At 44.0% G+C, this 144,179-nt stretch overlaps 2 protein-coding genes and 1 pseudogene across 2 annotated transcripts; all 3 read right to left on the reverse strand.

Annotated features, from left to right (window-relative positions):
* Positions 1-41,250: 41,250 nt before the first annotated feature.
* On the reverse strand, positions 41,251-49,464 carry Degs1 (delta 4-desaturase, sphingolipid 1). Its single transcript, XM_041635511.1, has 3 exons — positions 49,278-49,464; positions 44,410-45,152; positions 41,251-41,718 (listed from the first exon to the last, which is right to left on the reverse strand). The coding sequence occupies exons 1-3, from the start codon at positions 49,357-49,359 to the stop codon at positions 41,572-41,574; spliced, it is 972 nt and encodes a 323-aa protein (XP_041491445.1). The 5' UTR covers positions 49,360-49,464; the 3' UTR covers positions 41,251-41,571.
* A 2,984-nt stretch (positions 49,465-52,448) lies between these two features.
* Positions 52,449-66,767, reverse strand: LOC121435790 (annotated as a pseudogene).
* Positions 66,768-70,802: 4,035 nt separating this feature from the next.
* Fbxo28 (F-box protein 28) lies at positions 70,803-100,696 on the reverse strand. Its single transcript, XM_041635372.1, has 5 exons — positions 100,396-100,696; positions 86,736-86,845; positions 83,562-83,700; positions 75,356-75,551; positions 70,803-75,033 (listed from the first exon to the last, which is right to left on the reverse strand). Exons 1-5 carry the CDS (start codon positions 100,660-100,662, stop codon positions 74,639-74,641), a joined length of 1,107 nt encoding a protein of 368 aa, XP_041491306.1. The 5' UTR covers positions 100,663-100,696; the 3' UTR covers positions 70,803-74,638.
* Positions 100,697-144,179: the final 43,483 nt, after the last annotated feature.

Here is a 144,179-nt window from a genome sequence, read left to right on the forward strand (position 1 = left end):
TGTTTGTTTGTTTGGACTGTCCACCGACTCATCCAAACTCATGAGCATTGCTGGCTTGCCTTTACCTTTCCCACGCCTGGTGTTGGTTTTCATCCTCATATCCCTGCCCTGAAATCTGTGGTACTCTACAACACCGGTGTGGGAGTCGGCTCTGCTCTGATTCAGCAGCCATTCCTCTTCATGAAGAATCTGTGATGTGACTGGATGTGTAGTGGTGAGGCGAGCAGGCCTGCTTTTCGTCCCACCCAGTTCCCGCAAGGCTAGCTTAACATCTGAAATAGCAACACACAAATTGTATTCATTTAAACACTGCCTGGTCCATTATCTCCAGTTCCTTATTGGCTAACTATCACATATTGATCTAACCCATTTCTAATATCTGTATTGCCGCTTGACTGTGGCTTACCGGCATGAGTCTAACCACCGTCTGTCTTGGGTAGGAGAAACATGGCGTCCGCCTGACTCTGCTTTCTTCCTCCCAGAGTTCTGTTCTGTCCACTCCACCCACCTAAGGGCTGGTCTATCAAAAGGCCAAGACAGTTTCTTTATTAACCAATGAAAGTAACACAGAGACAAATGACCCTTCTACACCAGATGCGGTGGTGCACGCCTTTCATCCCAGCACTTGGGAGACAGAGGCAGGCGTGAGATCGCAGCCAGCTGCCTTATCTCCATAACAAGTTTAAGGACAGACAGAAAGGGTTAGGGAGAGCGTTGGGAAGGAAGAAAAGAAAAGAGAATCTGTGGGTGGGGGTAGGAGATGCTTGCTTTGTAAGCATGAGGACCTGGTTTTGAAATGCCAGCACCTCCATCAAAGCCAGGCAGAGCGAGCGGCGTGAGTCTGTAACCCAGATCTGGTGAGAGGAGGAAGGTTGGTCTCAGGGCTTGTCACTCAGTCTAGCCAAAACCGTGCACGCCAGGTTCATTGGAAGACCCTGACTCAAAATGAGGTAGAGAAATGGTGAGATGGCTCAGGGGGTCAAAGTTTCAGGAGCAAGCCTAAAAGCATACATTTAGTTCCTGGAACCCACGTAAGAAAGCCAGATGTAGTGGATACATCTGTAACCTTAGTATTTCTTTGGTGACTTGGGAGACAGAGACAAAATTGCCCAGAAGTTCAGGCGTCAGCTAGCTTGGAGTACCCAAGAGGGCGGAAACAAAGAAATTGCCTTTGCAAGGTGGGAAGAAAGGAACTACCCCTGAAAGTTGCCCTCTGACCTCTACATATGGGTAATGGCACATATGCTCCCCATCATGTGTATGTCCACATTTACACACATACACACACACACACAAACACACACACACACATCAGTAATAATAATGTTTAATAATTATTAAATTATTATTACAAAGATAATAATTAAAGGAATAAAAATAAGATAAAAGAACAATTGAGGAAAATGTCCCAAGGGTAACCTCAAATCTCCATGTGGGCAAATGCACATGGGCGTATATGCACACACAAACACCTGAGGTCTATGTGCTGAGTGTGGTGGCTCACATCTATAATCCTGGCATTTGGAAAGATGAAGCAAGTTAGCTAGCCTGGGCTACAAAGTGCGCTCTGGGCCAACATGGGCTGCAGAATGGAACCCTGTCTTTAAAAAGAAAAGAAACAAAGACTAAGAACAGCCTAAGGGGTGGATTCGCATGGGTGTTTAAGGGCTCGGCAAAGCTGGGTCTGATGTCCCAGGTCTGGAATCCTGGCTCTTTGGGAGTCTGAGGCAGGAGAACTAAAGGCTTGAAGGGTGAGTTCAAGGCCATTTTAGGCAACTTAGTGAGACCCTATCTCAAAATGAGAAACTTGTGAAAGGGCTGGAGACATAGCCCAGGGGTGGAGTGCCTGCCTAGGAAGTGTGAGTGGGTTCCCATTGAATTTCCAGTGGGATAAGAAGGGAAGCCCCAAAGAGTGACTGCTGAGTTCCACTGGCATCAGAAGTAAATGTATAAGCAATGACTAAAGGTCACCTTTGTGACCGTAACACATGGCACTTTAAGTTTTAAATGTGCTACCTCCCCCGCCTACACACAATCAATCATTAGAAGGGGAGGGGCACACACACCCATTTCCCAGATTGTTGGAAAGTTAGATGAGGTGTCTATAGTGATATTTTATTTATGTCTTTAATAAATAAAGCCTGCCTAAAGACCAGAAGGGTAAAGCTAAGCCATGAGAGGCCAGGCAGTGCTATGTCACACACCTCAATCCCAGCACTAAAGAGAATTTAAAATGGGAGGCGAGAGGGGCTCAGGCGTCTGCCCAGTCTGTGCTCGTCCAGCCTCCGCAGAGCTAAGACTTCTCTAGTGCCTTTGCTTTTTTGGTTCTCAGGTCAAACCCCAATATCTGTCTCTAAGCTTTTATCATTCGTGCTACAGGTGCCCTATGGAGCACCCGCCCTAGTGTCTGGCGAGGCCTTGTTGATCCTTCAGAAATTCCTGGGAATGTCTCCCTCTCTCACAAGATGCCCCATTGCTGACCCTCCCTGACAGGACCTTCAGAGTAATCGAGGACACGTTCCATGACCAGCGGACAACTACCCTGGTGCAGTTGAAACCGTGTGTGTCATGTCTTCCAACACTTGGAACAAGTGCTCCCTGCACACAGTGCGGCCACCACAACCTCCACTCGGGGCTGCCTTTAGCTCCCTTGTTTGTAGCTGCTGTAGTTCTGTTTTTTCTCCAATTTTTTTTGTTTGTTTTCTCTTCGTACATTTTAAAGTATATTTGTTGCCTAACTTTACCACTTTGGTATGGGGGGTGTGTGTCAGGATGCGAAACCCCTCAAATTTAACTGAGAAATGCCGCCTCTGGCTAATCTTGTAATGGTGTAAACGAATGCAGACAGATTGTAAAAAAAAAAGTCTAATGTACAAATAGACTTATAGAACCACCTATCCCGCAGAGACCAGGAAAGCAGAAGCAGCGGCTGGGAGCATGCTCGCCAAATTTATAGGCAAACATTAACCCGAGGCGAACACGCCCCCTAAGGGGCGGGACTTATCCCTACATCTCCCCTTTTTGTCTAAATAAGACAGAACTAAACCAAATACAACTATATACAATAATAACAAATAATAAATATAACAAACAATATTGAGAACAAAAGTTTTGCTAAACATTCTATCTCAAGGAGTCTAAATAATGTAGAGAGTAACTACAATTATATAATCTTCAACTCCGTCAAAGATCTGAGAAGGGAATGAACACTACTCAACAAACGAGATATATCCAAAATGTGCAACAATTGACAGAGACAACTGACTACCTGGGCAATCACCCAAAGTCTCGTTTGCAATGTTGAGTCAACCAACTTTGGCTAAGGCCTAACATAACTGACATACCATTATTAAAGGCAAGGAACTTTTCAAAACTATCTTACCCTTTCTTGGCAGGATATGATAGTCCTGTTTTATCCATTGATGCACGCTACTCTGTCAGTGGTTGAGGTATGGGCATTTCTTTGCCCAAAGGCCAGTTCTGCCAAATAGAAAGGCTCCAGGTGGAGTGTCTTTGGTGCTCAACGTTCTCTCGGGAATAGAGCGGTGTTGCCAGGAGCAATTGTGTCTCACTATCACGAAACTCTGAGTTAGATTAAAGGCCATTTTCTACAGCTCTTTGAAGAGGTTGAAGATTATCTATCTATACTGAGTATAATCTCTATATATCTAAAGAACCTGATTAGTCTAATTATAAATGACAAACTTAGATGACTATTTATCTATATAATTCTCAATATCTATCTAACTTAAAGACTAAGACAATAAACAACTGTGTAACAAATGAGGATAATGACCTCCAAATATAAACACTGAACAAATATACATTGCAATATGGCAAATATATATCAATACACAAACATTATATAAGTATCTTAATCAGAGGTAGAAATGTACACTGCAATATGGTAAATATATACAATATATGTCAATACATAAAAAATGTTTTAAACAGAGATAGAAACATGCATGCATACAATAGTCAATATAATTTAACTTTGTATCAATATACAAGAATCGATACCAATATATTTGTCTAAAAGCAGTTAACTCACAATTATAAATCTATTATCCCATCATTCCCTCTTTCTTTTTTTTTTCAAAATGATCCCTGAGCTTATAAAATTCCTCCCCCAACCTCCAAACCCCTAAATGATGTCCCTAAACCCAGGGGCAAACTTTACTGGGAGAGAGGACGTCGTCCTCTAGAATTAATTCCAGCTGTCATGGGGGCAACGTTCTTTCTGGGGGATCCTGTGAAAGTAAAATGATGGTTAAATTTCAAGATCAATGTCTTTTAAAATTGCAAATAGTCTCTGAGTATTTTGTGGAGGTCTGGCCAGAATGTTGTACAAGATGTGCACCATTTCAGCTAACCAAGTGGGGATCGTCTTGTGCAGCTGGTACCCAAAACAGGTCTTGTAGTAGCGCTATCAGTATCATGACGTCATATCAACCAGGTAGAGTTGTTGTTGTGGGGCCCCATCTTCTTCCTGGAAACTTCAAATGTCACTTCAGGAAAAACTCATTGTTCATTGTGAAAAACTTAAAACATTAATCATATAGACATATATAGACGACATACATATATATATTCAATGAAAGGCATGATAGATATATTCAATGAAAAGTATGATAGATATGAAGAAAAGCAAAGATGTGTTCTAAACTCATATTTTTTTCTGTCCCATATCATGGCTCTTGACATGAGACAGAAACTCCAGAAACTCTGGGTTTTTCTCTTACTAACAGGCTTGGAATTGGAGAGGGACTGAGCCAGAGTCCAACTTCAAAACCAGCTCTACATATTTATAAAGAAATGTTTAATAAGTATATATACTTACAAAATGTGTCCATCCATCAGGAATTAAATATTCAGGGTCCCTTAATTTCTTTGAAGATGAGTATTTTCCTGTGGAGATAAGAAAAGAACCCTGCCTCCAACCTATCTGTATTTCTTACCATCAGTATGCTCGCCATCCTTATGAAAGAATTGTTATTTATCTTTTCCAAGTGGCTTCTCTTCTTCAAACTGAACCTTTATTAATTTTGACGGTATCCACAATTTTTCCTCACCTGTGGAGATAAGAGCAAAACCCCTTCCCCAACGTAGCACATCTCCTGGCTTCCATTGTGGGGTCAGCACATGCTTGAAATAAACTGGTTGATTTAGTTCAGTAGACTTTTCCATTATCCAATGTTTTTCTGCAGCCGTTGTTCCCTTCTCATTAGAGTTGAGAAAATTCAAGGTTAACAAAGCATTATGTAACCTATTTCTGGGGGTGTTTTCCACCCCTTTCTGTTTGTTCAACATATCCTATAAGTTCGATTTGATCTTTCTATGACTGCTTGACCTGTAGGATTGTATGGTATACCTGTAACATGCTTGATATTGTAATAATCAATAAACCGTTTCATTTTCCTAGAGACATAAGCAGGACCATTATCCGTCTTTATTTGTGTAGGTATACCCATGATAGCCATGACTTCTAATAAATGAGTGATTACTGAATCAGCTTTTTCTGAACTTAAAGCAGTTGCCCACTGAAAGCCTGAATAAGTGTCAATGGTGTGATGAACATATTTTAATTTACCAAATTCTGCAAAGTGGAACACATCCATCTGCCAGATTTCATTCCTTTGGGTGCCCTTTGGATTAGCCCCTGCAGGCAGTGGCGTTTGGTTATAGAAAGAGCAAGTAGGGCATTTCTTTATAATCTCCTTAGCTTGTTGCCATGTAATTGAAAACTCTTTCTTCAAATCTTTGCTATTAACATGATGTTTTTTATGAAATTCAGAGGCTTGTAGCACACTACCAATCAATAATTGATCAATTTCTGCATTACCCTGTGCTAGAGGACCTGGCAGACCCATATGGGATCAGATGTGTGTTATGTACATAGGACAAAGCCTGTTCCTGATCAAATCTTGAACCTGGAGAAACAATGAGGTTAGTTCTGTATCATCAGGTATAAATTCAGCAGTTTCAATATGTAAAATAACTCTTTCTGTGTATTGTGAATCTGTGACTATATTAATAGGTTCTTTAAATTCCCTTAGCACCATAAGAATGGCATATAATTCTGCCTTCTGGACAGAATTATACGGACTTTGTTCCACCTTACCCAAGTCTTCTGATTTGTAACCTGCCTTCCCTGATTTATTGGCATCAGTATAGAATGTACGGGCTCCAGTTATTGGAGCATCACGGACGATTCGAGGAAGAATCCAAGAAGTTCTCTTTATGAAGTTAAGCCTCTTGCTTTTTGGATAGTTGTTATTAATGTCTCCCAAAAAATTAGCACAAGCTCTTTGCCATGGTTCATTATCTTCCCATAATTTCTTTTGTTCATCAGCAGTGAAAGGCACTATAATTTCTGCTGGGTCTATGCCTGCTAGTTGACGAAGTCTCAGCTTGTCTTTTATAATTAACTCAGAGACTTTTTCCACATAAGTTTTCAGTTTCTTACTTGGTTTATGTGGTAAAAAGATCCATTCCAAAATAATATCACCTCTCTGCATTAAAATTCCTGTAGGAGAAATTTTTGATGATAGTATGACGAGAATACAATCGAGCTCTGGATTCACCCTGTCCACATGTGCCTGTTGTAATTTTTCCTCAATCATTGTCAGTTCCTTTTCTGCTTCAGCTGTTAATTCTCTAGGACTGTTTAAATCTTTATCACCATCCAAGGTTTTGTTCAAATGAATTATTAGATCAGGTGTTATTCCAATAGCTGGTCGTAGACTGGAAATGTCTCCTAACAGTCTTTGGAAGTCATTAAGAGTCCGTAGGCGATCTCTCCTAATTTGTGTTTTTTGTGTTTTAATTTTTTGCAAACCTATTTTATAACCTAAATAATTAACAGAATCTCCCTTCTGAATCTTTTCAGGAGCAATTTGCAATCCCCATTAAGGTAAAAGTATCTTTATTTCTTCAAACAATCTGTTCAAGGTATCCATGTTGGAATCGGATAACAAAATGTTGTCCATGTAATGGTATACTATAGACTTGGGAAATTTCTTGCGTATTATTTGCAATGGTTGGTTCACAAAATATTGGCACAGGGAGGGGCTATTTAACATACCCTGGGGGAGGACGGCCCAGTGGTACCTCCTCGAAGGTTGAGAATTGTTATAAGTAGGCACTGTGAATGCAAATTTTTCTCTATCTTCTTTTTGCAAAGGTATAGTGAAAAAACAATCCTTTAAATCAATAACTAGGGTTTATGGAACCAATCACCTTCTCTGTTGTTATTACTGGAAAGGCAGGTAGAGCTGTAGGTAGAGCTTTGTGGAAATTGTCCCGGAGAGATTTACCCACAGATGTAGTTAAAATTTGCCTTTCTACCCTTTGCTCTTCTTCATCAGAACTTAGAAATTCCTCAATCTTTTCAATTCTATTCACCGTTGCCTTCTGCAATGTCTGAATCTCCTGTCCAGAATTATGTTCCAAAGCCTTCATTGAGGATTCTAAAGTATGAAGTTTGTCCATTAGAGATAACATTTCATCTTTGGACATAATTTTTATGGCATAAACCGTGCCTTCTTGTATTGACAATCTTTCCGCCAATCTGTCATAAGCTTTAGACAAAATCCAATTGTCACATTCAGCAGTTTTGATTCTCTCAGTTAATGTTTCATTTCCTACAGAAAGGGAATGAATCTTACGATCCAAATCAGCTGTTCCCTCTTCCATAGTAATGAATTTCTCCTTAACATCAGCCTGGAGAACTTCAAACTGATTCTTGAGAAGATTGTTGTCATTCTCAATTGTTTTTAAGCGTTCAGTCTCTGCCTTAAGAATCCTGGATTCGTCTCATAAAGACTTTATCATATTTCTATTATCAAACCATTTAGTACCAATGAAAACTATGAATCCCAGAAGGATCCATAGATGTGGGGTGATAGACACCTCTTGTAAAATCTCCCACATGGTACAATTAAAAAAACTGTTAAATTCTTGAATACTAACGTGTTCAGACATTTTATTTATAAAAGAAAAATTTTTTACCTGCAATGATCGGTTCCTGCCAGTGGTGGTCTCTGTGTTTTTGGAGCCTGTCCTGGAACTAGCTCTTGTAGACCAGGCTGGCCTCGAACTCACAGAGATCCACCTGTCTCTGCCTCCCGAGTGCTGGGATTAAAGGTGTGCACCACCACCGCCTGGCTGGCCTTGAACTCACAGAGATCCGCCTGCCTCTGCTTCCCAAGTGCTGGGATTAAAGGCATGCGCCACCACCACCCGGCCAAGTCACTTTGTATCACACCAGATCTGCCGCTGTGGCGACTTTTGTTGCAAAACCGCAGGTACTTGAATTTCTACTAATTCAGGCAGTGGGGTTCTGCTGCAAACTTAGCCAAGGCAGGCAGGGAGGAATTAATTGCTCTGGCGAGCAGGCGGGGCACAATGGGCCTGTGTGGCCTAGTGTATCTTGGACTCGGCACTGGGGCCCGAGTCACGAACTAAAAAACAGCACCCAGGAGCGTGCTGTGTTAGTTAGCGGCTATGCGCTTGAGTCGGGGGCAAAATAGCCCGACGTTGGATGCCAAAATGTAACAGCGTAAACGAATGCAGACAGATTGTAAAAAAAATAAAATAAAATAAAATATATATATATATATATATATATATATATATATATATATATATATATAGCTTTAGTGTAGAAATAGACTTACAGAACCACCGTTCCCGCGGAGACCAGGAAAGCAGAAGCAGCGGCTGGGAGCACACTCGCCAAATTTATAGGCAAACATTAACCCGACGGGAACACGCCCCCTAAGGGGCAGGACTTATCCCTACATAATCTTAAAAATCTTGATGATTGTCACTTGGGAAAAGCACCAGGCCAAATCATAAGGAGCTCTCCAGCAAGAAGATGAACATTTTCACCCTCAAGGGCTTCTAGGGCCTATTGCCTAGCAATGTGGACCTAAATCAAGAATCAAGTCCTTGAGCAGAAAGATACATACCCAGTAATTCCCGACCTAACTGGGGACCTCCGCAGAACTATACATTCTTATGGGATCGCCACCTAACAATCTGCTGAATAGGTTTTAAGGGTGTATGACCAGGATATATAGTTAGACCCCTCTGCTTGAGGTGAATGGTGTCATTCTCTCCCACAAGCATTGCTGAGGGACAGGTCACATACTGCCTGGACATCCTCTGATGAAAAGACAGTGTTCCTCAGTGCGGCTGGGAAACAGTATTCCTTGCCCGCTGTGAAGGACACGTCTCATCCCCTAATTGGGAGTCGAACCCATCCTAGTCTTTGATTAAATGATCTTCTTTGGGGGCAAAGCGTTCTAAGTGGTAGTTTATAGCTTCCCATGCTTTTCAGTTAGTGACAGGCAGTTCAGGGGCAGAAGTTACTGCTGGCCAAGAGGCGCACGAAGGAGGTGTCTCTCTACAAAGGGACTGGGTTTGCTGAGGGTGCACGCCACTGTCATCACCTCTGAAGCGGCACTGCCGACATAGCCTTCGGCTACCTGTTCAGTTAATGGCATCTGCACCCATGTTAGGCTTGATATCAGGGAAAGCATTGTCATTCTGAAGTAATGCTATAGGTTAGTGGCTAAAATATAAGCTCTGTGCATTATTAGCAATTCAAGCTTCACATGTCCTGATATTCAAATCACATGACTAATGACACAATTGTTTCTCTGCTGGGGATGAAACCTGAGGACTTCCAAATGAGAGGCGAGTGACCTAGCTCCAAGGCTACAGCCCTAGCCCTTCCATTACTATGGACTTAATCTGAGGTCCACAACCAGAGGACTACACTGCACCCTTTGGAGCCGACTAATAGCTGCAGAGAAGGCTAACATTCACTGAGTGTGTGATATGGTCAGTAGAATTCCCCAAGTAGAGTACACAGTCAATACAATTTAGGTGCTATTTCAGGGAACCATGGAGTTGACTTAGCCTAGCTGCCCTGAGAGGCGCACATCATAGGTCTGTCGAAAGTGAGAGTCCAGGGCTCCATGCCTTCCAGTACTCACTCACGCAGTGAGGTGTTCAGGCCACTTTGTGTTTCTCTGTCTGGTCCCTGCTGTGAGACAATGCTCTTGTACGCTGTAAAGATTTGTCACTCCTATTAGTTTAATAAGACACTGATTGGCCAGTAGTCAGGCAGGAAGTATAGGTGGGGCAACCAGATTAAGTGATTCTGGAAAGAGGAAAGGCAGATAGTCAGGCACCAGCCAGACACAGGGGAAGCAAGATGAGAGTGCCTTACTGAGAAAAGGTACCAAGCCACGTGGATAAACATAGACAAGAATTATGGGTTAACTTAAGTTGTAAGAGCTAGTAAATAATAAGCCTGAGTAAATAGGCCAAACGGTTTATAATTAATATAAGCCTTTCTGTGTTTCTTTGGAACTGAATGGCTGCAGGACCAGGCAAGACAGAAACTTCCATCTATAGTTTTCTTAGAAGTCAAAGAAGCATGGAAGCTTGACAGGACAATTGGTCTCTTGCATGCCCTGTATAGATTGCAAATGTCATTTTATCCTGGTAACTACAATTGCATTGGTCCTGGCAATTGCCATTATATTCTGTTTCTGATAAAGGTTTAAAAATTGGATTAATTTTAATAGGATTGCCACAGCTTAAGTTTTTCAGCAGACTCTCTAACCAGCCTGGTTTAATTCCTCATGGTCATATCAGGTGACCTTGTCTGGGTAAGTAAGGGAAGGCACTGACATCATATCGACATGTGATTTTTGTTTATACAGCAGGAATGAAAAATGACTTGTATTCCGTGGTTCTATGAGAGTGTTTACTTCCATGTGGAAGGAGAATTGTCCTAGGAAATATTGATAATGACTGTACTGGTCACAGTTTTTAAGATTTTGCCTTTCTGTTACTGTTCAAATTGTCTTTATTGCAGGTAGTAATTGCTTTGTAATTAAATTTTTAGTTATCTTGCAACATAATGCGTCTCCTTATGACATGTCCATGCATGTATATGACCACACTGTATTCATTTCCTAATTCAAAGGAGATTTAGCCATTAAGTTAAAGCAATCATGGGGCAGAACCCAGTCAGCACCAGTGACTTCCACTGAGCTTAGTGCTAACCCAGCCTAGTTATGGAATAATTACTTAAACAAAGGCTTATTTTCATATTTCCACTCAGCCTCAGCAATTAGGTCAAATACATCAAAGGCTTTGGGGACTTTGCATTTCCCCTTTCCAACTTGGAGCCCAAAGTGGCTTTTTGTGCAAAATTACTTTTGATATTCTATAATGTATAAACACTAGCATGCATACACGCACACACACACACACACACTGTAATGTCAGCACTCTAGCATAGTCTTTACTAAGTAAAATATTACAATGATTTATGTGCTGGCTTCTTTCTGCTGAATATGTGTTTTATATTAAATTTAGCAAAGAAAAGGTGCTCACTTCTTTCTGTGTTGCTTTCTCCATCCATCTCATTCTTCCTAAAGGTTAAAAATATTTTAAGTACAAACAGAAGGTCTTTCCTACTGATCTTTCTTAGATTCCCATGCAAGAGTCCCCAGGTTTAATCTCCATTCAAAAATAAATTAATGGAGTCATTAGTCATATGTGATTCAAATATGATAGAGAACGATACATCGATTTAAGGAATTCTCTTTGTAATAAAATATCTATCTATTTGTTTATTTATTTTTACCTATATTCTGAGACAGGGATTCTCTATGTAGCCCTCACTGTCAGGGAACTCACTCTGCAGACCACCTTGAACTTGAACTCAGAAATCTGCTTGTCTCTACCTCCTAAGTGGCCAGCGCCACCACTGCCTGACTCTGTAATAAAAAGATTTTTTTAAATATTTGCTTCTATTTATGTGTGTGTCCTTGTAGGTTTTGTATGTGCTTGTGTGTGCGTACATGCATGCACACATGTGTGTGTCTAAGTATGTGTTTGTGCAGGTTCTTAATAATCCTTAGTGAGCTGGGCAGTGGTGGCATGGTGGGGACTCTTATAATAAGGAAAATATAATTAAAATATTTTGGAGTTAGCCTGGGATTCTTTGACCTGCATCTTCACTCCTAAACAGTGGTGCATGCCTTTAATTCCAGCATTTGGGAGGCAGAGACAGGCAGATCTCTGTGAGTTTGTGGCCAATGTGGCCTACAAGAGCTAGTTCCAGAACAGCCAGGGCTGTTACACAGAGAAATCCTATCTCAGAAAAAAAAAAAACCTTATTAATTTGTTTTGTTTTGTTTTGCTTTGTTTTGTTTTTTGAGACAAGGTCACTATCATCCCCTAGGCTGGCCTAGAATTTACTATCTTCCTCAGCCTCTCGAATGCTGGGATTACATGTGCTACCATGCTTGGCTTCTTGGTTGATTAAAAATGCCATTTGACTTAGTGAAACTTCTTTTGTACTCAACCACCACAGAGTCCACTCTAACAACGTCTGGGTATCACTAAGCCTGCACTCTGCCCCAGCGACAGGGTCAAGTGCCTGGAAACTGGCAGGGTCTGGAAGTATACCTGGAGGACTTGATCTACCATGCCATCACATACATGGAACACACCAAATGCTGGGCAGTCACTTGGAGTCAGGGATGGTTGTGGCCATGGACACGATCTATACATTCAAGCAATAATGTCACAAGTTCTATGGCTTTGGCAGCTGTGTCCACCATCTGCAAAAGGCCCTTTTCAGGACACACAAAAACTAAACAAAACAAAAGCCATTTGCCTTGTTTCTGGGCCTTAGAAATATCTAAGAATGCAGAAAAACCGCTCATCATATTATGGGGAACAGACCTCTCTGATTCGCCTCCAGAATTTTCTCTCTGCTCCGAGACAAGAAATACCAAGACGGTTGTGGGGAAATGGACCAGGTCTCAGTCTCTTGAGGATCTCTCAGTTCTAGTCTGTCACTCCAGATATTTAAAAACACTTTTAATGTGGACAAGGAGCCTTGTCTAGTGTGGATTTTCAACATTAAAGTGGCATCCTTAGGGGCTGGAGAGATGGCTCAGCGACTAAGAACACTAGCTGCACTTCCAGAGATCTTGAGTTCAATTCCTAGCACCCACACGGTGGCTCACAACATCTGTAACAGGATCTGATGCCCTCTTCTGGCCTGCAGGTGTACATACAGATCCAGCACTCATACACATGACATAACCCCTTTGTGTTTGACAAGGAAGACAGTAGCAAAGCTGTAGCTTCTAACAACAGCATTGTTAACTGTCTGTCACAGCAAAGCCCTGGGGGGAGGAAATTGGGCCTGGGCCGCCGCCTTCACCGTGAATTATCAATTCTTTTCCTACAGTGACGCACACTTCCTTGTGAAGATTCAGTCTACATTTGAGAGGTCCCACAAGAAGACAAAATTGCAATCACTCTCCATATATTGAGAATTTCCTTTCAAAATATAAAGTTGGCTAGGGTGTATTCAGTGGTGGGCAGATCATTTTTAGAGCAGGTGTAAGGCTCTGAGTTTCTCTTCTGTATAACCCTGTGACCTCATTAAAATCCCATGTACTTCATCAAGTGGTGATTTGGGGCCATTTCACCAGCCTGTGCCATCCCTCACATGGGACAGCGCCTCTGATTTTACTGTTGGGTGTGTGTCATCAACACACATTTTGCTTGTGACGGTATTCCAGTCATACCGTACACAGCCTGTCCTGCACGGCTCCTGGAGCAGCGGTTTGTTCCAGTTGCAAGCCATGGTGTGTGCGTGTCACAAGACCAACGCCCTTCTCCACAGCTCCTGCGGGGACTTTAAGCATGTCCTGATCTCTTTATTTTTAGAATTTCTTCAGGAAATTTCTAAAAAGTTTCTGTCTGTGTTTGCATCATTTCCCAACCCCCCCTCCCTCGGCTTCCACGAATGTTAGAGCTGGACTTTGTCTGCAGTTACAGCTGTTACGCCCGTGTCATGAGCTCTCAGAGACCACCAGGAGTCCGAGTTTGTCTGCAAAAGAAAGAGCCTCTTATTGCAGGCTTTAGCTTGGGCTCTCTGTCCATCCAATCTGTCACAGCGGTTGGATCAGGGAGAGCCTTGAGCTCAGCTATGGCAGGGTTTTTAAGGAGTAAAGGAGGGTAGGGGAATTCCAGATTCAGATGGGGATTTAACTCCTGACTGGGCAGGAGTGAGGTAACAGAAGTCTTGTCAAACAGGAATTGGTACTGGCGTTGCTACAAGGAAATTGGCCACCCATATAGTGAGGTAAGCTATCCTTAATGTTCTGGAGCATCTAGTGCTTGTTTGTCTCAATTCTGATGGGTCCCCGCAGGGTACAGTGTGTGGCTTTTCCTGGTTATTGTGAGGGTGAGGCCTAGTCCCAGTAGTGTTACTCTGCTGCCTGTCATGGCTGCACCAATGTTGAGGTAGGCCTCTTCAACAGCAATGTGTACTTAGCTTCATTATGAGTCCTTGGGCTTTTTTGGGTTTTGTTTTTGGTTAATTTTGAGATTTGATTATCTAGGGCCAAAGAAATGCTCAGTGGCCGAGAGTATGTGCTACTCTTCCAGGAGACTTTGGTTCCACTCCCAGCACCTACATGGTGGTTCACAATTGTCTGGAACACCAGCTCCAGGGGGTCTGATGCCTTTTCTGGCCTCCATATGTACCAGGCACACACATGATGTACACACACACACACATAACATATTCACTCATATAAAATAAAAACAAATCGATCTTAACATTCGTTTAAAAAGACTCAATGATCTGAACTCCTTGTATCATACATTACAGGTGACACATGAATAGACAAAATTAAAATCCCTTATTTTAAAAAGTCAGCTTTATGCCAGGCATGGTGGCACATGCCTTTTCTCCCAGCACTCGGAGGCAGAGGCTAGTGGATCTCTGTGAGTTTGGGGCCAGCCTGGTCTACAGAGCAAGTTCCAGGCCAGCCATGGCAACACAGAGAATCCCTGTATTGAAAAACAAACAAAATCAGGTTTACTACCAGAGAGTTAAATCTGATTGTTTCCTTGGTGTAGGTTTGGTGACTAAAAAACAGTCAGTCCCTGTATATATACTAAAGCTACTACTAACAGTGTTGTGTAGATACTGTTTCCTATAAACACAGAAGAAGCCCTGACAGGCCTGCTTTGCGGCAGCTTTCCTTTCTAGCTCTAGTCTTTAGGGACTTGGCTTTGACGCCAGACTGAAACTGAAATTGGAACGTTTCACTTCTGTTTGATGCTTCCAATGCTAGTTTTATTTTATGCATGGATAAATATACTGCTGCAGCTTCCTTGCAGGAAGCTTGCTGCTTTACAGAGCTCTGGTATCACATAAATTGTCACGCTGACGTTCTAAACCACATTGTGCTCACTCGGCATTCAGCATTTCATTTGCAACCACGTAACCAACAATGTAACCTTGTAAAGGATCTAGTCGCCATCTAACCCAGCGTTGGGAGATTTTATATGTATATAAAATAGGCCATGATATTATAACTCCATAATGTCTAATTTATATTATGTTTTTTTTTAGTTACTATGGAGTTCTGTTTTATTTTCAATTAAATTTATTTGAGTTTTTCAAAAAAGATAACCATTACTGTAAGTTGAGTAAAACAGCACAAAGAAGGAAGACGAAGGGTGAGGGGTTTACAACTGGTGTGTCTCCTTGGGTGAGATTCTGTATTAAAATCCAAGAGACAGGATAGATCTGATTTGAACTGTCACTTTTTGGGCAAGGGGAGACCAGATCAGGGGAGACGAGGTCTCTTTGTGTCTCCCTGGCTGTCCTGGAACTCACTCTGTAGACCAGGTTGGCCTCGAATTCAGAGATCTGCCTGCTTCTGCCTCCTGAGTGCAGGGATTAAAGGCCTGCACCACACTGCCCCTCAGTCTCAGGGTTTTTATCAGGCTTATTAGAATATTATTTGACCAGCTTTTTTATAGTATCCAGGACCACCAGTCCAGGGGTGGCCCCACTCACAATGGGCTGGGCCCTCTCCCAGGGGACACTGATTAAGAAAATCCCTTACAGACTTGCCTACATCCAGACCTTATGGAGGCATTTTCTCACCTGAGGCTCCCTCTCTCAGAAGACTCTAGATTGTGTCAGGTTGGCATAAAACTAGCCAGCACAAGCTCGGGATGTGTTTTCATTTGTTTATTGGTCATCTGGATGTATTTCATATCTTCATGCTTTGCTCCTAAGAATTCAGAGCTGTTTCTTTCCTTTGCCAGTTGAAATAAAAGCTCTTAGTTTGCCACGGACTGATATCTTTTATCAGCTGTTCTCTGAGGCAATTTCTCCAGATCTGTAGTTCATTATTTTGTGCACTGTAGAGGCTCCTTTCAAAGAACAAAGATTCTCTTGTAGATGAAGCCTATTCACTGTTTATTTCTTGTGGTTTTTGTATCATAAGGAAACGTTACCTGTTCCGGGGGCAGTGAGATAGCTTATCAGGTAAAAGTGCTTGCCACACAGGCCCCAGTTCTGTCCCTAAAAACCATGCAAAAGGTAAGGAAAGAACCCACAAAACTGTCTTATAACACCTCCTCAAACACATCGTGGCCCACCCCCACCCCCACACTAATGATAAAAAATTAATACATTTTTAAAAAGAAACTTGAGAAAGTTTTAATATGCCTTTTTGGTGTGTGTGCGGGTGGATGTTGTTTTCTGTAGAAGTAGGATACTTTGAACGTTTAGATTAAGATCTAGGATCCATTTCAAACTATAGCCACCCCTCATAGTTTGGGGAATTGGTTCCGGGGCCTCTCCAGGTAAAATCCACTGACGCTAACGTGCTATAACACCACATTTGCAACAGCTTGTGAGAGTCCCACCTGTGTTCAATCAGCTCTAGTTTTTCTAGAGGACCTAAGAAACTATGTGTATCTGTACGTCAGAGTCTCCTTTTGTTTGTTTGTTTTTGTTTTGTTTGAGTTGTGTATTTGAAAAGTATACTTTTCTGTTGCTCTTCCTCTGTGTCTCCATCTGTCTCATTGGCTATAGAGAACAGTATCCTAGACTAGTTGGTTTCTAAAAGACAAGCACACATTGCTCATGGATCTAGAGACTGAGAAGGCCAAGGTTAAGGTTTGGTTTCTGACAGCCAAAGCTATACAGAGAAACCTTGTCTTGAAAATCAAACAAATAAAAACAAAAAATGAAAGAGAAGGGTCATAATAACAATATTAGTCAAAGGATAAATGGCAGACTAGGAGAAAGAGCTGTTTACATTACAAAGAGCTAGACATTGGTAAGAAAAATAACAGCTTAAGCAGGAAAATGGAGAAGAGAACCAGGAGTGGGTGGCACACACCTTTAATTCCAGCACTCCAGAGGCAAAGACAGGAGGATCTGTGTGAGTTCGAGGCCAGAGTGGTCTACAAGTGAGATGCAAGCTGTCCAGGACTACGGCAGTTGAGTCCCTGTCTCAAAATTAAAACAAACCAAAAGTATAAAGAATATAAACAAAGTTAACAGAAAAGGAAGTGAACTTGTAGATCGACAAGGGAGTCTAATTACCTGTAGGTCAGTAACTAAGGTGGCTTTTTAACCTATCAGTTGACAAAAGCTTTGATTTGGCTATGATATGAGGAAGCCTTGGGCAACAGTTTGGCATGTGTGCCAATATTACGGTCCCAAGAGAAGTAGATTATGAAATTCTTTGCTATTATTTTATCCCCGGAAATGTACCTGTAAGTACGCAATTATTAACTCGTTGGAGCGTTTTTATTTTATGAAAAATAAGACTCTGTAATCAGGTAACGAGCTGTGATGTAACTTTGGTAAAGAGACTGAACAACAGCTTTCCAACACTGTTAGACAAAGGAAGGGTGAGAATCATGTGTGGGATATAGCACTGTTTATGTAAAAAGAGGAGAAAAGAATGAGTTTTAGTATTTGGTTATGTATGCAGAAGACAATGTAGGAGAGAGAGACAGAGAGAGAGACTCGCTGGGTAAGGCTCTTTCATTTTTCTAATGTATGTATAGGGTTTTTATTGTTGTTTGGGGTTTTAGTGTTGGGGATTAAACCCAGGGCCCAAAACATGCAAGGGAAATGTTTTACTACTTCCAGACAAAATTTTCTTACATATTTAAATTTTCCTACCCTAAAGAAACTTGAACATAATTGGATTTTTAAGAAACTTTTGAGGACTGATAACATAAACTCATTTTTTTAAATTCAATTATTTATTAAAGATTTCTGTCTCTTCCCCGCCACCGCCTCCCATTTCCCGCCCCCTCCCCCAATTAAGTCCCCCTCCCCTCATCCCGAAAAGCAATCAGGGTTCCCTGTCCTGTGGGAAGTCCAAGGAACCCCCACCTCCATCCAGGTCTAGTAAATTGAGCATCCAAACTGCCTAGGCTCCCACAAAGCCAGTGCGTGCAGTAGGATCAGAAACCCATTGCCATTGTTCTTGAGTTCTCAGTAGTCCTCATTGTCCGCTATGTTTAGAGAGTCCGGTTTTATCGCAGGCTTTTCCAGACCCAGGCCAGCTGGTCTTGGTGTGTTCCCAGTAGAACATCCCCATTGTCTAAGTGTGTGGGTGCACCCCTCACGGTTCTGAGTTCCTTGCTCGTGCTTCCTCTCCTTCTGCTCCTGATTTGGACCTTGAGATTTCAGTCCTGTGCTCCAATGTGGGTCTCTGTCTCTATCTCCTTTCATCGCTTGCTGAAGGCTAATATTCAGGAGGATGCCTATATGTTTTTCTTTATGTTCTCCTTATTTAGCTTCTCTAGGATCACTAATTATAGGCTCAATGTCCTTGGTTTATGGCTAGAAACCAAATATGAGTGAGTACATCCCATGTTCCTCTTTTTGGGTCTGGCTTACCTCACTCAGGATAGTGTTTTCTATTTCCATCCATTTGTATGCAAAATTCAAGAAGTCCTTGTTTCTTACTGCTGAGTAGTACTCTAATATGTATATATTCCATACTTTCTTCATCCATTCTTCCATTGAGGGGCATCTAGGTTGTTTCCAGGTTCTGGCTATCACAAACAATGCTGCTATGAGCATCGTAGAGCATATACTTTTGTTGTATGATAAGGCCTCTCTTGGGTATATTCCCAAGAGTGGTATTGCTGGGTCCAGGGGTAAGTTGATCCCGAATTTCCTGAGAAACCGCCATACTGCTTTCCAAAGTGGTTGCACAAGTTTGCATTCGCACCAGCAATGGATGAGTGTACCCCTTTCTCCACAACCTCTCCAGCAAAGGCTATCATTGGTGTTTTTTATTTTAGCCATTCTGACAGGTGTAAGATGGTATCTTAAAGTTGTCTTGATTTGCATTTCCCTGATTGCTAAGGAAGTTGAGCATGACCTTAAGTGTCTTTTGGCCATTTGAAGTTCTTCTGTTGAGAATTCTCTGTTCAGCTCAATGCCCCATTTTATAATTGGGTTGGTTAGCCTTTTACGGTCTAGTTTCTTGAGTTCTTTATATATTTTGGAGATCAGACCTTTGTCAGTTGCGGGGTTGGTGAAGATCTTCTCCCAGTTAGTGGGTTGCCTTTGTGTCTTAGCGACAGTGTCTTTTGCTTTACAGAAGCTTCTCAGTCTCAGGAGGTCCCATTTATTCAATGAGGTCCTTAATGTCTGTGCTGCTGGGGTTGTACGTAAGAAGTGGTCTCCTGTGCCCATGTGTTGTAGAGTACTTCCCACTTTCTCTTCTATCAGGTTCAGTGTGTTCGGACTGATATTGAGGTCTTTAATCCATTTGGACTTGAGTTTTGTGCATGGTGATAGATATGGATCTATTTTCATTCTTCTACAGGTTGATATCCAGTTTTGCCAGCACAATTTGTTGAAGATGCTCTCTTTTTTCCATTGTATACTTTTAGCTCCTTTGTCGAAAATCAGGTGTTCATAGGTTTGTGGGTTAATGTCAGGGTCTTCTATTCGATTCCATTGATCGACTTCTCTGTTTTTATGCCAATACCAAGCTGTTTTCAATACTGTAGCTCTGTAGTAGAGTTTGAAGTCAGGGATGGTAATGCCTCCAGACGATCCTTTGTTGTATAAGATTGTTTTGGCTATCCTGGGTTTTTTGTTTTTCCATATAAAGTTGATTATTGTCTTCTCCAGATCTGTGAAGAATTTTGATGGGATTTTGATGGGGATTGCATTGAATCTATAGATTGCTTTTGGTAGAATTGCCATTTTTACTATGTTGATCCTCCCAATCCAGGAGCAAGGAAGATCTTTCCATTTTCTGGTGTCCTCTTCAATTTCTTTCTTCAAAGACTTAAAGTTCTTGTCAAATAGATCTTTCACATCCTTGGTCAGAGTTACCCCAAGATATTTTATGCTATTTGTGGCTATCGTGAAAGGTGATGCTTCTCTGATTTCCCTCTCTGTTTCCTTATCCTTAGTGTATAGGAAGGCCACTGATTTTTTGGAGTTGATCTTGTATCCTGCCACATTACTAAAGGTGTTTATCAGCTGTAGGAGTTCTTTGGTAGAGTTTTTGGGGTCGCTTATGTATACTATCATATCATCCGCAAATAACGAGAGCTTAACTTCTTCTTTTCCGATACGAATCCCCTTGATCCCTTTATGTTGTCTTATTGCTATTGCTAGAACTTCAAGCACTATATTGAAGAGGTATGGAGAGAGTGGACATCCTTGTCGTGTTCCTGATTTTAGTGGGATGGCTTTGAGTTTTTCTCCATTTAATTTAATGTTAGCTGACAGCTTGCTGTAAATAGCTTTTATTATATTTAGGTATGACCCTTGTATCCCTAATCTCTCCAAGACTTTTATCATAAAGGGCTGTTGAATTTTGTCAAATGCTTTTTCAGCATCTAATGAAATGATCATATGGTTTTTTTCTTTCAGTTTATTTATATGCTGGATTACATTGACAGATTTGCGTATGTTGAACCAGCCCTGCATCTCTGGGATGAAGCCTACTTGATCATAATGGATAATTTTTCTAATGTATTCTTGGATTCGGTTTGCCAGTATTTTATTGAGAATTTTTGCGTCGATGTTCATGAGTGAGATAGGCCTGTAATTTTCTTTCTTGGTTGGGTCTTTGTGTGGTTTTGGTATCAGGGTAACTGTAGCTTCATAAAAGGAATTCGGTAATGACTCTTCTGTTTTTATATTGTGAAATACATTAAGGAGTATAGATTAGCTCTTCTTGGAAGTTCTGGTAGAATTCTGCATTGAAACCATCTGGTCCTGGGCTTTTTTTGGAAGGTAGATTTTTGATAACGGTTTCTAGTTCCTCGCGACTAACAGGTCTATTTAGATTGTTCATCTGGTTTTGGTTTAGCTTTGGTATGTGGCACTTATCTAAAAACATGTCCATTTCTTTTGCATTTTCTAGTTTTGTGGCATACAGGCTTTTGTAGTAAGATCTAATGAGTCTCTGAATTTCCTCTGTGTCTGTGGTTATGTCCCCCTTTTCATTTCTGATCTTATTTATTTGCGTGTTCTCTCTCTGTCGTTTAATTAGTTTGGATAGGGGTTTGTCGATCTTGTTGATTTTCTCCAAGAACCAACTTTTTGTTTCATTGATTCTTTGGACTGTTTTCTGTGTTTCTATTTTGTTGATTTCTGCCCTCAGTTTGATTATTTCCAGTCTTCTACTCCTCCTGGGCGTGTCTGCTTCTTTTTTTTTCTAAAGCTCTCAGGTGTGCTGTTAAGTCTCCGATGTATGCTTTCTCTGTTTTCTTTAAGTGGGCACTTAGTGCTATGAACTTTCCTCTTAGCACTGCTTTCATAGTGTCCCATAGGTTTGAGTATGTTGTCCCTTTATTTTCATTAAATTCAAGGAAGACTTTAATTTCTTTCTTGATTTCTTCCTTGACCCAGGTGTGGTTCAGTTGTAGACTGTTCAGTTTCCATGAGTTTGTCGGCTTTCTGGAGGTAGGATTGTTGTTGAATTCTAACTTTAATCCGTGGTGATCTGATAAGACACAGGTGGACACTGATATTTTTTTGTATCTGTGGAGGTTTCCTTTGTTTCCGAGTATATGGTCAATTTTCGAGAAGGTTCCATGGGCTGCAGAGAAGAAGGTATATTCTTTCCTATTTGGGTGGAATGTTCTATAGATGTCTGTTAAGTCCATTGCTTCATTACCTCCAGTAGTTCTCTTACTTCTCTATTAGGTTTCTGTCTGATTGACCTGTCCATTGCTGAGAGAGGTGTATTGAAGTCTCCTACTACTAATGTGTGTGGTTTGATGTCTGCCTTGAGTTTTAGTAATATTTCTTTTACATACGTGGGTGCTTTTATATTAGGGGCGTAAATATTCAGGATTGAGACGTCATCCTGACAAATTGTTCCTGTTATGAGTATAAAGTGTCCATCTCGATCTCTTCTGATTGATTTTAGTTTGAAGTCAGTTTTGTTAGAAATTAATATGGCCACACCTGCTTTTTTCTTAGGACCATTTGCTTGAAAGACCTTTTCCCAACCCTTTACTCTGAGTAGATGCCTGTCTTTGTGGTTGAGATGTGTTTCTTGCAAACAGCAGAATGTTGGATCCTGTTTTCGTATCCAATCTCTTAGCCTGTGCCTTTTTATAGGTGAATTGAGACCATTAATGTTAAGTGATATTAATGACCAGTGGTTGTTCATGCCGGATATTCTTGTTGTTTTTGGAAGTAGAATTTGTGTGTCTCCCTTCTTTGAGTTGTGCTAGCGAAGGGTCGCTAGATGCCTGAGTTATTGTAGGCAGTGTTGGAAATGTTGGATTCCTTGGGTTGCGGTTTTCCTTCTATTACTTTCTGTAGGGCTGAATTCATGGCTACGTATTGTTTAAATTTGTTCTTATCCTGGAATGTCTTGATTTCTCCATTTATAGTGAACGAAAGCTTGGCTGGGTATAGTAGTCTGGGCTTGCATCCATGGTCTCTTAGCTTCTGCAGTACTTCTATCCAGGACCTTCTGGCTTTCATTGTTTCCATAGAGAAATCAGGTGTAAGTCTGTTTGGTTTACCTTTATAAGTTACTTGGCCTTTTTCCTTTGCAGCTCTTAGTATTCTTTCTTTAACCTGTATATTTTGTGTTTTGATTATTATATGGCGAGGGGATGTTTTCCTTTGATCCAGTCTGTTTGGTGTTCTGTATGCTTCTTGAATATTCAAAGGAATATCTTTCTTTAAGTTGGGAAAGTTTTCTTCCATAATTTTGTTCAAAATATTTTCTGGGCCTTTGAGCTGTGACTCTTCTCCTTCTTCTATTCCTATTATTCTTAGATTTGGATTTTTATTGTGTCCCATAATTCTTGAATGTTTTGTGATGAGAATTTGTTGGCTTTGCAGTTTTCTTTGATCAGAGCATTTATTTTCTCTATGGTGTCCTCAGAATCTGAGATTCTTTCTTCTATTTCTTGTATTCTATTGATTATGCTTGTTTCTGTAGGCTCTGCTCGTTGACCTAGATTTTCCATATATAGCTGGTCCTCAGTTTGTGTTTTCTTCCTTGCTTCCATTTCAGTTTTCAATTCTTGAACTGTTTCCATTACCTGTTTGATCGTTCTTTCTTGGTTTCCCAGGGTATTATGTACGTATTTACTCATTTCTTCAAATTTTTGGTTATACTACTCATACATTTCTATAAGGGCATTTTTCACATGTTGTTTAAGGGACTCTACTGCTTTCAAAAAGTCAATTTTTTCCACTTCTTCTGTGTTAGGGTGTTGGAGACCTTCTGTTGTAAGATCATTGGGTTCTGGTGTTTTCATGTTGTTTTTCAGATTATTGGGTGAATTCTTTCCTTGGCGCCTGCCCATCTCCTCCTATCGATGCTATCTAAGGGGTCTGTTAAAACTGGTTCAGGTTTCCCTGCTGGCCAGGGGCTCCTCTTACAAAATGCCCTTGCTCTGTTTCCTGGTTCCTGCCGGGGGGACCAAGATCCCTCTCACCCCTCAGAAAGGTCTTCAGGAATAGGACCCGGCTCCTCCTTTGCCAGGGACCTCCCCAACCGAAGGCCTACCTCTTTGGTTTAATTGTAGTGGGGCGATCTGTTCTCGGTGTTTCGCGCGGTCCCTGCAGCCTGCTTCTGCTGCTGGGATGGTTCCCGCCACCAGCAGCCTGTGTCCTCTGCTGCCGCTCCTGTCCCAGCTGGTTCCAGCCTCAACATAAACTCATTTTAAGTCTTTCTTTGAGATAAACAGGTAGGAGTGGCATTGCCGTCTAACACTGGAGGAGGTCAATATGGTGACAGTGACCTTCTACTGCATACCTACTGGACTGACAGAACTTTGAAGACTGGTGACAGCAAGGGGGATGAGGATGTAAGATGCTAGATGTCTCATATTTTGCACTGGAAGCTGGAACATTCACATTGGGAGCCATTCTGGCAGTTTCTTGGAGTGTTAACACACTTTAGAAGCGTTTACTCTTGTCTCCTGTTTCCCTCTGGACTCAGGGTAGTTTACAGGTCAGTGTCTCCTGGCCTGGTTTGCAAACTTCCTGGACAGTGATGGATTGTGGCACATCCTAGAAGGGAGCATGTGGAGACTCAGGATGCAGGAGCAAGCAGAAACACTGGGTCCACAGCTGGGGCTTCTGTAACCAGTGTCGTAGACGAGAGTGGTAAACAGTAGAGATTGTGTTTTCTCGCTGGTCTCAACCAGACGTCTGAGATCAAGGTGCTGTCTTGTCAGAGTTCTGAGGTTTCTGTCCCGCAGGTGTCGTCTTCGTCCTGTCTTCACATGTCCTTCCGTTGTGCATTCTGTGTGCAAACTTCCTCTTGTACAATAACCCCAGTCCTGTGGGACTGAGGTTTTACCCTAACCACCTCTGCAGAAACCCTGTCTGCAGGGACAACCACTCGCTGAGGTCCTAGGGGCTAGGGCTTCAATATAGGAGCTTTGGGGTTACTATCAGCAGAATGTAAATACAGTCTAGGACTAAAGATCGGAAACTATTAAAAAGAAAGAAAGAGAAAACGGGGGTGGGGGGGACATGGTCTTCTTTAAAATAGCATGTCGGCTCTAATTATAAACTCTCCTTCCTTACAATAGCATGTTGGCTCTAACTACAAACTCTCTGGCAGTTTAGTTTATTGCGTGTTGCATAAGGGGTGCTTGGGCCATTTTCTGTCCACTCTGGTGCAGGACAAGTTGAACAGCTACTAAGCAGAAACGGGCCCGCTGATTCATGGGGGATGTTGCAGCTCTCTTACAAATAGGAAGGAAGATGGACACTTTAAAGTATTCCCTGTGCACTACGGAACCCATCTATTCTGTTATGTGCACTCCCAATCCACAGTAGGACCGATGGCACTGTCTATATTTTACCAAAAAGAACCAAGACTGAGTTCGTTTAAAGTGACCTCCTCCTACAGAATAAATCATAATCTTTGCTGGTGTGAAAGATCCACTCCTGGGTTCAGAAGTATCTGGAGTTACATCCATTGTGCTAGCATGGTCAAAGTCTCCCCTTTTTCCCCCCAATGCACTTTTTGTGCTAAACATCACTGAGGTGATGGTGAATGAACTCTGTGCCTTCTGCCCATTTTGGTGGGTGGGGCAGACATTGCCGACTGAACCCCGTCATCCATCTCCCATCTCCCTAAGAATGGTCCTTGTCACTAGGGCGGTGAGTGATGTCTGGTTGGTGTGACATGCACAGGAAAGATGGGAGCAGCTTCTGCAGAGAAAACCCTAACATGGAATAATATGGAAGCTGCTCTCTACCACTGATGGGAAGGGGCTAGTGCTATGTTCACACACTGCAGTCTGTGGAGGAGGACCCCGCCTTCCTTTTCTTAAAGAACAACTTACAATTCTCTATCTGATTTTGCAAAAGCACTTTAAAGATTAAAAACAAAAAAGACTGGGATGTATCTCAGCGGTAGAGCGCTTTTTAGTGTGCACAAGGCTCTGGGCTCAATCTCTGGCATTGTGAGAGATTAAAAGCAACAGCTATATTAAGTGTTGAAACCTCTCCTCCCTCCATTCCTCAGAGCAACAGACACAACGTTCATGCTGTCCTGGTGAGAAATGGCTTGGGCAAACATGAAGTGGCAACTGGACGTGGCCGATTAGATCTCTCAGACCACACAATCAGTGAGAGCCATGCCATAAAGTATGGTTAATTTTGCCCCAGCTTGGCCTGCTTTGGAGGCGGGTCTTCCTCGGATGTTCTGGCCAGCCATGCCCCACCTTTCCATGTGCCCTAGGATGCTGAAGGTATTCGAGAGCTACTGTTTCTATGGGTCTGTCCCACAGGAGCCTTCTACAACCAGGCGCCTGGAAGCTGAGAGTGTAGCTCTTTATTACAACTCCAATTCTAATTACCTTCTGTTGCCCAGACAGCAAAACCTGCTCTCCCACTCCCGCTGTGGGGAGCCTGGTGGTGCACACTGGATCTTCCCTCCAGGCTCTATGAGTGTGCTAGCTGAGTTCACAAAAGCAATATTACAGAAACCAAAAAGAGCACCATGGCAGCTAAGGACTTCAGAAGGGGAGGTGCTGAATGACTGGCAGGGAGCTTTCAGGGAAGCCGCCCCTCAAACTAAAAGGGCTGATTTGTAAAAGGCATCAAGTGTAAATTAATTCGACGCTTTTTGAGAAGATAGGTCAGGTCTGGTAGGTTCTCACTCCCTCCTTTATTCCCAGCTCGGATTCTTAAATCCTTTAGTTCTCCCTGCCTTGGTCTATAGTCCAGTTTAGATTCAGGTATTTAAATGAAGTTAATTGTGTCTGTTTTGGTCTGGAGAGTCTGTGGTTTCAAACTGTCAAAAGTCTTGCTGTTGTCTGGTGGCATGGGATCAGGGAAATGGAGAGAGATGGATTTGTGCACGTCAGCTTTACTAAGACACCAAAACCAAGGATTTGATTTAGCTACTTTGGAAAATTAAACAAACAAACAAACAACAACAAAACACCATTTCACGGAAGTTTACAGTGTTTGGGGTCAGAAAAGTCATAGAGGGAGGTTGTTATCTGTCACCAGATCCAGCATCCTGAGTCCCCACGCCCAGTCCCTGCCCCATCTCCAACAACGACCAGCTCACACCCAGCTTTGTCCCTTTAGCTCCCTCCTCACTGCGCCCCACCTTGGGATTATTTCAAAGCAGATATGGAAGCTGTATCACGCAGTCCATGGGGCTTTTTTATTTCTTTTGGGGGGCAGGAAGGGTTACGAGATAGGGTTTCTCTGTGTAGTCCTGGCTGTCCTGGAACTAACTCTGTAGACCAGGCTGGCCTTGATCCCAGAGATCCGCCTGCCTTTGCCTCCCTAGTGCTGGGGTTAAAGGCGTGTGCCACCACCACCCGGCACCTGCGTGTATTTCTACGTGACACATGCCAGAAGTGATCCCAGCACTGAGAAGCAGAAGAGGACATAGGTTCCCACCCCAGTCTGTTTTCTCTAATGGAGTCTCCCTGGAATCATTGTCCACACTCCAGGCAGGCCCAGCACCAGGGGTGGTCGTCCAGCACCAGGGGTGGTCTTCCAGCACCAGGGGTGGTGGTCCAGCACCAGGGGTGGTCGTCCAGCACCAGGGGTGGTCGTCCAGCACCAGGGGTGGTGGTCCAGCACCAGGGGTGGTCGTCCAGGACCAGGGGTGGTCGTCCAGCACCAGGGGTGGTGGTCCAGCACCAGGGGTGGTCGTCTAGCACCAGGGGTGGTCGTCCAGCACCAGGGGTGGTGGTCCAGCACAAGGGGTGGTGGTCCAGCACCAGGGGTGGTCGTCCAGCACCAGGGGTGGTCGTCCAGCACAAAGCGAACTCATTGGTAGTTTTCAGATGTTTGTCTCATTTGACTTTGTCGTCTGGGCACTTTTTTTTTTTCTTACTGGTCTTTTGCTTGTTTATTTTGATTCCTATTTTGTTTGTGTTTTATGTTTTTCTCTATTTTTTTTCTAAGAGAGACAAAGAACATAGCAAGGTGGGTAGGGTCTGAGAGGAACTGGAGGAGGGGAAAAACATGATTAAAATATATTGTATACATTTTTTCCAATTTAAAAAAAGACTGTTTGTTACACAGAGAAACTGTGTCTCCACCCCCCCCCCCCAAAAAAAAAACGGGGAAAAAAAGCCTGTAACTAACAGGGTTACAGTTTGTAGAGTGTTGTCTGTGGTTCAGTTCATTTGTCTTCTTTTGGGAGCGTTGAATCAAATGCTGCAAAAGTCCTTCAGTCACCTATCTGTCAGCATTTCTTTGCCGTATGTCACAGGAATCTGGCCTCCACACTTGTGACATAGCATGTGGGTACACACACACATAGAGAAGAGTAAATAAATGTCAAACATGACAAGCCTCCCCAGCTGACTGATGTCCCTCAGAAAACTCCTGAGACCCCACTCTTCCAGTTCGAAGACGAGAACTACACCGAGGACCCAGATAGTGACCCCCAGGAGTACACTAGCGATGCCCACACGTGGGAAGCTTAGGCCCAGTTTCATGTTCCTTCTTACTGTTTCCCTGCTATGCAGGGTTTTTCCCCCCTCATTCTGCAACGTGCAGTGTGAAAGGAAGGTAGGACCAGACATGCAGGGTGTGGCTCCCGATGCCGCGCACACCCTGTGGGGACACTCAGAGTGCAGTATCAGGACAGCGAGGGAACAGGAGAGGACCAACAGGTGGGGCAGGGATGTAAAACTAGCTACTGGGATTCCCAGCATTCTCAGCGCTCACAGACAAGTTCCAAAATATGGCTCTGATGTTGCTTTCAGTGGGTACAGGGGCCCAGGTAGGGGGTCTGATTCTTGGCCAGGACACTAACACGATCAGCACTAGATGGGCACCTTTTGTGTGGCCGCCACACTGCCAGCCACACAGGCTTTCGATTACAGCACTTACCACGCCCACTGTCCTTCTAGTGCTGACATACATCACTCTAGACTCAATTCTTGACTCTGTGTTCTGAGACTCTGTCCACTTTGGCGATTTCTCTCTGAGTCCTGAGAGAGGAGAGGCAGGTCTGGGGCAGCAGGATCCCAGCTGATGCCTCCAGGCAGCGTTGTCCATCCACACCCCTCCACCTCATCTCAGGAGACCACTGGAGGGTGTGGTCCATCGAAATGAGGAAGCGAGTTGAGGGAAAAGGCAGAGACCATCCCAGACAGATGCGGATGCAGGACCTCAAGGGACACAGTTGTGCTCTCCACAGAAAAAGGGAGTCAATGCAGAAGACCCCAAGTCATAGTGCAGCCTTGCTCAAAGTCATGGCCACCAAGCAACTGGCTGTCCTGATGTGTGGGTGCAAAATATTCAGGCATGTCTGGTATACAACACACCCCGCTTCTCGGAGCACCCGATGATGCTGATGGGCCTTCAAACAATTGTTTCAGTGTCTCCGTGGTGACGAAGAAAATGCAAGGTAGTTTTTGTCCTTTGACCAGATTTTTTTTCCTAGCAGCACCTAGCACACAGCACACTCACCCTGGGGGTCTGAGGAGAAGCAGGAATGCCAGAGGACTCAAATCTGGCAATGCTTGCTCGTTAGCTATTCAGCCAGGACTCCTCACGGTCACCTTTCCCTACCTAGTGTGCTGTTCCCTGTGCTCCCTAGGCCCCGGGCTTCACTTAGTAAACACTCTCCCAGGCACAGACACATTTGATGCTTTCTCTGTGTTTCTAGTTCACAATAAAAGCATTTTAGAGTCGAGCTTTACTCTTGGGAGATAATTCTAAACTTCCTGCTGAAATAGCTGCTGAATGTGGAGTGGAGCGTGTCCTAACTTATTTGGTTAATCTTGTGTCGCTGGCTGAAGTCTTAGTCCACAGAAAGTAAACACTGGGCTTGTGAACCTTGGCTGCCTGCCAACCTTGACTTACTGAACAAATTAACCTTCAAGAACAAGTGTGATGTGGGTGTCCAAAGCACAAAATACACTTGGTGGATCGTTCAAGATACAAAACAAAACACAAAACGGGTGGGTTTTGTGCCCACATTTTCCACCTTCCTTTTCCTTCTTGGCTTTTTCTTTCCTGCAGAAAAGTGTGAGCCGGTCCATGCTGCTGGCTGTTTTGCTGGGTCAACAACACATCACAAGGAAATGACCCATGGTCACCACAGGTGTTCCTGCTGCTGTTTCTTGCAGAAGGGATGGAGGGAGACCTTTATAGGTGGGGAGTAAGCCAGGTGTGGTGACTCATTCCTTTTCCAGCACTTGGAAGGCAGAGGCAGGAGGATTTTTGGGAGTTCAAGGCCAGCTCGGTGTGCACAGCAAGTCCCAGGACAGCCAGCGCTACGTAGTGCTTACAGAAACTCTATCTCAAAAAAAAAAAAAAAAAAAAAAAGAAAGAAAGAAAGAAAAGGAAAAAAAGTCCAGAGTAGCGCTGTTCTGGCAGGAAGCAGGAGCCAGTGAGAGGCGAGAGGACAAGGGGCAAATCCCAAGAACCCCGTGCTTCTGCTCAGCATGTGACACAACTGGAAATACTTCGGAGTGACTTTTGCTCCCTTGAAGAACTGCACCCCCTCCCCCAACACATGCACCAGCATCCAGAACATTTGGGTAGCAGATTAAAATGAAGCCACCTCCACTTCAGGTGATTCTAATCTTTTTTTTTTTTTTTAATTATCACCAGGGTAAAACGTTGAGTTCATAGTCCACCTCCAAATTGAAAGCAGAAGCAGGTCAGACAGAATTGGAAGTGGGAGGAGAGACTTCATTAATTTGTTCGACAAATATTTAGTGACTGGCCGCTGTGGTACTTGGCGGCAATCGAGCTACATAGTGAAGCAAAGTTCCTCTGTAATGGGCCGTTCTCCCTGGGGGGAGGGGAGAAAAGGGGAAGAGGACATGTGTGTACAGATATGTACAACACATATGTCACATGTGGGATGTACCAGGAAGCAGGCCTGGAGGAGCTGTGCTGGAGCTGAGGGTGGTTATTGCACAGCTGGGTCAGGACAGACCAAGTGGTGCCTGCAGGAAGCGAGGGATGATGCCTCTTCCGGTGCGGAAGCATGTTCAAGGTTAGCCTGGGCTATGTGATGAGATCTCTTCTTGACAAGTTAAAAAGGGGCACATTATATGTGCCGGTGTTCTGCATGTTTGATTAAACTTCACAGCTCTTCCTATGATACCCAGAGAAAAGGGCAGTGTTGGTGTTCCGAAGGGGAAGGGTCTTGTCTTGTGAGGTCACGAGGTGACTTTCCAGGCACCTGGACAGCCCAGGTCAAGGGGTAGGTGTTTCTACCAGTTTGAACTATCACCAAATTCCTGAGAAAACAACTTATATAGCTATGACCTGAGGCCCACGTCTGAGGTGCCTGTCGCGGCTTAACAACGTTGCGTCTAAAGCTAGCAGTGAAAAATAAATGAAAAGCTAGTGGAAACAGAAGGTGTGACTGTGTTGTTCCTCAGCCTGGGAGATGCCTGGTGAATGGGGCAACCGCTGCCCATCGGTCTTTCTTGTGACCATAGGCACCACGAACATGGACTCCCGTCAGTCAAAGGAAATGCATTGCCTGGAATCACCTCCTGGGGAGCAGGGGGACTGGCTGTATGCTACAGTTTTCATGTGGGCTCACGGAGCAGCTCTAGGAAGGGTGAAGGACCGTGGAAGAGCTGGGGGGAATCCCAGTGCTGTCAGAGGTTTCCTCCTGAGGCCCCTTTCACGTCCTGAGGGTGGGGACTCCATGCCTGAAGTGGGTGATGGGAAGGACATGGCAAGGCGTCGTCATATTCATGACACATATCACCCATCTGACTAGAGACATCTCACAAGAGGTTCAGAGTGGTCACTTTGAGGTTGATTGGGAGTAACTTGTACATCTTTTTGCTGCCTCTCTGGGAATTCTCCACAGATTAGCCACAGAGAATTGAGCAACTCTCCATGAGTATTCTGAGTGGCTCTCTAGAGCACACACACTGGCCACCCACCCTGTCCCCAACTCCCCACACTACAAGAAGCTCAGGAGTTAGCATCGGCAAGAGAATGCAAGGTCCCTGGCCTTTCACAGGTCACCTCTCTGTCACCCTGCCAGGGTGGGGTTGTAGTTACACCTTAAACCTTGCCATTTTTCATGATTTGGGATTTTTCCTTTAAGGTGGACCTTTGAGAGTCAGCCGTGAGTAAAGTCCCCCTACTGTCTGCATGCCACTTTTTAGAAATCCGCTGTCTCAGGATGTTAGGGTCCCCTCCGCCCCAGCGCCTCTGAGGCTCTGGGAGAGAATGACATGGAGAGGTGACGAGCCACCACTGGAGCAGACCCACTCAGGACAGTGTCTTGGCGCAGAGTCCTTCCTGGGTTTCTTTTTGTTTCTGGGTTTTCTCTGTCCTTGCCCCCACAGCACACCAGAAGTATTGCAGGGTCAATGCTCAACAAAGAGGGGCGGGGCTTGGTGAGTGCGGGTCTCTCCTTCCACACTCCTCAGAGGCCGCCTTATAAGCATCTTGTAATACAGGCTGGGTGTAGCTTGGTTGGTAGAGCACTTACCTAGTGGGTATGAAGCCCTGAGCTGGTAATCCAGAGCTGCATAAAACTGAGTGTGGTAAACCAGGCGGTGGTGGCACACGCCTTTAATCCCAGCACTCAGAAAGCAGAGGCAGGAGTTTGAGGCTAGCCTGGTCTACATGAGCTAGTTCCAGGACAGGCTACAAAACTACAGAGAAACCCTATCTCGAAACACTAAACTGAAACAAAACAAACCAACCAACCAACCAAACAAAAACCCAAGTGTGGTGGCCCATGATTGTAACCTAGCACCCCAGAGGTAGAGTCAGGAATGGAAATTCAAGGTCATCTTTAAGTGCATAGCTAGTTCAAAGTCAGCTTGAGCTACACAGCTCTGTCTTCAGTCAGTCTTATAAAGTACCAACCCAGAAAAACACTCATCACAGAGTACAGCTCAGTGAAGAGCTCTAAGCCTATGTGACCACCAGGGGGACTGACCGGTCAGCGTCCCAGGAATTTCAGTGGAGAACCCCCCCCCCCCATTGCCCACAGAGCTAGCCTCCATCCCCAGTTAATCTGCAACCCTTGGGTGAAAGTGAAAGCCTCCAAAAGACGGCCTCCTAGCCAAGAGCTGGGCCTAGGGAAGAACTCGGCTGTACAGGGCTGGTCCAGGGTCTGCAGAGAAGGAGCTGAGGAGGCCCTGCCATGTGACAGTCTTGGGTATGTGGAAGAAAAAGAAGCTGCTGCAGTTGGTACACAGGGAGGGAGTGGCGGTGGCGGTGACGGGGGTGGGGGGGTAGAGAAGGGTGAGGGGGGGCGCTCCCTGAGTGTGAGAGACCCTCTTCCTCAGCACTCCAGCTCACCACCTCACCGCTTCTTGACATGACTCTCACTCACACCAGGCTCAGCTCTGAAACTGATTTCCTCAGTCTGATAAGTATCTATGCAAATAATGCAATTAAATAAGCAAATCAGACAAAGCTGCACGGTAGTACATGCCTGTAATCACAGCAGGGCAGAGGTGAAAGCTGGAAGATTAGCTCAACGCTAGCCTGGGGTACGTGAAACCCTGCTTCAAGAAAACCTAAGCAATTTAACCGACAATTGCCTGACCATGAGCTACAGTGAAGGAACAAACATAAATGAGGAACCAGCTTTAATACATCTTAATATTGGCTTTAAATATGGAAGCCTGGCTTCTACCCCCACAGCGCGGCCCTAAGCTCAGAAGAGGGTACAGGATCCTGAGGTCCAGTGAGCATCTCCCCCAGTTCTTCAACAGTGAGAGCAGTCAGCTCACCGCAGATCACCACCTAGGGTTGCGGTGGGTTACTCCACCCAACTGCTACTTCTCCTTCTGACTGTGTATGTGACATAGGCTCAGTCTGTTACAGATGCAGAGAGACAAAGAGTTTAGACATCTTAAAAAAAAGTCATAGAAACGGCCATACAACTTGGGTGGTTGCCAGGGGCTGGGGGAAGGCATAGGCAAACTGTTTGATGGAAGTCCAATGTCACTTTTGTAAGGTGAGGAAGTCCTGGGGACAGTTGCTCAACCGTACGTGCGTGCATGCTTGTGCACACGCACACATAAGGTACCCAACGTACCACGAGAGCCAGAAGAAGGTCCCCTGTTCCAGGTGGCTGTGAGCCACCCAAAGTGGGTTCTGGGAATTGAACCTGCATCCTTTGGAAGAGCAGCTACCAATCACTCTTACCACTGAGGTCTCCAGCCCCTGAGCTATGCAGTTTAAGATGATAGCAAGTGTGCATTTTACCTGTTTTTACAAATAAGATGTTCTTTTACAGACAAGAGTTTGGGGCAGCAGCACTAACTGCTGTTGTCTGTCCAGCTCTGCGGTCTAAAACTCCGATGCTCCCAGGGCCCATAGGACCCTGCAGGCACAAAGACCCCGGTGGCTTTCTCTGATCTCCAAGCCCCTGCAGGGCCCTGTGGGTAGCTGATAGATGGACTTGTGGCTGTGCTGACACTCTAGAGCTTTCCCTAGGCTGGCCTGAGCAGCTGAGGCTCATCTTCCCGGCCTGAAGAGGATACCTTGAACGTTAACTCAATGATCACCTCTCTCGCTCCCAGCCAAACTGGGCTCTCTGTTGCACCAGTTTGGCCTCGTTTCCCAACATGGCAATTGGAACATCAATACTAAGTTGAGTGGAGTTGTGCTTGTAAAATCATACGTGTCTAAGACAGCTCTGAAGAAAAAAAAATTTTCATTTATACTTGAACTCCAGGGCTGGAGAGATGACTCAGCAGTTGGGAACGCTGGCCACTCTTCCAGAGGACCCAGGTTCAATTCCTAGAACACACAGGCAGCTTACAACTGTCTGTAGCTCCGATTCTAGGAGATCCAAGATGCTCATACAGATATACATGCAAGCAAAAATACACCAAATGCACATCAAAACCAAACTAAACCCCTGAACTCTAGGCCATACGTCCCTCCTTTTCTGACTTTTAAGTCAGCATTTTCTGGCCAAAGAGTGCAGAAAAAAAACGTGAAGTTCAGAAGCTCCAAACCCAACTCGCTGCGGTCTACCCTTGCATTCCCTGGGAGCGGCTGAATGGATTAAAAAAAACGGTCATGTGTTAGACTAATTTGGAGGATGTCCCTGAATTTGAGGGTGTCGTTTGCTGTAAAAATTCTTTCTACAAAGTTGTAGACTTTGAGTCTCTATGCTGGATTTGAACTTGGGATGTCTGACTTGACACATGTTATTCATCCTTTCCTGTTGTTTTATTTTCTTGCAGGAATCACAAAGACAATGGCGAGCAGGCTCAGGACAGAAACCCCATCCTGTCTGTGAGCTGGGATTCTCTGGGGGTAAGCAGGCACATTTGTGGTCACTGTCCTTTAGTTTCTACAGTGTTTGACTTCCTAACATTATTCTGTGAGCTAGGTTAAAGTTCTTCCTCACTCTTGCTCCTTTTATTAATTTACAAGTCTTCCCAAGGTCAAGGTCACCTTCGGCCAGGCCCAGACAGGTCTGCAGAAATGTCACCATTTCCCTGGAGGTACAGACGTAGGCCTGAAGCATGGAAGAGATCAACTTATAGCATTCCCCTCCCCTCACCCTGGAAATGGGATGGGTGTGAGGGAGGGAGGACCAAAAAGTGGAGAGAGCCAGCCCTCAGTGTCTTTGCAATGACCACATCTCTGGCTTAGCATTCAGACCCAAGAGGATTTACCACTGCCCAATTCCTTATTCCCTAGTGAGCAAGCACAAGTTTCCAGGTAATTGAAGGGTGGTGTCACATGGTAGGGGCAGGGCTTGGATTTAGAATAAGAACACTTCAAATTACCAGGGGTAGCTGGTTCTTCCACCACTCTGGGGCCAAGCTAACCAACTTAAGAGAAGTTACCTAATATCTTAGAGTCTCAGTTTGTTCCTCCTTTAAAGGAAGACCAGACAGTGTTCTTTCTAATGTGTGCATTCCGTGGTGATGGTCTTGCTAACTGGAAGGATGCCATTTGACAAGATTGCACTAGTGTTAGATCCATATCTATCACCATGCACAAAACTCAATGGATCGAAGACCTCAACATAAAACCAACCACACTGAACCTCATAGAAGAGAAAGTGGGAAGTAGCCTTGAATGCATTGGCACAGGAGACCACTTCCTAAATATAACCTCAGTAGCACAGACACTGAGAGCAACAATTAATAAATGGGACCTTCTGAAACTAAGAAGCTTCTGTAAAGCAAAGAACATGGTCAACAAAATGGTAGCCTACAGAATGGGAAAAATATCTTCACCAACCCCACATCTGACAGAGGGCTGATCTCTAAATTATACAAAACTCAATAAACTAGATATCAAAAGACCAAATAATCTAATAAAAAATGGGGTACAGATCTAAACAGAGAATTCTCAACAGAGGAAGCTCAAATGGCCAAAAGATACTTAAGGAAATGTTCAACATCCTTATTCATCAGAGAAATGCAAATCAAAACAATTCTGAGATAACATCTTACACCTGTCAGAATGGCCAAGATCACAAACTCTGTTGACAACTTGTGCTAGAGAGGGTGTGGAGTAAGGGGACCACTCCTGCATTGCTGGTCGGATGCAAACTTGTACAGCCACTTTGGAAATCAGTATGGCAGTTTCCCAGAAAATTGGGACTCAACCTACTTCAGAACACAGCAATACCACTCTTGGGCATAGACCCAAAAGAGGCACAATCACACCACAGGGACATTTCCTCAACTATGTTCATAGCAGCATTATTTGTCATAGCCAGAACCTGGAAAGAACCTAGATGTCCCTCAACTGAAGATGGATAAGGAAAATGTGGTACATTTACACAATGGAGTACTTACTACTTAGCGGGGAAAAAAACAACGGCATCTTGAAATTTGCAAGCAAATGGACAAAGCTAGAAAAAAAAAAACCACCCTGAAGGAGGTGACCCAGAAAGACAAATATAATATACTCACTCATAAGTAGATAATAGACAAAACAAAGGACAACCAGCCTACAGGCCACAATCCCAGAGAACCTAGGTAACAAAGAGGACCCTAAGAGAGACATACATGGATCTGCCTAGGAAGGGGGAAAAAAGACAAGATCTCTTGAGTAAATTGGGAGCATGGAGGGCAGGGGGAGGAAGAGAGAAGAGTGGGGAAAAATGTATAGCACATGCCTATCCAAACAATTAAAATGAGGGGAAAAAAGATTGCACTAGTGTTGAAATTTTTTAAGGAGGAGGTAATATAGGAACAAACAGACTGCACTACCATGGTGCCCATTCGGGTAAACTCAGGGGATCCTTACAGCGCTCTCAGGCATGGTGGCCTGTGTATGACCACCCAAGCAGAATCAGGACTCCAGCGTAGTGAGCTAAGAGCCAGCTTCCTTTTCAAAAGAGCAGAGGTGAGTATGTGGAGCTTCTAAAACCTTCCTTTCTCTTCCTCTCCACCCCAGTGGGCTGCAAATTCCTTCAAGGCAGCCAAAGACTTATGTGATGAGCTGGAACTGGGCCAGGGCTGAGAATGAGGGTTCTTAGGGAAGGACGGGCACATGGAAGGTGACAGCCACCACGCAGCAGGGACACAAAGCCTGATGCCTTCCAGGACTGGCTGCAAATGGGTTTTTTACTCTGATGTTTGACGAGTTCTCTTATTTTTATCTATTATTGCAATTGAAGGCCAACAGCACCGAACTAGAACCTGTAGTTATTTTTAATTCTGAGTCTTGCAGTGGGGTGGGGACATAGCAGAACAAGCTCCCACACTGGTTTATGATCAGATCTCTATGAAGAGACCCCATAGATGATGCATGGGCTTCTCAGCACTCCATGGTCCTGCTGGTTGATGAGACTACACAGTAGCTACGCACAGAAGCCTACTCCTAGCACTGAAACCAGGACCCACTCTGGAAGGCAGTAATGGCTGGAGGGTAAAGAACCTACGCTGGGAGGTCACATTCACAGTTCTTCAACCGGCCATGGAAGCGTTACTTCCTAATGGGGCTTCAGCATTTGTGGTGTTCAAATCTGGAAAGCTGATAGGAAGTGTTTTCTCTGAAGACGACAACAGGGACGAACGGACTTCCTAGTTTAGGGGACACCAGCCTGTAAAGGAAATGCGGATTCTGGCTATGCTTTGGCCACCAGGGAGACTGCTGTTCAGAGTGAACAGGACACACCCACTCCTGCAGGTGGAAAACCTAATGGGAGTATGAGCCCAAGCCACAAACTGGACAAATGAAGTTCACTTGCGTCTTATAGAACCATTCCCAATGGCCAGGAAGTGCAGCCTTTGAGAATTACTTAATACAGAAGCAGGATTAGGGAAACTCTCCTTGGATTAGAGACTGCTGACCAACAGGATTTGGAACATCACAGAGAGAGCATGTCCATTCTTGCATGCCTCAGTCACAAAGCACCCATTTATCTCTTTACAGAGGATTATATGTACAATGAATGATGTGTGCCCAGCCACCATTAACCCATGCTTGACTATAAAAGCAATTTATATTTCTGTGGTCCCATCTGTCTTTCCAGAAGGTTCTGTTCCAACTGCCCCCACCCCATGCAGCCATGATTCACGGACCCTCTGGGACTCTGCCCTCACCTTTGTATTGTCACACACACACACACACACACGGCCTTCGAGAGGCAGCATCTTCTGACCCACAGTGATACTCTGATCTGACAGCTTCCGAAGCTTTCCCTGGAAGTATCACTGGCTTCCTGACCCATCTGCCAGGTTAGACTGATCTTGGCACAAGCTAAGCTTTTGTATTTTGGATGAGGATCCCCATTGTTTCCTCTGCTGTGCCACTGCCTTTTCAAAGAACTCACTGATCTGACCTGTGGAGCCACTTCTTGTCAAATCCTACCCCTTCCCAAGGCAGGACCTCCTCACCTGGGCTGTGCCCTGGCAGTGCTGACTAGCTCCAGGCCTCTCCCTTCAGGTGGCTGTCATCCTTTACAGATGTAGGCACCTTTGCCAGATGCCTCAGCTGGGCTGACCCTAAGTATGCAGGGAACATTTATGGACTTGTTCCTGGACTTGTTACACTCTTTTGTTTCCTCTGGGCTAAGACTGTTCTTTCATTCCAAATGACAATAGCTCCTAGGTTTTCTCTGACAAGAAACAAAATATCCCTTGTCCAAAGGACAACAGCAAAGTCTTCCAAGTCAACAGCAGGTGGGATAACAAGAACACAAGCTTTGGCAGTTGGTACAAGCCCTCACTGTTATCATGTGGCCTCAGGCTGCTCACCTGTGAGCCGAGGTCAACAGTAGAGATAGGTAAGTTACCCATCAGGCTGAAGCGGACTAGGTCTGGTGAGAGCCGAGCTGAACAGTAGAGATAGGTAAGTTACCCGTCAGGCTGACGTGGACTAGAATGTCTGGCAGAAGGGAGGACAGATAAACATCCTCACCCTATCAGGCAACATGCTGACTGACCCTCCTGCCTGTGTGAATTCTGCTGAGTGGGACATACGTCTCCTGGCATGAAGTAACCAGCACATCCACCTGGCACTACACTGTCTTTTATTCTTACTGCCCTGTGTGATGCCTGGTGAGGAATCTATAGAATGAACAAATGAAGGAACGCACCTTCGCTACGGATTTAAACAATGCTTCATATTCAAACCCTAAACTGTTGAACATTATTTTACCTTTATTTCTGTTACTGCCCAGACCAAAAGCAACATGGAAGAGAAAAGGGTTCATTTGGCTTACATCTCCAGGCTACAGTCCATTACTATGAGGGAAGTCAAGACCAGAAGCTAAAGCATCGTGGACCCATAACCAATCCCTTTTAACTTTAGGTTTTATCTACAAAATGAATTGGTACTATGTATGGACTATTTATACACATACATAGATATGTACACACACACATCTCTCTATATAGAGAGACGCACAGAGATGCTGAGAAGTTAGTAAGAGCACTGGAGTTGGGCAAGTATCTCATGCCTAGCATGCATGGAGCTTTGGGTTCCATCCCCAGTGCTGCAAACAAGAATAAATTAAAGATAATGGATGGATAGCAAACACTGAAAAGGATCTCAGTAAATGTCCCTTGTTTTAAATATATTGCATTTATCTAAAGATTATACACACACAGTCTTTGGTTTTTAGATAAAGCTCAGTAACATTCCAGAGCTCCAGTCTCATCCCATTAACCAAGACCGCAGCCTAGCACTGGGCCTGCTCAGTTGGTGGGACAGAGATGTCACCACCTCAGGTAAAGCTAATAGCACATTATACAGAGTTAGAGCCGTGAGAGAAGTGGCCACTGGAAGAGTGGTTCCTGACCTGCTGTGGGCCAGGGCTGGAGCAGGGAAGACTGGCCTAAGGCATGGCAGACACAAGAACGGTGTGTGTGTGAGTGTGTGTGTGTGAAGCTTCCTACTGCCCCACTTGGTGAACTCTGTCTGGAAGGGGAGTGTGAAGGCTCACCCATCCCGCAGAGGACTCTCTGTTCAGCCGTCTGGGCATCCCTTACCGATACAGTGGACATTCTATAACTATCTTCCCAGATCACACTGCATTTTCTCCAGTGACACTTCTGGGGTAACCAGGGCTACTGGTCTTGAGGCACAGGATGTTAGCTACTAGAGACCAACTACTTACCACTAACCCACAGTGTTTCCATAGCAATGCGAGAAGATAAAGTTTGTCAGCTGTTTCTGATCTGAGAGTCAACCCAGCTGAAAGAGGAAGGAAGTAGAATATGGGCATGGTTAAATTTAGTAAAGACTTTATTCAGGAGTTAGCAGGGCCTCATTTAGATGACATGGAGTAAAAATTATGAATAAATAACTTGCCAATTGGGACACACCTTTAGTCCCAGCTCCCATGAGGCAGAGGCAGGTGGGTCTCTGTGAGTTCAATGCCAGCCTGGTCCTGAGTGAGTTTCAGGACAGTCAAGGCTACACAGAGACACCCTGACTCAAAAAAAAAAAAAAAAAAAAAAAACTAACTCAGTAATTCACAGAGAAAGACATTTCCATCTCAACCTTTTCTGCTTATAGGACTTTCCCAAGGGAGACATGAACAAATGTCTGCTGGTGCCAGTTTGGGTACCATAGACAGATCAAAGAAATGCTTTTACCTGAGTCTAGCTTAGTAAACCAGTGAGTTTATTTGGGTTACTTAATTAGCAGCTCAAAGGCAGTTGCATCAATGAAACGCCCAGCCTGGGTGACAAAGTCATGGAATCTTTGGTGCTCCCTGCAGGACTCACGGACAGTTCCTCCAGAAAGTGCGTACTGCAGATAGATCCTTGAGGAGGGCTTCACAATGGAGGAGTCTATCAGCTTCCTGAGCCTTATAAGCCTTCCTTCCCTCCAGGAATAAACATTTGAATCAAGAGGAAAGTCACACAATACTAAATGAGCTCAAGTCAAGCCTTTAACAAAATTTGAAAGTTCTCCAACTTCTGGTAGCTATAGCATACAGTTAGTGAAATACAAAAATGCGATGAATATTAATATACTGTGGTTAACAGTTTGGTTTATTAGTTGTTTTAATAAAGTAAAACTCTATTGTGAAAAATAACATAATAGGCTTTTTATGATACGCTTACAGTATGACAGGCGCAGGCGGGCACACCTTAGTAACAGTAATGCATGGGCACAGGCGAGCGAGCCAAGCCCGGGCTGTCTCAGGCTGAGTAGCCTCTGACACCACAGAGATCCTAGTTTTAAACTATGCCAGTACAGCTTCTGAGCATCACTGATCTTAAGCTAACAAGATAAAAATTCCACTTTATCAGCTATTATGAAGCTTTGGAGAGGAATTCCTTTGGCTGTGATATTTAGTCCAGATTCTCACTCCCTTTTGGAGGCCTCTTCATCCGTGAGTAGGGACTTATTGTGTCATCCATCACAAAATCATACAGTACTTTGATCCAGGAGTTGTACTGGGGGAGTTTATCGTAGTACTCAGCTGCTATTTTCCTCACCTGGAAGTGAAAAAACACAGCAAGGTGAACCATGAGTGTTACTGAGGCCTCGAGATGACAGACAGGGGGACAAATGCCAACTCAGCCAGAGGGCACCGCCTTGCTCATGGTCCTCCAGACTCCCTGCCGTTCTTCGTGAGACTGAGAATGCAGTGAGATCATCATTAACATAAAAATCTATGCACTGTAGACATTATAAAGACATAAAGCTAAAAACTCAAATCCTCAATACAAGAATTAAACCTAGGAACCTGACAGGTGTCTGATGCACATACTGACACATGATGGCTGTGATTCTTACAAAACTGTGAACAAACTGAAAAAAAAATGCATGCTTAAAAATTGCTTTGGTCAGGTACACTCCTTTAATCACAGCACTTGGGAGGCAGGCAGATCTCTGTGGGTTCAAGGCCAGCCTGGTCTACAGTGTGAGTTCCAGGACAGAGCTGTTAAATAGAGGAACTTAGTCTTAAAAAAAAGAAAAAGAAAAAAGGTTTATGTTGGAGCTAGAAAGATGGCTCAGTGGCTTAAAGTGCTGGCTGCTCTTCCACAAGGCCGTGTAGAGTTCCCAGCACCCACATGGTGGCTCACAACTGCCTGTAATTCCAGTTCCAGAGGCTCCAACACTCCCTCTGGCCTTTGAGGGCGACAGACATGCACATAGTACACATACATGCTTGCAAACATACATACACGGAAAATGAGAATTACAATAAAAAATGTGTGTGAGCTGCAGAACTCATTAAAAATATGTAAAAACCCTTTAAAAGTTAAAATACTAAACATACTATCAGGTAATGAATGTCAGGGAGTTATTGAATAAACAATTTCTCAAAGACAGGCATGGTAGCAAGAACAGGAAAGGCAGGGCTTTCAAACTCTAGGGCTGTTTATCATATATTCACTTAACAAAAGAATAAGGATACCAAGGAAGAGCAGGAAGTGAGTGGTCACTGATGTGCCAAGTACTGCCTGAACTAAGTTTAATTTTGGGGCTGTTCCAGTTGCTTAATGGTTGACTTCTCCTTAAATCGCGATCCATTTTAAAAAAATAAGTGTTCCTTCATCCCAGAAGAGGGAAATGGGCCGCCAACCTGCCTGCTAGCAACCAGCAGCATGCCACCGGGGCGGGCAAGGACAAGTGCCACCTGTGCTGATGTTCAGACTGTCTCCACAGACTTGGTGATGCTTTCTCCCCAATTGAAAAGCCAAGAGGACAATATGGAAAACCTCATGTGCTCTTTACCTGTTTCCCAGTTAGCTCTTTGGCACACTTACTTCACATGTGTACTGCATAGGTAACAAAAGCACTTTGCTTTCTTCCTTTATGCCAACTCCAAATACTGCAACACTCATTACCAAAGGAACTTGTCCTACAAAACCCTATCACCATTATACCTGGGAAATCTAACCTTGACGCATACTTTTATGGTATGGATTATCCACTGAGCCAGTATTGTTTAGTCTTTCTTAACCAGATCCAAAGAAATAAGCACATGCTACAGTTGGTTATCCTGTTGTGTATAACTTTGTAACAGTGGTTCATACTTGAGTGGATAAGTATGACATCATGAAGTATTCATTAGGATTCCCTTATATACAGCACGGCTTTGCTTTAAAAAGTAAAGAAAAGCCGGGCGGTGGTGGCGCATGCCTTTAATCCTAGCACTCGGGAGGCAGAGGCAGGCGGATCTCTGTGAGTTCGAGGCTAGCCTGGTCTAGAAGAGCTAGTTCCAGGACAGGAACCAAAAAGCTAAGGAGAAACCCTGTCTCGAAAATCACAAAAAAAAAAAAAAAGTAAAGAAAAACTATTTTTCATATATATTATCATCTTTTTTAGAATTATGGAAAGCTTTTCTTCCTCCCCAACAGAACACTTTATTTTTGCTTTCTTTCTTTCTTTCTTTTCTTTCTTTCTTTCTTCCTTCCTTCCTTCCTTTTTTTTTTTTTGAGACACACTTTCTGTGTAACGGCCCTAACTGTCCTAACTTGCTCTATAGACCAGGTTGGCTTCAAACTCACGGAGATGGTCGTGCCTCTGCCTCCCCACTGTCGGGCTACTTCTTTGAAGATGAAAAGGCTGGTGAGAAGGCTCAACAGGAAAACCACCGAGGTTAGGAGAGCGGCTGGTTGCGGGAAAGATGGAAAGAATGAAGGCTACAGTGTCCTTTGTTTACCCCCCCACAATACACTAAGGTCGGTCTACTGTCCAGAAGTCCTGCAGGGAAGGGTAATAGCACGGACACTGATGCTGTCCGCTCTACAGATCAGCTGTGCAGGTCACCTCACCCGGGTCACATAAGCAACAGGCAGATCAGTTATGTAGGTCACCTCACCTGTGTGTCACATAAGCAACAAGCAGATTAGTTATGCAGGTCACCTCACCTTTGTGTGTTACAAAAGAAACACATCTTAGCCAAGTACAACAGCTTAGCAGTGCTAAGTGTTCCGTGAAGGGATGCTTCCTGTCCAGAGGACCTGTGTGCTAGTTTACCAGGTAAGAGGTTTGCACATTCCCCAACACTTCCGAACTCTAAGCATGACCACTAAGTCTAAGGACCCAAAACAGAGCTGAATCTCAGTCAAGTTAGGCTGGCAGATGAAGGATTTATGTTCTCCCTTTTTTTTTCAATCTGATAAAACAGATTAGATGCCTTCTAAAATAAGCCAAAGATCAAGTCCTTCACTTACCAGGGGCAGGTTTTTTCCAGGAACGTTGGGGAAGTCATGGTGTTCATTATGATAGCCCACATTGAAGGTCAGCAGATTCAGAGGCCCATAATATGAGTATGTTTCGTGTCCCTTTAAGAACATGTAATGTTCGGCTATGAAATGCCCAGAAATTGGGTGCAAACCCAGGCCAAGCAGGGAGGCTGCCAACATGTAGACTAGAGATTTAATTCCGAAAACATAGTAAACTATAATGTCAAAAATGATCTGGGTCACGGTATTGATGATTTCCAGATAAGTAATTGGTTTGGGATTGATGAACAGGGGTCTAAAAGCATAAAAGAGAGGCTGAAGGATAACCCAGACAAGCTTCCTGAAGGTGGTGCAGAAGAACCAGCCCTCAAAATCGGTAGGAATATCCACATCAATGCCATCAGCTCCGAGGTATCGATGATGGTCCATGTGGTATCTCTTAAAGGAAACCGAATATGGAACTCCAATAGGGAGGTTAGCAAATATTCCAAACCAGCGGTTCCATACCGCCTTGTGGTGGCCAAAGGGGAAATTGTGGGAAATCTCATGGATAGCCAGAGTCATTGAGTGGTTAAGGCAGCTGCCAAAAACATAGGACCAAAATATGACCCATTTCCAATCCAAGTCTTTCACTAGGTAAAGTGAAATCAGCTGGACGAGAAGCATCGCAGTTATGATCCAGATCAGGTTGGGGTCAGGCTTCATCAAGGATTTTATCTCTGGATACTTTGCTGTAAGAAGAAAAAATACAGAAAATCAGGAACAAAGAAAAGCACAAAACAGTTCAACAACTTTAATTAATGCAATTCAGTTTTTTTCCCTTTTCTAAATCATAATAATCCTTATAGACTTTATACCCTTATAGACCTTACAAAATACCCATTTCTTTAAGGGAAGGAATATATTCTGGTAATAGTCACAAAATAGCATGACACAACAATTTATGCAAGAAAAATTAAACAATCTGGACATTCCACATACTTTTGTATTAAAATAATTACATCTATGTTTAGACAAACATGCATGTTTTCTTTTAATATATTTTTATTTTATCTGTGTGTTCTGCCTGCATGTGTCTGTGGGTCATGTGGGCTCTGTCTGCTGAGGTCAGGAGGGTATCAAATCCACCTGACTAGTTACAGTGGGAGCAACTACGGAGCACTGGAACTGAACTATGTCCTCTCAAGAGCAACAAGTGCTCTTAACCACTGACCCATCTCTCTGACCCAAGCCCCGTATAGTTATCTTATATAAATCATTAAATTAGCACAACTGACACAAGAAAGAACATTTGTTTTTAGGATGTACAAATCATAAAACTCATTATGGTTCTCTCAGATCAACCAACTTCCTTCAAGTAAGTCTATTCTGACTTTTCACAAAACTTTAAAAGCAACTGGGCACAGTGGCACACACCTAAAATCCCAGCATTCAGGAGGCTAAGGTGGTTAGTGAACTCCAGGCCAGTCTGGACTACACAGCAAGATCCTGTCTCTTAGGACAGGGAACAAAGCAAAACAAAGGCCTCACATCCCCAGCAGGAATGCACAGTGCTGAAAAACATGCATACCAACACGAGAAACAGTCAAGCCAGACCAAAGCTGTACACCAAAAACGCTAACCTGAGATGGATCATAGGTCTAACTAACAAAACTGTAGAACTCAAGAAAAAAAGGAAAAATATATTGGAGCTGCATTAAAATATTTCTATATATAAAAATCTGTCAAAAAAAGCAGGTGACAATCTGACAGGCACACCTGCAATCACCTATTTCATAAGAGAATCATATTCAGAATATATAAGGAGTGCTTAAGACAATTTCAACTAATAATCCATTTTTTCTTTTTTTTTTTTGTTTTTTTGTTTGTTTTTTGAGACAGGGTTTCCCTGTGTAACAACAGTCCTAGCTGTCCTGGAACTAGCTCTTGTAGACCAGGCTGGCCTCGAACTCACAGGGATTCACCTGCCTCTGCCTCCCGAGTGCTGGAATTAAAGGCATGAGCCACCATGGCCTGGCAATAATCCATTTTTTCAAAGGCAAAAAAAATGCTAATAAAAAAGGCATACAAACGACCCCGCCCCCAAAAACCACATGAAAGATATTTGACATCATTAGGAAAATATGGAGACCATAAAACCATTGTAATTTTAAAGACAGTTGTAGCTCAATGGTAGAGCATTTGAGTAGCATGCCTGAGGTCCTGGATTAAAACTCCAGTAGAAGGGAGGGCTGGGGTCAGGAGGAGAGTTTAGTGGGTAACCCTGAATTCACACAGAAAGCACGGGGTGGCGGTGCACATCTGTAATGCTGGCAGCACTGTGACAGGGAACTTGCTGAGGCAGGAGATGGCTCCAGAAGCTAGGATGCTCTTGGGCCAGCTAGCTTGGAATGCCTAGCACAGACACAGGAACAAGAGAGATCCTGTCTCAAAGCAAGGTGGAAGGAGAGAGCCTACTCCTGACCTCCACAATGCACATTATGGCATGTGTATGACGGGCACAACTGGCGGCTCCCCCACATGCCTACACACAAAAAGACAGGTGATAACTAGGCTGTGAAGAAACCAGAAGCCTTTTTATTGTTTGTTTGTTTGTTTTGTTTTTTTGAGACCGGGTTTCTCTGTAGCTTTGGAACTAGCTCTTGTAGACCAGGCTGGCCTCGAATTCACAGAGATCAGTCTGCCTTTACATTCAGATTTGCTGGGACTAAAAGTGTGTGCCACCACTGCCCGGCAAAACCAGAATCTTCAAACACTGCTGATGTAAGTGTAAAATGGTGGGCAAGAGAGATGGCTCAGCAGTTAAGAGCACTGATTGCTCTTCAAGGGGACCCAGGTTCAATTCCAAGCACCCACATGGCGGCTCACAACAGTCCGTAACTCCAGGATCCAACGTCTTCACACAGACATGCATACAGGTAAAATGCTAATAAAATAAAAAGAAATAAATCTTAAAAAATGTAAAATGGTTTAACTGTTTTGCATCTGGCCAAAATGCTAAACAAAGCACTGCCAATGATCCCCAAATGAAAAGCACCCATGTCGTGCACAGGAATGTCCAAAGGCACATTACTAACTGGGAGGAGGGCTCGGCTCAGACGTCTATCTGGTACCTACTAAGTAAAACGTAGAAGCACCATATGAAAGAGAATTAAAGGCTTGGTTCCCAGTTGATGGATTTAATCCAACCAAATCGACACACTAATCTCTCAAAGAATTCACAAAATGATGGCATGTAGGGAGGGGAGCTGGTCACTGGAGGCATGTCACAGCGGGCACGCTTCCACCTGCTCTTTCTGCTTCCTGGCTGGCAGGCTGGGGTGTCAGCCTTTTTTCCTTCAAACCCCCTCCACCATGATTTTACCAACCCCCCCACCCCACCCAAAAGCAAGGGCAGCTGTGGCCACCGATGGAAGTATTTCAGCCAAAATAAGTTCTTCTTCCCTGGGGGGCTCAGGTATTTATCACAGCAGAGAGGCAATGACTAGGAAAATCGAAGAACCCAAGGTGATTGGCAGCATGGTCAGGCAAGTTTCCCCTTCCCAACCCAGTCACTCGGTTCACGTTCTCCATCCGAAGCCTGGGCTGCGGCACAGTGGAGGAGGCCTACTAGCACCAGGAATCCCGGAGTCTGAGTTCCAGGACTAGGAGGAAAAATCTATTTTGAACGGCAACTATTTTTTTTTTTTTTTTGGTTTTTCGAGACAGGGTTTCTCTGTGTTTTTGGAGCCTGTCCTGGAACTAGCTCTTGTAGACCAGGCTGGTCTCGAACTCCCAGAGATCCGCCTGCCTCTGCCTCCCGAGTGCTGGGATTAAAGGCGCGCGCCACCACCGCCCGGCTGAACGGCAACTATTAAGTCTTATTAATGAGACATGACATTTCTAAGTTTAGCTACACTTCTGCAGCAGAAATCAGGGCCTCATCCCGCCAATGGCCAAAGATTTTTTAAATGGCGGGTATGAGACAATCCTTCAGATGCAATGGCCTTTCATTGATTTCCTCAATTTTTAAAGAAACAGCAAAAGTTGAAACAAAACAAAAAACCCTGAAATCTCGATCTAGCACCAGGAAGAAAAAAAAAAAAAAAGCATAGTCTTCGGTTGCAATCTAGCCCGGACTGGAATCGTCTTCACGACATTACTTCATTTTTTTTTTTTAAATGCCTGCCAGATGAAGTACTGAAAAGGGAGAATTAATTGGATAATATATGCAAAGCTCTCAACCCAACAGTTTACCATTACCCTTAAGAGCAGTGATAAGTGACTTTTCTACCCCAGGCGGAAACCCCCCAAAGTCTCCAGATTTAGGCCTAGCCTGTCCTCAAGCCCGGGAGGCTAAGCCTTGCGCCTTTCCTAATCCAGCCAGTCCCGCCGATGACTGGGATAAGGAAGGACGCACCGGAGGAGCCGTCCAGTCTAGGAAGCCTCGGGCTACCGGGAGCTGGTTCCCCGCTAGGCCTGCGGGGGACTGGACCACTTGATCAAGGATCCCGGGGCCCAGGGATGCCCCGGGACCACGCCCTGAGCCTAGCGGGCGGTCCGGCTCGAGCCCACTCACCCCGGGGCACGAAGGGGGGCTCTCGGTCGTCGGGGCAGGAGGGGGCGAGCCCGGGTCGCCCTACCGGGGCCGCCACCACATGACCACCGAGGGGCCAGCGGCACGCAGGGACGCGTAGGCCCCCATCCCCCGGGCCTTGGGCCTGCCCGGAATCCGCTCCGCGTCCGGCGGCCGCCGGCTCTCCAGCGCGGGCGGCTGAACAGCGGAGAGGCTGGAAGGAGCCCCCGGAGGCCGCGCGCGGGAGGCCGCGCAGGGCCCGCACACGGCCGCGCGCACATAACGGGGCTCCGGTCCTCACCCAGGATCTCCCGGCGCCGGTCGGTGTGCGGCTGGTCCGTATAGACCCACTCGAACTCCTCTCGGGACACGCGGCTCCCCATGGCGGCGGCGCGCGGACCCGCTCAGCCTCTCTCGCTCGCGTCCGGGTTCTGCTGAAGCGGCGGTGGCGGCAGCAGGTTTCCCAACTCCGGTCGGTCAGCCGCGGGGACGCGGGCGGGGGCGGAGCCTCAGACCACGCCCATGGTGACCACGCCCCCCCGGCGGCCAGCGAACCGCTGCCGGGTGATGGATAGGCGGGGCCAGGATTCGAAAGCCAAGAACTTTTCCTATTCAGGAAGCCTGGGAAAAGGTGAAAAGGGAAGGAAAAGTCTCCGGGCCGATTCGGCTGCCGCTTCAGCGCCTCCGTGCGAGGAGCACGGCAGGGGCGGCTACCTCTCCACGAGTCCAGAAGATCACCGGCCTGATTAAATGGCAATGGGCCCAAGTTTCGTTTAATTTTTAATAGCATATTATCCGCTGAGCCATGATTGGTTGCCTTCTGGAACTAAAAGCTCAGGAAAAAATAAGAACTTTTCGATTGCTCTTCTCTCTCTCTCACTCTCTCTCTCTCCCCTCCCCCAATGTTTGCTGTGTCTACTTTGTCTTTATTTGTTGAAGTGGGGTCTCAGTACCTTGCCTAGGCTGTCCTTCAACTGGTGGTCCTGCTCTTGCCTCCCAGTGGAATTTTTTTTTTTAAATATTTATTTATTTATTACGTATACAATGTTCCGTCTGTATGTATGCCTGCATGCCAGAAGAGGGCACCAGACCTCATTACAGATGGTTGTGAACCACCATGTGGTTGCTGGGAATTGAACTCAGGACCTTTGGAAGAGCAGGTAATGCTCTTAACCGCTGAGCCATCTCTCCAGCCCCCTCCCAGTGGAATTTTAAGCTTGTCTCACCATGGTATCCAGAAAATGGAAGGGAGAGATGGGGTGGAGTTTGTGGCTTTAATGAATCTCTTATACTGATGGTTGCTTAATCATATGTGTGACAGAGTGATCATCCGAAACTTCCTGCGCCGGGGTTGATTTCAAAATGCGTTACCCCTTCTTCTCTAAGGAAGTTTAGGGATTGGAGATGTAGTGCGGTGCTGGACCACAGGCCAAGTAAGCAGATAGGCCAGAGCCAGGAGTAAAAGGAACTGCTAATTAAGACTACAAAAATCAAGCTGGGCAGTGGTGGCACATTTCATCCCAGCATCCCCAGGCAGAGGCAGGCGGATCTCCGTGAGTTCAGGCCTGACCCGCCTACAAAGTGAGTTTCAGGACTGTTACACAAAGAAACATTGTCTCGAAAAATAAAAACAAAACAAAACAAGCAAAACCAAAAAGATTAACAGACTGGATGAGTCTCCCAAAGAAGCCAGGGCACACGAATATAAACCAGACACAGGGGTACGTTACTGTGTATGTTATACCCTAACAAAAGCGGTCTGGAAACAGACAGACGTCCAAGGCTGATGAGTCTGTAGCTACAGCTGCTAATGTATAGAAAACTATAAACAGAAGAATCTGCTAAACTACACCACAGGATTCTGTCAGCAAAAGCACAACAACTCAGTATTCTCTAATTTAAAAAAAAAAGGGAATAATAAGTTTCCGGACTTATTATTAGATAAACTAAACAGCTCTGATGCATTGGTCTTATTTGTTCCAAAGGACTGAAAAATGATGTGATATTATTGAAAGACTTATTTTTAGATATACAAACTGTATATATATATATAGTGTGTGTATATATATGTGTGTATATATAGTGTGTGTATATGTGTGTATATGTGTGTATGTGTGTGTATCTATATAGTGTGTGTGTATATATAGTGTGTGTATGTGGGTGTATATATAGTGTATGTATATATATAGTGTGTATGTGGGTGTATATATATAGTGTGTGTATATATATAGTGTGTGTATATATAGTGTGTGTATATATAGTGTGTGTATGTGTGTATATATAGTGTGTATGTGTACATATATAGTGTGTGAATATATATTGTGTGTATGTGTATATATATATAGTGTGTGTGTATATATATATAGTGTGTATGTGTGTATATATAGTGTGTGTATATGTGTGTATATATAGTGTGTGTATGTGTGTATATATATAGTGTGTGTATATATGTGCGTATATATAGTGTGTATATGTGTGTATATATAGTGTGTGTATGTGTGTATATATATAGTGTGTATGTGTATATACATATAGCGTGTGTGAATATATATATATATATATATTGTGTGTGTTGCACACATGTGCACAAGAATGCAGTTGCTTTCAGAGGCCAGAAGAGGGTATCAGATCCCTTGGAACTGGAATTACATGCAGTTGTGAGACACCTACCCCCCATGTGTGATAGGAACTGAACTCTATAAGAGCAGGAAGACACTTTTTTTAACTATCAAATAATATTTCTTACTAAAAATAAAAGCAACTTGTAGTAATAAGGGCGGTGGGGCTGCGTCCCCAGCACCCCAGCCGCCTGCTCGGCTAGCTTATGCCCCGAAATAATTACACGGACACTGTATTCTTTTAAACACTGCTTGGCCCATTCTCTTCTAGGCTAATTCTCACATATTAATTTAGCCCATTTCTAATCATCTGTGTATGGCACCCCAAGGTGCGCTTACCAGGAAGATTCTAGCCTATGTCCATCCTGGGTCAGAGCTTCATCCCGGGAGCAGGGCATGGCGTCTCTCTCAGGCGTCTGCTCCCGAGAGCTGTCGAGACTCTGAGCTCACTTCCTCTTCCTCCCAGTATCCTGTTCTGTTTTCTCCTCCCACCTATCTTCTAACCAATAAAATGGGCCAAGGCAGTTCCTTTATTAGCCAATGACCTTCCTCCATCAGCAACTGAAGTTTATCCCGAGGTACACTGGAACACCCATGATGAACTGTGTTAATATCTTCTCAACTGCTGCCATCTTCCACATAGAGTAAGTTTTAGTTTAAGTTAAAAACTCATGGTGGGGCTGGAGAGATGGCTCATCCGTTAGAGCACTGACTGCTCTTCCAGAGATCCTGAGTTCAATTCCCAGCAATCACATGGTTACTCACCACCACCAGCTGTAATGAGATCTGGTGCCCTCTTCTGGCCTGCAGGCATACATGCAGACAGAACCCTGTATACATAATGAACTCCCTAATCAACCTGAAGACTGAATTGGGTTACACTCTGATGGAGACTTCAGGTGCTGCCGGTTAGTGTCCACTAAGGACATATGTGTCAGGACCTCTGGCTGGTATGGTGACTCAAAGGCTTCATGCTGAAGCTCAGGTAGGTCCAGGGACCCTGGCCGAATGGAATCCTCATGGTCACCATTAAAGGTCTGTGTCTAAAGGGCTTCAAGGCTCACAGCTGCATCGTTCCCTGGCAGCTCCTGGAAGAGCCACCCCTTCCTGGCTTTGCCTGCATCAAATTTCACCCACTGATAACTGCACAGTTTTGAGCTTCCGGACAACTCTGAATCAGGGTGTGGATCGTTGACTGAGAAAACCCAGGGAAATCAGCACCACATGAACGTGTCCCGGTTGTGGCACTCATGACCCTGCACAGTTCTTCATAACAGGCATCTGCAGAAGAGCGCAGGGTGGTGTTCTTCAGGAACAATTCACTCTGAAGCTGCACACCACTATTCTGGATCTGACAGGTCCATAGACACTTCTGGTCTGGGCACCTCCTGCGGGCATACACTCAAGTACAGCAGTAGCCCACACAGTACAGGACACTCTCATCACGGAAGCCAGGTTGGTTGGTGATGACCTCCCCCCGGCTATGTACTGTTAGACTCCCTAGTCCAAGGGGGGGGGCACACAAGTCAACTGATGAGGGATCCAGAAGCAATGGGCCGAACCAGCACCTTCCCGTTTTCCTTTCCTTGGATGTTTTCTTCAGAACTTCCAGTTTGCTGTTCTCTTTACCCTTCTCTTTTTTTTCTCCTTCTTGGATTTCCTCCCAAATGGTTCTTTGGTCCGAGAGCTGGATCCAGCTCTCTGAATAGTTCCCACGGAGCCGGCCACACCCTAAGCCAGGCGCAACTTGGAGCCCTGGGAAGGAACTGCAGCTCGTGGTTCCCCTTCAGTTAGAGCCTGAAGCTGGAAGAACTTCTTCAGCAAGTATCTTCTTTCTTCTTTTGCTTTAAGAATTTTTTCCTCAAGATGAGCAATTTTATTACAAATAGCAGTATTGTCAAACACAGTGACCTTGGCTGCTCTGTGCAGCTCTTCTTAGCATTTTCATCCTGGCCAGCTGGGTGGGAACGATCCACAGCTGGTTGTACCGCTGGGAAGCCAGGCTGCCCAACAGGCTCATGACCCGGCCCCAGCCTAGGGGACTTAGGGCTGCTGAGGGCATGGAGGGGAGATAAAAGCCGCTGGCGTCCCCAGAGATCCGTCTGCCTCTGCCTCCCAAGCGCTGGGATTAAAGGCGTACGCCACCACTGCCCAGTTCGCACTTGGCACTATTAACCGCTGAACCATCTCTCTAGTTCCTGATGTAACGTTATTTAATTCAAGTATCATTTGGACAGGTGATGGTACTAAGAAATTTTTGCTGGGCATGGTGGCCCAGAAGTCTAAGGCAGATGGATCCCAAGGTCCAGGATTGCCTGGCCTACAGAGCAAGTGCAAAGCTACTCCTGGGAAATCAGAAAAGCCAGTCTCCCCCTGCTCCTCACAAAGAGAAAAGATTGCAGATTGAGTTCAATGGCAGAGTGCCCAGTAAGATGCTAGGTTCAAGACCCACCACCACCAAAAAACAAAACCAAAACCAAAAATCAACAATAACAAAACCCCTATAATGTATTATATTCGTGCTTATTTTTTCAAGAAGTTCACGCCAAAGAAAAAAACCAAAACAACTGAAATACCTATTTCAAGCTACAATGTGCTGCACTGTACAGTGGTTCTGCCTAGAAATGTAAAAGAGTGGGCCCGGAAGGGAGTTCAGTGGCAGAGCTTCTTCTAAGGACCATACACACAGCCCTAGGTTCTACCCCCAGGTGTGACTCAGCAACTGCATCACCAAACAGCCCGCCTGAGCGTGGGTGATGACTCATAAACTTGCATGGCTGGAGTCCCTTGCTATAAAGGTCTAAGAAAGTGTTTAAGGTGTGTAAAGGCAAGTTGCACAGGTCTGAGAATGAGAACGTGTAAGTTGTGAGGGTCTATGGAGGTGTTTAAGGCGTGCAAGTGCAATTTGTGGGGGTACGAGAAAGTGCTTTAAAGCATGTAAAAAATAAGGAATGGTTCAGATTTCTTCCCTTCTCTACGCTATTGGTTTATTAAGACTTCAAAAGTTCAGAGTTTAACATTAATCAGCTATTCCTCTAGCTCTGGTAAGCACGGACTGTTATTATCATTGTTGTAAGTTTGAGATTTTAAAATTCCTTTAGTTGTCTTATAAGAATAGCCTTAAAAGTGCTTCTCAATCGTGCTGAAAACACCTCAGCCCAATCCATGTATTCAGCCCTCTAGAAAGAGTGTTAATGCTTTTAACCCCAAGTCATTTTGGCTCCCCAAGTCTCCTATAGCTTCAAAGGCATGAGTCTATTACCTCTTACAATGCAGATTCCAATACAGACTACACACAGTGGTGATGGTAACATATCCAAAACTTTTATCTCTTTGTAAACTTAAAAAAATTCATGTACGCTTCAGGGAATCGAGGGAGTCATAAGACTTGGAGTCACCTCTCACAGGTCAAATGGGTTCCAGAGCGGTCCTCCTAAGATCCCCCTCCTGCCTGTTTCTGAGGGTGGGATCTTTCTCTCTTCCTGGTCTTGGAACTCTTTTCCCACAACTACCAGGACTGTGCTCCTGGAAGTTTCCAATGTACATCCAAGATAAAAAAAATTCTCCTAAACTCCTTAACTTTACCTTTTGTGTCCACTACATATGTGTTCTAGTTGATTTCCAATCAATTAAAAACTGCAAACGGCTCCATTGCAGCCGGCATTTCCCTAGCCCTAGACGGTTCCGGAAGAGCCTGGATGAGTGAAACAGCCTACTATCTTCAGCCTTGGCCAGTCTTCTGGCTTTTTTGGGCCCCCAAAGATGTTGACACCCCTAGGCAACAGCAGCAGTCTGAACAACACGGTACCCTCACTCCTGCCTCACCATCACCATGGCTTTCTATTCCCTCACCTTTTATAATAAACAAAAGGGAGGATTGTTAGTCAACTAAGAATCACCCATATTCCAGAATCAGGTGCTCCCTTCAACCCCACCTGCCTTCAACCCATCGTGACTAATGTGTTATAAGAGGAGACCCGAAAATAATCACACAGAAACTATATTATTTAAATCACTGCTTGGCCTGTTAGCTCTAGCTTTTTCTTGGCTAACTCGTACATCTAAATTTAACCCTTCTCCATTAATCTGTGCATCACCACAAGGTAGTGGCCTACCAGCCAAGTTTCTGCATGTCTGTCTCAGGTGGTGGCTCCATGGCTACTCCCTGACTCCGCCTTCTTTTTCCCAGCATTCAGTTTAGTCTTCCCTGCCTAGCTCTGTTCCTGTATAGCTCTGCTATAGGCCCAAAGCAATTCTTTTATTAACCTGTGATATCCACAGCACAAAGAGGGGAATCCCACATCACTAATGCACCATGATTCTACCGTCTTGTGTTTCCCCATGCACGGGCTCCATACCCCCTATAAAGCCAATGCCAACAAGGCCAGGCTCTCTTTCTCTTTTCCACCCCTGTTCAGAGGCAGCCTCTTGTGTCCTCCCCTTTCCCAACAAACTTTTTGTGTGAGATATGTTGTGTGGTGTGACTTTTGAGACATTCCTTGGCCCTGATCACCAGGGTACTCTTTCTCAACAAAACCTTTTTGAGCTTTTGCAGAGGCCCTGGGTTCAATTCCAGTACTCACACTGGACAGTGCGCAACTGCCTGTCCGTAACTCCAGTTCTAGGGGATCTGCTTCTGTCTTCTGGATTCTACATGCATGCACACGGTGCGCATACAGACAAGCAGGCACAAACATGGACATATAAGGATAAATTTTTAGAAATTTAAAGAACACAATAATAAGATAATAATATTCTGTCTAATAATAATAAGACAGAATACAGGGTCTAGAAATAAACTTTGCAAATATGTATAAGTATAAGATCAGCAAAGAAAAGAAAAAAACATCAAAAACTACATTACACTATGTAAAATTATTATGGTTTAAGTGTGGAAGAGAAAACTAAGCAAGTTTTTATTTAAAAGGATGTGTTATTTAGGAAGTTTGGGGGATTCTTTCTGAGAACAAACTGCAAAACCCACACACCATCACGGAAATGTGTTTTCTATATTGAATTGTAGAACTGGTCACCAAAAAAAACACTAATAAAAAAAAAGAGTTTAAGCCAGGTGATGGTGGCTCATGCCTTTAACCCCAGCACTCAGGAGGCAGAGGCAGGTAGATCTCTGTGAGTTCAAGAACAGCTTTGTGTACAAGAGCTAGTTCCAGGACATGTTCCAAAACTACAGAGAAACCCTGTCTCAAAAACAAAAAAACAAAAAAAAAAGAAAGAAAAAGAAAAAAAGTTTAAAAAGAACACAAAAGCCACGCATGGTGGTATAAATCCATGATCCCAGCACTGGAGAGGTGGACACGTGATCTTCAGGAGTTCATGGTCATCCTCATCTCTGTAGCAAGACTCCATGAGAAAGTGATTTTGAAAAAGAATGTGAAGATACCTCATGGATTGTGTAGTGTTAGTGTTACAAAGGGCCAGGAAAATGACTCAGCCAGTAAGAGTGCCTGCTGGCAAGACAGGTGATCTGAATTCAGTACCCAGCATTCACATGGACTCCTATACATTGTCCTCTGACATGGAACACACACACACACACACACACACACACACACACACACACACACCACACTAAATCATATAAAATGCATGAAGAACTCTTAAGAATCAGCAAGGCTAATGTGGGTGGGAGGAGAGCGGAAAAAATGAATAAAATGAAGAATTTATCAGAACAGGAAGCCCTGTAAAAATCTAACCAGTTGAAGCCTAAGTAGGGAAAAGAAAACATTGCTCAAAACTCATTTACAACACAAGGAATCTATTACAATAGATTGCTTACTCAGATGCTAGGAGTGAGAGCCAAGTAGGGGACAAGGAAGACAATGTCCCTCAGTTGAAAGGCCTTCTCAGGTAGGAAACAGTAGGACCTCAGTACTACATTGCCCAGTGCCAGCAGAACCACAGAGAGCCTGTCCAGCAGGAACCCAAACCATAGCAGCCTGAGGCAGAGCAAGGAGAGCGCAAATAGTCCTGTTTACTCTCCTCCATCTTTCCTCTCCTATGTCACCCGTTATTCTGAATCCAGTTACTTAGAAATCTACTGGAGTTCCACCCCCCTTTATGTGGTCCACATTGCTGTGGCTAGTTTCCAGGGAAGTGGCACCAATCAGCCTCTCATCCCTGATTCAGCAGAGGAGGCTCCACTCCAGCTGTGGAGGGCTGGGACACCCAGGTCCATCCTCTCACTCCGCTGGCTTGGAGGAAGCAAATTCAATAAGGGAAAAGATAGATAAGATGGCCAGAGCAGACAGCTCAGCCAATCACCAGTCCCTAAAGTAGGATGTCTGTCAGAGAAGAAGCAGTTGCTGCTTTTGCCTTTAAGCCCAGAGCAACAGGTCAGGGTTTGATCCACTGGGAGAGACAGACCACACCCGGAGGGGCTCTGAGGCCCTTCCTGAAAAACAGTCTTTAGAAGTCTGCTGTCTCGGCTCAGCATGGATGAAGAAGACCGTGACAACGAGCACATGCATGCCAGCAAAACTGAGGAGAAAGAGAAGCAGAGGTTCACGTGCTGTGGAGAGAGGAGGAACTGGAGACTGGAGGGTGGTGAGGAGCAGGCTGATGGGAGTGCCCTGTGCTGCCACTGAGGGCCATGTCTGGGTCCATGGCCCTATCACAGCCTGGGTCTGTGTTGATGTCTGCGGCACATATAACCATCAAAGGGCATGCGGATGCCCTTTGGTTGGTCTGGATTGCTGCTTAAAGTCATGCTGATGTCCAAGGGCTGGTGCTGAGTTGACCTCACCTCTCAACAGTCCTGGGAGAGCTTGGCCCAGTGGCATGAGCATGGGAGAGATGGCTCTGCACCTTACAGGCCCTGAGAAAGCTGGCCTCACCCTTGGCTGGCCGCCTCAAGCTAGGAAGCTGACCTTGTCCCTTGCTGGCTGTACTGTGAAGGTGCTGGAGCATGGGAGAGCTGACTTTACCTCTTGCTGGCTGCCTGATGTGGGAGTTGGGGCAACGGAGAGCTGGCCCTGCCCCTTGCCTGTGGAGGTCAAGGTGGAGGCCCAGGTTGGCCAACTCAGATACCAAACAGACACCTCCAGGGCTTTGAGTTGGCTTGCCCTAACATCTATCCCAGCTGTAACTTGTTGGAGTGCATGAAGGGACTGGTCCAGCAGAACCAAAGCCACAGGATCTCCATCCCTGGGGCAACAGTGGGAAATCTGAGAGGAGTCTCTGTGAAGGACCGCGAGTGATAGGGCCTTCATGTTGGACTTCAGAAACTGTGAAGTCCATGTTGGACTTCAGAAAGCATTTTCATAACAACCAGTTCAAAGAATCTGAGGAAATTATTAAATAAGGAAGGTACATTGACAATGCCACATCAGAGAGTCCTAATAAAGGGACAGAAATTATAAAGACCCAGAGGGAATTCCTAAAGTGAGAAGCTAAGGGCACAGATACAAAACTCACTAGAAAGGCTTCATAGCAGATCTGAGGTGGTGGGAGGAAACATTATCAAAGATAATTTAGCAGAGCTTATGCAATTCAAAGAAGAGAAAAATTAAATATATATACATACATATATATATATATACACACACACATATATATATATATATACACAAACACAGGCAGGATTATATATAGATGGGGAAACAGCTACCCACATGTCAAGGAGAAAGATCTGGAGCATTCACCCCTCACAGCTTCTAGAAGCTACCAACCCTGCTAAACCCTCAACTTCTTAGCTCCGACTGGAAGACAGTACATATTGTAACAGGCCCTGAGACTTTAGCACAACTGACTCCACAACGGAACAAAACTCAGCACGTAGACAGCACCACCTGCCAAAAAATGAAAACAAAGACCTAATCCATCAAAGTCCGGAGTTCTGGGAAAGGCTCTAAATGTCCTAACCTTACTTTTTGGCTCCCGTAGTTCTGCTTCTGGCTAACTGTTCTTGTTAAATGAAGTGTGCCAACCCAGGATATGTTTTTTGTTTTGGAAAGCTCACCTTGAAACAAGCTCAGGGCTACACTGGGATCTTGAACCCCTAGTGTAGTTGCTTAACAAAGACTTTCTATTGGCTTAAACCCATGCCCGAGTAGTCTTCTCTGGTGGGTACCCCACAATAATATCTGTTATTTAAACTGCAGAATATAGATCTGCCCTAGAAAGCCCACATACATGCACAACTGCCATCTCTTGCTAATACTTCCAAATGTATCTGAAAAACTTAGCATTAACTTACTTTTCTTTTCTTTTCTTCTTCTCCTTCTCCTTTTTCTGACAGGGTTTCTCTGTGTAACCCCCCTGGCTGTCCTGGAACTCACTCTGTAGATCAGGCTGGCCTCAGATTCTCAGGGATCTGCTTGCCTCTACCTCCCAAGTGCTGGGATTAAAGGCGTGCACCACCACCACCACCCTGCAACTTTGGCTTTTCAACTGAGAAAAAGATACAGTTGATTCAGATGACTCTTTGAAATAATGTCACAGTGAGTACGAAATGCTTCTCAGGATGGGTTCATGCAGAAGATATGAAACCCATTTGTGAGCATTCTTTCCCACACATCCCTATATTGGAAAACAAAGGTTCGGTAGCTTTTATAAAAGAAGAAAGTATTTTCATGGGAGATTACTGAGAAAGCAGAGTAGAGAAAAAGACCGTTGTATTTCCACACACATTCCTTCTGTCACTCCTACAGGAACCGGACACACACACACACACACACACACACACACACACCAGTGTGTCAGAGGAATCTTCTAAGAAGGTTCTAGAGGTACATTTTCTGCCTCCTACTCTAGCAGACAATGTGGAGATTGTGTCCTGCCACTTCCTTTTGCTGAGAGAAGCCAGATATCTTTTCCTGTTGCTCTGCTCTTGAGAAAAGCCCTCCCTTGCATGTTCAGAATATGCAGGACGCAGTATTTGTGTTGCTCCTGGCTTTGCAATGTGCACAGGCTAGCAGAGAAGAGGAATTCAGACTTGCCGTGGACCGCATGGCAGAGTCTGTGAGAGCGCGGTCAGGTCAAAAGTTTACACTTGTCAGTCTAAATATATTGTGTGATTGGGGAGAACTTCGGGTTTTCTTTTTTGTTTGTTTTTAATCAGTGGCTTCCCAAATTAAAAAAAAAAAGATGCTTATTTATTATGTATGCAGTGCTCTGCCTGTGTGTCTGCACAGCAGAAGAGGGCACCAGATCTCAGTACAGATGGTTGTGAGCCACCATGTGGTTGCTGGGGATTGAACTCAGGACCTCTGGAAGAGCAGCCAGTGCTCTTAATCTCTGAGACATCTCTCCAGCCGTGAGGCTTCCCAAATTATGAACATCAGGAACAACATGGCAAGACATTCCAGGAGTCCTCGTCTTTTTGGGTGTTATGGAGAAATTCTGTGATATGGCCCATAGACAGCCAACATTTCTCTCTCAGTTCTGGAGACGAGCCGGCAGTCAGAGCCTGGAAAAGGTCTGCTTCCTATGCTCTCGGGGGGCTGTTTTCTCCTTCCTTTGTTTTTGTGTGTACTTGGAGTTTGTTGTTGCCTTTGGTTGTTTTCGAGTCTCAGCCTTCCAAGTGCAGGGATTTTAATCAATTTTAAGACCACAGTTCAGTGTGGTGGCGCACCCTTCCATGTGCCATGGTGCTGGCTCTGGGCCACTTCCACAGGAGAGAGTGACGGTCCTCGCTTCCCATAATGACTCCCTCTCGTTCCCTCTCTTTTAAACAAAGGCAATTATTTTCTCAAAGTTATATGATTTTAAGTCAAAGAACTTCTATGTTGGTCTGTCCTAAAGGAGAAAACAAGGTTAAAAATGAACTGTGGTGATCAAGTATAAAATCGGCTGCATTCGGAGACAGAGGGAGTAAGAGATAATAATAGGAACTAATACGGAACTACGTTTTTGGCTTTTTTTTTTGTTTGCTTTTTAAAATAGGTACAGAGTTTCTGGTCAAAATGGACAGCTTTCTGGAAATAAATACTGATGGTTGGTGCACAGGCTGTGAATACACTTAGTAGCACCAAATTATAGACTTTTTTCTTTTGTTTTATTTTGAGACAGGATTTCTCTATGTAGCTCTGGCCATGCTGGAACTCACTATGTAGACCAGACTGTTCTTGAACTCACAGAGATCAGCCTGCCTCTGCCTCCCAAGTACAGGGATGGAAGGGTGCGCCACCACACTGAACTGTGGTCTTAAAATTGATTAAAATTGGGCTGGGTGGTGGTATTGCACACCTTTAATTTGAGGCCAGACTGGTCTACAGAGCTACTTCCAGGACCGCCAAGGCTAGACATGGAAACCCTTTCTCAAAAACAAAAACAAACAAAACAAAACAAAAAAAATGAACAAATTAAAATGGGAAAGTGGGCAATTTTCCCAAATTGAAAAGTGTATAGATAGTTCCCTAAGGAAGATCTGCAGGTGCCTCACCAACCTGTGGAAGGCTGTCCTGTGTTCATTTGCTGTTTTAGTTAGGGTCTCTGTTGCTGCGATGAAACACCATGACCTATGCAACTTTGGGAGGAAAGGTTTATTTGCTTCCACATTGCTGTTCGTCACTGAAGGAAGTCAGGAGCAGAACTCAAACGGGGCAGGAACCTGAGGCAGGAGTCGATGCAGAGATCATGCATGAGTACTGCCTACTGGCTTGCCCCTCACAGCCTGCTCAGCTTGCTTTCTTAAAGAGCCCAGCCCCACCCAGGGATGGCAACACCCACAATGGGCTAGGCCCTCCCCCTATCAATCACCAATTAAGAAAATGCCCTACAGTCAGATCTCATGGAGGCATTTTCTCAGTCGAGAACTCTAGCTGGTGTCAAGTTGAATAAAATTAGCCAGGACGTTAGCTATCTGAGAAATGCAAATTTCAGATACAATGGAATACCTCACATAGCTATATTGGTGTTGAGAACACATGTCCAAGAAGCTGTAGATGTGGTGGGTAGTCACGGTCAGAAGCTTGCTAACCCTGATTGGGACGGCTTCTAACTGTGTACTATTTCCACAGCACACTTTGGTTGGTTCCATGACATGTAAGGGAGATCAGAGAAACCATCTGAGGCAACCATTAGGTCTATGATTCCCAGCAGATTCATACATAGCCAAAGGGAGAGACATGTCGGTGTCTGTCAGCAGGTGGCAAAATAAAATTCTGCTACAGTAGACCGGTACTGTAGAGTACCTGTCTTAGGGTTTTCTATTGCTGTGAAGAGATGCCATGACCAAAGCAACTCTTACTGAGAAGACATCATCATTGAGGTGATGGCTAATGCTGTCAGAGGTTCAGTCCATTATCATTATGACAGGGAGCCTGGCAACATGCAGGCAGACACGGCAAGGAGCATGGCAACAAGGAGCCTGGCAACATGTGACAGGGAGCATGGCAACATGTGACAGGGAGCCTGGCAACATGTGACAGGGAGCCTGGCAACATGTGACAGGGAGCATGGCAACAAGGAGCATGGCAACATGTGACAGGGAGCATGGCAACAAGGAGCATGGCAACATGTGACAGGGAGCATGGCAACAAGGAGCATGGCAACATGTGACAGGGAGCATGGCAACAAGGAGCATGGCAACATGTGACAGGGAGCATGGCAACATGTGACAGGGAGCATGGCAACATGTGACAGGGAGCATGGCAGCATGCAGGCAGACACGGTGCTGGCTACATCATCACACGGAAGCAGAAAGTCAACTGACAATCACAATGAAGCTTGAGAGAAGAGACCTCAAAGCCCGGCCCTCACAGTGACACACTTCCTCCAGCAAGACCACACCTACTCCAACAAGGCCACACTTCTTAAGAGTGCCACTCCCTTTGGGAGCCATTTTCTTTCAAACTACCACAATATTTCTCACCAAGAAGGTGTGTCCATGTTAGAATCCCCAAATTTCACCAGAAGAAAGAATTGGGTAGGGTTTTTTTTTTTTTTTGCCATCTTAATACAAGCCTGAGTCATCTGGGAAGAGGGTACTATTAATCTCAAAGATTCAAGGAGAATGACCACTGATCCAAATCAACATGACCAAACTATTTAAAGCAAGTAGTTAAAGAAAACCTTTTTATTTGTGTCCATGGGCTGCCTCCCCCTAAGACAAGATTGGAGAGATCAGTGTTGGACAGGAGGGGGACAAGGTTTTTATAGCTCATGGGTAGGGGTTTCCAATGGGGTATTTGGTAGGAGAAATAGGTGAGATTATAGGCGCAGAATATAACAAGTTGGTCATAATGACCTCCTGAAACAAAGACATGGTTGCAGGGTGGGCATAACCACAGGTAGTCATAACAACAGGTAGTCATAACAAGGTAGTCATAAGCGGTCAAACTAACCTTTTGAAACAAAGGTAGGATTCCAAGATGGTTCTTATGCTTCTTGAAACAAAGGTATGGTTACTGTTTCCTGAAACAGGTGGTACAGAACCATTTGTAGTTAAGGTTACAGGAGGGGCATTGTCCAATCCTTGAGAAACAGAGGTTTAATCATAAACAGGAATGAACCTAGTTTGTCTTTACTGTAAGATGGCTTTCAAGCTTAAAATGGAGGCAAATTGTTTCATCAGAGACCTCAATTGAGAAAATGTTTCCATCAAATTAGCTTGTAACAAGTCTATGAGGCATTATCTTGAATAGTGATTGTGTTGGCTAATTTCTAATGTCAACTTGACATAGGATAGAGTCATTTTGGGAGAGAGGACCTCAACTGAGAAATGCACTCACCACATTGACATGTGGTGTATTTTCTTTGATTGATGATTGACGCGGGAGGGCCCAGCTCACTGTGAGCCGTGCCATCCCCTAGGCTGTGCAAGCCAGTAACCAGCATTTCTCCATGGCCTCTGCATCAGTTTTTACCTCCAGGTTCCTGCTGTAACTTCCCTGGATGACAGACTACAAAGCTGTAAGATGAAACAAATCCCGTTCCTCCCCAGGTTGCTTTTGGTCATGGCATTTTATCATAGCAATAGAAACTCTAAGACAGTGACTGATGTGGGGGGCCCCTGCAGCTGGACCTGGGCTGTATAAGAAAGCAAACTGAGAAAGTCAGGGAAAATGAGCCAGGAGCAGTGTTCAGGGTTCTTCCATGGCCTCTGCTTCGGTTCCTGCCTCCAGGTTCTTGCCTTGAGTTCCTGTCTTGGCTTCCTTCCATGATGGACTGTAACCTGAAAGCCAATAAATCCTTCTCTCCTCAAGTTGCTTCTGGTCATTCTATTAGGAGTTTTACTCCAAGGAACACAGGTTCCCTGCTTCCCTTCATGTGGAACGCTGAAAGGCAAGGTGAACCTGAGGCTGAGGTAGGTCTGGGCATCAGTGTGAATGTGGAGGCAGTTATGGGAAGTTTTATAGAAACCGTATGAAGAACATCATAAATCCAGACACCTTTTCAGTAACGTTGGTGGGTAGATTGGGTAGGCAGATGACGAAAACTGGGGACCCTTTGCTGGAGGCCTCACTTGCTATTCGATAGCTATCTTAGCTTCTATGTTGATGGAGGTTGGGAATCTGTCCTACATTAAAAAACAAGCAAACACACACCCCCCAATGTTAGATCATAGACAGAGGTAGGCAATAAATGGGGTCTAATTACAGCCTAAGGTAAGTTGTAACTAAACTCCTAGTTGTAATTAGGACTTGCAACTTATACCTCTTCACAATCATTGAAATTTTAACCTGTTAATCAGTCTTTATTGAAGGTTCCACATAGGGTACAGTTCTTTTCTTCACAGTATATAAAAACTTTCTCATTTTATAGCTGCCTAATTGTCTTTACAAGGATATACCACAGTTTATTTAACCAATTCCCTATTGATGGACAAGTGATTTTATCTTTACAGTTTCTTTATTCTCAGTATTTGTTTTTTGATTTATTTATTTTATTATGTTATGTGTGTGAGCGTTTTGCCTGTATGTACGTCTGTGCTCCATGTGCTTGTCTGGTGCCCTCAGAGGCCAGAAGACGGCATTGGCTCCCCTGAGACTGGAGCTACGGGTGGTTGTGAGCTGGGAATCCATCCTGGGTCCTCTGGAAGAGCAGCAAATCCTCTACCTTTGACCCATCTTCCCTCACAGTACAGATTTTAATAGAAATTTCTTTCTCTGGCATTGAAGGTGATGCAATGCTTTCTTGTTTGGTTGGCTAATGGCTCTGTGTAAATGTCCCTGGCCAATGTCTAATTTTGTGTTTTCACAGCATCCCAGGCTGGCCTTACTCTACCCATTGAGGCTGGGGATGACTAGGAATATTACAGGCATGTACTACGACATCCACACGGATACGAGGGACCAAACCCAGGGCCTCAGGCAATCCAGGCAACTTATTCTGCCAAGTGAGCTACAATCCCAGTCCCTGACACCAGATTTCCTAATTCTTCCCTTCCTCCTCCCCAACCCTTTTGTTTCTACAGCGATAGCGAGCAAGGACTTGGGAACATTTAGATTCCGAGTCACTGTGCCGCCTGGTTTTCTGTCGACACTGCACAAGCTACAGCCACTGGAATGCAGGGGGCCTCAAGTGAGAAAATGCTCAGTAAGATGAAGCAGGCAAGCCTTGAGTGCGTTTTCTTACTTAGTGATGGATGGCGGAGGGCCCAGCCCATTGTGGTGGGGCCTCCCAGGCCCTAGTGGGCTGAGTCAGCCACAAGAAGCACGGCGAGCAACAGTTTTCTATAACCTCGTGCCTCAGCTCCTGCCTCCAGGTTCCTGCCCTGCTTGAAATTCCTGTCCTGACTTCCCTCAGTGATGAGCAGTGCCAAGGAAATGACCCTTTCTTCCCCAAGTTACATTTGTCACGGTGTTTCACCACAGCAATAACCACCCTGACTCAGCCAGCCAAGAACGTGTCCTTGGCTAGTGCTGTTAGCCAGTGCTCACCCAGGGAGCTTGCTGGAATGGAGATTTCCATCCGGAATGTGGTCTGAGGATCTGGAGTTTGGAGCTGCTCCTCAGGAGCTAAGGTGTGAGACCCCGGCTTATGGGAGCGTGTGTGCAGCCACGCGACTCAGCAAGCTGCTTGGCACCATTGGCACGGACTTTCTCCGATGAGCACAGCTTGTTAGGATGGTTTTTAAAAGTGAAGTTGGCAAGCCAGTTTATTAACCTACTGAGCCAGTCATTTGTGTTGATGACTTTATCCCGTCTCTGGCTCAAAAGTGGGGCAAGTAATTTGCTTAACAACTTCGGAATGTCTGTGTCAATCGGCATCTTAGTTCAGGTTCCTGTTGTTAGGGTTTCTATCTCTCTGATGAAACACCGTGACCAAAAAGCAAGTTGGGGAGGAAAGGCTTTATCGGCTTACACTTCCACATCACTGTTCATCACCAAAGGAAGTCAGGACAGGAACTCAACCGAGGCAGGAGCTAATGCCGAGGTCATGGAGGGGCACTGCTTACTGACGTGTTCCTCGTGGCCTGCTCAGCCTGCTTTCCTATAGAAGCCAGAACCAACAGCCCAGGGATGGCACCACCCACCAAGGGCTGAACCCTCCCCCGTTGATCACTAATTGAGAAAATACTGTTCAGTTGGATTTCTTAGAGGTATTTCCTCACCTGAGGCTCCTTCCTCTCTGATGACGCTAGCTCGTGTCAAGTTGACACAAAACCAGTCAGCACAGTGGGTAAGTCACCGACTGCCATTCCCTCCAACCGAAGGCAACGCAGAAGCTCAGAGCCTTCACCACAGGGCTTTTTCTCGTTGTCTCCAGGTCTTGGTATGAATGGGAACTGCTCCCATTACCTGCATATCTGTCTTCCCTGCTTCAAAGCTGCTGCTGTAGGACAGCTTCCTGATCAACTTGTTCCTTGTGGGAGAGAGCAAACAGTAGTGAGTCAGGAGGAGGAGTGGAGGTTAACTCACTTGAACAACACCTGCAAGTCCGGCTGTGCGAGAGAGCCTCAGAACATTCCCAAAGCGTCGGTGCTGGTGCCCAGGGTGCTGGCTTACTGGAGAAATTTTCAATGATATTTGTTGTTGTTGTTTTTTGAGACAGGGTTTCTCTGTGTAACAGCCCTAGCTGTCCTAGAACTAGCTCTTGTAGACCAGGCTGGCCTCGAACTCACAGAGATCTGCCTGCCTCTGCCTCCCGAGTGCATGTGCCACCGCCGCCCAACCAAAATACTTAGCTTAGACAGGGACTAGAGTAAACCCATGTAGCATTGGAGACTAGTAGCAGAAACCTGCCCTGCTCCTGGAGCTGCTATGGGCTTGCATCACTGTGTGAGCTCTCACTACATCTATGTACTTTCGTGTATGCAGTACGTTCAGGACAATGTGACCGCCTGACAAAAAGCTAGGTAAACTGCCTTTTCCAGATGTGATCCCTGCACTTAGGGTCATAGAATTCAACCCTTTACAGAGCAAGTGCTTCTGATCTTGCTCAACCCAGCGGAGGAAGAGCAAACCCTGCTTGCCCTTTCTTAGTCTGACAGAGCAGGAGTGTTGTTTTCTCTCGACACAGAAGGTGCGCCCCAGCTTTCCTAGTTTCTAGTTCTCTCAACATAGAAGGTGCGCCCCAGCTTTCCTAGTTCCTAGTTCTCTCAACACAGAAGGTGCGCCCCAGCTTTCCTAGTTTCTAGTTCCCTCAACATAGACGGTGCGCCCCAGCTTTCCTAGTTCCTAGTTCTCTCAACACAGAAGGTGCGCCCCAGCTTTCCTAGTTCCTATTCACGCTGCTACTCCACAGACTCAAGATATCCGAGCCTGACAAGTGTAGAAGGAATTGAAAATACAGAAGAGGGACCAACGAGATGGCTCAGTGGGAAAAGGTGTTTGGTGTATTAAGTTAAACACCTGAGTTCAATTCCCAGAATCCAAGTAAGGGCAGAGAGAGAACTAGTCCGCAAACTTGTTCTCTGACCTCCACACACGTAATGTCCCCGTTAGGCACTGGCTCGGTGGAAAGTACATGCCCACATATGCCAAATAAACAACCAATAGAAGGAAGGCTGAGGGTCAACGAGATGGTTCACTTGGTCAAGGCACTTGTTGCATGCGCCTGACGACCTGAGAGAAATCGCTGGGACCCACTTAAAGGGCGGACCTGACTCTATAAAGTTGTTCTCTGACTGCCACAGCAAAGGAAACCCTTGGTTAAGTGTTGAGTTTGAGGCCAGGATGGGATACATAAGACTCCATCTCAGAAAAAAAAAATAAAAAAGTTGAGCTCTACAGCTGTGTTTATAAGAATGACCTATCCTTAAGTGCCTTTTGTTTTGGCATGCTGGAGACTGAACTGGGGCCTTGTGCATGCATGCATATTATCACTGAGCTGTGTCTCCAGCACTCTTACTTAGAGATGGTTTTACTGACTTGCCTGGGCTGACCTGGAACTCAGTCTGTGGCCGAGGCAGGAAGTGAACGTATGACCGATCCTCTTTTCATCAGCCTCCTGAGGTGCTGGGATCACAGACCTGTGTCACAGGCCTGGCTTGAAGCCCATCCTTCATCTGTGTTTCCTTCCTAATGCAATTTGTGCTTTTAGCTCTGACGTCCACCCCTTCGGTTTTGTGTCCTTGACTTTGCTCTCATTTGCTCTGAGATGATGCACTTTGAGATGGTCATCTAGGAGAGACCCTGAGGGAGTGACTTCAGAAACTAACCTGGGGGACTAGCATAGCGTAGGGTTTGTTTTGGTATTGGGGATGGAAACCAGAAACCAAACTCTACATACTAAGCCTGGGTTCTTCGCCTGCCTGTTTTGGGATTTTGAGCATCAAGAAAGAAAATAACAAATGTTGGCAAGCATGTGGGGGGAAGGAACTCTTCCGCACTGTTGGTGGCCATGTAATTAGTCAAGCTTCTGTGGAGAGGAGTGGGGAGGGCCTAGAGGGGCGGCTTAGTGTGTAAGAGCACTGGCTGCTGTTCCTAGAAGACCTGCTCTGGATTCTCAGCCCTCACACGGAGACCCATTTTGTAATTCATTTCAGAGGAACTGATGCCCTCTTCTGGTCTCCATGGGTACTGCATGGTGCACAGACATGCAGGCGAAATACACAGAAATAAAAAATCTCAAATTAAAAAAAAAAAAAAGCAAAACTGAAAATAGGACTACCATACAATCTATCCATACTACTCTTAGGCACATACCTGAGTCAGGTCACTACAGAGACACCCACAACAGCTAGTGAAAGGAACAAACCTGGAGTCCATCAGTGGATGAATACATAAAATGTACATTTGCACCAAGGACCTTCACTCAACAGTAAAGGGTGCGATTGTGTTCTCTGCAGAGCTGGAGATCATGTTATGTGAAATAGGCCAACCTCGCACCCATGCTTTCTGTGCGGTGTCCAGGAAAACAAAAGGGAATTAAAAGGGGGGATGCTAAGTAAGTGGAAGGAAGTGGTAAAGGTCAAGGAGGGTAAGATTAACCTAGGGCTGAATACATCAATGTGTACTGTATGTATGGAAACACGAATACAGTTTATACTCTGTATAGTTTACCCTAACCTAAATGATCTGTATGAGTCCAGCTCAACAAAAATTCTTGTGTTGGGAGCAGGAAGAATTTTGAAAAAAAGTACTGCTGTTCCTCCCTGGCAGGGCGTAAGAACTGATGGTCCCTGCTAATAGACTAGCAACATCCACCACAACGACCATAGAGCTGTTGGTGGCCTTGGACTGAGAAGTCAGCAAGTCTTTACACCCTGGGGAAACTACTCAGACCACTCCATTACAATGCCTCCAAGCCTAGTCCTTTTCCCAGCACTGGGGATTGAACCCAGCACCTTGCAGATATATACTAATGGGCAAGTGTTCTACTGTCCTTTATCCCCAGAGCTCCTGGCCTTTTCTCTGTTAATTCTTCCACCAGTGGTTTTGCACCACTTGCTTTGAGAGGGTATCTAGGACGACCACCCGCATGGCTTGCTTTGAGAGGGTATCTAGAACGACCACCCGCATGGCTTGCTTTGAGAGGGTATCTAGAACGACCACCCGCATGGCTTGCTTTGAGAGGGTATCTAGAACGACCACCCGCATGGCATCTCACTGCTCCTGCACTTTTTAGAATGGTGTGTGGCACAGCAGGGAGCAAAGCTTCAGGCAGGTGACAAACCCCACTGGATTCTCATCCTTGTCTCGATGTTGTGGACATGGTGCTCACAGGGTTGCATGGTGGCTCCGAGTGATGTGTAAACACAGGCAGTGGCTCAGGACAGTAGCTACTGAGATGGTATCTGTCTGTGGTCTGTGGTTGTTCCAAACTTTGGTCTTGAAATAAAGCAACAAGTAGACCTGGTGACAACACATTTATTTCTGTGCCCTGCTGTGTGACTGGGAGGTGCTTTTTCTCACCTTCCCATAATTGATTAGGTCACAACAATGAAAATTCCACAAGGTAAACTAGTGGTTTATTGTTGCTCATGAGCATAAGTAAACAGACATATGGTACCACATAAAGGAATCTTCAACACGTTAAAACCTTTTGGCAGTATGAACCACTAGACTTTGGCAATAATAGCCTGGTTGGATTCCTATGCTAAAGCGTGTGGCTATCTTCAGACACAGCGGTAAAAGGTGGATTTAGTGCTTGAGCTTCAGAAATATAACTAGGGTTCTTAGGAAATTGGGAAAAGCCAACATCACTCAAGCTTGCCTGAGTTCTCGTCTGTGATATTTAGCTTACTCAAAGCGAGAGCAGCCGGCGGCCACACTCCACCAGCAATGGTCACTGTTGGCTTACAGCGTTTGTTGAAAACAGCTTCCTGCAGATGGCGGGCTCTGTTTAAGTAGTTTTAACTGAACGTCTTGTGCCCTAAAGAAACTCATGTAGATCTCAAGCCAAAGCACAGAACAGTAAATTTCCTGTTAGAATCCGTCACTTCCAAGCAGCTGTGTCTTTTCCTGTGTTCCCTTCCTGCTTGCAAATCTCACGGTGTCTACTTTCTGAGGGTTCAGTTTAAGAAAAAAGAGGTAGTCACCGCTAGAAGAGGATCTAGGACTGGGCTGACCACCAAGGATGAGGTTTACTTTAAACTAAAACGTTACGCTGTTGGAAGCTGAGGGGACACGAGTTCTCAGCTCCTACAAAGTATTATGGCTAAAGAAGCAGAGAACTCAGATGAGGAAGACAGCTAAGGAAACTAACTCAGCACAGAGAAATGATAGGATTAGTGCCGTCTCAGGAATGCGCTCACCGACTAGGAACGGGCAGCACACAGCATTTCTTTGGAGGTTAAAGTGCAGGCTATGAAATGGCATAGAAAACAGTGCATGGAACAGTGCAACCCCAAGGTGCCATAGTTCCCGTTCATGGCGCATAGCCTATTTCTTGTATGTCCACTCTCTAAAAACCCAGCTGCAGTGACACCTTTTAGCTTATTTATGTAGGCATTAAACTGTTTTACCCACTCTTGGGCTACATAAAATATTTTAACATTTCAACACATAGACTAGTAGCACATACCTCTTGAAACTACTAAATTAAGGCAAGCCCCTGTGAAATTCAGTACTCCAAAAACATGTTTTACAAAAAAAAAAAAAAAAAAAAGTTGATTCTAAATCATTGGCTTTCGACCTGGGGTACCCCAGTAGTCTCTACAACCCCCCGTTACCGCCAGGCTCTCTACGTCAGATGGGAACTCTGAAGAGTGGTGTAAGTACACTGGACACGGGAGGTGAGCAGGGCTCTGCGGGAAGGGGCCAGTCCTCTTCACCTCCCATCCATGTCTTGTCATGCTTGGATGCCTGTGTGTAGTGTGTACCATGGATGAACTTATACATGGGAACGAGGCATTCACACAGAGGAACCACTTCTCGGTGGGGATACTTTCTGAAATGAGCTGTCAACCACCCACAGCATGTAAGCTTCTGCCAGGAAATGCAAGACGCCTCTCTCAGGAGGCGGGCTGTTTTCCCATGGCAAGTCAGTTTTAGCTATTAATAATGCGTGATTTGGAAAACTCTAGATGCTACTGTGCTATCCCAAAGCACTGTATTAAGTGGAGAAGACAACTGCCTGACCTGAGTTAGCTACTCTGAGTAAAGCTCAAGACAAGCGAGCTGTAGCACTTTATTCTCATAGTTATGGATACTCATGACACAAGTGCAAATCTGATGGGCAGACCACGGGCGTGTGCAGCAGACATGTCCCTTCTTACTGTGGATGCTCACTGTGAAAGCCAGGCACTCACATCAACAAATGGAAGACTAGTGATTACATTTAGGCTAGTTAGATGTAGTTTGAAAGAAACTTTTAATTACTGAAGAACTAATTTGAGGCTTATTTCTTTGATGCATAAGATTATACTCTGAAAACCTGTACTTTGATGCTTACCAAAGTCTTCTTCTACCACAACAGTAGACTAAGAAAGTCAAGCTCTGAGTGCCCAATAGGCCTCCTCCAAGGCTACAGTGATATGGCTATGTCCTAGAATTGCAAAAGTGAGACCTGCTGAGAAAACAAGTTCTAGACAAGGACCGTTATGGATGACCTGGGCTGACAAATCATTTTAGGAAACTGTTTATTTTAAAATTACCTTCCCAACAAACCACGAGACACTTGGATGCCATGTTGCGGATTCTCACTGAAACACACTACATCGTAAACGGACCTTCAAAGCCAGACTTGAACAAAACCCAAGGAAGGGCAGGATCATGAGGGGACAATCCTAAGGGGCAGGAAGTGTCACTCGGTGAAAGTAGCCTAAAGGATGCACAACACAGCGTGCTGGACGGAGGACACCCTCATGCTTCCCTCCCACTGTGGGATTACCAAACCTTAGTTTTCCACAGGCGCCAACTTTCACCTGGAAAGGGATAGTTTTGACTATCTCACAGCTAAATTACTATAAATACTGAAGCCCAAAGCCACAGATGGTTAAAAGAACTACATAATTTAGTACATTAAAATAAAATAGGACAGTGATTGTTGGGTGTTTCAAAAATATACAACGGGGAAAAGAACCACTTTACACAATTTGGAGAGTGTGAAGGTGACCACTCAGAAGGTTGGACAGTGCAAGACACACTTTTCCAGTTACGAGCTCAAAACAGTGCAAAGAAATCTAAAGTTTCTGTCAGAGTTATCGTGGGAGCTCGAAAGTGGTATTCAAAGGCTTCACCCAGCTCAGCCCTTAGATATGAAATGATCAAACTAATTTCACGGCACATTTTCTTCAAGGAACTTTCCTTCAGTTGGGTCCCTATTCGTCATGGTTGACCCATGAGCACAGTGACGAGTCAGCCTCATGACTGCTTCCCAGAGGTCTGACATCTACACAAAGAGGCTTGGCCAGTGTACCTGAACCCTACAGAGAAAGGACACATCAATGGACTCTACAGTCTCTTGTGCCTGCGAAACGGGAGGACAAATGGACTGCCAATTCTCCCCTCCAGGCAAGCCGCTGCAGAGGAAGACAGTAAGCGAAGGCGCAGCTCTGCAAGTGATGCAGAGGTCAAGATGGACCAGTGCAAGAGCTGACTAGGCAATGCATGCACCCATCCATGGCCCCAAGGAGAACTGAAAGCTTGTATCGAATAACTGGAAACATCCCTTGCCAGTAGCTTATAAAAATATAGTCAGTACTGTAGAGCCTCTACAGTAACACTCTGCGGGCCTTCCTTACCCACCACTGCAACAGCACACTACTAACTTCTCAGACATTCCAGACAAAGGTCACTTATAACAAACAAAAAGTCAACCTTTAAAAAAAAAAAAATAAAACAAGATAGTGTCCATTTAAAAAGTAGATTTTTTTCTTTCAAGTGAACAGGACATTTTATGTATTAAACTTAACTTTGAGTCTGTCCAGAATGGTTTGTTAAAATCGTATGTAATGTGCATATATGCTGAAACAGACAAACTTAACACATCATCTGCACAGGAAAAACGTTAGCTCCCAAACATGATAGCATGGGTCTGGTTAGTACAGATCTATTGCAAAGTAAGAGGTTCTCTGCATCAGCTCCACCAGAGAAGCGCGAGAAGGGACGCCAACCACAAGAGCCAAGTGTAAGTTGTGTTCTGATCGCCTGGAAGCCTAAGGGACGCCATGTTGCTCCAGTATCCTCACAGGAAGAGCTGCTTAAACTCCCGGCCACAGACATCTTCCCCAGAGCTACAGCCACATTCCAATTTACTTCCTGTTCCGAAGTCGTTTGGATTTCCTAAGAGAGTCTATGGCTTCTGTCGCCTTCCTTCGTTTCCGAGGAGAGTCCTCACCCTGCCCAGAACTTGAGGATGTTCCTACTGCACTTTCCATGACTTCTCGAAGCTTCCGCTCCAGCTCTGCCAGCCGTGCGTTCTGTTCACCTATGATCTGGGTCTGCTCTAGCAGTTTCTGGTCTTGGTCTTGAAGCTGTTTCTGCTGTTCTTGCACTTTGGTGCGGAGCTCAGAAATGTCACGCCTGAGGACAGTCACACCAGCACCATTGGTTTTAACCTGCTGCTGGAGCTTGGTGACCTCCTGTCTCGAAGGGTTCTGCTTGGAGAAGAGCTGCATTGTCGTCAGGGCTGCAGATGGTCCGGGAACTGTGGAGAAAGCATCTGAAGGGTTAATCGTTCAGCTTACTTTAGGTTTTTGGGGTTTATTATAATAAAAATTCATTTTAAGTCAGCAGTTGTGGCCTCATGCAATGAATTAGCCATGAAATGGATCTAGAGAGCATAATTTAAGTAAAACAAACCCAAACCAAAACAAACAAAAAACTGAGACACATGCCACGGGGAGCTGCTGTACTGTGGTGCACAGCCATGTTCCCAGCACTCCAGAGGCCAACATGGTCGGCTGCCAGCTTGGGGTACAGATACAAAGTGAGACTCTGTCTGCAAAAGGAAAAAACCAAAAAGACACCTGGAGGAGAGCCCATGAGTCTTCCAGACACATCTGATCCTGGTAATTTCCTCTTGAGAATGGGAACGATCTTCTCATCAAAGTACTCCATGGCCATGGAGGAGATGTCCCGTAATTCCTGTAGCACTTCATGGGCTCGCTGAGGGGCTCGGGTAGAATTGACGTATCTCAGAACACGGTAAATCTCATCAATTACCTACAAGAAAGAATCTTGTTAGCACTTTATAAAGCTGTAAAAAAGAGATCAGCTAAATAATAGAGAGGGGATGACAGCTGCTGTGAAGACTCAGAGCTCGGCAGGAGCATTCACGGCACAGGCTCTGGACTACAGCACTTTACACCTAGACTTAGAAGCATCCTTACTGCATCAGGGCGCTGTGTCAAAGCTACAGTCAGAACAGACCAGCCCTGCCCTGAGGGAAATCGGAGCAACCAGGGAGATACATGAGAATACACCATACAACAAGAGCCACACACGCTGCTAAAGAAATTAGGTTAAATGCAGACATCACAGTTCTGCATTGAGTAGTGGTAGGGAAGGGTTACCCAAGTCTACACTCAAACCTGATTCTGTCCCCAAGCCCCAAGAACTCAGTCTGACTGCTCTTTCTCTTGTGCTCTTTCTACCCCTTAAAGCTTTGTTTTTCTAAGAGTTGACACAGCGTGGAATAAGCTTCCAGGCCACACTTTCTCATCATTACCAAAGGGCAGCAAAATGTCCCTTTCTATTTTAATTGCAATAGGGAAACTGAAGGCATAACATCAATGAAGAAGAAACAAGTGCTTACCACACTGGTTTCCAACCCTCTCCTCTCCTACTTGAACAGTTTCTGAACATCCTTAGCCAAGCATGCTGAGCTTTACTCCCTGCCAGGGTATTGTTCACACACGCAGAGCTTCAATACAGACCCGAAAATAGTGATTCACATCTTTGAAGACCACAGTTCAAATAATGTCTGTTGCAATGGGACTGAATCTCATAAGAACTGGAGGCGATAAGCCAAACCATTATGCCACCAGAGTCTCAAACCTCCTTGAATACCATTTTCCTCTCGCTGCATTCATTCCAACTCTGGGTTAGTCTTGTAATCTGCCTTCTCTTTTTGACTCAGAATAAACACACAGTGTTTACTAGTTAAAAGAAAACACAGAATCTAGCCTAATAGTACCTGGACAAAGCCTAGCCCTTAATGTTTTCTTGATTCAAGTTCAAGGTGATGATCCCTGATCAGTCTAGAATGACTTGTACAGTAAGTATCGGCAAAATTAAACTGTTAGGGAATGGTCCTTTGTATAAACATAAGATGACTTCACCGAAGTAGTGGCTTGTTCTGTGGGCAAGGACTGACTAAGAATGAATGAGCTGAGGCAGAGGTCACGCAGACTGAATGGGGGTAAGACATACTGTGCTGAGCTCAATGGGCAATAAGGGGATGCGTGTCAGAGGCAGCTGGGTCAAGGTCGGGAGGACAGGAGGCAAACTGCAGATGTAGGCACATTCAGCAGAGACAGACAGCACAGAGGGTCTGGGTCCAGAGAGAGAACATGGGATCAGGGAGTCAAAGGCACAACCAAGGAACCAATGGCTAGTGCTGTATTTTTCTGCCACTACTATTCCACACAGAACTCATGGTAGAAGAAAATTAACTTTTTAGCTGAGCGGTGGTGGCACACGCCTTTAATTCCAGCACTCGGGAAGCAGAGGCAGGTAGATCTCTGTGAGTTTGAGGCCAGCCTGGTCTACAAGAGCTAGTTCCAGGACAGGCACCAAAAACTACAGAGAAACCCTGTCTCAAAAATAAAACAAAACCTTTTACAATAACTTATTCAACTACCATGCTAGAAATCCAGTATATAGTAAAATGAAATGGCGAGCACACATCAGACAGACCACAGTGAGTTCCATGCACAAATAAAGTACTAAGTGAGACACGGAGGGCAAGGAGGTGAGACTCACTGAGAGAACTGGGCAGTCGAATGGGGGTATGGAAATAGCAACAGGTAAACTTTCAGCAAATAGGGGAAGGCAGAGAAGACAGAAGGTTGAATAAAAACAACAGTCAGGAGTGGTGGCCAAGCCTGCAACCCCAGTGCTCAGGAGGGTAAGGCAGGAAGACCACAAGTTCAGGTTACCTAGTGAGATCCTATTTCAAAAGCACATATGAATGAATGAGTACAACAAAACAAGGAAAAATAAAGGAATGGAGCTGAGGCAGGTGGATGGCATAAAAGGATAGGTGACAAGAAAGGCAATTAACTAACATGTGTGATATTGTATCTGAGGCATTTATTCTAGGGTATGTTTTTAAAAACAATCATTAGCTGAGCATTAGCCTAAGCCTTTAATCCCAGCATGCAGGAGGCAGAGGCAGGTGGATCTCTGTGAGGTTGAGGCCAGCCTGGTCTACAGAGAGAGTTCTAGGACAGCCAGGGCTACATAGAGAAACCATCTCAGAGCACATCTGTTCATTTCTCCTTAACTGGCTAAGTTTGGTGGGGCACACCTGTGACCCCAGCACTCACAGGCTGAAGCAAGTGAACACAACTGTAGGTCAGTCCGGCTACCCTATCTCACCAACAAGCAACAACGGAGTACAACAGAACAAACACTTCTGGGAGAGAGCAGAGACGGTGGGCCTCAAGGACTATCTAACGGCGTCTGTATGCCCTTCCAACAGTACACCACATACCAAACCCTAGCTGGCCTGAAGCAATAAACTACATCTTCACGAATATTTCTGTATAAGAAGTTTGGCATAGTCCCCATGTGAACATTATCACATTTCTACACAAAAACTTCACTGCACAGAGCACACGTTCAAACTGTAAAATAATGGCACCGATCATCTGCAACTTCAGGCTTTCGTGGGCAAGAGTTTATCTTTTCAAGTCTACTGGTGAGCTTCCACTGGAATCCTTCCACCGCCTCCATCCCTCTGTTCTACCTGATTTTTTTACATTAACCTCATCCTTCCCACTTAATTTTTAAAAAATGCCTTCTGTAATCAAAATGGTTCTGAGTATTCCTTGTATGGCATGTGTTTGTCTGAATCCCTTTTCTTATTTCACTTAGAACAATAGTTTATATTTTTAATCCTTACAGGAGTCCCTCAATTGCTTATCCTGTTTCACTGTCACCTTTCAGTCTAGTGAGTCTTTGTTGTTTGCTTCTACTTAAGACTACAGCATATAAAAGGCAAATCGGATCTTCTAGTTATCCAAGAAGGGTGCTTAAGTAGAGGACCTGTACAGCCGCCTGTATTCCATTTCCGGTCTCTGCAGGCACTTACCCCCACATACACCTTTGTTTTTTAAAAGACCGTTTCTTCAAATAAAGGCTTACATCTTTAAGTTGGACTAGTCACAGTAAAATAAAGAAACAATCTCAAGTAATCTTATGTTTAAGAGCATTTCGTAAGAAATCTAATAAAAACCCCCACAGTGTTTCAGATACTAGATAAACCTGCATAGTCACCCCTCATCATAACTGACCAGTGATAATCAAGAAACTGAAGACTGCCTGGTGTGGTGGTCCACACCTTTAGTTCCAGCATTTCGGAGGCAGAGACAAGCACATCTCTGTGAATTCAAGGCCAGCCAGGACTACAGAGTAAGACCCTGTCCCAAGAAAGAAAAAAAAAAGAAAGAAACAAGAAAGAAAGAACAAAAGAAATAATGAAAGAAAGAGAAAGAGGGAGAGGGAGGGAGGACTGAAGAAAAAGAAAGAAAAAAATTATACCCTATTATTTTAATTATTTAATATTAATTACTTGGGTATGGTTGTGCACATCTTTAATCCAAGTGCTCAAGAGGCAGAGGCAGGCGGATCTCTGTTCAAGGCTCCAAGACTGACTTGTTGTACACAGCAAGTTCCAGGACCTTAGAAACAAGGAAGGAGAGAGAGGGAGGGAAGGAGAGGGGGGAGGGAGGGAGAGGAAGAGAGAGGGAAGGAGAGAGAGAAAAAGAGAGGGAGAGAAGAAGGGAGGGAGGAAGAGAGGGAAGAGAGGGACACAGAGAGAGAGGGAAAGAAGGAGGAAGAGAGAGGGAGGAAGAGAGGTGAGAGAGAGAGGGAGAGAGGGAGAGAAGGAGGAAGAGAGAGTGAGAGAGAGAGAAAGGGAGAGAGGGAGAGAGGGAGGAAAAGAGGGAGAGAGAAAGGGAAGGAGAAGGAGGGAGAGGGAGAGAGAGGGAGAAAGAAAGAAAACCACTAGGAAAGTATTACTGTGATGTAATGAAATCTGAATATAAACTGTCAAGGATAAATAAAAGTATTTTATTAATGCTTAATTTCCTGGTTTTCTACCTGCACTGTGGTTATGGAAGACTGCCCTAGTTCTTAGGAAACATAGAACATATCTAAGAACCCAGAACTACTAATATCTTTAACACATTTTCAAACGGTTCAATAAAGAGTACATATTAAAGAGAAAACTGGCTACAATTGCTGGATCTGAACAACACTATTGGGCCCCTATTTTCCTTCCTAGAACATGAGTAAGAAACCAATCACACCCAGTGTGTACATTTTAGGTCTGTTTGGACATTTGGTCAGTTTCTTGGCGCTGTACAACCATCATACTTTGAAAACCCTCTCTCTGAGGGCCACTGGGTTCCAAAAGGACACAGCGGTATCAGGACTCCAAGTAATGGCTAGAAGCCGCGCCTACCCACGCCACTCTTCCTTGCTGCACGGTCAGAAGACCAGCTGCCCACCATTCACCCAGAGGAGGGCAGTCTTAGGTCTGAGAGAGGAGTGCACTATGAGAGTGGTGGGGAGGTGGGCAGCTACAGCCCCGTCTGGTCTGTGTATGAACATATCTAGTTCTTTACTCCACACTGTCCAGTTGTCACTAAGAACTGGAACCAGAAAACAGAGCCAAAATGACGACTCTCTAGTTTTCACTGAAAAACGCATGCTGATCCTTCCTCTAGAAGGCAAAGTCTCAATATTGTGATGTCTGGCAACCTAATTTAAATCACAATTTTGTTTTTCTCACTTACTTAAGCAACTTAATAAATTACTGACTATACACCTCAATTTCAGTGAAAGGGATATAGTATAATAATCTAAAGGAATGTAATCTTGGGGACAAGAAACCATACACTAAATCAAGTTTACAATTAATAGGAAAATTAGCTATTAATATGTCTACAGTGGCCTCAGGAGGCTCACATATGAAAGCCTTGGTTTTCAGTTAAGTGTTACTTACAAGTCTGTTAAGAGGTAAGGCCTAGTGGAAGGGGTCTCATTAGGGGAATATCCTTGTTAAATTAGCTTTGGGGGGTGGGCACTTGAGACAGGGTTTCAGGGTTTCTCTGTATAGCCTTGGCTGTCCTGGAAGTTGCTTGGTAGACTAGGCTGACCACTAGCTCAGAGGTCCACCTGTCTCTGCCTCCTGAGTGCTGGGATAAAGGTGTGTGTTACCACCACCTGGCTTAAATTAGCTATTTTAATTAAGAAACATAAAGTAACAGCAACCTATATATTTTTAAAGATTTATCTATTTATTTAATGAATGAGTGCTCTATCTGCATGTATGACTTTCCGCCAGAAGAGAACATCAGATCACACTGTAGTTGTTTGTGAGCCACCACGTGGTTGCTGGGAATTGAACTCAGGACCTCTGGAAGGGCATCCATTGCTCCTAACTACTGAGCTGTGCTCTAGTCCACAGTAACATATTTTTAAAAAATAACAATTACATAATATAACACAAATTCTAATTGGTCTTAATAATAAAAACTCAAGTTAACTATCAGGGGCGAAAGCTGAAGGATCAGAGAAGCAGAGCAACAACCTAGAGAGTTCCTCTCTCTACCAATGTTCAGACCAAAGGGACGATTCTGTCTCTAGGAATCCTGACTGAATCTCTTTCAGAAACCTCAGACTGCCTCTGAGCTCCTCCTCTCCCCTGCGTTATATTCCTCTCTCTGCTCAGCCATATCGCTCCTGTTTCCACCCCCCTAGTGCTGGGGTTAAAGGAATGGGATCCCAAGTGCTGGGATCACCTTTGTGTGAGCTCTGTTTCTCTTTTAGACAGAATCAATCTCGTGAAGCCCAGGGTGGCTTTGAACTCACAGAGATTCGTTTGCCTTTGTCTCCTGAGTGCTGGGATTAAAGGTGTGTGCCACCACTGCCTGGACTCTGTGGCTAACTAGTGGCTTAGCTCTGCATGCTGATCTTCAGGCAAGCTTTATTTGTTAGATTACAAACAAAATATCACCATAACATAAGCTATTAAAGAAGGTAATTTTAAGAAACAAACAAAAATCCAAGTATGATAAACCATTGATCTAAATAAAAATAAAAGTTATAATTTTTGGTTGTTTTCAGTCAAGTACTCGTTTGCTGGAGAAAAAAACCCTGTGGCAATGGATTCACAGTGAGGACGGCTGTAAGGATGCAGTAGGTGTGTGAGACACCATGCTGGAGTAAACTCTGCTGCAACCAGATTCCCTGGGCTTCAGCTTTCTTGCCCATGAGACAGGACAGGAATGTCTGCCCCACCTCCACATATGGCTGTGAGGAGCACAAGTGAGGGAGCACATAAGAAAGGTGCTCTGACAACGAGCATGCGCTTCATGAATGCCCAGTGTGGTAACGACAGGAAAGGGAGAGGAGGACTCCATCTTCCCAGGTGAATGTCACACAAAGTTCCTCCCGGGTGAGCTCTACTGTGGGCAAATGAAGGCCTGATCTAGGAGCTGCCTAGCAATGCGGAGAAACCTGAAGATGTGGTCACTGTTGCCCACTGGTTTGGTACTAGAATTTAAACTGAAAAGCTAACAAACGGTTCCCGAAGAGTAGAACTCAGCTGGTCTTCACCAGTTACTCAGGCAGTACAAATCTACCGATTCAGGCACATGAACCCAAATGAAGAATGGCTACAATGTCTGTAAAGGTCAGACAAAAAGCACTCATCTCTGCAGGTCCCCAGTCCAGTCACAAACCCCTCTGTTAGAACAGCTGGCTGCACTTTCTCTGAGAGCAGGAAACTGGAAGCTATGTCTATTGCTCCCATCATTAAAAATGAGACGCACAGTGAGAACTATCTATTGGAGAGGGCAAGTCATCAGGCTCAAAGGACTTTTCAGCAGCACACAAAGAGTTAAGGGCTGTACATTGATAAAATCTGGTATAAAAAATCTGAACCCGAGGCTGGAGAGCTGACTCAGTGGTTAAGAGCACTAGCTGCTCTCCCAGAGGTCACAGGTTCAATTCTGAGCACCCACATGGCAGCTCACAACTACCTGTAACTCCAGCTCCAGGGGATCTGACATTCTCACACAGACACATATGCAGGAAAACACCAGTCCACATACAATAAAAATAAAAAAACGGAACCCAGTTTTTAGTTAGTCATGCTCTTACAGCATAATCTTATAAAAGCATTTGTAGGTTATATGGAGAAATAAGATACAACTAGGAAGACTTGAAGTCAAAGTATAAGCCATCAAACCAGATGTTACTGCAAACTGAGAATGGAAATAGTATCTACATACACTGTAGCGCTAAACTGTTTCTGGAAATAATTTCACTAGGTATTAAGAAGTTCCTACGACTGAAAGGACACTTTTGCCAAGGTCTATCAAGAAGCAAAATGATCTTTAAATCCATTCCCAATGCTTCTATATCTCACTTGAACTGACACTTTATTCAACAAGTAGGGTGCTTCCATAAGTGTCAGATCATGCAGTGCGGCTGGGGAAGGGAATTTACTTAATAATTGTCCAAGTCCCATACTTAGTGTGGTAAGGAGGACTCCTTAACCCTGGTATATTCCCACACAACAAATACTACTCTGGTTAAATATACACTCATCATTACCAAACATTTCTCAGACAAAACCAAACCCAGCAAACCCTCCATCCTACCTTTCCCCAAACTCTAACAATCTTGAAGGCAGCACAATCTGTATTTTGTTCATTGTGGCATTTCTGATATTTTGACCATAAAGGTCAGAACGTTTTTTTAACTATGAACCCCTGCCAAGCCTCTCATTTCTAGTGTGCATTTTGCAATTAGACTTTTAAATGTCAACACCACACGAATGATACATATTTATAATTGTACAGAAAAGCTAAGTAAACCCACTAATAAAAATTCATTCAGAAAAATAATATTTCTGACACCATAAAGTGTTTTAACATTTGTAAGACTTAGTTTACACAGGGCAGCCCAGCTTTCTAGCTATGCAGCACTGGTTACCTTTCCTGGTATGAAGCAACAGAGGTTGGAGTCCACATACTTCATGAAAGTCATATTTAACAGTGACAGCCTTGTTTCCACGGCAGCAAGGATATCTGCATGACGAGCTAAGGAATGGTTTCTCCTTTCTGACTCTCTCCTGAAATAACAATAAGTCAGTGGCACCCATTAAAGCAGTAGTGTAGAATACAATGTTAGCCAAACAAAATACCTTAACAACACAGACAGACGAACATGCTAATTTAGACATTTGCAACTGGGTCATAACTGTAATGCTCATATATCTTTAACAAGAACTACTGCTAACAAAATACCAGTTTCTTAAAAAAATACACAGCTGGCAGTGTAGCACAGTGTAGACCACTTGCCCAGTACTTGTGAGGTCCTGAGCTTGATCCTAAAACCCCTCTCTCTATTTCAATCTTTTCTAACAGTTTTACTCAGAAGTAACTCACACATACAATTCAGTATTTCTTTATTTAGAAGGCAGTTGGGCACACACTGTACCAACGCCACAACCTACTTTGTATGTAGTTTAATCAGAATAGATTCTGTGTGTTTAAGAGTGGCATCACCATTACCATTATCTAAATTTGGCACACCATCACCATAAAAAGAAAACTTGCAACCGTCTGCCAACTCATCTACCTTCTGTTTCTGTGAACACCGGAATAAACAGGACTGTGATGGGTAGCCCTTTGTGCATCCATTTCTCTCGTCACAGTTCACCAATGCTCTAACACTGACCTTTTCATTGCTGAATAACACCCCTTATACTTAGATATCATCCCTTTACACATCTGGGTTGTTTCTACATTTCGATTATAAATAAAGATCCCAAGGACATCTGTGTACAAGTATGTATTTTTGTTGTGCTGGGAACCACGTGGGGTGGTTTGAAAGAAAATGGCCCCCAAAGGGAGTGTTGCTATTAGGAGGTGTGCTTTGAGGTTTCCTCAGAACTCAGGGTACTCCCAGTGAGACAGACCACTTCCTGTTGCCTGCAAGATGTAGGACTCTCAGCTCCTTCTCCAGCACCATGTCTGCCTGCATGCTACCATGTCCTGGCATGACGATAATGGATTGAACTTCTGAAACTGTAAGCCACCCCAGTGAAATGTTTTCCTTTATAAGAATTGCTGTGGTCATGGTGTCTCTTCAACAGAAGACAACAGCAATAGAAACCCTAAGACAAGACCTTGTACAAGGTAGTCAAGTGCTCCACTGAGCTATAGTCTTCAAGCTTTTGTATGGACACACATTTTAATTTCTCTTGAACACACATTTGGGGCAAGCTACTTTATTGTAATGTGTCTGTTTAACTTAATTTGGTTCATTTTGTTTTTTACAAAAGGATTTAATCTTATGTGTATGGATATTTGGCTACATGTATTTATGTACACCATGTGGGTGCTTGTTACCTGCAGAAGTCAGGAGTTGTTGAATCACCTGAAACTGGAGTTACAGAAAGTTGTGAGCTGTCATGTGGGTGCTGGGAACTGAACCTGGGTTCTCTGCAAGGGCAACAAATGCTCTGAATTGCTGAGCCATCTTTCTAGGCTTCAGCTTGTCTTGAGACAGGTCTCATCACACTCAAGATGGCTTCAAACTTGCTCTGTAGCTAAGGCAGGCCTCCAGCTTGTGACTCTCCTGCCCCAGCTTTTTGGATTCTGAAATTAGGGGCATGTACTATACTATCTAGCTGGTGAAGCCACTCTTACTTGTAACATTATGTGCTCTAGGGGTTCAAGAGCAAGTGTAGTTACCTAGAGTCCTTTGCTAGAGTGTGGTAGTGGCCAGCTTTAAACGTACAAGTTTTTGCTTTATTTAGCCCCAATTTTTTAAACTTGTATGTGTGTGGCAGAACAAACCGTGGAAGTCAGCTCTCTTTACATCATGTGAGTTCTAGAACCAGGTCATCAGTGCCCTTACTTGTGAGTGACCTTGCTGACCCCTAAGTCCCAATTTATATTATTATTATTTTGAGACAGGGTCTCTCTATGTAGTCCTGCTACGTAGACCAGGCTGGCCTTGAACTCAAAGATCCTTCAGCCTCTGCCTCCCAAGTGCTGAGATTGAAAGCATGTATCATATCACCTTGCCTGATCCAATTTTTAAAAAACATCACTTTTTCTCCAGCTGAACTTTCTTGGCATCCTCACTGAAAATCATATCTAAGTATACAAGGGTTATTTTCCAGACTCTCTATTTTATCTCATTGATCTATGTGTCTATAATTATACTTGTATGTAGCATACTGTTTTGATTACTATAGCTTAGTACTAAGTTTTAAAATCAGGAGGTATTAGTCTTCCAACACTGTTACTCAAAACTGTGATAGTTAATCTGGGTCTCTTATATTTCCATAAGAATTTTAAGATTAGCTGTCCAAATTCTAAAAAATATGAGTGTATAGAGCTAAGCCTTGGTCAAGACTGTGTGTGTGTGTATAAAATACATGTGTGTATGTATATATGTAATATATGTATAGACAGACCCGAGAAGTATTGTCACATTAAAAACAGAACCTTCCAGGCCGCAAACATACATGCTCTTCTATTTCTTTATGTATTTTTTCTTCCCCCTAATCTATCTCTTTTCTTTCATTTTGTGTTTTTGAGACCCATGTAAACCAGGCTAGCCTCAAGTCTGCTAATGAACCCAAGGCTGGCCTTGAATTCCTGATCCTCCTGCTTCCCTTGCCCAAGTGCTAGGATTATAGATGTGCACCATCACACCTGACTCAATTTTTCTTTGTTGTTTTGAGACAGTCTCTCTACAGAGCCCTGGTTGTCTTGAAACTCACTGTGTAGACCAGGCTGGCCTCAAACTCACAGAAGTCTACCTGCCTCGGACTCTCAAGGACTGGGATAAGAGCACTTGCTACCACTGCCCAGCCTGTGACTCTTCAATATTTTGGTTCTCTGCAAGAACAAGTGAGTTATCTCTCCAGCCTTCTCCTTCTTTTTCCTTGTTTTTTCGAGGCAGGGTTTCTCTGGGTAGCCCTTGCTATTCTGGAACTTGCTCTGGAGACCAGGTTGGCCTCAAACTCAGAGATCCACTGGCCTCTCCTCCCAAGTGCTGGGATTAGAGGCGTGCCCCACACTGCCTGGCCCGATTGTTCATTTCTCACAGAGCAAACCCGTGGTACCCCCAACACTAACTAGAACATACCTTGGCAGTTGTGCTTTAACTTGCTTCTGACATAGATTGTGGTACCTCTCCACTTTCAGAAATCCCTGATTCAACATTCTCTGACAGACCAAGTCCATTCTTTTACAAACCTATAGGCAGAGGGGAGACAGAATTTAAAAGATAAAACCAATAACCAAAGCATTAACATGAACTTGGATGGGATGACTGAGGCGGGAAGTTCTCTGTACTGGTACAGTCCCCAAAGTGCTATCTCACCCAACTCACGGCCACTGTCATCAGCGCCATGGAATCATTATGGCCGCTCACTAAGAAATTAATGTTTGGGCAAAGAACTACCACTTACTTAGGTGTGAAGAATATCCTGTCTGCAGTACGGAAGATCAGTAAAATGATATACCTGGAAGCTTTTAATAGTTTGAAACACTCCCTTTTATCAAAAAAAGTGTAAATTCAAATTTTAGTCTAATCTCAGAAATATAAGCAGAGTGAGAATTTTTATTTCTTCTAGTGATTTGGGTCATGATGTCCAAGGCTTTCAGATGAGATGCTGTTATGTTCTCCAAAGCATCTCAATGTACATCACAAAGGCAACCACTTCTGGTGCTGAATAAACGGGGACTGTCACAACATAAGCAGTGCTGTCTGAGAGCCTGAGGCCTGACCGTGGCTGTGAACAGTATCTGGTTCACAAACAGTTCAGACAATCACAGCAGTTAGATTAAATCACACAGGCCAATTCCTTTGGAAAACTCTAAACTGTTGCAAAAAATTGTTAGGTCACCTTAAAATGAATCTGAAGCCTCTGTTCTATAGATTTAATTTCCATATTTCTGAGAGCCCCTAGAATCTTTCTTATCTTTTAATATTTTAAATCCAGCACATAAAACTTAGTGGTTTTAGGTCCTCCCCCCTCCGAAAATTTTATAATGGTTTGATCTTCAACCTAAAGTTACTTCTCACTGTATAGGCTAGATGCTGGAGAGCACAGCCATTGAAGCGAGTACCTACCAGGGTCATGCTGTTTTCTATCTGCCCTGTTCCATCACAGCATCTATGCACAAATACCTGCTATGTACTTGTCAAGATGAAGTGCCTGAGTTTATTTCTCCTGGGAACACAGGAAGACAAAAATTCCTGTACACTGAGCTGAATTTCATAAAGACTTTCATGTTTCAATACTGAATCACAGCATGCCACATGGAACACATTAGTGAAAAGTTATTTTCAACTGTATAATAAAGTAAAAAGTAAATCGAGGGTAGTGACACACCAGCACTCAAGAAACAAGAGGCAGGAGAGTTATTTCAAGTTTGGGAAGCACAGAATGAGTTCCAGGTCAGCCAGGACTATGTAGCAAGAATCTGTCTCAAAAAATCCAAATCACTGCTTTTTAAACCCACTAAGGGATCTCTTCATTCAAAGGGAAAGAGTAATTAGGACTTAGTTTAAGGAGAATGCAAAAGAATATTTTGAATAAAGCAAATAAACATCTACTTTACAGTAAATAAATTTAAAAGTGAGGGTTTAATGTCATACACACATATTGAGAAAGACATGCAAGGTCGCACATAACCAGGCTGTCCCTGAACTTATGCATAAGAGGATGGTCTTGACCTCCTCTGATCTCCCTGCCTCAATCTCTCAAGTGCTGGGATGACAGGCATGTGCATCACACCACCTGATTCTAAACATCCCTGCATGATTATGCGCATACATTTTATAGACTATGTAGCTCCAGTAGGCTTGGAACTCATTACATAGACTAGGCTAACCGCAAACTCACAGAGATCTTCCTACCTCTTAAGTGCTGGTATTGAAGGCAAGTGCCACCCCTCACTTTGGCCTTTAACATGTTTTAAATGAAAAATTCTTTTTAAACCATATTTAGTGAGAAGCACTATTTTACATTTTTTCAATGTTCTTTGATAAAAGAAAATTCTAAAAATTAACTTCATGAGACCATACAAGTAATTGTTTTAGTTGTTATTAATATATAGACAAGCTCACAGGCCACATAAATACTAGAAAACGCTATGGTTATTTTAAAATAAGAAGTGAGAAACATAGTGCCTCATTAACAAAAGTATCTGCAGGGCTTAGCTGCTCTTCCAGCACTCACATGGTGGCTCACAACCCTCTGTAACTCAGTTCCAGGGGATCTGATGTTCTCTTCTGGCGTTCCTGAGTACCAGGCACATGGTGCAGATATACATGCAGACGAAATACCCATAAACATTAAAAACAAAATCAAACCACAAGAATAAGTTATCTGCAATCTTACAGAGTCAATCTTGGAAACCTCTGTGGGCTCTCTAGAATACACTTTATACACTCAGTAACCTAATATGGAATAAATACATCACCACAAACATGAGTACTGAATTATTTTGTGAAAAATGTGAGGAAGAAAATGACAGTATATTTATGTGTGAAATGGAAACAGAGAGGGCTAAATTCTCATCTTCCAAAGCAGAAAGTTAAGAGAAAACATGAAATAGAGCAGTCAAAGTGGTACAGCTGGAGTAAGAGTTGGGGCCAGCAGAAGGCAAGATACTATTAAACCCTTCTTCTGTCAAGTTAAGAGGATGTTTCTTGTCTCTGCAGACTCTGCAACATTACTAAATTCTGAGATCAAGTAATTTTTTGAACAACCACGTATTTACAAAACTCATAAGGTCCATCGATTATTACTGTGACATTTTTTTTTTTTTTCGAGACAGGGTTTCTCTTTGGCTTTGGAGCCTGTCCTGGAACTAGCTCTGTAGACCAGGCTGGTCTCGAACTCACAGAGATCCGCCTGCCTCTGCCTCCCGAGTGCTGGGATTAAAGGCGTGCACCACCATCGCCCGATTACTGTGACATTTGTAAGGTAATGGTGAAATTACTTGTTCTGAATTTTGTTCCACTGGATCTAGCTGGTTCTAAGGTCTCATTGTCTTTCTTTAACCATGCAGAAATTCAATAATGCGAATTCTTACCTAATCTGAGTAGATAAGATTCACTAACGAGAACCCAAGTACACACAAAGTCAACCAAGGGAAAAGGCACCTGACTAAAGATTTGAATTAGGCTTCTCAAGCAGAATTACATTACAGGCAATCACGTCTACGAAAGACAAAGTCGGAATGAGCAAAGCACCACATAAGCACTCCTGAAAACAGATCAGATGTAGAGGGAGGGTGAGAGATTTCCCAAGTCTTGACCTTGGCAATCAGATAAGGAGAAATCTTGAAAAAGACAGTACCCAGTCTTCTCAAAGATCTGATCCTGGGACAGTTGGCTGGTTATTTCTGTAAACATTGTAATATTAGGGCTAAAAAATGGACTTCTGGAAACTCACCAGAGACAGCTGGAATCAATATGGATGAACCCCAGAGGAAAAAGGAAAAGATAAAAAACAAAATCCTTATAAATGAAGCCTCCACTGATGTCTATAAATGGAAGCTAACAGAAAGGACAAAAACAAAAAAATAAAAAACACGTCACAAAGACAATTTAGAACAGCAACTAAAGAAGCCAACATCAAAAACACATGAAGCATCAGTCAACAGTGTCTCAGATGCAGTTGTATTGGTCCTTCTTTCGTGAATGTTCAACAAACACTGACAGCACAGACACAAAGAAATGACACACTCATCTTTTGTTTAGGGTTCAGAAAGACGCAGTCATCTTAGGGAAACTGGATTATACTGAATTTTCCCATAGCAAGCAATTGAATGACCACTATTGCTAATGTAGGCTACCTTGCAACTCTAAATCACCACACTTAGGGTAAGGAGGTAGCACAGGGGTAGAGTGCAGAGATGCTGGGTTCAGCAGCACACCATACTGAACTTGCACCACACTGCACAGCGGAAACAATTCCTAAACTGCCTCAACTAAAGTGCAATTCTAAATTTAGAGGTATGTTAATAATTTTCCAAGGCTCAAGGAAAAAATGTTTCTTTGGTTCTTAATATCAACGAAAATCCTAGCAAACTGGCAGTTTAAGACACAAATTAAAAATACAGAGCATAATAAACAAGGATGATGCCTATGTTAGAAACAGGTTAGAATGGTACAGAGAGGCTGAGAAGGGTTGGGTGGGGTAGGAAAAGGCTAACCAACAGTCACTAAGCTCCATTTAGAGGCCGTAGTTACCTGAGTGCAAGGTAACTACAGACAGTGATCAGTCATATACAGTGCACTTATAAAATGCCAGTCAAATATTTTAAATGTTTCCACTATAAAAGAAACTCCAAAGCTTTGAGATCCATGTTTATCCTAACATGGACATTGCACAGCAGATATGTGTGTACAAACCTGCTCCAGGCATCAGTGGTACATGTCTGTAATCTTAGCACTTGGAAGAAGAGCTAGAGTAGAGTTCATGGCTAGCCTGGGCTACATACTAAGTCCAGGCCAGCTTGGACTGCATAGTAAGACTATCTCAACAAACTAATTAACTAACAGTTTTCCAAATAAGCATCAACTTAAAAAGAATAAAGGCTTGGGTGGGGGAATAAAGTAGGAAACAGCTTTTGGCAGCACACATGGTTTTTAAAAGTCATAGTCAATTTAAACATACTAGTTATAAAGATCAGCATACATAACAGATGTATCCGTTAACATTTTTCAAGTTATTTTATATGCATAGATTTTTTTATGCGTCTATGCCTGTGTACTATGTGTAGGTATGATACCTACAGAGGTCAGAAGATCCCCTGAACTGGAGTTACAGGTCGCTGTGAGCAGCCATGAGTGCTGGGAATGGAATCCTGATCCCCTGCAAGAGCCAGTGCCCTTATTTGTTGAGCTGTCTCTCCAGTCCCAGTTTTTCTCGTTTTATTGAGAAGAAAAAAATAAATGCTACATAAGAATACTTGGAAAATATAACCCCCCCAAACAAAACAAAACAAAGGGAACTAATGAAAGCCACATAGTACAGGAATGGCAATGCTGTTTTAGTATTAGGAAACAGATGCAGGTTTCCCTAATTCATTAATTAAGCAGGATTTCAAATGTCATGTTTATCCTTTTTTAAAATCATTTTTAAACTTAAGTGGCAACAAATTCTTTGTTTTTTTGAAAAGATTTTTTTTTTCTTCTTAAGTTGTTTTTTTTCCCAGATGTATGCCTGTGGGAGGGTGTAGGATCCTGGAGTTACAAACATGTTGTAAGCTGCCATGTGGGTTCTGGGAATTGAACCTGGGTCCTCAGGAAGAACAGTCAGTGCTTGTAATGGCTGAGCCATCTCTCCAGCCTCCTTTCACATAATTTTTTTTTTTAGAATTTTCTTAGACTTTTCACCAGGGCCTTTCTTGACAAATGTGAAGCAACTACATGAAACTTGCAATTTTCTTCTAATATGTCTGAAATCAAGTTTTAGTTAATTCTAAGCTGGCTGAGCAGCTTATAAAATATGATGCCTTTTAATTTGTAGCATGTCCTCCTCTGATGACTGAGCTGTCTTCAATCTTGTTTAAGACACTGCAAAGGCTTTCTATGTAACTCACAGATTACCGTAATAACATACAGTCAATGAAGAGACACTCCGATTTCATAAATACTGAGTTATGAAACACTAGCTTGGAATCAAGAAAATTGTGTAATACAGCTCAGTTTTTATAACATATTCTTTGGTGCTCATTTTTTAAAAAATGAAGCACTTGATGTTTTTCTCTAAATAACTCAAAAGCTGTCATTAAAGATTCACTGCCTGAGTTTTCAAACTACTGATAGAAGTCTACAGAGTAAAACTTCCTTTTTCACTTGTTCTAATTGGGACAGGGTTCTGAGTATAGCCCGGGCCTATTTGAACTTGGAGCAATCCTCCTGTCTCAGCTTTTCAAGTGCTGAGATCATAATTATGTGCTACTACATCTGACTTAAACAGATTTTACAAGTTATATGTTCTGAACTCTTCAAAAGATCAATAGCAGAAAAGAACGAAAATGTGGAATATACTAGAGCTTAATTCTTTATCAGATCCAAGATGCTCCTCCCCCAAAGAAAGCTATGGACATTTTGAGGAAAACTGAGAAAGCTGAATATAAGATGGTATGGGAACTCCCTGGAAATAAATGACACTGGTTATATGAAGCAAGTATTTAGAGGTACATTTTATATATTTGTGCTCTTCAAATGGGTTAGTAAAAGGTGAGCTTTATCTTTGCCTGTGTTTGTGCACCTAAAGTGCTCCACCCCCCACTTAGAGCAAGACAATGAGCAGACAAGAGAGGGAGCCAAGGCAAATGTCCCTGAAATGAATGACAGATGAAAAGTCATTTATAAAATGAATAATGAATGAGGACATCCATTCTGCCTACTTTCTTTCCCATTTACTTTTTCAGGGAACTCATTTTCATTTCCCTCAACCAAAGAAGAATTAACTTCCCAAGTCTTACATAACAGTATTTCAACATCTCCTGAAAAGTGATGTCCACCTTACACAGACTGCACAGTATATTTATATGTTGGGGTGATTTGCTTGCATGCATGTCTTGTGCACCATGTGCCCTTGGAGGCCAGAAGAGGGCATCAGATTCTTGCAATTGGGTCACTGACAGTTGTGAGATGCCAGCCTTTGAGCGCTGGGAATCAAACCCAGGCTCTATCGAGGAGCAGCCAGTGCTCTTAACCACTATGGTATATTATATATACCACATGTACATCATAATTCTCAATCATCAGCAGGCAGAATTTTAAGAAATATTTTATCTTGGGTGGTTTGATCCCTAGATATTCAATTGAAAGAAAATATAAATTCCTTTCACATTAGCCTAGGAAGAGTCTATTCCCAGGATTTCTGTAAAGTCAGAGGAAAGACTTTCAGATTTCTCTGTTATCGGGGCTGTTTATGCACCATTAACCATTTATATTATGCTAATTTATTTTAGGAATTTCTTTTGAGGGGCTAGTTAAAAGTGCTTTTTGTTCTTCTAGAAGACCGGTTTGGTTCCCAGCATGACATAAGGGGGCTCACAGTCGCCTGTAACTCTAGCTACAGGGAATCCAACACCTTCTGGCCTCTACAGCAAATGCATATATGTGGCGGGCACAGACACAAACACACACACACATCTAAATAAAAGCAAAACAAATCTTAAAACATGTTTTCCTTGGGCTAAGAATAGTGGGGTATGCTTGTAACTGCAGCTCTTAGGCGGTGCTGGCAGGAGGAGCCAGAGTTTGCTAGTGTGAAGCCGCCCTCAGCTATCCCAGACCTGTCAACCTCTCACACTCATATATGAGTTCAGGGGTGTATGCATGCCACCCCACAGACATGTACACGACAACATCCACACACACATGCACACAAATAAAAAAATCTTGTAAAATATTTTTCATGTTGGGGGTGAATTAAAAACCTGAAAAAAAAAAGATCTAATCTAGTTCAGGCAAATAATAAGCACCACTTTACTTTTTCAGTAGTTAGTGTGAGCTATACAGAAAAGCCCTTCATCTCACAATGACGTGACTTTCTATTGTTTATTCACAACAGTGAAATGTTTTCACAACTATTTTGTTCAACACACTGAAACCTTACACTATATCACAGACTCTGGAAGGCCCAAATGAGGCATGGTGAATAAGGGAGATTAGGGATGGGGAGGATTACCAACAATGACCTTATTTCTCCCTAGGTACGTGCACCTACACAGGTGAACACACACGTGCACAAAACAGGAAGAGTCATGCCATATAAGAAGTCAGATGTATCTGCACTCCGTGTGCTGTCACTGGGATCTGGAATGTCTCCCAAAGTCCACGTGAGAAGACTTGGTCTCCAGCTTGGCACTACTAGGGGTTGCCCAAAATGTTAAGACATATGGCTGACTAGTGGGTTTTAGCTCTCAGGAGCTATATCCTATTGGGGGATTGTGGAAACTCAGCTCCTCATCCTCCTCACCTACCAGAGTGAACACTTTGCTGCACTAGGTGCAGGGGTGCAGTATGTTTGCACAGTAAAGAACTAGAACCCCAAGACTCCCAAGAAAAACCATTCTCCTCTCCAGCCAATTTCCTCCTGGCCTCTTGTGCTGACAGAATGCTGACCACCACCTCGATAGGCTAAATGATAGAGATTCTTACACCATTGAACAAGCTACTGTGTTATGATTATAGCTTGTGCACATAAATCCAATTCAAAGATTTTAGAAGCAAAAGAGACCATGTCATAGAAGTTTCCTCCAAACTCCTGCTTCTAGCATTTTGTACTTAAGACTGAGTAAACCCATCATCTCAAGCCTGCCAAAGCACAGAGGCTCCTGGTTTCTTCATATGAGTTGATGGCACCTCACTAAAACTTTCTGTGTTTCTCTTCTGGACTTCAGTCAGCATTCCTAACTCCCTTTCTATCCTGACTGTACTCACTACATTAGAATTACTTTTACAAGAGTCTGCTTTCCAAGTAAGTTTAAGCTCCACGAGGGTAGGAGGGTTCAAAGGATCCAAGGTTCAAGGTTACCCTTGGTTACGTAGCAAGTCTGAAGTTAGCCTGAGCTACATGAGACCCTACTTAAAAACAAAACAACAACAAAAACCCAAAGCAATAAAAGTTTGCTTGAATCCCTCAATTTTAAAAATTAATCTTGGAGAGCTGGGGAGATGGCCCAGTGCACAAGCTAAGAACCCAAATTAAGACAGCCAACAACCACTTTAAAAGACCCTGCTTATGCAAACAACCCTATGTAAAATCAGAGACTTGACAAGAGTTGAAAACAAGACTTGACAGAGTTGGAAGATGGACACCTCTCCACGAAGACTCCTACCCCCTTTGAGAATACAGCTCCAGTGATCCAAGACTCTAGCAGGTACTACTTAAAACTTGGGCAGCTCCTGACAGTGCCAAGCTGGAGACCAAGTCTTTAACCCACGGACCTTTGGAATACAAATATGGCTGGCTTCTGCTATGAAATGATCGAAGCTGTTTCCCCTTCTATTCCTGTATGCATGCATGTTCACCTGTGTACACATGCACACTGAGAAGTAAGGTTAGTGTTGGTAAACTTCCACAGCCTCTCTTCCTTTATTCTTTTGAAGCACCGTTTCTTAAATCCAGGGCTGCCCAATACCAGCAAGCCTCGTGGCAGCTTATTTCAGGGATCTCTCCCTAAAAAGGCTAGAATTAAAAGTGGGCTGTCATGCTCACCTGGCATGGGTTTGGGGATCTTTTTTGATTTTTTTCTTTTTTTGGTTTTGCAAGACAGGGTTTCTCTATAACTTTGGAGCCTGTCCTGGAACTAGCTCTTGTAGACTAGGCTGGCCTCAAACTCACAGAGACCCGCCTGCCCCTACCTCCTGAGTTCTGGGATTAAAGGCGTGCGCCACCACTGCCGAGTTGGTTTGGGCATCTGAACTCCCATTCTTCTGACTGCTAAGCAAAAGTTGTAACTGAGTCCATGTCAAGTCCCTATTCTGTTAATGTTCTTAGATATTTGCCCTCATCAAAGGGTGTTGACTCTGGAGAATATCAAAAATAGTTTCTTACACTTTATTGTTCTGTGGAATAAAGTTCAAGTATAGGTGGAAACTACCCAACAGCACATTTAAAACTTTATACTTCCAGATTCAAGCTCGTGCCAACCCCTTTCATCCAACCCTCTAAGGTTCTTCAGTACTTTCTAGGGTTTACTTGCAGGTAATGTCCTACTTGTACTACCTGGAGAAAACCACGGTCCTGAAGAAGTTTCCTGCTTAACTTCAACACTCTGTTATTTATGCTTTCTGCCTTTATTATTCTGGTGCTTCCTTCGTAACTGTGTAGGGAAGGGTACGTCCATTACGTCTCCATAATGACACTGTGACAGGATTGATGGTTGAACTTCTTTGAGAGTTGTCAGGAAGAATGAGCAGAGGGAGGAACTGTGCTCACAGATTATTATTCCTTACCTGTACTCAAGTACCTGCTGCAGAGAGCTAGGAGAAAAACAAAACCCACAACACCGTGTACTCTGTAAATGGTGGTGGGAGACCTGGGGTTTCCCTTTCAGGAGTCTGCATGGGCAAACCATTCTCATAATGGAAAAGAGGAGACTCTCTCACTCGCTCCCAGGTATGCAGCTGAGGTTCCCAGAGCAACACAGTAAGTGATGCATTGTTACTCTGACAGCTAATGGATGTGTGCTTTGTATTCTTGTGTTTTATGGGATTTTCTAAGGAAAGCTCTTGGGATCATCAATAACCTTTAAAAAAGAGTACAAAGGTATACCAAGACAAAAAAATCAAGAACTTCTAGCATATAGTGAGAAACAAAGCAAAGCAATTGAAAAATTGCTATTTCTAAGCAAAAGAAAAAGGCCTCTGTATTGTTCTTCATATTTCTTCCTACCAACCTAATCCATAACTAAAGTTTTCTAATATGTTAAAAACAAACAAACCAACCAACCATGAAAGGAACTATAAACAGCAGAGTCTACTGTCTAGGGTGATCTAGACAAGTCTTTTGGGGCATAGCATGGCTTTATATACTTAGTTGCTACCTGAAAATATCTAATTTCAGGCAATAAGAATTCTTATTTCTTTAACACGCAGTCATATTTATGCTCTGAAATACTAATAGTTCCACTCTCTTCTCAAGAGCACTGTTTGAATTACAGGGAAAACCATTGACAGAATCTACTGTCTTGAAAATCTTCTCATGGACATGTTCAAAGTTAACTTGGATATGCTCCCTCAGGGTAGAAGCTCAATTCTTCCCCATGGCTCCTTGTCTCAAAGTCTCTCAAGCACTGACTAAGGGGTCTGGGTGACACAAAGCTGCATCAGCACCAATCTGCCTGTCTTGCTGGGAAAGCGACCAACTCAAAGTACATACTTTGCCATTTGAAAAGTAGTGTTTAGCCAAATACATTTTAATACATTATAGGAATTAAATATTTAAGACTATTTCTGTGGAACTAGAATTTTTCAGGCTGCATATGTTTGGGGAGCAAAACTTAGTGGTAGAAAGAAAGCCATTTTAATAAGGTATTCAGACAGAACCTTAGAAACCAGGAGATTGGAAAATAAAAATTTCAATTATTTACGGTGACAGGAGGCAAAGACTATCACCAACTAACCTGGAAAAATAATTGAAATATATTCTTATAGCAACTTCAGGTCAGAGACCTTTTATAGAAAATACAGAATACTGAGTACCTGGATTATGTGCCTGCCCTTTAAGTTAGGTGCTACAATAGGGAAGACTGACGTCCTAGAAGGCGAGGTCTATCTCAATGATGCATAGATGCCCATGGATCACAATTTTGCTTTGTGGAAGCTAACTGTGTTCTTAATATCACTCCCTTCTTTCTGAGCTTATCCAGCCTTGCTTCTTACTCAAGAAAACACAATGGAAGGAACTTGAGTAATGTATATAGCAGATGTCAGCACACACACTTAAGTCTCTTGAATTTTTGGCAAACAATTTAGGTAAAAATAACCATTTAAATTGAAACAATATATACAAAGAGCCTAACCAGGCACTGTTTCTTTTCTATCAATTTCACTAAAAGATCATAATTAAATTAATGCTGACACCTAGTGAGAAGAAAGAACATTTGTATTTTGTGTCACTTGAATTGTATTTTCTGAAACCAATGAATCTAAAAACCAAAGATCCATCTAAGGTCACAGAAAAACCCAGGAACATTAGGTAAAAAAGGAAGGAGACTTCCTTGTTTCTAAAACTGTATGTGCAAGTATAAACTGGCTGGGAAGTGGGAACAAGAGCAGCAGAGGGACTCCCGATGAAAACGTCTTAAATGATAAATCTCTAACACTAGGCCAGGAAAAGAAGCTTAAGATAGAAAAACGAGTTGTAACTGATAGGGCGCTCGTCTGGCAGGTGCAAGGCTGAGGTGGAACTCCAGGACAGTGAAAAAACAGTAACAGACACACAACAAACAAACAAAAATGAATGAAAGAAGAAAGAAAAAACTGAGGAAAACGACTAACACAGAAATAAAACCCAGTTTTTCTTGACATTTAACAAAACAACTGCAGACATCGCAAGGTTCCCGAAGCCATTGTCTGGCCGACCGGCTCAGTTCAGTCAAATGCTATGCCCAAACGCCATGTACATAAGGCAAAAATTGTGTCAGATGCCAGTCTTTATAAAATATAAAGTAATATTTACGATTCCACATGAAATTCTAGGATGACGTTTTGAAAAATCAAGGATACTGTATTCTGAAATACCTACTCCCAACTGAAGAAATTTTCCCATTCTGGAGCTGGAGACTGGCACGGTTAAACTGCTGTATGGACCAGGGGAAAACACACACACACACACACTGGCATGGTTAAACTGCTGTATGGACCAGGGGAAAACACACACACACACACACACACACACACACACACACACACTGGCATGGTTAAACTGCTGTATGGACCAGGGGAAAACACACACACACACACACACACACACACACTGGCATGGTTAAACTGCTGTATGGACCAGGGGAAAACACACACACACACACACACACACACACACACACACACACACTGGCATGGTTAAACTGCTGTATGGACCAGGGGAAAACACACACACACACACACACACACACACACACACAGCCTGCCCACCATTTGAATAAATGATTACAGCCTGTTTGAAGATGATTTCCTCCGAAATGCGATTACCGTCCATCTGGAGCTGAAGTACATGTCTAAAAAAGTACATGTCTAAAATATGGCATATAGATTATTTAAGAAAATGCTACGCACAGCACATTCAGAAAGATGTCTTTGTCCTTTTATAAACAATTCCGAAGACATCTAGTGACTACATAGAACCAGCTCATAATCACTTCAAAATGCCCACCTCCTTCAATTTCCTGACTACTTAAAGGATAAATTCACTGGAAGGAAGCGAGAGACCTTCCTGAACCAAGGAATTCACCAAATCCTTGGTCAAACCTCTGCGAGGTAGCAAAATTCCAAAGGCTTTTTTTCCCCCCTCTTTTTAAATCTCTGATAGAACGTGTTATTTTTAGGGTATAAATAAACCACTCCGACGGCGGGGGTGGGTGGGGAGGGTGGGCTTGAGGCACTTGTTTAAAAAATGATGGCAAGACCAGGGGGAGGCGGGTAACAGCTTGTCAAGGGGCAAGCTGCTCCACGATGGCTGGATAGGAAGTGACAGGGAGGCAAAGCCGAACGGGTCATCTCCCAGGGCTTTACTTAGCGGTCAGCTGAGGCTCGGGTTAAAAGCCACGAAAACACGGTGCAATTTTAGAACCTCAACGGGGGTTCGCGGGGGGAGGTAGACCAAACCTACTGCATCCTTTTCAATCAGGAAGCTTGGGCGGCTGGAGGAACAATACACTAGTCTTGCAACACAGCCCAGCCTAGCTGGGATCCTCTGCCTACTTGGGGAGTGTACTCCCGAAAAGCCGGACTCTGGGGACCGGGAGGGAAGTCGAGGCAGGCCGCCAGCCCCCTCGGGGATCCGTGCTCCGCCGGGGGGCGGGGACCAAGCCTCAACTCCGTTACTTCTCGCCGGCGGGCGCGTCCCGGGCTGGGGGCGAGGAGACCCCCAAAGGCGCGGAGCCTCGCTCGCCCGGGACTCAGGATGCCGGTGCAGCAGCAGCAGCAGCCGGCCGGCCGGCCGGCACCGGGAACACTGCCCGGCGGCAGGAGGGGGCGCGCTCCCGGTCCCGCGCCGGCAGAGGGTCGCGGGGGTCCCGCGGGGGGCGGGGAGGCTCACCAGGCGGAGCTGGCTAATTTCGTCGTAGGACATAAAGCTGAGTATGTTCTCGATGGCTACGATGGGCAGCGCCACCAGTGTGTTGTTTTGAGGCAGATGGTCCGGAGCCAGCGCGGGCGCCGCGGGTGCCTGGGATCCCAGCTGCGGGGCCTGCGACGGGGTTGGCGGGGGCTGTCGCTGAGCGGAGCCGGAGGCCGAACAGGAGCCGCCGTCGCCGTGGCTACCGCCTCCTTCCTCAGCCATCCGCTCCTCAGACGCCGCCGCCATCTTGGGAGTTTGAGTCCTTCCTCCACTGTAAAGGGACCAGGACACTTCCGGTGCGTCACTTCCTCCTTCTGCCTCCTCGGGGCGGGGGTGGGTGGGCAGAAGGAGAGGGAGGAGCTTGTGGGATGACAGAAGGAAAGGGACCAGCGCTTGCTGTGCATCCCAGGGAAAGGAAGATGCTGTTACACCTCAAGAAAGGTGGTCTTCGCAATGTCAAAGATTCTGTAAACCCCGAGAAAGGAGGTCGTCAGGTTCCCTTATCTTATTGGGAACTACCTGAGGGTAGCAGAACGCGCCTGGTTAAACTGAAAGAAACTGGGCCAGTTTTTATTTCAAAGCAACTTGACAAAGGACGAGAAAAACCATGCTATCTTCCTAAGTTTAGATGGAAATTTGTATTTAGAACAGCATTTCCCAAGAGCCATTGTAATAATTTCAGCATTAAAAAAGAATAAACCACCGCTACGTAAAAACTACAAGACAGTAGACAAGCCCTGAAAGCACACTAGTGAAATAAAAACAGAGGCACATACTGTATGACTACTTTTAGATGAGATGTCTCATATAGGCACAGCCATAGAATCAGGGACCAGAGAGATGTCCCAGAGGTTGGAGCACTTGCTGCTCTTTAGAGAACCTGAGTTTGGTTCCCAGCATCCACAATGGGTGGCTTGCACCTGCTCAACTGAAACAGAACATCTTGGTGGTTGCTGGAAACTGAGGACAAGGGAAGCGTGGAAGACGACGGACAGTTAGCAGGCACATCGTTTCTTTTTGTAGGTAATGAGAAAGTGGAATTAGAGGCCAGGAAAGTGACTTAATGGGTGAAGACACTCGTTACTAAACGGGACCATCTGAGTTTGATCTCCAGGACCCACATGGGGAAAGGATAGAACAGACGCACACCCAAACAAATAAATATAATTTTAAAATGAGATTAGGAGCCTGGTAGCATGGCTCAGGGGTTAAGAGCACTTGTTGTTCTTTCTTTCTTTTTTTTTTTTAAAGATTTATTTATTATATACAGTATTCTCAGTATTCTGTCTACAGGCCAGAAGAGGGCACCAGATCTCATTACAGATGGTTGTGAGCCACCATGTGGTTGCTGGGAACTGAACTCAGGACCTTTGGAAGAGCAGGCAGTGCTCTTAACCGCTGAGCCATCTCTCCAGCCCCAGCACTTGTTGTTCTTGCAGAAGACCTGTGGCACACACCTTGCAGCTCCGTGCAGAGATACATGGAAGCAAAACACTCATACACATGAAATAAATCTAAAATACGCTTTAATGGAATTAAATAGTAGTGGATATACAACCTCGTGAAAATACAGAAAACACTGCCTTATATGCTTTAACGACTTGTTTTAAATTTCTGTACCTATGTACTTATGTACATGTGAACTTGGCTATGTAAAGACGCCAGAAGAGTGGGTTAGAGCTCTCAGAGCTGGAGTTACAGGCAGTTTGAGCTGAGCAATATGGTCGCTGGGACCCAAACTCAGGTCTTCTGGAAGAGCAGCAGGTGCCCTTAGCCTCTAGGCCATCTCTCCGGCACCCAAAATGTATGTTTTTTTTTTTAAATTACTTTTATTCTATGTGTCTTATCCAACAAAACAATTGATTTAGACAACCACTGAAAAAAATGCTAAAACTAGAAGGCCAGCACATGGCGAGGTGCAGTGCACGGTCCCAAAATAACCGCCCGTGTGATGCATATTAATTGCAAAAAGTGAAAAGTATGATACAGAAATTCAACAAACAGGTTCATAATCAAATGATTAAGAATACCACCACAACCTGTGGGAGGAGCCAACATCACATTCCTCTTACTGGGACCCTGTCAGTGACCCAACATAATGAAGTAGTCATGCATAAAAATACAAAATCTGCATTTGAAGTAAACAAACTTAGGCTGGACTTTGTAGTGGTTTGGATGAGAATGTTTCCTAGAGGTTCAGGTACGTGAACACTTAGTTCCCAGTTGGTGTTGCTGTTTGGGGATCCTTTGGGAGGCGGGGCCTTGCTGAAGCAAGCTGTCAATCACTAGGGCTGGATTTTGGTTGTTGCCTCACCCAACTTCCACTTTCCTCTCTGGTTTGTGCTTGCTCCTACTGCCATGCTTGTCTCCTCACCACGGGGGACTCTTTTTTTTTTATATATATATGTTGCCATAGTCATGGTATTTTATCACAGGGACAGCAGAGTAATGAACACAGACTTGAACTTGTGAGGTCTCTGCCACCCATGATTCCATTTCTTAAAGGTTTCATCCATGATGATCAAGGTTCCAGGGTATGTGCCATGATAACACACTCAAACCAGACCCATATCATAGAAGCAATGGTTAGTATTCAATAGGTATTTTATGTCTATTTGTTTCTAGATGTTTGCATATTTATAATGTGTTAATTTTCTCTCCTCTTATAGACTGCAATTTTACTTTTGTGCCTAGGGCATTGCTACCTCTTTGGAGAACCAGTTGCAATTTAGTCTAAATTGAAATCATTTTCTACCTAGTTTAATTCGAGTTGGAAGCTTTCTCGATGGGTTGAGTTGAGACAGAATTTCTGTAAGTGGAGTCATGCTTTAAGTACATTATGGGAACTCTCACTTAGAGGAAACACACCGGAAATCTTATAAAGAGTGAATCATCATTGTCTCATTTAACTCATGTATTTTGTTAATCGACTCATTACACTCAGTTGTTTGTATGAAGTGAGCCTACAAAAAGCAATCCTATTCCCATAACTCTGCGCATGTGGGTGACTGGTTAATAGCCAGGTCTGTGGTCTGAGCAACAGGACACAAGTTTGGACATAATTTTAATCAGTTCTTGCCACTCAGATCATTCATTTTTTTCACTCTTTATAGGCACTAGATTTCCACCCTAAGGTTTTCCGTGCTTGTTTGGGGTTATTATTTGTTTCGGAGGTACTCGGGATTGAACTCACAGCCCTGTGTATGCTAGCCAAGAACTCTGCCATCCAGTTAGAGCCATAGCTCCTACCAAATTTTCCATAAGGAGAATTTCAAAGCAAATGGTAGTTTTGTTTTAATTTTTTTTAAAAAAAATCAATCTTTATGTTGGATATACTTCCCAATCCAAATGAATATGTACACTCGCAGGAGAAGTTCTGAAGTCCAAATGTAGCTTTGGGTCAGTCAGCTATCAAAGGTACTAACAAGGCAGGGGATTCAAGCAGGGGATGGACACAAACTTCTCAAGAGCCACGTTTCCCAGTGTCACACCTGTGAAAATGGGAAAGAGAATCATACCTTCCTCACACAGCTGGTGCGAGAATGAATGGAGAGAGCTAGTGAGTGGCGCCCTTATTTATTTATTTACGTATTTGGTGATGGGGATGGAGTCCAGGAACTTGCCTGTGATAGACAAGTTCTCCCCAGCCATATTTGTTTATCAGTTTATTTCTGCTGTGTTTTGTGAGATGGGGATCTCTAGCCTCAAGCCTGCAGTCCTCCTATATGCTGGGATGCAAGCTTGCGCCACCATGCACAGCATTAAAACCAATTTACAGTAACGTGGACACCGTGAGTCATTCTATCCGCTCCATTCCCATCTTCATGTCTTTCGAATCAGGGTGCTTGAAGAGGGAGGTGATGAGGCTGGGTGTGGTGGGGGGTGATAAGGGGAGATCTGACTTGTTCAATTGCACGACATTGGGTTTATATATAAAAGAGAAAGAGATAACCATACCTTTTTTTTTCCTGATACATGGTAGCAGATCTGTAATGTATTAAGAAGGAATAAAGTTTTAACTCTTATCCTAAATAATGAGGCTTTGTGTTTTTGTGAATTACAATCACAATTAAAATAAAAAGATTTATTTTTCATTTTATGTGTGGGAGTGTTTTGCCTGTGTGTCTTTGCACCATTCCATACAGTACCTGCAGAGTCCAGAAGAGGGCGTTAGATCCTCTAGAACTGGAGTTACAGTTGTGAGTAGCCATGTGGATGCTAGGAACTGAGTTTGGGTCTGCTAGAAAAGCAGCCAGGGTTCTAAACTGCTGAGTCATCTCTCCAGCCCCACCTTTATGTTCAAAAATCCATCTTTGGGAAATGAGGAGATAGCTCAGTTGGTAAACTGAGTTTGCCAAGCAAGCGTGAGAGCTTGAGTTTAGGTCCCCAGGGCCAACGTAATAAACCAGGCCCTTCAGCATCCTGGCAGTGGTAAGATAGAGAGGAAGAATCTTGGGTTTACTGGCTTAGCCAGTCTAGCTCCAGGTTCAGTAAGAGGTACTGCCTCAAAAAATAAGGTGGAACGCAATTGAGAAAGACACGCAACATTGACCTCCGGCCACCATATACATGTACATTTGTGCAGGCACATGAGTACGCACACACCCCACCCCGAATCTTTTGACTAGAAGAGACAGTTCCTGTCTTTGCCAATATTGAAAACTGAACTATTAAATGCATTTTAAAAATTAAAGTTTTGACTCCAGAGAAAGAACCCACTAAATGTTCAGTTCAGGAAATGTTGCTGGGAGGGTAAAACACTAGGAGGAGGCTATAAATAATGTTTCTTGCAACTGGGTATGCGAGGAGTCTGGCTACAGTTTCAGCTCCACAGGGAGGAGCTGGATTGGTTCTGTTGATCTGGCTGGCTGGACTGGCATCTCCTTATTTCTCTAAGAGAACTCTTGCTGAGACTGTGTATTCAGAGAGCGACTCAGCTAACAGTGTTTCCCTCCTTCAGAAAGGTGTGCAAACACAAGACACAGGGGCGTGCAAATAGAAGAGGCTACTTCTGATCTGAAAGATCAGAGAAAGCGCCACACAGGAGGTTATACGGTCACAGAGAAAGCGCCACACAGGAGGTTATACGGTCACAGAGAAGACACCACACAGAAGGTTATACGGTCACAGAGAAAGCGCCACACAGAAGGTTATACGGTCACAGAGAAAGCGCCACACAGGAGGTTATACGGTCACAGAGAAGGCACCACACGGGGTTATATAGTCACAGAGAAGGCACCACACGGGGTTATACGGTCACAGAGAAAGCGCCACACAGAAGGTTATACGGTCACAGAGAAGACACCACACAGGAGGTTATATAGTCACAGAGAAGACACCACACAGGGTTATATGGTCACAGAGAAAGCGCCACACAGGAGGTTATACGGTCACAGAGAAAGCGCCACACAGAAGGTTATACGGTCACAGAGAAGACACTACACGGGGTTATATAGTCACAGAGAAGACACCACACGGGGTTATATGGTTACAGAGAAAGCGCCACACAGGAGGTTATGTGTGCACTTTGGCCTCAAAGGGTGGCAGGGCTATCATTTTGTCACCATGACAAAAATGCCTAAAGCAATCATCTTATAAAAGAAGAAGTGTGCATCTTGGTTCGCCATTTTGGAGCTCTTGGCACATTCTTAGTTGGTCCCATTGATTTGGGCTTGTGGTGATGCATATATGAGACAGAGTAAATTATGAAGAATAGAGAGAGTTCTTAGTCCTAAGAGCATTTTAACGGGAGATGGTAAGGAACAAGTTGATATTTAAACCTCTGTATCTCAATTTAACCTCAGACCAAGTAGGCACTCTCAGTCCCCGCATTCTCATGTTAAGGAGGTTGCTCAAAACCGTGGCCAGAAATTACCACCGAAAACACCCCAAGTGTTTGTTTACAAGGAAGTTTCCCAGGCCTTGCTTGAGACTCACCAAATCAGAAACGATAGAAAGCATGTTTTCTCAATTGTCTCCACTGTGCATGAGCCCACACCTGTCTCATGCGCGTATTACAGAGTCCGAGCTTCTATTTCTGTGTCTGCTTCCCACCACCAGTGAGAGCTGCTGTTTTTAGGTTGTATAATTGCCAGCCGAGCTCGCAGGACTTCAGTGCTCAGATTTGCTGAGCAGTTTACTAAAAATATTTCTTTTGGCCACTTCTTGCTTTCAGGCAATGACCCCCATCTTAGCTTTCACAAAGCTCCAGGGAAGAAACAAACTTGACTTTTTTGTTAAATAAATGTTTAATGTCCTCCTGTATAGATTTGTAATTCTTCTCACAACCTTGTCTCATTTGTCTCTGAATGCCTCAAGTATGGGGCATGATGCACTGGAATAGTAGAAGCTGGCAAATATCTATGAGGTTGGGCCTCAGGAGATGGTTCAGTAGCTAATAGTGCTTGCTGTACAATCCTGATGACCTGAATTTGATCCCTGAATCCATGTTAAGAAAAATCAGATGGGGCTAAAGAGAGGGCTCAGTAGTAAAGAGCACTGATCGCTCTTCCTGGGTCCAATTCCCAGGACCCACGTGGCAGTTCACACCTTTCTGTAACTCCATTTTAGGGGACCCATCACCATGGCAATGAACATAAAAATAAAATAAAGGTGGTCAGTGGTGGCACACGCCTTCAATCCCAGCACTCGGGAGGAAGAGGCAGGTGGATCTCTGTGAGTCTGAGGCCAGTTTGGTCTATAAAGCAAGTTTCAGGACAACCTAGATTAGACAGAGAAATCCTGTCTCCAAAAACCAAGAGCGACAGAGAGAGAGAGAGAGAGAGAGAGAGAGAGAGAGAGAGAGAGAGACAGAGAGACAGAGAGACAGAGACAGAAGTCAGATGCAGCGATGTGTGTCGGTAATCCCAGTGCTCCTAGCATAAAAAGAGAGGTAGAGAAAGGAGAATCAACTGGAAGTTCCTACATACAACACAATGTCAGAAACAAGAGAGACCCAGCCTCAAAACAAGGGAGGAGAGAACCAATCCTTGGAAAGTTGATCCCTACTTGCCCATTGTAGTATGAACACACACACATACACACACATTCACACATACATGTGCACACACATGCCCCCAAGCACACAATGCCCACATTGTCACGCTCACTATGCACACATTCACATACATTGTCATGCTCATTACACACACATTCACACACATGTACACACATGCACACATAGTTACACACACAACCCATACACACACCTTTAAATATCTATGAATTTGTAGTTGAAATACTTGGTCACGAGTCATTTAGAAAAGAGATGGATGTCCTGCTGTCTAACAGTGGAAGACAACAGCCTACCATTTTCAAGGCTTGAGCAATAGTAAAGTCACTGTCAGCTTCATGGACCACAAGTGATGGATAGATAACCTGAAGGACATTATTTTCCAAGCCAAGTCCTAACCAGCCCAACTTCAGGATGACAAATGTTTCTGACTTGAGACTAACTGTCTACTGAACCTTTGACAAAATATATGGTCCCAGAGATGACATGTCTCATTAACTGCTCATTTTTTTCTAAATGTGACTTCATTGTTTGGGATGTTAAGCCATAAGTGATGGTTTAGCCACTAGGTTGATTCTACAGTGTTAAATTGAAGGTAATCCCTACAGTGACAATTCCAGGTTAGTGTCTTCTGTCTGTCCTGTACCACTGCTGGGGGCTTATTTTGGGCTTCAGTATCAAAACCAGGTGCAATAAGAACAGCTGAAAGGGCAGATCAAGCTGAGTGAGTCTACCATCTACCAGGACAGGAAAGCCAAGAGCTGATAACGGCGGAGCGCAGAACTGGGGGCAGGAAATAAAAGCAGCTATAATAGGGAAAACAAGAAGAGGTGGAGGTGTCTGAAATGTTTTCTTTTTGTAAAAGTTAAGTCGCTTTCATTGTGTGTGTGTGTGTGTGTGTGTGTGTGTGTGTGTGTGTTGCATAGGCAGGCACACACCACAGCATACATGCTGAAGTCAGAGACATCTTGCAAGAGTCAGGTCTCTACTTCCACCACGTGATCCTATGATCTGAACCAGGTTGCCCGCATTGGTGGCAAGACCTTTTGCTCACTGAGCCATTTTGCAGGTCCTGAAATATTTCTTAATCTGGTTGGTGGGGTCTGCTACACAGGTAGCACACATTCTGTGTGCCAGTCAAATGGTGTTACTGTCTCAGTTATCTTTTATGCTGGGATAAAGGGTATTAGTAGATACAACCTAGAGGAAAAATTGCCCATTAGGATGGAGCGGCCAGCAATCGAGTATTGTAAGGGGGCTTCACAATCTTATTCTTTTTACAAGACATCTTGCCTCGTGGTTGGGAGCGCTATTTGTCAGAACAATAGTTTCAGAAGTCACCACCAAGAATGCTCAGTCTTAAACGGGACAATATCACCCTCCCTACAAAAATGGGGGGATTGTGCAAAGATCATCAAAGAAAAAGGGGTGGAGAAGGTAAGAGCCAGAGGTCCAGGAAGGATGGGGTGAATCAGTGTCCTCTGAACCTGACAGGCCTGCTGCACTCATGAACTCCCAGAGGTTGTGGCTACTGCACAAGACCAATGCAAAATCAAGCCAGCTTACATTCCGGCATGGACTGGGGAGAGGCACATGAGCCCCATCACTGTCTGAGGAGCTATTGGCAATTGATAGCTTTTAGAAGAGGGAGAGTCACTTTTCTTTTAGGGAGTGGCCTCTAGTAGATTATTATGCTCTAGTTGATGGCCCTAAACCCTTTGGTATATGAGCAATACAAATTTGACTTTGTGGGTTATTAAAAAAAATAAGGGATACAGAAATAGGAGGGTGTTAGGAGTAGATATGAAAGGGGTTAGAGGGAGGAGTAAGGGTGAATATGGTAATATATTTTATGCAATTACAAAACTCTCAAATAATATAAGACATTATGTTTAATAATAATAAATTTCTGCAGAGAACAAAAGGTGATGGGCTGATGAGAAAGGCACAGGTTCTAGGCTGGACTCTGATCCTAAATGTGGACTTGCAGCAACCAGAACAGGAAGAAGTCTAATTTTACTGGAGGAGCCTGCAAGATAAAAGAAACAGGAGCATTTTGTACAATTCCCCCAAAGAGGGGAATGCTTCCTTCAAGGTCTTAAACTCTAAATTTCCTGGCCTGTTTTGTGTTCTGTTTTTTCTCTTGACTCTCCTATTATATGCCACACACACACCTTCCATTTCCATGCTTGCGATTGAACTCAGAGCCTTGCGCACACTAAGCTGCATTCACAGCCTCTCATAGTTCATTTGACAGGAGTTGCAGAATATTTGATTGTACTGTGATACCCCAAGACTGTGTTAATAAAGTCAACCTTGATTCAGGGGGTGGAATTAGCTACTATTTGACAAGAATTAGTCATAAAGATGACAAAGAATCCAGGATACATATAGAAAGGCACAGGAAGGAACAGGGAGGGACTTGGAGATTTGAGGGATTTTTTTATTATCCATTTTTGGTCTGAGAAGTATGAAAAGGTCAGTTGGTTGCTCCTCTATTGCTTTTCTGATCTATCAGGTTTTCAGCCCAAATATCACACTACGGAGTCTTTATTGGTTATATAACAACCAAGGTAACACAACATTTGGTGCCCAACATGGAGCATGTATATTCAAGCATAGAGCAGCTGGTACACTAACCTGGCAGGAGACTAGATAAAAAATGCCTGCTACCAAGTGGGCTCAGCAACTTCCCAGAGCTGGGGCAGGTAAATGAGGCTATTGGCTGATGCCTGCAGGCATAAGACTCAGCTCTCACCCAAGGAGGGTGGAGTCACTTGCCAGCACCACGTGTTAAGCAGAGTCATAGACGCCTGCAGGCACACAGAAGGCTTTACAACAGTTTCTCAGGGTCAAAGTGTGTATTCCCTGCAGTTTGTGCTCACTGCTTAGGACTGCCCCTTGGGTCAGTTGGAACAGGTAGCCTGGCCCTTTAAGGTTTAGCACATACAGTTGGGGAATAGCATAAAAAGTCAGGTCCAGACTGAGAAAACCTCTGAACAGGTATAGAATGCTTGAAAATGAGCTTAGATTCTAAAGAAAGAGAAAAAAAATGGATATAAACAGTCATAGTAAAGATAGTTTAAAATAATAAAATAAAATCTTTAAAGAATGAGTAAAGTAATATAAAAAGAATAAGCCACATAAGAATGGGAAATACACAGGCTGCCTGGATCCTGTAATGGTGTTTTATTAACTTTAAATTTTTTAAATGCTAAAGCAATAAACAACAGCTGCTAAGAGATACTGGGTTATGTAAACTGCTGAAATAAACCAGTCTATATTTTTAAGGATGTTTTAACTTCAGAATGGAAGTCAAGAAATGTGCTGTTTTGGGGGAGAAGTTGGTTATACCTTTGTTTCTACAGGAAATGAAAAGTTATGGATTTTCTTCAAAATTAATAAAGATCAGATTTGACCAGGGAAGACCTCCTGAAAATATTGGCTACAGATATGAAGAAAAAAACAAGAAAACCTCCAAGACAGGTGACTTATATGCTGATTCCTCTACATGGAGCAGCTCTGAGACTGGGTGAGACACAAATCTTACTGGCTACAGAGTCCTTATGACTTAATATTATATGCCATCCTTTCATATGGCATGGATGGATATTTATATCACAGTTTGGTTATATAGCCCAAGTTTGATTATAGCTAATAATCAAACTTGTAGTAAGGGTATAAATATAGATAGAAATAAATTTATTTAGCCTCATATATTTTAGATAGATAGGTGATCTTCAAATACTTCAGAGATCTACAGAATATGACATTTAAGATGTTTCAGTAACATAAGGCTTTTCATAACAGTGAGACACATCTGCTCCTGGCAGCACCAATCTATTTCAAAACAGGAGGATGGGAATCAAAGAATCTCCACATGGAGTTTACTTTCAATGTGGTAAATCTAGCTACTGGGTAAGACACTGCCCTTTCCTCAACTGTTGACAGTATGCTGTCCAAATGGGACAAGCAGGACACACAGGAAGTCAACTGCTGAGCTTTGCCAAGACAAAGTAGGACAGCCCTTCAAAATTCCTGCTTCACAGAAAAGTCTGTTAGATATTCTAGACCTGTAAGCTTAATATGGATGCCCCAGTGTTACAGGGGAACCTTGGATAGCTGTCCAGACAGTCAGCTGTTTCTGTCATTTCTATAGTTTTGTAACTTGTTTGCTCTGCACTTTCTGTTTACTCAGGTGATATTTTTTATTCTTCTCAGGTCTCTGATGGGGGTTGAAGAGTAGATAGGTATACCATTTTTCTTTGGTACCAAATTCAGAAAAGAGATGTAAAGTTTATAAGGTTGAGGAACATAAAAGCTTAAGTTGTTTATCTAAGAAAATGTATTAAGGTCTAAAAAGATATTTTTAAGTTGGTAATACAAGTTAAGCTAGAAAGTGATGTAGGTACAAACTTTGGATTCACCAAGATAGGATAGATAATAGAATACTTTCTCCAAATTTGAATGTAATTCTTTTTTTTTTGTTTGTTTGTTTTGGTTTGGTTTGGTTTTTCAAGACAAGGTTTCTTAGTAGCTATGGGGCCAGTCCTAGAACTTGCTCTGTAGACCAGGCTGGCCTCAACTCACAGAGACCTACCTGCCCCTGCCTCTCGAGCGCTGGAATTAATGTGTGTGTCACCACTGCCTGGAGTGAATGTAATTTTTAACTGATAATTGTGCTTATTGTATATAATTTTACTGCATCAGAGTTAAAATCTTTCCTTTTTATTTAGACAAAAGGGGGAACATGTTGTGAGATATTTGATCACATCATGACACCCTAAGACTTGTTAATAAAGTTAACCTTGGATCAGAAGGTGAAGACATCAACTACTTGACAAGAATTAGTCATAGAGACAACAGAGGACCCAGGATACAGAAAGAAAAGCACAGGAAGGAGTAGGGAGGGACTTGGAGATTCGCGGGGTTTTTTGTTCTTCCATTTTTGGTCTGAGAAGTGTGGAGAGACAGTCAGTTGGCCACTCCTCTGCTATTTCTTTGATCTATCAGGTTTTCACCCTAATATCTGACTCCCAGACTTTGTTAGTAATAGAACAACTAAGGTAACACAGCAGATGGACTATTGAATACCCCCATATACCCATACATTGGATCTGTTTCACAGAGTTTAGCCTAGCAGCACTTGAGTTGTGTTGCTTGGCAGCCTTTGGTGACTTGGCCACTCAACCTGGCCTTGGGTTGTAGATGTAAAGGAAATGAAACAGAGAGATGCTCCTTTTCACAAGAATATCAGATCTGCATTCTTATTTACCCCTTTCTACTGCTGCCCTCTCCTTGATCTGTCAGTGCAATCATTTTAATGCCATTTAAGGAAACAAGTTTGTTTCTTTCCCCTCTGCGTTCGGATGCCTTAAATACTATCTTGATCTACTCTACACCTGTAATTCACCGAGTAACCCAAGTCGGGCTCAGATTTCTCTTCTGTTACCTCCTATTACTTAAGAACATTGCTACTTGTGAGCGCCTAGAAGAACCAGGCTGTGGTTCTTTAATCAGAGGGATGAGTGGAATGAGAAGCGTATACTTAAGGGGAAAATCAATTGGTGGACTGAAGATTATATTGACCCTTTCAAGTCATGGTGACGTCATCTGGTGTCCTAAATTAGTGGTTACCAAATCATCAGTGCTTATTAAAGACAAAGCTTCCTGGGTAACTCCCTTGGAGATTAAGGTTCAGTGGATCTGGCTGGTCTGGGTCCTGGGAACCTGTTTATTGAACTAGAAGAAAGTCTTGGGCCTCAGCAGGTTTGGAAAATTCTTTAGGAAGATATTGCTGAATAGGAGCTGAGAATACATTTTATTTGTTAACACATTGTTTTCTTATGAAAATGTATTGACTCAAAATTAAAGGAAATTTTAAAATGTAATCTTATATTTCTACCATTATATCAGTTTCACTTTTCTGTAATTCCTTATAACTCTATTCATATGTACATATAGACACAGAATGCACATTCAGATTCTTCTTGGATTTCTTCTTCTTCTTCTTCTTCTTCTTCTTCTTCTTCTTCTTCTTCTTCTTCTCCTCCTCCTCCTCCTCCTCCTCCTCCTCCTCCTCTTCTTCTTCTTCTTCTTCTTCTTCTTCTTCTTCTTCTTCCCTTGTACTTCTGAAGTGCTCGCCACAATGCTGGGGAACAGAATCCAACCCAAGCCCCTGCGAATGCAGGGCAAGCGCTCCACCAACCGAACTAGATCCCTAGGCTTCTACATTAAACATCAGAAATACTTTTCTTTTGAAGTCACATAAAATTGGTGACTTGGTCTATTCAGGTTGCTGTAACAAAAGCATTATAAAGTGAGTGGTTCACTAGAAGTGTGCTTCTGACAGTTCTGGAGGCTGGGGTGTAGAAGATCTGGCTCCCATGGGCCCCTTTAATAGGGTACTAATCCTGTCCATAGGGCTCCACCCTCATGAGGTAACTTATCAAGACCCTCACCTTTGTGTGTGTGTGTACATATTCATATATGTGCATGTGGAGTTCAGAAGTTTGGTGTCCATTGTCTTTCTTTTTCTTTTTTTCCCTTTGGTTTTTTTGAGACAGGGTTTCTCTGTAGCTTTAGAGCCTCTCCTGGAACTAGTTCTTGTAGACCAGGCTGGCATCGAACTCACAGAGATCTGTCTGCCTCTGCTTCTCGAGTTCTGGGATTAAAGGTGTGTGCCACCGCTGCCTGGCTCCACTGTCTTTCTTGATATCTGTCAACTTTATTTTTACTTATTAATTATTATTATTTTATGAATTTTTGTTTTGTTTTTGAGACAGATTCTCTCTACATATCCTTGGCTGTACTGGAACTCACTATGTAGACCAGGCTGGCCTTGAATTCACAGAGATCCTTCTGACATTGGGATTAAAGGTGTACACCACCATGTCTGGCCTTTATTTTTCAATTTTTGAAATTATGTATACAAATTATAATTATTTGTTTTGTTTGTGAATATGTGAGTGTACATAAATGCATATGTGCACATGTTTTCTCTCTCTCTCTCTCTTTCTCTCTCTCTCTCTCACACACACACACACACACACACACACACACACACGTTTGCTGCCATGGCATGGATATGGTGATCAAAGAACAACTTGCAAGAGTTGTTTCTTAGCCAGGTGATGGTGGAGCAACCTCTAAATCCAGCACTCAAAAGGCAGAGGTAGAAAGATTTCTAAGTTCAAGGCCAACCTGATCTACAGAATGGGTTCCAAGACCGCCAGGATTACCCAGAGTAACCCTATCTTGGAAAGCAAGACAAAAAAAAAAAAAAGAAGTTGGTTCCTTCCTTCCATCATGTGGGTCCCAGTGATTGAAGGCAGGTTTGCAGATTTGGCAGCAGGGCTTGAGACAGGGTCTCCCACTGAATTGAGAGCTTGCTAATTCAGTTAGACTGACTGGCCAGCAGGCTCTCGAGATCTTCTTGTCTCTGACTCCCTAGCACAGAATTACTGGTGTGTGCACCGCGGTACTGGGCTTCTTGATGGATGCTGGTGATCCAGATGCAGGTCCTCATGCTCACACAGTGAGCTCTTTACCAGCAGAGTCATTCCCCAGCCCCTTCCCACTTTTCAAAATTATCCTGTTGGTGATTAGGTTTTGACATATGAATTTAGGAGAACACAAATATTCAGACAACAATCAACCATTATAGCATTAAGCGTCTGTAATTAATCTATTTATCAATTATTGAACAGTTTTTGTTGATATTATAAATGATGTAATAGCTTTTATCGGTTACTTCTACATAACACTTTTTGTACTACTGTGGATAAATTTTTGCACAATTTTCAGAAACAATATTAATAAGTCAAGGAGTCTCAATATCTTAAATTTAGAATGGCTAATATTGGAACACAACATACTTCATCGCTGACAGAAACTGGGCAACTAGTTTCATTCTTAAAATGTTTGTAAACCTTCTGCAATATATTTCCTCCACATCTTTACATTTAAAAGTGTATTTTTTTGTTTGTGTAACAGCTATTTGGTGGCATGCAATTCCAATCAAAACACTGTGGGGTACAACAAAGAAAAGGTCCCTGCGGAGCTCAGATGGAGCAAGAGAGACAGTGGGTGATTGTTCAGAAGCAGAGGCAAGGCAATTTTAGATAGCAATGGAAGATTGCGTGATATGTGGAACGTAACTGAGATTGAGTGGCTTCGGAGGACAGTAATGAGAAAGCAAGGTTACACTGTGACCTGAATGACAAAGAAGGGGCCAAATGCAAGGTTATGTTAGAGTTCTTTAAAGAAGCAGAACCAAAATAATGTGTACCGATACATACATACATACATAGATTGCTAGGTATGCATATATATATATATGACAATTCACAATTGAGAACAATTTTATCACACTGAAGATTTGCACCTTTTTGTAGCTCATTTCCATTTTTAAATCCTCTTGCCACAGCAACCACTGATATCCATACTCATTCTATATTGTCCTAAAGCTTTTGTTTGCCTGAGATAGGTTTCTCTCTGTACCCCAGGTTGGCTTGGTACTTGCTATGTAACCCAGGCTGGCCTCAAATACACGTCAATCCCTCTCACGTAGTCTCCCAGGTGCTGGGGCTGTAGGTGTGAGACATTATGTCCGGCTGTCCTAGAATTTTACATAACTAGGGTTGTAAACACTAGGGAAACAGACAAATGAGATGTCACGCACTGTCTGGCCCAGGCTTCACTTCTTTTCAGTTGCTCAGGATCTTGTGTCTCCTAGGCAAGTGTCCTGCCACTAGCCACATCCTGGGCACTTGTTGGTTCATTTTAGACAGGTTCTCTCTGTGTAGTTCAGGCTAGGCTGGAACTCACTGTCTAACCCAGGCTGACCTTCACCTTGAGACTCTCTTGCCACTACCTAGTGACCGCTGATGTTGCATGCAGGTGCCACCAAGCCTTGCTCCCATTGTTCAGCTTTGAAGTCTTCATTCTTTCTAGATAATGATAGGACTCTCAAGTCCTGCCCTAAGAGACTGTGCCTGGTCCCATTGTTCCTACTTTCTTATGGTCTTCAGAGACAGCCTTTCTCTGCATTTTCTGCATCCTAGCAGGTCTTGTTGAGCATTACTTAAAAAAAAAAAATGTTACAGCAAAAGTACGCATTTTCCTTTTCACTAATATGAATTACACTGCAGCATTGCAATGTGAGTCCACACCGCTGTCACTCCTGAGGACGACTCGTCTATTCTAATGATCAAATGCTAATCAAAGACACTGGCCTGCTAAAGGATGTTCTGGAAAAACATAGGGTAGCATTCCCTCGTCCTGCCTCTCCTTAAATGCTTGCCTTTTATGGATACCAAATATTTAATGATCCCAAACCAAAGCAATTACTCACGTCTTTGTTTTCCGTCCCTTGGCTTCCTGACATTATTTTTAATAGCTCCTCCATAGCCATCTAACAGCTTCATTTCTAAAAGTTCACTGGGCTCCAGGAAATAATGACCATGTCAATAGGCCAGCCAACGACTTCAAATAGCTGCGTGGGGGCAGGAGCGTCCCCAGCTGGGCTGTTGAGGTTGGCCATGGAAGATTTGGATTTCACAGCAGAGATTTAACAATAATCATGTTGCAGCCATAGAAAGAGAAGATGTAAGTGTTGGAATCTAGTGGGCTTTAATAGTGAAATTGCAGCATGTAGTGAGCGTGCGTACACACACACGCGCACACACGCGCACACACACATGTGCACGCACACACATGCATTCACACACACACACACATGCATTCACACACAGGCTTACAGAGGAAGTTTAATCTGAAGGAAGCGGTTTATTTCTGTAGGAAACTACATCCTCTTTGCCTTCTCCCCCTTTTGTGTGGAGTGCCTGAGTTCATGAGCACGCGTGCCGGAGGTCAGTCAATGTCAGGTGTCTTCTGCAACTGCTTCCACTTCATCGTTTGATACAAGGTCTTTCGCTGAACCTGGACCCCATTTAGCTGGCCAGTGAGAACCAGAGATCCACCAGTGTCCGCCTCCCCAGCGCTGCGGTTATAGATGCACTCCACACCCTTGGCGCTATGGTTCGCTCCTTTGGTGCTATAGACCACACCCTTAGTGCTATGGAGCACACTCTTATTTTTATCACTATGGATTATTGTAGAAGAATTCTGATATTTTACATTGACTTTGTAAACAATGATATATAAATAAATAAAATTTTTAAAGGGGAGTTACTCATTTTAATAGGAACTTCGGGGCTGGCCTGTTTATTTTTTTTCTCTTTTGTTTTGTTTGTTTGTTTGCTTGTTTGTTTGAGACAGGGTTTCTCTATATAATTGCCCTGGCTGTCCTGAAACTCACTTTATGAACCAGGCTGGCCTTGAACTCACAAAGATCCTCCTCTGCCTCCTGAGTGCTGGGATTAAAGGCATGAGCTAGCACATCCTGTCTAATTAACAGGTAATTTACTATAATTTAACCTCTAATTGGAAGCAATCTATTGCAGTGTTTTAATGCATTTTCTCTGAATTCCAGCTAGTGACAAGCTCAAATCTTTCCTAACACCAGGGCAGCATAATGAGACCTTGTCTCAAAACAATAACAAAATTAAAGCAACAACAAAACCAAACCAAAGTTTCTTAATATCCTGATTGATTAAGGTATTTAATCTCGCACCTCAGTTTCCTTGTATGCAGTAACAAAAGTAACATTTTTTTTATTAAATTAGATGAAAAGCTTGAAGCATACAGGATGACTGGCACTCAGTTTGAAGTGAGCATTGTTAGGTGCTAGGAGTCACTGCCAAGCTCTGCCACGCTTTCTCGTGAGACAGGAAGCTCAGACTCTTTATCGTTTTGAAATAAAAAGTCTGGTCTTTACTCCGGCTCTGAAGAGATAGCTGCTACCTCCTTGGGATTTCCGAGTCACAGGAGTGACTGTGTTAGTCACTGTGAGTCCCCTCAACCACATCCGAGTTAGCCGAGGAGCTGGCTCATTTCAGGGCCACACAGTTTCAGAATCCAGGGTGCTATACTGGAAAGAAGAACCACGTGATTAACCAGGGATAGAGCTTTCAACTGACCTTCAGGAAAGAGATAAGGTTAGTGCGTGAAGTCCCTCAGTCACATGACCAGTGATCCAGCGAACCATGCAGTTATTATGGAAAGCTGGTGAGACCTCTAGACAGTGAAGTTCAGGTACACTGCTAGCTCCTGACCATATTGATGTGCCCGAAGACTGACACACCCTGACTCTGTAGAACGAGCCCAGCACGTAGCCAACTGAGAGAGGAGATGCTTGAGTTCAAGGCCAGCTTGAGTTTTGAAGTGAGGTTGAGGCCAACCTGGATACATAGCAAGACTCAGTCAAACAATAAAACAATGACAACGAAAACAACAGCAGACAATAAAACAAACAAATGAACAGAAAACAAATACACAGAAAGCAAAACAAAACTCACAATGACTCCGAAGAATCATGACATGTTAGAGACCAACACGGGGACAACAAAAGAGAGTAAGATTGTTAAAGGAGTCTACAGGAAATATTGATAGCTTTACTTTTTGGGAGAACAAAAGAATCACTTATTTGGGATTCATGTACACGTCAAAATGTTTGCATTTGTTTTTTTTCCTTTCCCCTGACTATGGAAAGTCAGCTGCCACAACATCCCCTTGGCTCTTTACACAACAGACAACCGACACAGAGGGAGGCGAAGTAATTTGTGTCAGGTCAGAGGTCAAACCAAGACTTGAAGTCTGTTGGACTCTTCTGGTGCCCTCTGATGCCCCATCCTCCACTCATTAGCCTGGCAGCTCCTGGACACCGGCCTTGGAAACGTCGTCACTGGGGGTTGGCACTACACACTGGTTGCTCTCCAAACATGTACAGCATGGATAAATGACCCTCGGGTCTGTTTCTACCAGACAGGTTGGTGGACGGCTGCTTGTTAGCATCAGAGCTTAAGAACACTCGTTCTGGAGATAACTTTGGGCAAGACCCAAATATTGAAAACCTAAATTGAGATTGCCATTAGAATCCAGAAAGACATGCTTCAAGCATTATGAATGTTAAAACAGAGTTTCCTTCCTATTTACATTTAAATAGTTCCAAGACCTAAACTGTCACTGAAACTTGAACTTTGGAGTGGCAGTGGCAGTGAAGAGTTGTGGTCATTCAAGAATAGGGCTTCTAGCTGGTCCCCATTGTGCTGACCCAGGAAGAATAGCTTCATCCTCCCAAACTTCCATTTCCTAGATATAACAATCATAAAATAAAACCTCTGGTGTACTGCTCTCCCCGGAGAGTCAAGGTGATAAACACCAGAACTGTCTTTAATGTGAAAGAAATTCTTGGTTAGGTTAGGCTAAGAAACCATCGAATGAAAAATGTTCTTAAAAGTTCTATCTAGAGTCAGTTGTTGGTCAGTAGCTCACATTAGTTGGGTTATTTCAAGGCTGTATTCTGAACTCTTGCAGCAAACTGTTCTGGTTTCAATGCTTGACACACCCTTATGTCACAGCCCTGGGTCTGACAATATCACCTTCATCTTCATAGCTTGAAAAAAAACCCACAACTTCCTCCAAGTATTTACATAACACACGGTGTTCTTTCATTGGCAAAGCATCGGTCTCAACACGCATATTTTGAATGTTATTCTTTTGGCACAGTGAACTACTGAATGCCACTTTTGTGTTTTCCTTTGTGGGTTATTTCTATTTCTTCTTCCTTCCTCTTCCTCCTTCTTCCTTCTCCTTTTCCTCCTTCACTCTTCCTCCCTCTTACACCATCTCCTCTCTCCTTTTTTTTCTTTGTACAAATCCCTTTCTGTTTTGAAGGATAGAGAACACCACACAGATCTGTGGTGATATGTTGTGGGCTAACAAATAAAGCTTGCATGAAGATCAGAGTGCAGAGTTCAGCCACTAGTTAGCCACAGAGACCGGGCGGTGGTGGCACACACCTTAAATCCCAGCACTTGGGAGACAGAGGCAGAGGGATCTCTGTGAGTTCAAGGCCACCCTGGGCTATATAAGATTGATACAGTCTAAAAGAGAAACAGAGCCAAGCAGTGGTAGCTCACACCTTTAATCCCAGTACTTTGGAGTCACATACCTTTAATCCCAGCACTAGGGTGATAGAGACAGGAAGGGATATGGCTGGGCAGAGAGAGAAATACAAGGTAGTATGAGACAGGAGGCATTGCAATCAATCCGAGGATTCCTAGGGACAGGATCGTCCCTTTGGTCTGAAGATTTGGTAATTTTTAGAGATAGGAACTAGTGACTGGCTTTCCTGCTTCTCTGCTTTCAGCATTTATCCCTATGTCAGACTCGGGGTTTTTATTATTAAAACCAATCAGAATTCATGCTACACAAATCATTCAGTTTATCCCTGAAGATGTAATAGTAGCGATCTTCCTAAGTATTTCTTGGAAAAAGACAACTCCCAGATGAACAGAAATAACTATAGTACCAGGGTGAACATTCAGGGATGTAAGTCACAAGTGGTGGTTTCACAAGTCACAGGAGATTCAGTTCTAGGCCCAGGAAATTATACTCCTTTAATATGTCCAGGGATTCCCCAAATGTTGCAGAATTAAAATTTCTTGGGATTAGGGTTTTGGTTGCCCTTTGACTCATTTATTTTCTGTTCTGTGCCAAAATCTATCACTGACCCGCTGGGTACTACCTAAACTGTATAAAGGTGACAAGCCGGAGCCTATGTCATATGAGGTGACGGACTGCTCAGAGGGAAGTTCATTGGAGTTTTATGTCACCCAACAGAGTACTGCTTTTGACGTCCTATCTTATATCTCTCTCCCTGAAGAACTACAGCGTGAAGTAGGGGGCAGAACAGGCTTCGGAGAGTGGGAACAGGTGAGATGTTGTGCTGGTGTTTACACATGGCTGAAGTTGAGTAAATCTTTGTTGAATGACTGAATTAAAAGATCTTAACGGGTAAGCGTTGGCCACAATGAGAAGCCGAGGTAGTTGGTCTGTTCTCATTTGCTATCTACAACCTTGCCTTTCTGTTTGTCTGTCCTTACTTCTTCTGTGACTTAGTTAAGAGGAAAGGAGAAATTTGCTTTGAGGGACCCTCACTTGTGGTTTACTTTATCCCAGAGCAAAGTGTTTGCCAAGACAGGGAAGAGAGGGGAACAAAATAATAAAATAAGGATAATGTTCTTAGTTGGTCATGATGGCGAGTGTGGGCAATCCCAACACTTGGAAGGTGGAGACAGGAGGATCAGGAACTCGAGGTCATTCTCAGCTGCATAGTTTGAGGTTCCTTACTTAAAAAAAATCATCAGGGCTGGGAAGATAGCTCAGTTTGTAGATCTGCTTTACAACATGGAGGGCTCACTGACCAGCCAGCCAGCCTACTTGACAAATTCCAGGCCAACAAGAGACCCTGCTTTAAGGAAAATAAATAAATAAGGGTGTTACCTAAAGAATGTCACCCAACATTATCCTCTGGCCTCCTTACATGAGTACATGTGTGTTAATATGCATCCCCCAAACCTGCATCTATGGGCACATACTTGTACACACGGACACACAAGAGAACACTTTAATTCAGGGAGGATTTTTCTGTGTGACAATGACTTGGTGTCTATGAGGAGAGCTTGATATGAAATGCCCATGACCTAGCATGCATTGTTCCCTTAGAATCTCTCCAGGAGATTCTAGACACAGGTAAGTCCTTGGAGTATCTGCTGGATAAGGACAGATCAGTCCTCTGGTGTCACAGCTACTTGCTCCTGCTGCCTTTACAACAACCTCAAGCAGATCTGTTTCTGGTCCCTCCAGATTCACTAACTTGGATACAAATCCAATTTCCACAACATGAATAGAATCTAGGGCACCAAATTCTTCCGAAGATGAAGTGGTTAGTGCACAAGAAGTACTTGGAATCTGGCCATGAGGGTTATATAAACATCTGATACCATCATATTTTATTTTGACTAATTGACTGTAGCAACCCCAGGATTCTTCTGCTGGAGGCGGAAAGGAAGACCATGCTGGTTTTTAATTCTCAGATCCTAAAGCTGGAAGGATAAGAAACAGTGGAGAGAGTAAGACCTACTCAGAGAACAGAATGGACAGAGCGAGAGAGGGTAGTTCTTCCTCATCTTAGCATGGTGACTTTAACTCCACTCCAGAGTACAGATGGGTTAGTTGATGAGTTCCCGCAGGTGAGCTGCTGTGAGGTGGAGAGCTGGCATCGTGATTAGTCAGCTCACAGCTAATAGATTAAAACAGACACTGCCCTGGCTTTTATAGAGCTACTGTCCACGGGGAGAGCTCTGGAAACTGGAGTTAAGCTGTTGCATACTCTGACAGAGCTACAGCTCTGGGTAGGGGAATTCTTTAGATCAAGAGGTCAGAGAATGTGATATAGAGCTACATAGGATGCATAGGAACTAGGCAGGTTATGCCGCAAGCGTGGAGAGGAACAAAGGTGAAACTGAGGAAGGGCACGATCTTTGTGTGATGAAGTAATGTAGGGAAAAGATGGTAGATTATTCAAGAGTTCTTCTCTCTTTCTGATCTCTTGGTCTCCCACAGAGGTCATGAGAAGCCATGAAAACACTTGGTCTGGGGGACAGCAGGCCTGGATTGCTATTTTAGAAAGGGCGTTCTGCATAGAGAAGTGTTGTTTTATCTTTGGCACAGCAGCTGCCTCTTAATCTACTGTAATTTCAGCCAGCAATTGTGACTCTGTTTCTCTGGCAGTGGCCTAGTCTCTCAGGCCACAGCCTGGCAGGAATTCTGTTCTTGTAGGCCCCAGCCTCGTTGCTGCCATTGTATGCAGCTTTAAATAAATCTCTATCATTCTATTTATAAATAAATAAACTCGAGACTCAAAGGCTGGGGTGAAAACCTGCTAGCTCAGAGAGGTTGAGTCTCACCTAGCTAACTGTCTCTCCTTGTTGCTATCTCCCAAAGAGTCCATCCTTCTGCTCTGCCTAACAACAACAATAAAAAATGTGCCACTCGAAACCCCTCCCTACTACTTCCTGTGCATCTCTCTATCTCTTCCAGATGCCCTCCAAGGTTCTCTGATTACTTTCTGTCAATTAGTTGCTAACTCAGCCTCCCGACCCAAGTTCAATTTTATTTAATTAATGCAAATGCAAACTTGGGGTTCACAGTGTGATCAAATATCCTCCAACAGAGTGAACTGAAATTGCACAAGTCTAGAAGCAGGGAACATTTCTAGCTATGCAGGACATTGATGTTGCTGGCCTCAGCTAAGGAAAACAAGATGGAGTTAGAGCAAAGTGCATAAAATTGAGAAATATACAGAAGATGAACTTAGCAGTCAGTAGTGACTGGTCCTGCCTCCTCTTTACCATAAATCTAGTTACGTATTTAAACATGGGTCTTCTCTCCAGGCTTCATTTCTGGCCTCTTTCAGTCTTGAAGTATTGAACGAGTTTGCTTCCCTCTTCATTTGCCATTCTAGGCCTTTCTTTCCAGCTGTTTTTCCGTGTTGGTATTTTTAATCAATTGTTTTTAATTATATGACTTTCTTGGCTCCTTCATTCACTTATTCATTCTTGTTTCAAAATATTTTTTTTTTTTTTTGGTGAGGCATGGTGGCTGTTGTCTACAATTCCAGCACTTAAGAGGCTGAGGCAGGAGGATAGCCACAATTTGAAGTCTAGCCTGGCCTTCAGAGTGAGACCTTATATCAAACAAACAAACAAACAACCCAAAACTTAGTTTAAAAACTTTATTGTAGCTATTGTGCAGGTGCAGTCAAGTAATCTACACAGCTCGCTACCAGACATGCTTCTCCAGCCAGAGAAGGTTTGTAAATCTTTATTTTTCTTTGGTGGCTATCTCCTCCCTCTCAGGCCTTAATCACACTAAGATTTGTTCTCCCACTTGAACTACTCCCAGCCCAGCCTTCCTTTTCCTAAATACCATGGATATACTGTTATTCCTTAGTATTTCTATTTTGAACATAATTAACTTTCTACCATGAAAGAGAAACTTTAAACTCAGTTTCACCACTGCCCCTTGTCAACATTACCATCTACATATGTATGTCCCATCATTCACGTCCCAGCACGAAGCTGGACCAATCCCGGCCCACTCTGGCTGAGGCCAAGATTTCATGGAACCCTGTAAATGACAGTTTCAGACAAGCCACGTGGCACACTGTGATCACTTACCCCTTCTTACACAACATTTTATTTTCTCTGAGGTTAATAATTGCCGTGTTCTTCTTCCCTTAATGTCTTCTAAAGTGTAATTAATTTAACCACAAACTCCCCATGGTTGTCTCAATCCTCTCCCTGCTGGCTCAGACTTAGCATTAATCTCTCACCTTCTTCTTCTTAGAGAAATCTTTCCTCTGCTCTCCCCCTTGCTCTGCCCTGTCTTGGCTGCTGTCTGAGCCTCCTGGATGGCTCTCTTCCCAGGACACTTCCTCAGCATGATCCTAGCAAAAACTCTGTGCCTGTGTCTTGAGTTGAGTCTTATTTCTTCCGTCTTCTTCTGTTGCCTTCTCATTTTGCTGACAAATGTTCTGCACTAGCTTTCTGAGAAACGAGGGTCAGCGTATAAGTTCAGACAATTCATGTGTGAAAACAAAAAGCATCTTCATTCTGGCTTTATATCTAAGATCATTTTAAAATTTTGTTTTCATTTGCATGTATGTATGTGTGCCTGCATGATTTTCTGTGCACTACATGTGTGCAGGGGCTCACAGAGCACAGAGGGTGTCGGATTCTCTGGAACCGAGTTATGGGCAGTTGTGAGGGGCCAGTGTGGGTGCTGGAAATCAAACTTGGGTCTTCTGCAAGAACAATAATAAGCACTCTTAGCCACTAAGCCCTCTGGCTTTATATTAAGTTGATGTACAAGATAGGATTTTGAGCCACAGATAATTTTCTCTCAGATTTCAGAAAGCCGAGCTCTGCTCTCCCAGTTCCCAAAGCATTCTCTTTGGACTCTTTGTCACCTACTCTCTATTCTGAAAGCTTTTACCATCTTCCCTTTATCTCTGGTGTCCTGAGTAGATGTGGGTTCTGTGTGTGTGTGTCTGTCTGTTTTTTCTTTTTAAATGGAAATAGTTATTTTAATTAATTTCTGATTTACTCTACAGCATAGGTCCATATGCAGAGATGATTGTGTCCAATGTGACCTAATGCATCATCTTCCTTCTTACCGCTACCGAATGTTACCCTCTGTCTTCCCATTGGTGTTGGATAACCATGGTGTGCTCCTCCTTGCAGAAGACTATTTATCCTGCTTGCTCAGCATTCCTTAGCTGCCTCTGGTTATCTGTGTTGGGTTGAGGCGTTCTGATCCTTCCCCTGTGCTCTTTGGACATGCATGCCTATGATGGTCCTTGTCCAGCTGGTATTTAGGCAGCCATGTTGGTGAGACTATATGGGTATAGAATGTGGTCCTTTTAAAAAGTTACTGTTCTGGGCGTTGTGTGGACCCTTTCCATTTGATAACTGAAAACTTTCTGTTCTGAGAAATTTCCTGGGATTATTATTTCTCTGATTTGCCTTGTTTCTTGCTCTGTTAACTTTCAAAACCTTTTCCTTATAGCTTTTTCTTGTTAAATGTTAGGTATTCCTGAACACATAGACACACAGACACACAGACAGACAGACAGACAGACAGACACACACACACACACACACACACACACACACACACACACACACATATATATATATATATATATATATATATATCCTGTAAGCTGAAATAAACCCTTCCCTTCCTGAGTTGTTTTTGGCCATGTTGTTTATTCCAACAACAGAAAACAAACAAGAACCTTCTGCTTTTTTGGAACTATTTCTTGTTCCTTCTTCCTTGAAGGTCATTATTACATTCTCTTTGCCTTGAACTCTTCTTATAGGGTTTTCAACACTAACAAGATGAAATCCAACACGGGTAAAGTACTAAGTAATGGTTTCTACATTCAGAAAGAAACCAGCAATTAAAGGGCATAGGATTCAAGAATGACTGCTTAATCTCTGTATAGGGGAAAGAAGCATCACATAGGGGGAAGAAGATCAAAATAACTCAATGACCGCCCTTCAAATGGCAAGAACACATGTGGGCTACATTAATAAGAGCCTGACACTCAGAACAGGGGAGAAGTGTGCTTGGAAATGGTTCCTCTATTCTTGGTGTTTGTCAGTGAACTCTGTGGTCTCCTCTACCCTACCCTTTGACAAGGACAACGACAGCTTATGCCAGAAAGGAAGAAGAGGTGGAGAACTTCAGATGAGGAATGGGAAAGCCAGTGACGACGCAACGTTTGAACCTGGAACTCAGGAGGGAACTGCAAAATGTCACCTGGCTTGAAGGGGTGCGTTTGGGTGATGTCATGTGAAAGGCTAGAATTTGTGTGGAGCCAAAAGGAGGGCATCTGCTTAAAACATAGAAGCCTTTGCCCTACTAAGAACTCCCTGGAAAGGGTGCGGGTAGGTAACCAGGAAGCCTCTCTGTCCCTGGAAGATTAGTGGTTGAACTGAGTAACATCTGAGGTATTTTCTGGCCCTGAGTATGATCTAGAAGCACCTCCCCCTGTTTTAGAAAGAATTTGGAGGCCATCTGATCAGTGCCTGGGCAAGTTCTCCAGCCAAGCCTTCTGTTCCCATTGGAACATTCCTTCTGGAACATTCCATCTAACTTTTTTTCTCCAAACTACCTTTGTTATTTCAGACAGCCTAACACATTTGGACACCTAAAACAAGAGCGCAACCACGGAGACACCTGCGCGATTGTTCACCCTGGGCATTTGTGTTTGTAAATGGCAGTTTTCTAGAATCTGTGCACTTCTTGTAGCTTCCTAGCACTCAGGTCTTAAAGGAACTCTAAGTTTAATGCCTTGTTGGCATTGTTGGCACAGCAAGAGGTAACTGCATAATCCTGCCTTGGGAGGAAACACACATTTTTAAGGAATATGCTTTGCTTGTATGTCCTGAGACTGAAAAGTCTGTCCCCTTTTAGTCTGAATACTGCCTGTGATTTCTGAAGCTTGTATATGTAATAAGGAAAATGAAGTTTGTCTACATAATAAGGAAACGTATGCCTTCATGTGAGCAGTTGCATGCTCATTGAACCTTGGCTAGTCTCTCCTTGTTAATCATGAACGCTGGGGTTTGGCTATTTCAGACTAACGGTGCCTCCACTGTCCTCACATGGTAAGGACTGACCGGGTCCAGGAGCCCAAACGTGAGAAGGGAGAACTGAGGCGAAGGCAAGCTGTGGGCATGCAAAACAAAGGTTAAGGCATGCGCTGTGGCTAGAGATCAAAACTGGGTTAGCTACTGCAGAGAGAAACCACAAGGGAAGGAGCAGACAAAAAGTTCTGATCCAAGAGGCCAGCACTGGGCGAGGCAGACATCCAGTAGCAGGTGAACATGAGCCTCCCGGAAGCCATTTTTCTCTGTGGTTATCTGCTCAGGGAAGAGGTCAGATTCTAGGTGGGGTCTGCTGACTCAATCAGAAAATAGGTCAGAGAGAATGCTGGGCTTCCTCTTAATTAATGAGGAAGATGCTGTACGGCGACCTCATAATTCATAATTCTCCCACCCCAAACACCAGCTAACTCGTTCCCCTACACCCCAGCTAGGGAAGGCAGTCGTAGGGCACAGGAAGAGGGAAGTCATGACGATAGATAGATTCTCATGCTTCAGTTTTTGGTCTTGATAGGCAAAATTTGAAAGAGTCTGTTCTGTTGGACCATCAGAAATAAGCCGCACCCCTTCAGGGCCAGGTCCAACTTCACCAGCTCCGGCGAGCAGGTAAACGCAGTGGACCAACATCTTTTGGTTGGTCACGGGTCAGGAGGTTATAGCTTTTCTCTGCATGACTAAAGGCCCATTTCTTCCTCGGCAGGATGAATGACTACAGATGAAACACTCTAGGCCGTGGCCAGGCCTCTGAATCATCTGGCTTGAAATGACAGGCTATTAGAGCAGGCCCCACGGTGATGAAAGGGGGCCAGAGAGGAAGCGCAGGCCACTGTCTCTGTGGAGCTTTTCATTTTCTCCTCTTAGACTCGGCTTATTTTTAGGCAGTGTAATTATTCCTCTTGACCAAATCAAGTGGCTTCTTTTCTTACAATTGCTTTTGGCAGGACTTGAGTAGAATGACCGTGTCCCCAGAGCCTTCCTGGATGTCTCCGAAATGAGAAAGAAGGAAATACGTAAGGCACTATTTCAAAAGCATGGCTGCAAAACCTTTGAGAGGGTATTTAGTTAACTTTTCTGAGTCACAGCCTCTCCTGAACTATTTCAGAAATTGACGTTAAAAAATCTCTCTCTCAGCCGGGCGATGGTGGCGCACGCCTTTAATCCCAGTACTCGGGAGGCAGAGGCAGGCGGATCTCTGTGAGTTCGAGACCAGCCTGGTCTACAGAGCTAGTTCCAGGACAGGCTCCAAAACCACAGAGAAACCCTGTCTCGAAAACCAAAAAAAAAAAAAACAAAACAAAAAAAACCCTCTCTCTCTCTCTCTCTCTCTCTCTCTCTCTCTCTGTATGCGTGTTTCTCTTTCTTGCTGTTTCTTGTTCTCTCTCACAACCCAGGACTTTGTGTATCTTAGAAAAATGTTCTACTGAATTGCACCTCTAACCCCTGAACTGCTTTTTCTAGAAGATTCCCACAGAAGAAATCCTAACCAAGCCAGCCCCATAGGCAAGCACTTCAGACTCAGGCTTCTGGTGAACTCATCCTACTTTCTTCTAGGAAAGGTTAAAAAAAAACATAACCACCAATAACCCCAAGAGCCCTTGCAGTGTTACATTTTCCACAGGAGAAGGCACCAATCACACCTTCTGTTGGCCTCATCTTAATATTGGTATGACACCATTTGGAAGTGGGTTACCACTGTGCTGTTCAGACTGGCCTCAAATCCTGGCTCGTGCAATCCTTCTGACTCCACAGTTGGGCTTACAGGTATGCACCTGTGTACCAGCTCACCCTACAGTTTTAAAGCCAGTGCTAGGGGATTTGGACAACTGTGCTTAGCAATTACAGAGGAAGTGGAATTTGAGAGACCTCTCGTGCCATTAGGCCATTCTGGTTTTCAGACAAGGTTGATGCTTCCTTTCTGGGGAAAGATGGATCTAGGCTGTGGTATCTGCAGGTGGAGAAGAGTTCCCGGACAGCCTTTCTTTTAATCCACAAGCTTAGAGTCCACGGTGTGAAGCTGGGGGTGATCTGGGCTTGATTTAGGCAACTGCAGAGAGTTTCCCATGAGACAGGTTTAAAACTGGATTCGAAAGACATTAGACAAAACCAAGCAAAAACCCTCCTAAAAATGATTGCATCTCTCTTTGATTCTCACTTCAAGAGGACGTAACAACAATGTCAAAATGGGTCCATGCTATGTGTACCTGCGTGAATTATAGCCAACATTTTCCCAAGAACAAGGCCAATAAAGAAGTTTTGTGTAAGCTGGTAGAGCACTTGTCTAGTTCTGGGTTTGATAGAGGTGGGTGTGGGAAGAGAACAGAAGGATGGATAGATGGATGAACATATAGTAGGTTTTCTAGCCATCAAAGACATTTTCAAACTAGCATCTCTGGTGCGTCCCAGACTGACATTAACTGTGTGTCTCATGCAGTTCACAACAAGGTGAGCAGGAATTGATCTCATGGAGCCAGAAATGCCCAAACATACTTACCTCAGTTTAGACCTGCTGTTGCTGCTCCTTGACCTCACCAAAACTCTATGAGGAACCTAAGCCTCTAGTGCGGAAGAAAACCTGTCTTCTGGCATGGGGTATTGGAGCTGTAATGGAATTATCCTTCATCAGCTGCCTGTATGCAGGGAGGGGGTTTTATCAATTTGTGTAGTATGCAACTTCCTTGCTGTTTTCTTTCCCAGTGTTTCAGTAGACTGCCAGGGAGGTGCAGTGTGGGGGCTTCCTGGGTATCGATGGCACTCACTGGTACCCTTCATAGATGTCTTTTAATTTCAGACTGCTGAGGCCATTACAACCTCCTTTCCTTCCTTCCTTCTCTGTTTCGGTTTTCAAACAGGGTCTCACCCTGAAGCGTGGGGCCTGGAACTCACTGTGTAACCCAGGCTGGACTCAAACTTGCTGCAGTCCTCCGGCCTCAGCCCCCCAGGTACTGGGATTACAGGCTTGAGGCGCCACACCTGGAAGACTCTTTTGATGTCTTCCTCAGTGGACCTTTGTTTAACCATGCTCACTTTGCCCCTTATGAGTCAAGATTTACTAATCGTTTTGTCTTAGTTTATGTCTGCCCAGAACATTACTGGCCCTACAAACCTCTTGATATTTGTTATGGGCATCATAAATGACTACTCAGAATAGAAGCCAGACTTTGCGGGCGGTGGCCTCAGAGGTGTCATAAACACAGGGCGGCTGTACCCCTGCCAACCATCTTAGTGACTTGATCCAGCATCTGCTGGGCACTTGGAATAAAGATGTCAGCCTTCTCTGCTTGTCACCCAAAGCTGTATTAAAGCAGAATTCACAGCTCCTTTCTTTAACCTTCTTTCCCTTGAATTTCTTCATAGCTCTCGAGTTTGAAATCTCTGGTCCCTTCCCCCGTTAAAGCCTTAAGGTCCTATAAGTAGAATACTTGTAAAAACTGAACTAAACGGCAAACAAACCTGATTTTTTTCCTTCCCTAACCCCCTCTCTCTCTCCCTCCCTTCCTCCCTTATTCTCCCTTCTCAATTTCTTTCTGTTTTTTCTCTGAGATAAGTTTTTTTTTTTTTTTGGTTTTTCGAGACAGGATTTCTCTGTGGTTTTGGAGCCTGTCCTGGAACTAGCTCTTGTAGACCAGGCTGGTCTCGAACTCACAGAGATCCGCCTGCCTCTGCCTCCCGAGTGCTGGGATTAAAGGCGTGCGCCACCACCGCCCGGCTGAGATAAGGTTTTAATCTATCCCTTGCCACCCTGGTACTTGCTATGCAGCCCCAGGTAGTTTCACGCTAATGGCGATTCTGCCTGAGCTTCCTGAGTTCTGGGAATTACAGGTTTAAGACATCACAAGAAGCTTATATCTATCTTCCACAACAACAAAAATAACAACAAATAAGGACAGTAAGATGACTCAGTGGGTCAAAGCCTCTGTCACACAAGCCTGACAACCCGAGTCGATCCCTGAGACTGTAGGTGTAGCCCGAATCCTGAAAGCTCTCTGCTGGTTTCCACACACACAATAATAAAAGTAAAATAAACTAAAACTTAAACCAAGATTTGGTTGGATGTGGTTCAGACCTATGAAAACTGAGGCAGGAGAATTGCTGTGAGTTCTAAGCTATGCGGTGAGTTACAGGCTAGTATGGCAGTGTGCGCTACAAAATGACACTCTTGTCTCACACACACACAAAAAGATTTAACTTCCTATTTCTCACAACTGAGAAACATTTATGAGCTTCCTATACAGCCATGTAACAGCTCAGGAACAAGGAACGTAGCTCTCACAGTCCATAAATTAACTACGAATGTCAATGGATTTGTCTCCTGAATCAGATACCTGATCCACTAGGTTAGACAGAAACAGAAAGTCCTTAGATAACATCAGTGCCCAGGAAAACCTCCATCTTCTGGTCATGTCCCACTCTGCCATGATTGATTTATCCAGGGAGTCAGGACGCATCCAGGGAGTCAGGATGCTGGATCCACCCTCTTTCTCTTCTTGCTTTCAACCCTGCCTTTGTTTCCCTAGTCCTCTACAGAGAGGAAGGCAAGGGCTGACACATGGGAAGTTGTCTTCTGCCCTCCACACATGTCGTGGCACACACCCACTGCACATGGATTTCCTATGAAGCTAAGCTAACTAAGCTATGTGTTTTTTTCTTACTCACAGAAAGACTATATAGAAGATAGATGTGGAAAATCCAATTTCATTTTTGTTTTGAGACAGGGTCTTGTTGTTTAGCCTAGGCTGGTCTAGAACTCTTGACTCCTCGGCTTCCCAAGTGCTGGGATTACACCACCATATCTGGATCACGATGTGTACCTGGACGTGACGTTTCCTTTCTGGAACATTGCATCCTGGTATGTACTTCCTGATGAGACTTGCTGTCAGTTTGTCCCACTTCTGGGGATGTTACAGTTTTCTGATGCTTTATCACTGACAAGTGAAGGAAGAAATGCAGGAACAGAGTGTCAGGATCTGATTAGGTGGAAGGATTTCTTAGACACATGTCCTGCGTTCTTCTGAAGATGTTTTCGAGGGGGTGGAGTGGGAGTGTCACTGCTTCTAACCCATCCTTTTATTATACCTTCTGCATGTCAGCTAGTCTAGACAAAGTGAGACTGTGTAGCCCTGCAGCAAATGCGTCTAGTATAGAGGGTTTACAGAGGTTCCTAACTCAGTCCAAACGGATCAGCTTGGAAAAACAGACCAGGGACCCAAGGGCTCCCCATCACTGAGTCTGCAGGTGTTGCCGAGCACAGAGATGGGGAGGGTGCATTCCAGTTTGGGATTTCCCAAAGATGTAGAGACACCCAAAGATTGGAGCTTTCTGGAAACCATGCTCCAGCTGGCATCCTGCAGTCTAGCTGGACGAATTGTTGCTTTCAATGCTACTTTACACAAGGTTTAAATGGGTGGGAAAAGACGAAAATGATATCCTTGAACTTCTGCTTCAATCTACTTGTTTTCACGACAGATTGGTGAAGAATGGTCCACCCAGTCAGCAGAGGGAAATCAAGATCGAACCAAAGGATCAAGAGGTGTTGTCACCCAGAAATTCTTCCTCAGAGAGACTTCCCTGCCCTCTGTCTAATGTCTTGGTCTTGTTAACGACACCCTGGGACCTGCCACATGGGAGTCAGACATGTCTCTCCTTGGAAAGTGCTAATTATAATTCTGTGAAAACACAGATCCAAATTTAAATGCTGCTCTTAATCATCTGGACTATTCTGAAGGCTGATCAAGAAGAGTGAATGAGGAATGGCGTTCTGGAATGAACTAACTTCTCGTGGAATGTCGGAGAAACGTGTGTTTGCCTTTGTGTGTTGAGCAGTTCTTCCCCACGGCATTTCTGCAGAGAAATGGCAGATGGCATGGGAGCAAAGCGATGCTTTTCACGAACTACCAAGTCTCCTTGGTGTGTAATGTGTGTGTGTGTGTGTGTGTGTGTGTGTGTGTGTAGGTGTGCATGTCCATACATGCAATTGTGGAGGCCAGACACCAATGAGTACCTTCCTCTATCACTATCTACTATATTTTCTGTTCTCATGGACAGGAGTTCACCGATTGGCTAGACTGACTGATTGACTGGACAAAGCGCCCTTAAGGATCGTCCTGTCTCTGCCTCCTGGGGCTGGGATTACAGGCACACACCACCACAGCCAGCTTTTATGTGGGTGCTTGGGTTCCCAACTCAGGACCTCGTGCTCGTAAAGCCAGCGCTGTACACACAGAATGCTCTCCTCAGCCCTCTGAGTGCTTACGTCTGATCATTTGTCCACGTAGAGAAGTGATGTATTCTGCACTTAGCATTTTCAGGGAGATGAATTGTGTTGATGGAGAGCGACAGCATGACTGAGGACCCTGGCTACCACGATGAGGAAGGAACAGGATCTGGAGGAGATCTTAATGGCCAACCTGGAGCCGCTTGCGATGCTTTCGTGTGCAAGTGAAGCCGGCTGGGCCAAAGCGCCTGTTTAGTTCTCCATACACTCGCCCTCAGAATCGCCCGAACTGTCATTTTCTCTCTCAGCCACCAGATGGCTTTAACTCTTTAACTCTTGCACCTGGGGACAGGTCCAGTGGGGCTGTGGATGGTCTGTCATGGGGACCTCAGGTGGTGCATCAAGAATCAATCCTACCTTAAGCATCCTTTGCTCTGCCAGGAATGACCCATTTCGAAGCCCATCTGGTCCCCTCGCTCTGCTGTCATGCCTGCCAGATGGACAGAGTTTCCTCTGGGAATTTAAACAACCGTTTGCGCGAAACCTAATGAGTGCTGTGTTATAAACTCTGTTGCTCCAGGTTCATTTCTGCCTTTGATGAGCTCATGAAACCGCGACAAGTACTTCTCTACTACTTAATGGTCTGGTTGGAACAGCACGCTGTGGCTTGTGTTAGGACTACTATTGTCTGTATGGCGTAATTTTAGAAAAATAATGTTTCAATATGCTTTGTGTTTTGCTGTGACTATAAAGAGCGCTGATAGGAACATGGGAATTTTGTAGATCAGTGTAAAATTAGCGGGCCCAAGAATGACTTCATAATTTGTGCTGTGCATTCCTGCTATAAAAATGGTTTTTGGTCACCACTTTTCCCAAAGCCTCTAAACCCTGGCTAAATAGTAAGTTGTTAGGGGCTAGCTGACAGGCTGGCTGAACTGGTAGAGACTCAGCTCACCAATCCTGATGACCCATGCACAGTCCCCAGGATCCACGTGTTGGAGGGGAGAATTCACTCCTGCAGGATCTTCCCACCCCTGGGACAGGGCACGTGCATATTCCCTCAAATGTAATGAAAGAAGTGGTTGGTGTGGGCATCTACCTGTCTCATAAAGGGCTTCCCCTGCCATTGCTTCTTTTCATTTTAAATTGATTTATTTTGGGACTAGCACACAGAATAGTGAGTATCATGATGAGATTTTTCTTACCCGTGTAGACTTATATTTTGCTGATATTCATTCTATCATCCTCTCTTATTCCCTCTCTTCTGCTTATTTCTTCCTGTGAAATGATTCAGTGTGTGAACTTGTTCCTCCTGAAAGGGTATATTGCATTTTCAGATTATGTTTTAATGTATTTTTGCAGAAACACAAACCCACAAAGAGGTGAAGCCTAGTGGGAGATCTTGGTTATCGAGGAGGGATATCTTCAAAGAGGACTGTGAACCCACAGCCTTTCTCTTCCTCTTGTTCCCAATTCCAACTCTGAGGTAAGTAGCTTTCTCTGTCTCCCACATTGTTCCCCGCCATGATGTATGGCCCAAAAGCAGCATGGCCAATCATGGAAACCTACAGAACTATGAGCCAAATCAACCCCTCTCTCTTTTAGTTGGTTATCTAGGTATTTACTGCCCTAACGGAGAGCCAGCTAAGACCACTTTCCTGTGAAAATTTGAGCATGCAGTTTTAGTAGTTTTTATTACATTGCTAAGTTGTGTTTTCCATCCTTATTTAATTTCAAAAATTTTATTTAAAAATTTAAGTTGTATTGTTCTTCTGAAGACACTATTTTAAAAGTAAATATTTATTTTCAAGTAGGTAGTAAAGTCTAAAAGAGTAAAAAAGGAAGTCCACATCCCACTTTAGTCTCCCAGTTTCCTTTCTCTAAGGCAACCACAGAGTAACCAGCCACATCCTGAGTGGATTTGAGCTCCACTCTAAAGCAAGAATTCACATCTGGGACCAGAAACCTTGTCAACAGCCTGTGGTCAGGAAGGCCACCAGCCCTAGTAGGAGACTGCTGGTGTTATTTTGCTAAAGGGACATGATGCACCCTTCGAAATGCCCTATAAGTGCTGATGCTTATGCCTACAGGTTACCGCTGTCATAAGCCTTGGTCATGGGAGCTTCTTTCCATAGCGGGCAGGGGCGTGTGCAGAGACTGATAACTGCTCAAAGTGCTGAGATAAGATAACTGTCGAATGGTCAGCCATAAACAGGACCCCTGCCAAGACTCAGGGAGCATCACTGAAGGAGGGGAAAGAGTGTCAGAACAGGAGGGCGGAGGGAGAAAGGGAGGAAGGATGTGGTGGAGCATGTGACACTGCTTTCTGGGCATGCCATAGTGGTTGTCAACATTCCATCACGGAGGAGGGAGAGGCTCTCTCTGAGAGCTATAGATAGTTAATGGTTGTTGGGGCGAGAAAGAAATATTTTCTCCAGTGGTGTAACCGTTGGTAAGTTGACAGGGCTGGCTTTGAAGACTCGGGAGATAAGGTACTCTTCCCGTGTTGATTTTATTCCTCTCATAGCGAGGCCAATAGTCAGAAGCTGCATTCAAAAGTTCCTGGTGCTTGCTCCCCTTCTCCTCACTGTGGCCCTTCCTATCCGCCAGCAGTGTGGTGTTGTCAGAAGTTAGAGGTGTCTTAGGAACAATTTGTCTGTTTCATAAGCATTGTCTGACAAAGGACAGCAACACACACTACCTATTTCATGGATATCTTTTAGAAATGTAGCTGTGGTGACAGTCATATGGCACATCGCTTATTACTGTGGTGTGCGTGCATGTGTGTGAGTGTGTGTGTGTGTGTGTGTGTGTGACAGTAAATGTTTTATTGTAATGTAACATCCGTACAGAAAGATACAAATCATGAATTTACCTCTATATTCGCCATCTCGATCAAGAAAGAGAGTGTTTGGGGATGGGAGGGGAGTGGGATGATTTAGTTGGTAAAACCAAGTTGTACCTCACCAACATGAGGACCCAAGTCCCACCTTAGGACCCATGTGAAAAGGCCAGATGTGGTGCAGCCTGTTGTAATCTAAGAGGTCCGGGGAGGTGAAGGCAAGAGGATCCCTGGGGCGTCCCTGCAAGCCAGTCTAGACTAACAGGCCATGGAGAGAGATTGGATGGCCTTCCTGAGGGTGACACTCGGTGTTGGTTGCTGACCTCCGTACACCAATGCACACGCCTACACACACATAAAAATCCACACACACGCCTAAGCACATCTGGCAGAGAGGACAAACGGAAGTGCCACTGGTCTCTGAAGCCTTCACTGTTGCTTTTTCCTTTTCTTCCCACCCAACAGGAATTACCATGACCCCAACTTGCATGACTTGGATTAGCTCTGCCCAGTTTGAATTTATAGGCAGCGTTATGTAAGGAACGTGGAAGGAGGCCTTGCTCATTCCTATGTTCTAGTTTTTCTCTTTTGTTCTGTCATTGTTTGGAATCTGGGCTCTTTCCAGTTTTTTTCTATAAATAGTGTAGCTAAAAAGATTCTTGTGTATGACTTTTGTGAATATATATTTGCATTGTTATTGTGCGAATACCATGTGGATTGCTTGATTATTGGACAGGTAGATTTTCAGATTTGAAAAAAATTGCCATTTTCCAAGGTCATTGTTGTTAACAGACAAATGTTTCTTCTTCTAATTGTTATTCATGGATGCTCTAAAACCTTTGAGACTAAATGTTCTACAGAAGACCAAAACAACCTCAGACCAAAGCTGCTCCAGCAACGCTCTCGGCTTTACAACTTTAGTATCTTGCTCAATTTTCCATGTGCTGTTAAGTTGTTTATGACCCCTAGAGGAGTTTCCATATAAGACCAAATGTTGTCTGTGTTAAAAAATTTAAGTTGCAGGGGCTGGAAAGATGGCTCAGCATTTAAGAACCCTGGCTGCTCTTCCAGAGGACCTGAGTTCAATTCCCAGCACCCACATGGCAGTTCACAACTGTCTGTGCCTCCAGTTCCAGGGGCTCTGATAGCAGTACACATAAAATAAAATAAATTAAAAAAAAAGAAATTTAAGTTGGAAGGTAGGGACAGAGGCTGGTGAGATAGCACAGTCAATAAAGTGTTTGCACAGACACAGGGGTCTGAGTTTGACCTCCAGATCCCATGCAAAAAAAAAAAAAAAGAGCAAGCAAGTCAGGCACGATGAATGGCACGCGGCTGCAATTCCAGTGCTGCTGGTTACAGACAGGCTACCTGGGGCTTAGTGGTCAGCGTCAGCCAGGCTACCGTAGCCAGTCAGCTTCAGGCCAGCCTACCATAGCCGGTCAGCTTCAGGCCAGTGAGAGGTCTTGTGTAAAAAAAAAAAAAATCACTCTTTAAGTGATCTTTAAGACACTTGAGTTTGACCACTGGCATATACATGATCCACTCATAAATGTACATCTACATGAACACCCTCCACACACCCTCCCCCTCCCCCCAGGCTCATCTCTCTCACACACACACACACACACACACACACACACAGACACACACACACACGAGGCTCATACACACACAGAGGTTCATTCACACACTATTTAAGTTTGGATTTAGCATTAGTTGTCTTTCTTACCTCTTTCCTCAAAACAAATGCATTCACACACCCCCCCCCCAAGTTTGATGAAGGCTAAGAACACGCAGTCCCATGTAGCCAGCTACACAGACAAAAGTGCAAAAAGATTGTGATTCTCCAAAGAAGAATACTTGCTGTGACAGAAGGGCAGACAGCCAAGCAAAGGCGAGGTCCCAGAGGAAGGGAGGAAGATTATCACTCCCACCTTCTTCTCACTCTTGAAAAATCTTCAAGAGTGACGTCACCATTGGCTTCCAGACCTTCGACTGGAAAGAGATAATGGAGCTGAGAGCGTTGGTCGGAAGGAAGCTCTGAGATTGACAGTTTATTGCCGACTACATAGCAACCTTTATTTTGGAGATCAGTGTTGCTCTCTGCTGATCCAGAAGGCAGGCCTTTAAAGTGAGTTCTGAGCAGTTACTCATTAGACAAAGCATCTTATTCTTAAGAGCTTTTCAGAACTGAGTATAAAGAACATATCACTTAAATAAACATTACATTTCATGGCATACAGCGTTTGCATCTCCAACTGACATCTACTAGGAGGAAGCTCTAGATAATCTCCTAGCTGGCACTGTTGTGAGAGAACTCACAATTTAGCGTTAAAAATAGTGTGTGTCGCTGAGTGTGGTGGCTCATGCCTTTAATGCCAGTACTCAAGAGGTGGAGGAAGGTGGATTTCAGTGAGTTTGAGGCCAGCCTGGTCTACATAGTGAGTTCCAGGACAGTTAGTTAGCTACATACTGTAACTATACCAGGAAAATAAACAAAAAAGGTGTGTGTGTGTGTGTGTGTGTGTGCGTGCGTGCGTGTGTGTGTGCGTGCGTGTGTGTGTGTGTGTGTGTGTGTAAGACAGAGAGAAAGAGAGAGACTCAGTTATAACTGGTAAAAACTGTATCAAACCCTCCAAATTGGCTACAAAGCAAAAGTATCATTCATGCAACATTAAAACATTTAGAATTAATTTTTAAATTATAATCTTTTATTTTGAATGTATGGGTATTTGGCTTGCATGTATGTGTGTGTAGTGCCGGTGGTGGCTAGAAAAAGGCACCGGATCCTCTAGGACTGGAGTTACAAACTTGTGAGTTGCCATGTGGGTGCTGGGAATTGAACTTGGGTCCTCTCAACAACTAGTCATTGTTCTTAACCACTAAAACATTAGTCTAGCCTCAATATTTAGAATTTGTTGTGGTCAGTATATTGTGCTTCTAGGTTGGGAGGTAAACTAAAATGAAAAGTTATGTATGCAAAATCTGGTTTTTATATCTATAATGGGTTGAGCCAAGTACACAGAAAGCATATAACAAAGTTAAGGTGTCAAGAAAGAAGTAAATCTTTTTTGTTAGGGGTGTAGATGAAGAAACCTTTTTTCCAAATTAAAGAATTTAAGAATTTCTGGACAGGGCACGTTCCTTTAAATCTTATTGTTAGGGAGGAAGAGGCAGGCAAATCTTCATATGTTCAAGATCAGCTTGGACTACACAGTGAGATCTAGGCCAGCCAGGGCTCCATAGTAAGATCCTGTCTGTAGCACGATTAATAAAAACCCAGGGACAGGTTGAGGTTCAACCTGAAGGTCAGAAAAGCAAAACAGCCAGTTGCTGGCTCTTACTTCTACCTCAGTCTGAATTAGCAATCCTGCCTCCAGTAATCTCAGAATGAGACTGTTTCTGAGAGCTGTCTCCTCCCGTTTTATATTCCTCTCTAGGGCTGGGATTAAAGGCCTGCACCACTACCGCCTGGTTTCTATGGTGAACTAGTGTGGCTACTGGGATTAAAGGTGTGTGCCTCCACTGCCTGGTCTGTAAGGCTGACCAGTGGGGCTGTTTTACTCTCTGATCTTCAGGCAAGCTTTATTTATTAAAATACGAATGAAATATCACTACACTTGTCTTTTTTTAAAAAAAATATGGGAGGATAATGTCAGAGCAAGAGGCTGGAAGGATAAGGATTTAGACATGTAAAATAAGGGACAGGAACTCCTGCATAACTCTCAGAGCTGGGGGGAGCTGGGAGTGTCCAATACTGAAGATCAGAGGAACCAAGTAGAAGAGATAGTTAAAAAAAAATGGTAGAGCCCAATCCAAGAACAGGAAAGACTTCTATAGAACTCGAAACTTTGAAGAGAGGAACACTAGAAAATGCTCATGGTAACAACTGACGCGTCGGGTATGTGCTGTCAAAGGATGCCCGAGAGCTGGGTATTGTGGCACATGGCCTGTCACCCAGGAAGATGAGGCAGGAAGATACCAAGTTCAAGTATAGCCTGGACAACATAGTGAGACCCTACGTAAAACCACAGTAACAAAAGTGAACCTAAGAAAGCAGGCTGAGATATGACCCAGCACTGGACATTAGGTACCCTCTGTGACTATTGCATCTTTGACTTATGGTACACAAAGAGGTGTCTTAAAGAGACCAGAGTCACAGCGGTATTGCTGTGTAGAAGGAAATGATGAACAAAGATGGAGGAAGGGCTGCCATGGGTGTGTGGGGATTAGTGAGTAGACTGTTCAACAATGGTGGAGACAGGAACCAGGGGACACCTGACCAGATGATGACCAGGCATGACCCCAAGCAGGATGTCCATCAGGGGCAGTGTTTCCTGAGGACAATCCGGTTCCTCTGAAGGCATATCCAGTCTGTGCCGATTCGGTCATCCTGGCAGCTCTGTAATAATAGCCCTGTTCCCATGCTCTCAGTAGCTTTTGGCGGTCCTTCAAGCCAGTAACACGCACTGTAGTTGGGATGGATTGCGATCACCCTCTTAGGAGGGACAAGATCCACATTTTATAGGTCCTCAGTGTTTGTGTTGCCCCACAATTTCCCCAAGGCTATTGTGAGAAAGAAGACCTGGCATACTCAGATACAGGAAGCAGGGCTCAAGCCAAGAGTGGTCAAGCCATATCCTGGTTGAGCTAGGAGGCACTAGAATGTGTGACTAGGATAAGAAGGCTTACCTTATAGAGGAAGCAAATGGATGTACAACAATTCTCAATGTTACTTGTGTAGGTGTTTGCATGAATGTTTGTCTGTGTTCTACATGTCTGCATTGCCTGCAAAGGCCAGAAGAGGGCGCTGGATCCCCTGGAGCTGGAGTTACAGATGGTTCTAAGCTGCCCTGTGGGTGCTGGCCACCAAACCCTGGTCCTCTGGAAGAGTAGCCAGTGCTCTTAATTGCTTTGTCATATCTTTGGGTCCACAACCCTTGAGTTTTCTGGCTTAGGGCCTGCATTTTGTTCATCTGTCTGGTGATAGACTCCTGCCTGCCGTGCTGACAAGTGAACTCATGTGTTACGAAAATTCCAGGGGAAGAGTTTACAGAAAAGGCTTCTCTGTCCAAGGACTGGGTGCCTGGACCTCTAATCTCTGTCCTTAGGGGGCATACTGTCACCATTTCTAGTGTGAGGGCTCTGGGGTGACTGTGTAACCTTCTAGTTATCAGAATCACCTCCCTAAGCAGGAACCCCAATGTGGTTCTGTTGTGACGGCAGGCAGCTGTCACCTGTGTTCCCATGAAGCCCTACGAGGACTCCCTTCTCATCAGAAGAGACTTCTCCGGTGGCTGCTCTGACTGATGACATTGGGGAAAGGTCTTGGGTCTTAAATGGGATGACAGACTGGGAGACTTTTGCCTCCTTGCACCCATTTTACAAACCAGGACAGACCCTCTGACACTTCTTGTCCCTTTTCGTCAAACCAAAACATTTCCTTCTGGTGGGCAGGAGGAGAACCCTAAGCCTCAGAAAACTAAGGAAACTTTACAGAAAGTTACAAGATTCTTTTTTTAAAAAAATATTATATTATTACTTATTTTTGAGACAAGGTCTCTCTATATAGCTCTGATTGTCCTGGAACTCACTCTGTAGATCAGGCTGGCCTCAAACTCAGAGACATCTGCCTGTCTCTACCTGCTGAGGGCTGGGATTAAAGGTGTGGGCCTCCAGGTCTGGCGATTTATTTATTTGGTTTTATTATTTAATTTAGTCATGAGATTCTTAAGCCTCCTCCCTCAAAGCAGAGGACAGCTGCTGGGGAGAGGGTATCTCTGGTGAAAGTGCCTGCGAGGTGTGCAGGAAGCTCCAGGATGCAGCACCCATGCGTGGAGGGGTGGGGCTTTCTGGTAATGCAGCACCTTTAATGTGACCATGTCCTTCAGTGACCATGCTCCTGTGAATAACCCCAGTAAGTCACGGGCCCACCTAGACTTGGGAGGTCTTTTGTTTGTGTGGTTGTTGTTTCGGTCCATCATCCATGCTCTAGCTTGGGTGTATAGACATTCACTCCAGAAAGAGTCACACAACAGCTCACATTCCTCCTTTAGAAGGAAGGCTCTGCCATCACTGATTAAAGTCACAAATAAGGGCAGTTTCTGTTAGCCTGGCAGATGACAGGATTTGAGGAGCAGATCACTGTCTTAGCTGCTTCTAATGATCAATTCAGGAGTTTGGGAAGGACTTCTGATTTGAGGGTTTTGTTTTGTTTTGTTTTTTCAAGTTGACTAGTGTGTTACTTATGCGGGGAAACCAATATGATCCCTTTCCTCCACGGTCCCAACCCTTACCTGCAGCTTCAGAAAAACAGAAGAAGTTACATGGATAAAACATGCCAGAGCCTGTAGACTCCTGCAGCGACCTCGCTTGTGTTCGTTCTGTCGTTTTCCGGTTTCCCTTTCCATGGAAGGAGCAAGCAGTGTTGCCACGTGGGACGGGCTGGGATATTCCCTTGGTCGTGGCTTTCAATGTGAATCATTAACTGTGAGCTTCGGACACTTGTCCTCCACCACACCAGGTTTCAGGTGAGTGTGCGTGGGTGTATTGGTGTGTGTGTGGGTGTGGCTGTGTGTGGGGGTGTGTTTCCTTACAAAGCTTCCTGTAAGCCACACCATGGAGAGCCCCTGTCAGACTCTCACGAGCACCAGACACTGAGCCTGTGACGTGAGGACACGGAGGCAGACGGATGAGTCATCTTAGGAGACGTAACCCATGGGTGGAGCTGGGAGGCAAGGTCACACTGCCCGCGTGCTCTTGTTTTAGAGTTGCCTTGGTATTGATCCACAAGGGTTACGGCAAAACACGTGGCTGTTCTTTGGGCAAACAAGCATGGGCACCCCCATGCTACCACAAGGGTCAGAGAAAAGGGTTGCTGACCCTAAGGGAAGAATGTTGACTTGGGCTGAGATGCTCATTGCTCTTCAGCTGTGAGCCCCCAAGTAGGTCAGGATTAAACAGTAAGAAACAGTGGGATCTGGAATTAATTAGACTTTGTTTTAAACACAGCTCCTCCATTTACTCAGCTCAGGTTATTTTACTTTGTAAAACTTGGGGTTTTATTGTTGCTTTTGTTGTTTGTTTGTTTTTTTTTCTCCTCTGTAAAATGGAGATAAAACTACTTCATGGAGCTATGAGAATGTAATAAAATGATATTTGTAGATGTGCTTGCTAACTCAAGCAGCCAGTAACCAAAGTCCTTACTGCCCGGGAGACCAAGCGTTCATGACAGTTTTCAGCCCACTAGCAGCTCTGACAAGTCTCGAGGCCTCATTTTCAGCTCTGCCTTTAGGAACCTTGGGTCCTGAATCTCTTTTCAGTTATCATACTATCAATTTTATCACAATACTGTAGTGCTGCTGCGAACCCAGAAAACACACAGTTCTGTTCCTGCTGTGCAGCGGGGAGGGCAGGCAAGATCGTGCATGTCTACAAGAGAAGAAGCTTGGCTTTCTAGTAGACTCCGAACACTCGGGTTCTGGGCACATTAGTTGTGAGGAATCTCACCAGGCACGTGACATGGGTGCCTCTGGGAAGAGGACTCAGTGG

The sequence above is a fragment of the Microtus oregoni genome, unplaced genomic scaffold (genome assembly GCF_018167655.1).
Source record: "Microtus oregoni isolate MIOR12 unplaced genomic scaffold, Mior012 000047F_ref0000412, whole genome shotgun sequence".
Classification (NCBI taxonomy): Eukaryota; Metazoa; Chordata; class Mammalia; order Rodentia; family Cricetidae; genus Microtus; species Microtus oregoni.

Excerpts from the sequence above, each read along its gene's own strand:
- Fbxo28 (XM_041635372.1), bottom strand. The coding sequence starts at position 100,662 with ATGGCGGCGGCGTCTGAGGAGCGGATGGCTGAGGAAGGAGGCGGTAGC. Across the intron at positions 83,701-86,735 it reads GTTAAAGCACAACTGCCAAG|GAGAGAGTCAGAAAGGAGAA; the intron begins GTATGTTCTAGT and ends TTGTTATTTCAG. Across the intron at positions 75,034-75,355 it reads ACTCATGGGCTCTCCTCCAG|TTCCCGGACCATCTGCAGCC; the intron begins GTGTCTTTTTGG and ends CTTTCTCCACAG.
- Degs1 (XM_041635511.1), bottom strand. The coding sequence starts at position 49,359 with ATGGGGAGCCGCGTGTCCCGAGAGGAGTTCGAGTGGGTCTATACGGAC. Across the intron at positions 45,153-49,277 it reads CCGGCGCCGGGAGATCCTGG|CAAAGTATCCAGAGATAAAA; the intron begins GTGAGGACCGGA and ends TTCTTCTTACAG. Across the intron at positions 41,719-44,409 it reads CTGGAAAAAACCTGCCCCTG|GTGAGGAAAATAGCAGCTGA; the intron begins GTAAGTGAAGGA and ends TTTCACTTCCAG.